Below are 144,179 nucleotides of genomic sequence, written 5' to 3' on the forward strand. Positions count from 1 at the left end.
ACAGTTACCATTAATCAAGTCTTAGACTTCATTTTATATTATATTAGTAACAATTGAAGATTAAATAGGTAAAAATTATCCTTGTTATACATAATTCTACTCTAGCTAAAAATTCATGACTGAACCAAACTTCCTTCCCATATCCCTAGATACATACTCAACATTACATACAATATTTGTAAATTAATAAGTATGTACATTGCAATACAATATAAATTGGAGTCAAGGTTAATGAGGAAAGATGGACGAGTACCTATTGATATAATTTATTATTTGAAAATATCCGTCCAAGTTTTTAACATTATAAGAAAATCAAACACATACTTTTATATTTTGTGAACAGCAGAATGGATATTTGACTTTAACATTTTTATTTCAATCATAAATTCTTAAAATTCCTAAATTTTTTAGTTTTAATTGAGAGTATATTATGTAGGAGATAATTAAAAGTTGGATTTTGTAACTACATAACCAATTCATGTGAATAATATTATAACTAAAGATACCTTTATAAAAAAAAATGACACAATTTTAAATGTATTGTTACAGAATAACATTTTTTTAAATGTTTAAATTTGCAATTCTAACCGAAAAGTTTTATTTGAAACCACAATAATGTCTTCCTCTCTTATTAGATTAAATATGAAACAAAAAAGAAAGAGGACTTTTGTGCCGATTGACTAAAGTTTAATGTATTATATGTGAGACAATTTCATTTAACAGGATTTAACTTATCTCTCATCTTCAGAAATAAAAATCGTATAAAGTATTGAGTCTTAAATTTCGTGTTCTAGTCGCGAGTCTTTCATAGCAAGATAATTTTTAGTCATTAGTTTATAAAGTATGGACACAGTTGCAAGTAAAGTAGCAAGCCCTGAGTCTAAGTCCCCACTTCTCCCCGTTAGAAAGAATCGTTTATTGTATAATATTACTCTATCCCTTGTTCATTCATCAACATCAGAGAATCAAAGTGAAGTTACATACTTCAATAATGTCCCTTCTAACAGAACAACATTTTTTTTTAAATGAGAGGCAAATGTTTTTGAACAAAAAAACTTGCTTAAAGTAAGTGACTTTCCCCTTTCACTATCTCCAGTTTCGATATAGAAAGAGACACAGTACCGAGTGGTCCATTAAAATCTGAACGCTATGATTTTCAAACTTCAAAAAGATATACATAATTTATTAATTGACACTATAATTTCAACAAAATGAATACAATAAATAAATATGTGGCTGACCTCTTTTAATTATTAATGTAGACGCCCTTTACGGGAATTATGGCTTCCAGGGGGCAGTGGAAGTCCTAGAAAATTATAAAAAATTGGAGGAGAGAAAGAATAAGGCTCGTAACGTTTCATTGCATCAACTATAATCAGCTGTGACAAGGGAAGAATGTGAAAAGGATATAATAATGGACATTTCCTAGAATGACTCGGATGTTGACCCCAAATTCTATTCAGAGTCCAAAAAGGACTTGCAATTTTAACTCTGCAGCAGATCTTCAGGGTGACACTCCTTTTATGAGCACACACGAATGTTCAATCAAAAAATAGTTTAATATATTCAGGAAAGGATGTTCACTACTCAGAAATTAAGTAATAATGACAACTACTAAGGAAAAGAAAATTCATCGTTCAGACGACCAGCTCCAAAAAATATGGGCCAGCTAAAAAATACACCGGATTTTACTCATTAGACTGAACCTAGAAGGAGACATGAGAAGAGTAGACCCATTAGTAATTTTGAAAGAAACTCTATAGCGATTCTAACTCAAAGTGACTTAGGTATAGATTCGCAACATCCTCACTTTTTACCAATGAATTGAGAGTGAATGCGGAAGATTAATAGTGATCATTCTGTAAAAAGGAGACGGAGACATAATCTCAACCTTTTCCTTTTCCCAAATGGTTTTACCCATGTTGAGAGTGGTGGAGGACATAGTTTGGCGCCATTAAGGAGTGAGACTAACCCAACTGGATTGGCTTGTTGTCACGTCTCCTTCATATTAGGAGTGTCTCCAAAAAAATGAATTGTTTCTCAGGTCCAGGAAAAACTTAACTGTTGTGTCTTGACGAGGGTGAGGAGACATAATTATTTATAAAGAGGAGAGATCCAGCACGACCGAGAGAAGTGAGGAGAAGGAAAGACGTGGAGGAATAATACAAAGGTTTGTCTATAGCAACATCTATATTATTAGTTAGACAAAAACCTACTCTGATACATACATATAATACAGGACTATTTATACTTAAAACGAGGTAAAAGACTGTACTTACATATATATATATATACAAGAAAATAAGAGAAGAGAATAAGGGGGAAGGAAACACGAGTACATTACATTAACGGGGCGAAGCATACGAATGGAATTATTTCGGTCGGAATCTGAAGCTGTGTGTCCATCTTAATTAATATCATGGACTCCTTCTGTTGTTTCTTGACGAGGTTGAAAGACACAAACTATTCAATACCGGGAATCCAGGACGACCGAGAGAAACAAGAAGAATACGTGGAGGAATGAGACTAAGAGGAGTTATATATATACTAGTATATTATGGACATCATTGTTACTCGACACTACTCTGATAAATACACGAGAGTTACAGCTATTTATACTATTAAGATAGAAGCTAAAACAGTACTTTACATATATACACATATTAAATAATAAATAAAATAGAAGGAGGGGAAGATGGAAGGGAAGAAGAACCTTTGTAGAGTCTCAATACACTACAACTTCTGAGGTGGAGGTGCATCACTAGCCACATAATGGTTTTTTTTAATCACACTGTTGACAAATAGCGTCCCCACAATATAATAATACTTTCTGTAATATGTAATGTTCATCATTATTAAAAGCATGAAATACATTTACTTTTTTATATATAAGAATAATAATTACAATCCCTCCACCTTCATAAATAATTGAATTAGTAAGTGTATAGATTTCAATGGATCACCCGGTATGACGTACGGTTAAACTCATAGAGTGTATATACCAAGATATTTCTTACCATGGAATTCTATACAGCATTATATAAAAATATTTGTTCTCATTAATTGAATGTATGTTATAAGTAAAAGTGCTTATGTAGCTTTGGAGGATGATAAGACCCTAAGCCCTTCATTAAGTTTAGTTTGGACAGCTTATTTCACATATGATATTTTTTTGTAGTTATTTTAAACGAATTTTTTTGTATAATGTATGTACATTAAGGATAACATTGTAAAATATATGTAGATATCCGTTATTGAAAATATTGGATAGATGAATTATGTGGGTGTCTGTTCCTAGAATTATCTGATACTTTTTAATAAGTACTTCCTACTTTTTGCATCAGGGAGGAATAAATATTTCAAAAAAGCATAACGCGGATTAAAAATATATATTATTATTTATTAATTTAGGTAAAATACTAAATAACAGATCTAGGCACTTCTGTATCAAAAGCGTATCTCCGTATCGATACGGAACAAAAATATGATACGGATACGGAACCATCTGGGAAAGAAAAAAAATAGTACGGATACAATGTACAGACTAAAGGGAAATTAAATCTACAAACTGTACCTCTTGATATATTTACTCCCTCGAAACCTCCAATAATGAAAAGTAGTGATGGGTTACAAATTTGTAGAGCTTCAGTATATTTTATTTTTTAAAACGAGTCGAGTAGCTCCACAAACCAAGTTGACCCACGACACATCACTGATAAAAAGGAAGGTGAACCGCGATATGAAGCCACAATCTAAAAATAGTATTTATAGTGTCAAAAATAAAATCCATCCCCTACAATCAGCTGTGAAAAGGGAAGTAGGGGAAAGGAAAAATAAAAATAATATTTTGAAGAATTACTCTGATATCGATCCCCAATTCCACTCGGAGTCCAACAAGGACTTAGAATTAATTATAACTCTGCATCAAGGTTACTCTCCATCTTTTATTAGCATGCACGAATGTTATTTTAGGTTTTGAGTATAATTGAATGTATTAGGAAAGGAAGTTCCCTATAAAAAAAAAAAACAAAAAAAACGCACATGCAAAAAAATACTCACTAATTATACATTTACAAAGTCTCCAAATGCGCCTTTATCTCTCTCTTGGTATGTTTTTGCTTCACATATAATATGTTGTATTACTCTGTCTCTGTAGGTCACAGCCAAAAACTTCTCTAGGCGCAAACATCCCAAGGCAAATACCCCTACAAAGGCGAGATCCCTTGAAGATGAAGTAGAATAGAGGATCAGAAGTTGTGTGGATTGGATATCCTCCAAATAGTAAAAATATGAATTTCATTGAAGGGAAAGGGTGGGGTGATCCATAAATCCGAATCCTTCATGGTTAAGATCCATCCAAATTATTAATCACTATTGCCAATTGAACAATATTACCATATATTTTTCAATTGAAAAATCATATGAAATCTGCTCAGCAACAGTATGATTGATGGTGACGGTGGCAAGAACAGTGACATAGTTGACTTAAGGTAAATTTTGATCAGCTTTATCTTTGAAAAGTTCCATACTGGCTTAGAAACAGTGAATATACTTTGTTATTTGCGCAATTTTGTTTTATTGTAGGTTCTTAAATTAATTAAGATAAAGTTTTCCGATTTCATTCCTTTTCAATGCAAAAAGGAAAAAAATAATAATTGATAGTAGTGATGTGTTGGTCCTTCCCCAGGACTGCAGTCTAGTTTAGTCTCACTTGTCGGTCCTGCAAGAAGGTAAAATCAATCCCTCGTGACGTCACTGAGGGCGGTTCCCAATGTTACTTGAAAAAGGTTAGGCAACCAGAAAATAGCACGACAAGCACAGCAGATTTATTAAATAAATCTCTCTCTCTCTTTTTATTTTTGGTGACGTCATTGGGATGAGTCTTTGTTATTAATACTAAATAAATTTAAAAAGTAAAAATTCTGCGATATTTTACTAAATATAATGCCAAATGTAAATTTATAAATTTTATAAAATTGTTAAGACATAGTTATGTAATAAATAATATGTAATAATATTTTTGATTTTTCATATATTTAATTTTATGAGGCAAATAAAACTAAATGAGTCTTTGCAGTGGCTATTTGTAAAAAACCCAAGAGGCGTTTCATACCCCCCAACCATTTCCAAAAGACCTTGCAAGAAGGAAGGCTTGGATTTTGGCATGTCGAAGAAAAAACGAATTCAATAGTGATGAAGCCAGAATTGGTGCTCATCATTTTTATCCTTAGTGTTTGATAATTTATTAAATTTAAAAACTTACTCTTGGTAAGTCTCAGATATTTAGTAAAATATCGCTTAAGAAATATTGAGTAGTTCAACTTTTATGATAATGATACCATTTATTTAAATTTTTACTTTTTAAATTTATGTAGTATCAATAACCAAAACTCGTCTCAATGACGTCACCCGACATAGAAAGAGAGAGATTTATTTCGTAAATCTACTGTGCTTGCCCAGCCATTTTCTTGTTGCCTACGAATGTTATTAGAACATGAGTAGGCAACAAGAAAAGTGTTTCCTTTCTTCTAGTCATTCCGTTTGATAATAGAATAACAATTATATAACTTAGTAACAGTATAATATGTTCGTTTATATTGTTTTATAATGAAAATAGGAACATTTTTTGCAAAATATGTGCAATTATCTTAATACATATATGCATATACATAAAGACCGACCGTTAAAGCCCAGTCCCAAAGACTGGACTGGTCCGAACAAATAAGCACGGACACAACACTAGTTCGATGTGTCACTTTGTCCTATTTGAAAATGGCGTTGACTTGACGTGTAAATCAGCAATCAAAAACCAGAGGAAGTTAATGCAAACAAATGCTTTTTTTGTGGGAACTAATTCTGCCTTGAACAGTTTGCCACATTGCTTATATAAGGAAGTGTTCCTGGCTATTGTCTTCCAAGAATGCACTACAAAAAAATTATATTATATTTTTAATAAAATATAATTTGAATGGTAGTGACGAAGGAAATATAATTGGAAATATATATAATTGATTACAATCCGATGGAACAGAAATGTAATTTTAAGCGAAATACATGGTGGAAAATCTATTGATGACCTTTTTTACCCTTTTACTAAGATCTCTATAACTCTCTTCAAAATAAATATAGAAACTTGAAATTTGGTTTGATTAATCTTTTATTATTGTGCATTAAAAAAATGAACGGATAAAATCACCCCCCACCTGCAATGACCTCATATAAGCGGGGCTGCACGCAGGAGCAGGCCTTGATGATGTTCTTCCTGGAGATGTGGCTGAATACCTCCATGATAGAGGTGATGAGGGAGGGCTTGGTGCTGTGAGCGTGACGATTGGTATGGCTTTCAGCCACGCCTCACACATAAAAGTCCAAGGGATTGAGGTCGGGGCTACTAGGGCGTCAGATCTCCTTCTCCCAGAAGGAAGGGATGTTCTGCCTTCTCCCAATGTTCATCATAAATCCGCATGAAGTTATTCACAGTGTCGTAGGACAAGTTGTTGAACTGGGCAATGTCCTTTCCGGTCCTTTGTTCGCAAAATCCATACGCCATGGCTCCACGAATTGCCTCCTGCAGATTCCTTTTCATAGTTGAACATTTTGTTTGTTTTGATTATACAGCTTCTGGTAGCCGACTATCAGCTGATTAACATAGTTAGCCAGTCTGGCCTTATTCAGTGATAGATATTACACTTTTAAAAAGGGCATCAATAGCGTTTCCGTCCTGTATATACTCGTATGTAGGAACATAGATTATATCTAAATCTCGACAAGAGCCCGACGCACATAGATGAAGTTTATTTGCATGCAAGTCGGCTGATGATGTACCCAGTAAAATTGAATATCTTCAATTTCGTGATAATATAGTTAGAATTTCATATATGAATCTCCAATATAAGATAATTATTCGTAACATAAATCATTACAAATGGGGGTTTATCTAAACGTTCTAGACGTCGTTACCTTTATTGTATCGCATAAGCTTTTATTCAAAAAGAAACGGGGGTGAAATGTCAGAAATTAACGAATCGTTAGCCAAATGAGAATATTATTATGTTGTTGTAAATCTTTTAAGTACTCTCAGACCATCAGTGTCATATTATTTCTCCGCAACTTTTAAAATGAATTGAATATATTATATATGATACTGAAATATAATATTCATTAGTAATATTTTATTAAACGTTTAGCTTTATATTTTTGTTCTATATGAAAGCCAAATTTCTTCATAGAAATAATAAATTTGCCAATATGGATATATATATATTAGACTGTACCGTAATGCCAAAAGTTTGGAATTTAGTGTAACTAGATACTAAGCATTTTATTCCTCTAAATAAAAAAATAATCATTAAATGTCTAAAAAAACGTACTTTGTGACACATTTTGATTTAAAAACCTGTAAAATGTGGGAAAAAATGTAATTTTGATTTGGTTTCTTTAAAATTATCGATCTGAATCCAGTTACCAGATTTTTATCATATTAAGTATTAGAGATGAAACATATATTTTGCAACAATATTTAGAGAACTTTTCTCTAACTTGACTAATAGAATGAGTATTTTAATTCCAAACATACTGATATTAATAAATATTATCTCTTGTACCGCGTTTTACGCGCAGGTATTTGGATGTTTCTGATCATTTTTACTACTCAAATCTGATTTTTCGATACCAAGTATCTAATACATTATTATCACATATACTTTTGTTGTTGATTTATACCAAATAAGGCATCCTATTTTACCAATTTATAATTTTAAACTACGAAAACTGTCTATTAAACTTTTACAAATACAACTTTTTATTTATTATTTCTTCATTTCTAGGGTTGATTTTTTTTCCAGCATAATTTTTTTTATGTATTCTTAAAGTTTGATATTTTTCTTTTGATATGAATATTTATTTCATCTTTTTTTTCTTTTCGATATCCTTTCAAAAGGAAACTATAAGGAATAATCGCTTCAACTTTTTTTTTGTTAAGAGGGAAAATCAAACGCAGTTTTAATTTTGCTCTGATACAGCGGTGCTGTCTCTTTTGTCTATAAACTTAAGCTGAAGTGTTGGCTACTTTTTTTGAAGAACGGTCACAACTTTGTGTGTGACATGGTATTTTGAGAAGTCGAAGCAGTGAAGAGGCAAAACTAATCCGTTGACTTTGAAGATTGTCTATGTTATAAAAGGCTCAGTGGGATTGTTTCAATCCTGGATATTAATAATTGAATTAGCATCCTTATGGAGATTAGGTGAACAGTATGGCCGTTCACTGAACCCTCCCAAATTACTTCCATCTCATATTTCACATATTTTTGATATCCCTAATGGTCTATCTTCTTGCTTAGAGCTTGATACTAACGATAGTAGAACATGCTCTGAGTGCAAGTAAAAGAGAAACATTTGGTCCATAGACTTGTTCGAATAGTGTCTGAACTTCATACCCATGAATTACCGCTATGTCACATAATAATTGAGCTTAACAAACCCCGCACTTTCACAGCATCTACGGAAACGTCATATTGGATAAACTCCAGAATGCCCTCCTTATTCCAGCCCTCAAGAATATTCTGGTGCTGTTGCACCTTCATTTGAAACCTGTTCAACATTGCTATAGACAAAATATTCTAAAGGATTCAATTTCGGTGAGTTAGGAGGCCAAGAACTCGACGTGACCTACCTCACATTCTTAGAATTAAAAGACCAGGGTGGTCTTTAACTAGTGTGGCAGGATGCTACCAGATCCAAGATCAATCTTACATAATGTTGCAGATTCAGGGAAAACTTTGGTGGCAAAACACACCTTGGGGTAGACCTTCAGGACCTGTTTGAAGATAAAGGGTGGCATAACGTATCCCTCGCTGCAAATAACATGCTCTGACTACTTGGCCTTCATGATCCTTGGGCCGTTATAAGACATTTTTGCCAAACATCTATTATTCCTCGAGTTATTCTTCTAGGTTTGACAGAAATTCCAATGGTTCAAGGGTTTTATTACTGAATAAAAAATCTCTTGAATAAGTGTATTTCAAGATGATTATTGCTTATATAAAAATAGAAAATATAAATTACTATTAAATCATTAATTAATTAAATATATCATACTTACAATTTACATAAGTGCAGTAAACATATAACTAATAATTAAACAAATCCACATTAATATGAACATAATAATTAATATCCTACAATCAGGGATGACTCCCCTCTTTTCTCTTTTTCTTTTGCATTCTTCTTCTTCTCTTCGCATCAGCTGACGAATAGGGATACCTCAAAATAAGAGTAACATATTTCTTCAATTACCAATATTAAAAACCTGAAGGATAACAACAATAGTATTAAGAGAAAGCCTGGAAGACAAACAGGCAAAAAAAGTCAAAAAAATTTGTGAATACAACATTGTAAATTTATGACCCTGGTCAATGTGGCCTCATTCCTCGCAAAAGGGTAACCCTTGTGACTATGTAATCTAGGGTATAGTAGAAAGGAAGGCATGTACCACCTTACATGTGAATGTGGATGCCCTGAAAGCTACCTTGCATAAAGAATTGCCTGACATATCAGAAGAATATGTGAAGAAGAACTGCAAGGCCTTGAGGCCTAGTATGGAGACCCTGCTACAGTCCAATGCGTGGCAATTTTGATGTTTCGTTATATATAGAAAAAAGAATAAAGTCCCATTGTTTGTTTACTTATACTTTTATAAAGTCTCATTTTTTACAACTTTTACATTTTGAAATTTTGATGAAGTTGAGCTTGGGAAAGTCTGTTCACGATTCTCAAGGATAGAAGCTCCATTTTTTTATTGGGCAAATGTCCTAGATCCATGTTAAAAAAAAACTCCATTCAGTTCAGCTTGTTCAAAAATGCTACTTTGTCAAGTCAAGGGATAACAAGTATGAATAAATTAAAGTGTAAGAATTTTTTTAAATATAAAGTCGCATGTACATATATATAGAGTGTTAAGATCGAATCGGCACATTTTTCAAAAATATTTAAATTGTCGGAGGAGCCACATGCTTTGGACGGATTTACTTGAAAATTGGCTTAAATTGTACATATGCATGTGGAGATGGGCTCATTTGATGTATTCGCCTCCAGCATCAATCACGCTCTGGAGCCAAGCCCAGAATGAGGAGTAGGCGTTGACAAGGTAGTTCCTTAGTATGTTGGTCATTGTCTCCTTGATGGAGACAAGCAGACTTGAAGGCATGAAATGTTTTATTTGTTTTATATTCCGCGTAGCCTCAGACAGACTCCAGACTACTCAGGCCATAGTTCCTTCCCAATAAAGTAATTGCAGTTTTCAATGAGTGCGGACCTGTTTTAGATATGAAAAGGTGCTAAGTCTTGTTTTCAGACCTCCAGCATCATTTTAGACCTCTTGATTTGAAATCCTCATGTTGATGCAATGCCGTTCCTCCTCTATCAATTCAATCTTCTTTATATCTTGAGCAGCTGTCGCATGATACCCCAAACATTACTAAAGTTTGTTGATATAACAAAGTTTTCGCCGGCAGAAAAAAGAGACAACGTCAGACAGCTGCATGATAACAAAGTCGCCGGGGTACGCAAGCACCAATTTGATCCAAAAATCCTGTACAGATATTATATTCGTATATGTACAATCTGAATTTGAAACTTCAGCAAGGTATAATTTATTAGCGAACAATAGATTTTCAACGAAATTTATAGTATAAACAGATGTGTATCTGAGCTCTCTTAATCATTAATGTAGCTGCCCTTGGCAGTGATAATGGATTAAAGGCGGCGGGGGAAGGCCTGACAGAGGCTACGAATGTAGTCATCTGTCTTGGCGTCCTAGTGCTGATAGACAGTGGTTCTTAGGACATCGATGCTTGGATGACGGACACTAAAGGCGTTCCCCTTTATATTCACCCAGAAGGTTTAGTCGTGGGGCTAGGGGTCATTGTTGTAGGGGGCCTAAAGTGTCAAAAAGAGTTAATAAGAACTCAAAAGACTCATTTAATAAAGTCTTGCAAAGGAGGAGATGAGTTTCTTCAATTGCTGGCATCAAAAGTGATATTTTCAGCCAAACAAGCTTCATAAGGCTCTTTCTGTTGACTTTTTTAATATATCTCTAGACACCCTGCTGTGAAACCCAAAGATATCTTGCATGGGTCCTCATGGACTTGAGGGGATTGGCTTAGGGTGTTTTCTCTAACTCCTCCGGGTCCAGTTTGGCATTTTTTAAATAGCCCTTATTCCTCTCTTCTCTCCAACGTTTAGGACTTACGGACGGATTAGACGGTGGTCAATTGGAGACACCAAATTGCTTGGAGTGCGCGAATACTAATTTGTTGATCATGTTCAAGTGTTATTTTCTGGATTTGTACGTAAGCTAGAAAGTTTACGTTTGTTTGTTTTTTGTAACTCATAAAAATATGATTTAATGTATCGGTATATGAATTAATTTTTTTAATTATTAATATAGTAAGTGTTCTGATTTCAATGGACCACCAGGTATGTAAATATTGACAATAAATGTTTTTTTATGTATACACTAATGTAATATTATAAAAAAAAAAAAAAAACAGGTTCCACATACTCGTATATACACAATTATTTATTTATTGGAAAAATTGCTTTGTTTTTTTTTCCTTTAATTAGAAAGAACAATGCTCACATCATAAAAAGTATCAACGTATGAGTTTTAAGATTTATTCTTCATAGTGCCTATTTCCTAGGGATGGTAAGGTAAAGTATCGAATTAGTTTGGTGTACAAAAAGTACTGAGACCTGCCTCTAAGCAGTAATTAAAATACTCATAAATTGATCAGGATTTTATTTTATAATATTTTTTTCTATGAGGTCTTCAGGTCATTAATATTCGGATAGTTGACTTTGCAGGCCTTTTTCCCAATTTGTTATAAAATGGAGTAATCCAGGGGATTCAGATCTGGACTCTGAGGGGGCCAAAGTTTCTTGGACCAGAAATTCATGTTGCTACCCATCCACTCTTGTACAATATTAGCAGTACGGACTGTAGCCCCGTCCTGCTGAAATACGTACATGGCCTTGTTGGAGTTCTTCATAGCCTTGGTGATTTATGGGACTACATTTTCCTTCAACACCATCAAGTTGTCTGCCGTGGGTAACTAGTATCCAACAGGAAAACAAATACAAGAAATCTTTTCTTCAGTTGATGCCACAACCCCCAACATCATCACAGAGGCTGGATGTTTTGTCTTAATGACTGTCCTGATGCTGTTGTTACCCTTGCCAAAGCATACCATCCGAATATTTTGCTTGTTGTAGACGGGATCATCGGTAAAGGTCATTTCATCAAAGAAAAAAATCAGCCGGCTGCTGTTGTGCTTCAGAGCATTCAAAAGTTGTTGACATTGCTGAAGACAGAGTTCTTTTTGACGTTCGGACAGGAGTGGCCTCTCAAATCTGTCTAAGTGACCTTCATGGATCCTTTCGGATGACCTTGCCCACAGTAGACCGATACACTTCTACTTCTTGGTTTACTTTTACATCTTTATCACTAGTTTGACCTTGAATGCATCTATGATATCTTCAGGCTTCATTTTGGTGGGTCTTCCAATCTTGGCTTTGTCCTTAAGGTTGTCCTCATCAGCCAAACGGTTTCTTACTCGATAGACTGTGGCCTTACTGATGTTTAAGGCCTTTATTAAGTCCAAGGTGGTCTTCCTGGAGGGATGGAAATCGCCTATGATGGCTCTTCTTGCCCCCATCGTTACATATACCTTTTTTACTACATATACGATGTACATCAATCAAAGGCTTACAATCTAAGCTATTCAAAAATAATAGGAACTTTCGGATTTAACCAACAACACCTATTCAAAACTGTATTTTTGGAAGGTCTCATTAATTTTTATACATTCGATAGATTGTCTAGATAATTCACAAAAGGAAGAATAGCCATCACCGGAGGCTTATTAATGATTGAATGCCTCTTGCAGAATTTTATCGGGAGTTTTGGTTGAGCAAATGGAGTCCATATTATATAAAAATATGGGAAAATCTGAGAAAGACTTTTTTGAAAAAAAACAAAATGTCTTACGTTTCAAGAAACATCCTAGTAGCTATTGAATCTGTCAGTTCTATTTAAAAAATTTGGAGCTAGTATCGGAGTTGACTTTAATAATGCATTCCATTCGATAAATCATTGTCATATTTTAAAGCTATTAAGAGACTTCTCCCAAAAAGTTTTTTAATCGTATGAGAACACTTTTACATAATGGATCATCATCTACTATATCGTTAAGTTGAGTAGAAAGTGAATCAATTTATCTGAAAAAAAGCTGTACACAAGGCTGGACGACCGCACCTATTTTATTCATTGCATTTATAGAAGATTTAATTATACATATTTTTTTAAAGTACGGCAGGTTTAGCGTTTATTTTAATGACTAGCCGAATTTGATCGATACTTATGCGGATGATGTCACTTTAACAGTAGAAGCTAATTCAGAGTCCCTTGGTCTTAAAAGAATCAATATCTTGCTGGAATTCAGTGAAAAGTATAGAAAAAGATATGGTTTTAGACTCCATTACCTCCATTCTTCCTCTGGGTGTTTGGAAGCTAAGAGAGTACCAAAAAGTAATAAGTTGTCAAGTAAAAAAAAGAGATCTTGGGCATGATTTGGGAGCATCAAGGCGCTCATATTTTGAATTGGCATTCTATCAATTGTGCCATTTACCAAAACTAAGTCTAAGTCGAGAAATATAAATCTTCAGAAAAGAATTGATCTATATAACACCCAAGTAGTTCCTCTATTTATATAGAAAGCCACTTCTTCCCCTCAATTGGCTATGAGGGTTATTAAAGAGGAACAAGAGTGACTCAAAAGCTATTTCGCCAATGCTATTTGACCCCATAAAAAGGCCTAAAAAAGGCCTATTCGAGTCGGAATTGTTCTTCTTGTGAATAACTTTTTATAAAATATAAACTATCCCTATTAAACCTCTAAATGAAAACTTTTTAAAGAGAAATCAAAAATCACCGGGTATTAAAATACCGAAATTTGGTTTATTCATCAATGGGGGACTCCACCTATCTGATATGATTTTCAAAACTGTCTTAAACAAAATTTTAAACGTGTACAATCATTATGAAACAAAAATAAAACTTTTTTGATTTATAAAAACTATTGCCTTCCTGAAAGAGGAAGTTATATTGCCCCACCCTGTATATAGATGAATATATATATATTCACTTAGTAGAGCGAATGTTCATATTTTAAAAATATGCACCAATACATTTTTACTTGACAGTCAATGTCTTTGACAAGATAACAAAGATTTTCACGAATTCTATATTAAAATAAATCTTTTCAAATAATTTCCTATAGATATCTCAGATATTAGCATCAATAAATTACATACAAAAAAGAAATATTGTACAAAAAAAAAAACTGTAAAATGATTTAATTTATTTTCTCATTCATATAGATGTATATTTAAAGATTTACGCAGATAGGATTAGAGATGTGAAAAGTGTCAAAACCTTTGTAAGTATTAATTTTTTTTAAAGTAGTGGGTCTAATAAATAAACCCAAAGAAAGTTTGATTTCATCTAGATGAATAACGAGGGTGTTGCAGTAACGGCCATATATGAAAGGCTAGGAGTCTTATCAACCATTTAGTTATAATTTTGCCGAGAAAATATAAACAAGAAACATAGAAGCGAGGCCAAGAATTTTCTCCAGCAGGAAACGGGCCAGGACTATCATCGACTCCACTGGATCAAGGCCTTCATCGAGCAGTGTGACTTGGAACAGGCCTTGCCCTCCAACTCCACCTATGGTAGAAGTACAAATGGGTTCATGTCGTGGAATCTAAGGGTCTAGGCAGGTTTCGACTTCCAAAAAAGACGTGAAATTGAATTCAATCATGGATAATTTTTGCGCCATTTACTTACGCAGAGTCAAATTGGAACAAATATGGGCACCCCTCCGTGACCTTTTTCATCCACGGAACGACTTAAAATATCACAATAAATGTGTAAGTCATGTAGCTGATCTAGTTAAACGTCATGAAAGCAAAGCTGCTCTGTTCTAAAGCAATACTCAAATTTTTGGGGGGGTTACCATCTTGATTTTCGGTTTATTTTATTATTTTATCCCAAAATTATACCCAATATACATGACTTTTTCTAAGATTCATAGCGTAACTTCGACAGCGATTAACATTTTTTTTTTTTATGTAATTAAGATGAGTTTAGTCATCTTGTTCTATACAACCTTTACTTTGAACTGACAGCCTTTATACATTCATGTATTCCCTTAATTAATATATTTTCCTTATCTATATAAATATGCCTTTAAGAAGTTTTTGAATAAACTTAAAAAGTTAGTTTATAATTGGGCTTCTTAGCAACTTCAAATCCTAACTAGTAGGATGAAAGAATCTTTTTAATCTGTTGACTCATTATTTTAATGAATACTCTTACAAGAGGTTTTTAAATCCCCTAATGGGTTGCAACAAGTGAAAAAGAAAAGTAATTTAATGAAGGTACTTCAATTCGATAGAAGAGTTTTTAGTACATATAAAATTTAAGGAGATATCCTTGAACTAACTGTAGTTACTGGCATTGCTATGAGTTATTAGGTGACGACGAACAGACAACCACATTTTGCGTTAATAATATCGGAGATAACCAGTGATTCATAAAATATGTCCTGTCGATAAATAAGAATAAAATAATGGAACGATGTAGACAGCAAGTTCGGGGAAATTTCTTCTCCTCTACTCAATGTAAATAGGTTCCCGTCCTATCGTTCCTAGAGAACTAAATATATTCATGAGGAATTGCGGCTGGGGGAACGGGAGGGCATGGTGTTCTGAGAAATGCTTGAAAGGAATGTCACAGTCACCAAAGAGCTCTACAAAGCCCAGCTACACAGCGTCAAAGAGGCTATGCAAGTGAACAGACCCAATCGACATATTGCAAAACCCGTCAACACCACACTTGAAGAACTCAAATGGGAGGTTCTTCATCAGCCACCGTATTCTCCAGACCTTACACTCACGGATTACCAGAAATTTCGCTCTCTGTCAAACCATTTGAGAGACGTTACATTCGATAATGAAAAGGACCTTGACCAATGGCTCAACAACTTCTTTGATACCAGAACTGATGATTTTTGGGGGAAGGACATCGAAAAATTGGTAGATAGGGAATGAGGTTGTGAACAACAATAGCAAATACATCATTTATTAATTAATTGTATTAAATATTTGTTCTGAAAATATTTTTTACATATATATAAAAACGCTACAAACTTATTCCCCAACCTAATATATATTGCATATGGACTTCAAAGAAGATTCCCAGCTATAATGGAGTAAATTTAATACTTTAATCTTTCCTTATATTTAATTAGTACAACTCAATTAAAGGAACATTGAAAAAAAAAACAGAAAAATACATATGGTAGTCTGGACAATTTTAAGAATGTTTCAGAGGAGATCAGCTAATCTGTATATTAAGTAGTATTGATCTGCTACTCAATAAGTTTAATGAAGAAAATAAAAACCGCAAATTTACATGGTCACTCTTACAATTTGAATAATGTTTGGGAAGAGAGCAGCTTAGCTGCTAGGATATTTCATTAGATTAGCTTCAAGCAGAAGTGACGAATGAAATCTATCTTATCGTTTTTATAGGGGGGCATACGTAAATCCCATGGTTCTTTTTTCACAATAATTTTTGAATCCTTTTAGTCTAGTCTAGACCGATTTATTAAATTAGTTGTTAATAACGTCATGTTTGTTTCAAAAATTTGAACACACGACAAATAATGTCATATAAAGGTAAAAAGGACAATTTTCAAAGAAAGGTAATGGCTGTGATTTAAATGATTGGAGACCCATTCAAGTCTTGAATAATACTTATAGAATTCCTTCAGGGTTAATTGCCAAACAAATTGAACCAATTCTGTGAAAAGGATCAGCCTCCATTAGACAGATTCCTTAAGGAATAAGAAAATGTCAGATATCTCTCGTAAGATTTAATGTGTAATTGAGCCTATGATTTACAGAAATATATTTAGTGCTATAGTGACGATTGATTTTCGGAAGGGGTTTGGGATTTTCCCATAACTATATTTATAAGTATCTTAAGAAGAAATGGCCTAAGAAAATTTTCAACCCTATTATGGTTCTCCTATCGAATGGGACTTCAAGAACCAAATTGGATGGGTAAGAGAAGAACCCAATTTATCTTAATAGAAGTTATCGTCAAGGATGTCCAGCGTTTTGTTTGTAGCTTTTATTGTAGAATTTTTCCAGACACTGAAGCATAAACTCTTTGGTTTTGGTTTAGATTTTGGAGACTTTAGACATAGACCTAGACATTTATGCAGACAATATCTCTTTGTCAGTAGAAGGAAATTCAGAATCCCAACTGATGAAGTAGATTTGTGTTCTTATCTCTTTCATTTCTACATTTACGATAACATAGAAATTAAAATTGAATGTAAGGAAGACTGTAGTCCTTCCTCTTGGCCAATGGAAATCCCGGGGAAAAAGCTCCAAAATTGATCAAGGGTAAAATGTATTTTCTTGTTATAGAATTTAAGAGAATTGGAGAATCAGATTCGAGTATAAAAACTTTACATGTCTTTATCAAGTTTAGATTACTTCAATGGAGGAAATTATATTTACACGTGTATAGATCTATACAATAACCATTTAATTTCCTCTGTTTTTTATACTCTTCAAATATATAACGTTAATCAAGAGATGTTAGGGCATGTATTACAAAAATATACGTGAAAGTTATGATAGATCTAACCTGCAACCCAGAAAAGGAGTGGCGATCATTGATCTCTAATAGCTTAGTTCAAAACTAAATTATGATAGGAACGGATCTATCGAATCCTACAATACGTGCATGGTCTCCCTCTGAGGAGGGCTTCTCAAATAATAGATGGAGAACATTTCCAAGGTTTGACTCGAGCTACAATAGACATGGTAAGGCAAAATATAAAGAAGAAAAATTTCTTAAGACTGAATGAAAACCCTGCAAAACTGGAAACTGAAGCTATAATTGTAAAAAAATTATAACGATCCATGACAAGAAAAACAATTAAACAACTAGACTAATAGTGGGAAATTTGGATATCTGGTAATTAGATCGGTGAAATACATGGCATTTAAAAATGATATATAAGCCTAGGAGTGATTCAGGATTAACATGTAATAAAATATAGGGATCTACTAGATCTATCATCTTGTTGGGCTGGGTGAGTTTGGACCACATGAAAGCCCATATTTTATTCGGGATTCCCCTACAAAAGAACTCCAGCCCTGAAATCCGTACAGTAAATTATACATTAATAAGTTTTAAAGCACTTGTAGCAAGTCGACTTACTTCTGGCAATGAACTGGGATTTGGGGAAATTAGGAAGGTAGTTATAGTATCTGCAGCAAGATAGACAGCTTTTTCCTTGCAAATTCCTGGGGGAAATTCCTTGGATTAGGACTGAGCCTCAGATTTGGTTCAATATTTTCTTTCTTGGTCGGTTACATATGATCATAAACTAAGACCATAATAGATAGATTCACGAAAGGGAAAGAATTATACGAGAAACGTCTTTTGGGTTTTTTGTTATTATTATTATGAACATGTTTTAAATCTAGTTTTTTAGTTTTGGCTGAGTTACGTATGTTACTTGGCTGTATGTGTACCTTTGATCTTGGAAAGGGATTATAACCATCACTTTTTTTTTTGGCTCTATCGATGCTTACATATTTGTTATGAAAATTGTTTCTCGGTATTTTATGTTTCAAATAAATACAAATGGGTTGGTGGGCTAAAATTCTGGGGAATAAACTAGAATGCTTATTAAGCTTTTTATTTACGTATTCCTAGTTGATTTGTTAAACATAACACATAACGAGGAGGGGGGAGTTTATTGTGTTGCATAAATCATATTTTACAACCAGGATTGGTTCTTGAGTATATGAGTAATGTGGACAACAGTCCAGGGCTACATTTGTAGTATGGCCTCCATGAGCGCCCATCAAAAAAGATAATTTGTTTGTATTTATTCACTCAGTAAAATTTAGAATCACTTCCTTCTAGCCTGAACCGGAGCTGAAGAATTTGTCTGACTTGCCACCAAAGAGCATGTCCTTGCTTGAGATGCTGATATTTGGCAGAGAGAAAAATATATTTCTTAAATTTCTCAATTTGTGGCAGCTCTAGGAATTGGTGTCACTCTTCTAGTCACATTTGCTGAAGGCAAGAGGAGCTTTTCAATATTAAAGCTCATCAAAACATACCTAAACAGTGCTACACGATTTTTACAATGAATTGTTTCTCCCTCTATTTGGATGATTGTTGTTTTGTTTACATATCATACTCGTAAACCACGTGTCATCACCAGTTATGATGTGTTCCCATGATCGTTGGATCGGAATTTGCACGTTCAAGCATCTCCAAAGAGACACGCTCACGGTTCTGTTTTTGAAGAAAATTCAGCTCATTTGGAACAAGCTTCGACACGCCTCAATCCCAAATTTTCATTCAGAATTGTACGATCTGACTCATGAGAGATTTTAAGGGAATGTGATAACTCACTTAAGCTCGTATGACGATTTTTTTGTTCAATAATTTCGTTCATTGTAAAATCCGTGGAGCACTAGTGAGGTAGACTTACTTATCCAGCTGTTGCAAGCAAACTGGTCTATAGATCGCACTCAAACTTGCATCATAATGAAGGACAGTGCTTCCAACCAATAAAAAAATATTTTTAATTTACTTCTGCGCGGGCAATGTAAATTAAAATTTCTTGGTACTTTTTGGCTGTGATATATATTTCTGGCCTAGGCTACACTAAGTGCTGACAGGTGCAATTTGACATTTCCTTTGGTAATTTCGACATTTGTGTTGCATAATTGTACTCAGAATGTTTTGATGTACGACCATCATTTGTGTTGTTTACAGTGACATGAAAAAATGAATTTACCAAAAAAATGGAATTAATTCGTGAACATTTTCTTGCGATCATTTTTCACAACTTTCCACTTGGATTATCACATCAGGAGTGCATTGATGAACTTAAATCTTTGTACGGCGATGAAACACCATCCTAGCACTCTCAAAAACTGGTTTTATGAATTCAATCGTGGCTGACGCTCGCTCAAAGACGAATTCTGTGAAGGTCGTTCAAAAATAGTTGTTGTACCAGAGAACATTGATGCTGTACGTAGAGTGAAAATGTAAGATCGTCAAGTGATATACCGTGAGATGGAAGCATCCTTGGGCATTTCTTCCACAAGCATACATTCGATATTGCATGTACACCAGTCCTTAAAAAAGGTTTGTTCTCTTTCGATCCCGCACAATTTGACAATCGCTCAAAAGAAGGTTCGAATCGATTGGTGCAAAGAAATGTTGAAAAAATACGCTCACGGTGCTTCAAAAGACGTTGATAAGATCGTCGCAGGTGACAAATCATGGATCTATGCGTATGAACCCGAAACAAAACAACAATCAACCGTCTGTGTCTTCGAAGACGAGCCCAATCCAACGAAAGTTGTGCGTGGAAGAAGTACTTCGAAGCAAATGGTCACCTGTTTCTTCGGCAAAACTGGTCATGCGGCTACTGTTCCACTTAAGCATCGTAGGACGGTCAATTTTGAGTGGTACATCACAATTTGTTTGCCTGAAGTCTTTGGAGAAATTTGAAAAACGAACAAGAGTAGGCAAATCATTATTCCCCTCGACAATGCGAACTCACACATCGGGTCAAACCAGCGCCTTTTGGACCGACCAAAACGTCGAATTGATGGGTCATCCGTCGTACAGCTATGACTTGCAACGCAATTACTTCTTTTTATTCCCCCACGTCAAGAAAAAAATGAGTGGTCAACGATTTTTGTCGCCAGAAGATGATGTTGTAGCGTTTAAAACCCATATTTTGGAGGTGTCTCAATCGGAGGAGAAAAAGAGCTTCGACAATTAGTTTGAGCACATGCAAAAGTTTATAAATCATGCTGGAGAATACTTTGAAAAACAATAAAACCAATTTTTGAGTTAAATATTAGCATTTTCAATATTAGGCCAGAAATATAAATAGCAGACTCCGTATACATAAAGTATTCGGGTTTCAAAGACAATTCCTAGGTCAAATGGAGTAAATGATATATTATAATTTTTACGTATACTGAATAATTTCAAATCAATCTGACAAATTAAATAAACATTTAAAAAAAACACATAAGATCGGACCGGGGAAAAGTTCGGTCTTGGACCGAGTCTCAGCACTAATACATTGTATGCCTTTACAATTTAAAGAGAGTTGTTATCATACAAATAAAGAAACGAAATAAAAAAATGGATTTGGAATTATTTATGCGCATTTAAGGCACAAAAACGATTTAACATTTCTTTGATACTTTTCTATTATTCATGAAAAAACTAGATACAACACGATAAATAAATATTATAACTTTTCTTTTTGCAAAAATACAAATTCCTTTGCAAAGTATATATAATACTATTTTGCAAACAGAAATAATTCAAATGTAAATTCGGATAAGATTATTTTTTCCTAAAAAAGAAAAATGTTTTATTCCATAAACAGTTTTGCATTGGAGTGACATTAATATTAATTATCCGAATAAGATCAACCCTTAATGTTACTTTTCAATAGATTAGGGCAGTGGTTCCCCCCAAAAAAATTGAGTTCGACCCTTAAAATATGTGGCTAGACAATGTGTGTCCCTAAACCTTGATATGAATATAAACTTTGGAGTATCTTCTAAAAAAATTCTAACTCCAGAAGAAACTTTTTAAAAAATGTACATTCATCATTATTTGAGTTTTGATGATAAAATTTAAATTGTATTCTTCCTTGTTTTAAATCATGTCGCAACACCTTCATTGTTTCCTGTGACCCCCACATTGGGAACCACTATATAAGGGTGTTTCTAAACACACAAGAGTGAAGTTATTTGATCCACATTCATTATTCTGTTCCATTGACCAAGAAAACATGTCCGAACAAAGTTTAACCTGAATGGAACAAAAATTGAGATCTTCATAAATGTTAGTCTTCATTTTTCGAGTGGATTTTACCTCAATTTCCCGCCATATACTTGGTTGTGTAGGAAAACGTGGACTGTTAATAAATATGTTAATTTTCTCATTAACATAGAAAGGTTAATGTAATTGTTTTTTGACATTCGGGGTTAACCATCCTTTGTGCGTAAATAAACTATAAAATCATTTCGTCATCTTGTCATCATGAGTGATAAAAAAAGCAGCGTATCTCAAATCACATAGATGCTGAAGTTGAGGTGGCGAGTATTATAGACATTATGAAGTGTTTCAGGAGCCTGGTTTTTAAGGTGGTCAAGATAAATAATGATGGAGAAACTCTCTCCAGGAAAGCAGAATTTGGAGGGCACAATTTAAAGAGAGATCCAGAGCTCCTGTCCAGCTGGGAGAAGAAGATCAAGCGCCAAATGGATGAATCACCTCGCCAACAACTTCTCCATGGCTCCATACTATCAGGATGGCCGTAAAGGGCGACTTGGGATTGTCTTCATATAGGAAGACCACGTGCTATCATCTGACTGGGGTAATGAAGGCGCGAGGCTCGTAGGTAAAGAGGCAAAGAGATGTGACCACCTTCCTCAACAATTTTTGTTAATTATAATTTTTTTTTTTTTTTGTTACTTTTTCTCAAAAATAATAATATAATGTTTTTACTAATGGAATAACACATTATATCTTGTTAAAATAATGTTGTTAAGGGTATTTTGTTAATTATATTTCCATAAATGTTGCCCGACCCCATTGTGGCTAGTGCTCCATCTAGTTGTACGTTATTCTAAAGGGAACCACACGGGATTTTAAGGGCTTCCCGCTGGATGCAACCAAACATAACATCCTCACTGAAGGAGGGTGTTTGGTGGTGGAGACATATCTGTGCTCCTCTGCTATATTCCAAAATGTCACTAATCGATCATTCTGCCTGTAAAAGACAGTGTCAACAGTAAAGGAACTTTCATCAGAAAATATAAAAATGAATCCATTGGTCTGCTTGAAGTGGCTCAGGACTTTTTGCACGCTCCACACAGACTTTTCTCTTCTGTTCTGTAAACAGAAGAAGTTAAATATCCCTCAAAGATTTACCTCCTGCTTTTTTTTACAGCTTTGGACACCGCTGATTAGGACTTGTTCATCTTTACTGACCATGTCAGTTATTGAACAGTTCGGTTTTTTCTTGATGGCCGACTTCAGGTGGTTGACGGACACGACGTATTTCTTGCCTACTCCTGGAGAGTGTTTGAGGTCCTCTCCGACCTTTAACTGCATTGATACATTGTAAATCATCTTCCCCTAGGCCTCAGTCTGCTTCCAGATGGCCTTCTGGTAAAATCCCGGACCGATGAGCACTGCCATCTCAATCCTCTTCTCGTACAGTGTACTCTTGGTAACGACTAGAACAATGTTTTTCTTACCAATCAACATCTAATTATATGTATTAATCGGAAATTGTAAAAAAAAAATTTCATCATGAGATTCTTATGAAAAGAGATTAAGGTCATAAATTGTAAAGTTTCCTTACAGTGTTAGGTGTTCTAATTTTAAACTACAATGTTTTTAGTCTCACATTTCTTTCTAACATTTGATATAGTCTTAAATCTATGGTGCATAAGTATCATGGACAATATGAATAATAAATGTCTCTAAACACTTGCACGATCCAGAATACCTTCCTGAGAGGTCCAGATTATTTTTTCATAACTTAACAAAATTGTTTATATCCAGCAGGAAGATGTTTCTGCCATCAGCTTGATAATCAATCTATTTTCATCCAGCAGAACATATTATTATATCATATTTGAATAACGAGAAACTCCCCTTTATATTGTTCGTTAATCCAAGGATTTACAAACAAAAATATTAAAAAATGATACAAAATGTTGCATAGGTATATTATTAACTATTTTAAGATATTTAATCAAAACTTTGAGTATGTATAAAAAAAAAGGATCTGAAGAAAGGATTACTCAATTCGAAATGCATTTTCGTTACAATTTTCTAATACCTACCGAGTGGTCCATTAAAATCTGAACATTTTGAATTTTAAACTTCAACAAGATAAAAAATTTATTAATTAACAATAGAATTTCAACAAAATAAATACTATAAATAGATGTGTGTCTGAGCTCACTGAATCATTAATGTAGCTGCCCTTAGCCCTCTACCATGGCGTCCAGTGCTGTTTTGACTTGACTTTAAGGACTCGGTGTTTGTATGACGGACACTGCAGATCTTCCCTTTTATATGAACCCAAAAATTTAGTTGAAAGGGTTGGCATCAAAGTTGTGGGGGTGGGCAAAAGTGTCCAAAAAGAGTTCATAAAGATAATTTAAAACTCATTCAAAAGAGTTTTGCAACGGAGGAGACTTTGGGGTCAAGTTTGGTCTTTATGGCAGAGTATTTCTTCCTCTCGAATGTTTTGGGCTTGCTGACGATGTAGATGGTGGTTCTGGAGACGCTTAACTGCTTGGAGTGTGCCAATGGAAATTGTTGATAACGTACAAGAGTCATTCTCTCGACTTACCGGGCAGTGCAGAATTATTTACCGATTTTTGTTCAGAACATATCGCGGACAATAATAACATTTCGAATGACTTGAGAAACAATTTATTCATACATTTTTAGAATAATAAAATAGTTTGTGATCAAATTTAATCAATGTAGCCACCATTTGACTCAATGACACTGGTCAGGCGACGTCTGAAGCTACCGCAGACTTGCTGGATGTAATCGGCGTCTATGGAGGCCCAGGCCTTGTTGACAGAAGCCTTTAAGGCATTTATGTTCTTGTCTCGTTTTTTGCAGGCCTTGGTCTCCACGTGCGCCTAGATAGAGAAGTCTAGTGGGTTCAGATCTAGGCTCTGAGGGGGCCAGTAGTCCTTGGGCCAAAATTTCATGTTGTCCTTGAGCCACTCCTGAGCTTTCTTGGAAGCGTGGGCGGGTGCTCCATCTTGTTGAAAACCCAAGGAGAGTTGCCGACTATGGATTTGATCCACGGAAGGACCTTGGCTTCATGGCCTTCCCGTTGGAGGCCACAAGACCCAACATGATCACCGAAGCAGGGTGCTTTGTTGTTGCCACATAGCAGTGCTTATCTTGCACATCTCCAAAGCTCACAACACGGTCATTTTGCCTGTTGAAAACAGGATCGACCGTAAAAGTTTTTTCATCTGAAAAAGCTCTTGATATCATTCAAGATTTTTTTGGCACGCTCAAGTCTGACTTCTCACTGACGTTCAGTTAGCAGAGGGCGTTCAGTACGCCTCAGGGACTTTCCTCCAGCCCTTTTCAATGCCCTTGAAACAGTTGATTTCGACATTCCCATCTTTACTTGCCTTGTTGAGACAGTGGGCTTCCTGCCAGCCCCAGGGGAATGCTTGAGATCACTCCCAGCCTCCAAAGCGCTTGGAAACGTTGTAAATTGTCTTCAACGAGGCCCCAACCTGTTCCTTAATGTTGTTATGAGGCACTCCCGCTCGGAGGAGGGCTGCAATTTCGATCCTTTTTGTTTCCTGATGGGACATGGTCTCACGTGTGGAAGTTGTTACGCTCTCACAGGAAGTACTTTTGTTTATTTTAACAGTAAAAATATGAAACGATCAGATTGGTTGCCACAAAACCTCTTAAAAAGTATATTTACATCATCGGTAAATAATTTTGCATGGCCCGGTATACATGAGCTTAGATGTTTTTTTGTTTTTTAAAACTCATTGTTTATGCTTTAAAACATGGAAATATGAATTAAATTCAATTACATCACAATAATTTATTATTGAATTAGTACGTGTTCAGATTTCAATAGACCCCTAGTATATAAGTTTATACAAGCTTAACTTTTTGTAAGTTTATAATACGATAAATTACTTTGATTTACGTGCTCTGTCAGGAGCGAATGAAACTTGTATGTCAAGTTCCAAATATATCTAAATAACAAATAATGGAGATTCACGTGGAGTAGAAGAAATGGGTTAACTGAAATGAAAATCCCTTTTTGCCATATTACTTAGCTTATTGTGTCTGTCCTTATCAGTCCGGTCCCATCGTACCATACTTTTTGGACCTTAAAGAAGGTAAAAGTGATACCAGGTGATGTGTTTGAGGGTCTCCCCCTTTTTTTAATCATTCTATTTGGTATAAGGGTCATACATTTATGATTTCCAGAAAAAAGTCAAAAGGTGTGATATCACACGATCTTGACGGCCAATTCACCGGGCCAAAACGTGAAATTAATTGCTCACCAAAATGATGTCCCAATAAGTCCATTTTTACGCGCGCTGTGTGGCAAGTGGCACCGTCTTGTTGGAACCAAATATCATGGGGACCATGTGCTTCAATTTGAGGTACTAAAAAGTATTTTACAATGGCGCGATAACGTTCGCCGTTGACGGTAACGTGTTGGCCGGCATCGTTTTTGAAACAGTTTTACGTGGCCTACCAGACGACGGGACATCCCAGCAAGTTGCTGCCCCTTTAAATTTTTCGATTATTCTGCGAATTGTGGATTCTGAAGATCGATTATGTAGACCATAAGTTGGGCGTAATTTGCGAAAAACTTCTTCTGCTAATTTTCATAGTACAATTGAACAATTTGTACACGTCGTTGTGGCGTATATCTTTCCATGAAGAATTGTAAAACAATACTGAGTAAAAATGACGTATGAATTTGACAAGACTCACTTGCGCCTGTCAAAAAATCCCTACTGGAAAAAACTGCTCGTATTGAATCACCCTTTAGTTGAATTTATTTGTGAAAGGATGTTCACTACTCAAGAATTAAATAATAATGACGACTGCTAAGAAAAAGAAAGTTCATTCTTCAGATTATCAATTCAAAAAAAACAAAAAAACGGGCCAGCTCCAGCGGATTTTCATAGCTGCATATAATAATTGAAACCTGTAAGCGAAGGCTCAAGCACACCCGCTACAAATGGGATTAATTAACTGAGAAGTTACAACGATGACATAACAAAAGTTCAAAAGACCATTTGTCCTATTTTAAGGGGAAAATATACTTTAGGTTCAAATAATCAAACATATGCTTATACAAAAAAATCAGGGCATTGAAATTCATCAATCACAGTTTTTATGAAATTATTTGATTTCAATATCAAGTCTATAAGTATACATTTGACTATTTGAATCTAATAAATGGGGTTTGATTTGTTTTTTTCATAAAAATATGACAAATAGTTGACAAATGGCCTTATACTATACAATTGTAGTAATTTCTCAGTTCTTCTACCCCTTTTGTAGTAGGTGCGATTGTACCTTCTCTTACAGGTTTCTATTATTATATGGATGAGGCGTGTACGCCTAAAGCTCAACCATTCCCTGCCTCCTCACGTCATATTAAAAAATTATTACTCTAGCTGTAATTATTATTCTTTTATTTTTGAGGAGAGAATATCTAAGTATTGAGTAACTACGTGTGAGTGTGCTCATGAAAAACGGAGAGTAACATAAAGGATTTCTGGAAGATTTTATGCACAGTCGATAATGTCAGATAAACATATGTATTCATCACAGGTTCAATATATTAACATGTATGAGGAACGATAATTGATAAAATAAACAGGATGACGTATGGGTATCCTTCAAATGCAGCTGCCATTAAAATTATGAATTTGAAGTGGAGTAAAACTTTAAATAAATTTCATTGTCATCTACAACCATTAGAGACAATACTTAGGTAAATACAAAGACCAATGAGAAAATTCGAAGGCCATAATGATAGAAAAAGTGAACTGTTAGGAGCTAAATTAATCTATCATATAAATGACCTACGATATAAAGTGTTAAAGGGAGATCCAAGAGGATTTTTGGGGCTCGTCAAAATAAATAAGCTGCATTTAACTCTGATATAGAGACAATTGTTTGCATATAATCATTTAAATCGCTGGTAAACTTATTGAGAACTCATATTATGATAAATTAAAATTACTTTTTTATAGATATTTAGTTCGTGAAAACCTAAGATTAATTGGTTAATAATTTCTGGACTTCAAATATGCAGAAATTATTAACCAAATACATACATGTCTTTGGATTAATTTGAAAATTATTTACGCGACCATGGATGAAAAAAATTTATACATTTAAAGACAATGAAATAAATTATGTTAACGTCATAAAAATTCTGTCAAATTTGATCAAGTGATTAAAGACTCTTACTCTATCAAAAAGTGATAATAAAAACTAAATGAGAAATATAATTGACTTTTTATGTGATAAAATTATTGAAATGGTTTTTATGAATTATAAAATACATAACAACTTCAAATATGTAAGGTTTAATTGCATAGGAGATAGTATTACAATGTTAAACAGACATTATAAAAAATATTTCAATATGGAAATAAATGACATCATTAAATTTCTACGAAACAAAAATTAAAAAATTAGAATTTTTGTTAAAAATTTCCAATATTAATTTGTGGGGGACAATAGCCCCTCCAGCCCACCCTTTACTGTTCCTGCTCTGTGAACTGAATCTATGACAACTACGAGAAAATTTCTTCGATTTTGACGAAATTAGACTGAATGAATTTTTTTTGTCTGTATATTACGTGGAATTTAAACAAAATATGATATGACAACAATATTAGGTTAGAAGGCGACCCAAAGATCATCTTCTAGACCAAAATAAATGAAACTACTTTAACCTTTTTAGTTAATTCTTAACATATTGCCTTTAATATATAATATAATTTTACATAATTTATAATCAATTTTTGTTTTAGCTCCCACAAATTTGAAATGTCATCTTCTCTCAAAAACTTTTGGGCCCTGAATTAAATTTAATTACTTTTCCGTTTACGCCTCATCTGATCCACTGACATGATTCTAGTTCTTTTCTTAATTGCCACTTCTGTTTTTAATCTTTAAGAAACTATGGCATTTTTGCTTAGGATACACCTTTTGAGTTCTCCATTTGTTTACCCATCTAGTTTATGTATCAAAATGTTCATGTCTTAAAAAGAAGAGGGCAAACAACTTTTTATAGCTATCAACAGATTGACCATCCATATACAATAATAATTGTATATAAACACTCATCAGATATTACTAAAATAAGTATATAGTATTTTTTACCAGGTATCTTATTAATTGGTATAGCTGATTTACACTTATTAAGAATTTCCATGTTTGATGTTGGAAATTGATGTAAACAAGTTCTTATTTTATTATCATTGAGCTTTCTAACAGATGTTTTACCAGTGTGGATACAAGGAACCACACAAGTTGAGAGTATATTTATATGCAAAATAATATTTATTTATGACTAATTGGCAATAAAATAATATAAAATATTTAAGCAGAACAGTAATGGTTATAATAGAGAGGTTGCGTGATTTTGGAAATTAATAGTTTATTCAGATGTTAATAATCCAAAGATATACACATTCAACCGGTGGAAAAAAAATTATTTAGTATATTAAGTTTTTTTTTAATGTAATGCATGTTGTCTCATATCGGGGACTGCGCCAAACGTTTCTATGCGTGTATTATCATTGGACTGTGGCGGTTTACGCGTTAAAATTGCTAGTTGTGCTGTAACACATCTTTGTCCCACAATTTTACTTATTACTAATGTTGCTGTTGTTAATGGTCCGGATTGAAAAATTGTATGTAAGGTTATCCCTGATTCAGGTTCAGCGGTTCTATCGGTCCCAGTCTCGGTTTTTTTTTTCATTTCAACGGTTTCAGTTTCTGTTCAGCTTTATCGGTCTAGGTTTTGGTCTTCGATCTCGGTTCCTTTTTATACAGGCTCAGTTTGGTGTCAGGCCTTTAAAACAAGGGGTGCTGCTATAAAATTCGATCCCACGAAATGTTATTTGATACAAGCTTGTTAGCAGCTACCTTATACGCAGAGTGTGTACTGACCAAAAATTCCATCAGGGGCCTTGAAAGAAAACCAAGCCCTTTTAGTACAATTTTGCCACCCCAACTGCCAAGGTATGAGCAGATATATTGTAGTGATGGGAAAAGACTTTTTGTGGGTCAATCTTGGTCTTTTTTCTTTCAGCTCCGTTTTCAAACGGTCCAATAACGATAAATAATATGCACCTGTAATAAATTGACCCTTTTCCAGATATTCGATTAGGATTATTCCTTGCGAATCCAAAAGACATTCGCCATAATCTTTCCGGCCGATTCTTCGATTCAAACAAATGTCAAACAGAAAGAAATAGACCCATCTGGTTGAAAGTTGGTATGTATTCTTCCAAGAGATGCTACTAACCAAACATAGCCTCGATACACGCCAGTAGTGTCATCTCTTGGACTTTGCATGGACTTGACAAACAACCCTCGTAGTTATATAATTTATTCTGTTATATGCCTAACAGAATGATTAAATAAAGGAAATGACGTTACCTGGAATTTAATTTTACTTTCTGTCAGAACCGACAAGTGGGATTGGACTGAACCAGAGTACTAAATAAGGATCGAAAAAAACACTACCCATCACTACAAAATATATAACATGGATTTTACTCTTTGAGTGATATATTATTGTAATATTTTATCTTTTAAAAACCATTATATGGGGTTTTTAGCTGAAGAAAGGAAAAAAAGATTTCATTACTATTTCTTAATCGAAATAAAAGTTGTTGTAAAAATAGATAGCAAAAAAGACAATTTAATCTCTAAGTACATAAACATATATATAAAACTTTAGGAAAAACTTTTAACAAAAAAAATGTTATTTTTTTAAAATAGTATTCTATTAGAATAATATGTAGTATTAGACTAGGTAGACACTAAAATTATATACACTCATACAATGGTCATTCTTCATGCATTAAGACCGAAAGAAGTGGACTTGCATGATCTTCACGAAGAGGGACCAGAAAAAGAGAGAGGGAATCGAAGGAAGAAATTTCTAACTTGATGATTCATCCCAATAAATGTTCTAATTCGGAATACAAGGATTTGATTGCTTGAAAAAGAATGTCTTCAATAAATAAATGGATAATAAAATTAATCACTTTTTTGTAATTTTTACGTTGTTATTTATAGAAGTCTAAGAAAATACATTAAATAATATGTAATTTATATCATTCTGATTTTCAAATGGATAATAGTAGGTAAAATTGTTTTTAAATAAGCACATTAAGGTATGTGTATAATCTTTCGAAAATATTGGTATCTCTCCCGCAAAAGAAGAGTAGGCATAAGAGAAAATAACATTGATGGATGGGAGTTTACAATTTTAGTACTGCGGTCTTTGCACTTAGATGTTTATCTTTACCTTCATTGTACTGGATAAGTTTGATACTTAGATAATAAATTATTATGGAAATATTTTTCAAGAAGGGTTATATTTTAGTTTAATGTATTTTTTGCCATTAAATGATGTATTTTATCTATACTTTGTGTCCAAAAACTACGCAAAATCCTCAAAAATTGCAAAACTTTTAGGCCGATGAGGTAGGGTATAGGACGTACTTAGAACCCGAAAAATATAATCGAGCTTATCACATCGTAAAGCATGGGGAAATACTTCAAAACATATCAAAATTCAAAAAAGTATAGTTTGGAATAAGTCAAATGGGCCCTTCTGGACTTGAGGGGATTGACTGGGCTGTTTTCTTTCACTCTTCTGGATCCTGTTTGGCCTTTTTTACAGATCCCTTCTTCCTCTCCAACGTTTCGAACTTGCTTACGACGTAGACAGTGTTCCTGGCGATGTGCAACTGCTTGGAGTGCGCGAATGGAAATTCGTCGATCACGTTCAAGTGTCATTTTGTCGACTTCTACGTAAGCTTGAGAGCTCCGATTTATTCTGTTTTGTAACTAATTGCTGGTGCTTAAATATATAGAAATATGAATTAATTTCAATCGGGCAACCTTAATTAATTATTGAATTAGTAAGGGTTCAGATTTCAATGGCCAACCCGTTACACATGAGATTGTTAGTAAAAGACCCCTTCACAAGAAAGCGGAAAGCAAAGGGGTTTGATTAGTCTTTAAATATGAAACATGGGGAAGAAATGAAATTATAAGTAACTGTAAGGATAATCACATAAGTTAAAATGTTAAAAAAATAATAATACTCTTCCGTAATGTTATGATAACTTTATAATATAATCAATAAAGATTATTTTTCATGTTTCCACTCAGAGATTTTCTCACTTATTTTTTTCACATTTCGTGTGGAAATTGTATAAAGGTATATAATATTAGGGTTGGGCTTCTGTTTGTATATCCTAGACCGGTCTGAGACCATTATGATTTTTAGTGGACTGAACTCATTCTCTCCTTGATCTAGATGCTTTGTTGTTTATAATCGTAATTATCTACTAATAAATGAGAAATGATTGACACTAATTTGGCAACTACCAACGGATTTTTAACCTTGCTCTTTCTCTGATAGGAGGTGTGGTTGCAAGATACAATTTATGAACACACATGTTTTATCATTGGCACATTATGAAATGTGATAACATTACTTTCACGATAAAATAAGAAACTACTTCACCCCACAGTAAATATATATTTATTATTTAAGAGTGCTGGGTTTGTTCAGAAAATCTTAAACAAGCCTGAGACTTCCACTGGACCGAACTAAATCTGTGTCAGTCCTTATTTAGAACTTAAAAACTACAGTCCCGTCCAATTCAGTCTCGTTTCGGTCCAATTCAGCCTGCATAACAGTCCTACAACTTTTAAAGTTCGGTTCTAGATGACGTCACTCAAATGTATTTCTTCTTTTGTAATCAGTTCTAGTACTGACAGTCCGAAGAAATGGTGGTGTTAAGGACCAGTCCTGAGACACAAATAGACTGGACCGAATAAATAAAAACTTACACAGCCTTAAGCCGAACTAATTCGGTTATTTAAAGAAGTTTGGTCCGGATGGATCCCAAAGAAAAAATCCGTTTTACAAAAAAAAAACGGTCTTATATAAAATTCGTCCCAAGCCGATTTCATAAATTAATTGTAAATGACGTTAGCTGTTTTTTAAACTTGTGAACATCGACCAACAATAACGTCATATGAAGTTAAATGACTTGGATATATCATATTTATACGACTCAATAATGAGGAGTGGGGAGAAAATCGGACCATAGATTGAGACCAAAAAAGTTGGTCAATGTATAGAGACCGAAAAAATGGGTCGACGATTTGAAAACGATTAAATTTCGGTCTTGGACCGAGTTTTCAAAACTAGTATATATCTATGTATGTAGATGATAACGTAACAACTATATATATAAACTGAATTAATATGAGAGGGGGTTATAGGTTTCCAATACCCTTTTTTGACGAGAGTGTTTGCACACGTCTTTGAACATCAATCCTGAATTATTTAAGAACCAAAAATTGAACAATTGAAGTTGATAAAAATTGATTTTTTATTTCTTCTATGAAGTTAAATTTATTTTCCTTCTTTATTACCCCTTATTAGAGTTTTGAACTTTGATTTGTGACATTCAAATTAGCTTCTCTTCAGAAATGAATAATTAATTGTTTTGATCATGTAATTGGGGCATAAAATAGCTTTGTTTTAAAGTAGTTTTTGTTTTGAATTGGCCACCGAATGAGTGAACAAAAGGTAAAAAGACGTCATGTATTCGATTTGTTTGAGATCATTCTTTGGGCTGTAGGCAGCGTTCAAATTGATGTTTGACTCATCACTAAATAATCCTTATGGTTTACAAATTTGGCGGATTTAAAAAAGATAATAATAAGAAATATGTATATATGTATTACAGTCACTACCCAACCTTGTATACTTTTATAGTTGATTTAAACTTAGAAGGATTTAGACAATTTCCAACTCTCTAGATATAATATTACAAATGGGTAAAGAAAAGCTGTGACTTTCTGGAAAAACTATTCAACAACATCTATATATACTATGCATATCTTATATATAAATATTTGGGCTACATATGTAAGTGGATATAAAGCTTTAATTCTATATATTATGAGAAACATACAGAACTTTTATTCGAGCTCGTTTATTAAATATCATTTTTTTTCAAAGGCCCCTTCTTTAGAATTAATAAATTATGTCCTATATGTACATTAGACTTTTCTAATATTTTTTCCTCTCACAAGCACAACCAAAAAACTGACTAGGAAAGTTACAGGCTTCTCATTTCTTTCTTGGCCTGGTACAAGTTATTTTGATCTATTAGTGGGAATGTATAAAATATGTCCTGCCGGTATGTAAAGAAAAAAAAAGAAATGAGCTTGGTGGAACAATTTAAAGAAAAGTTTGGAACAGAGCAATTAAGGTGTCATATTGTTTAATTCAATTAGTTGCGAGCAGCTATTAGATGAAGGAGATAAACACAAACCTAACTCTGTATCTAGCAATGATACAGGCACGAATTACTCCTATGCGGATCCTCAATTATACTCCGAATTCAACAAGGACTTACACTTATAACTCCTCATCGTTTTTCTACGTAGTACATGAATAAATACATTCGAGGTTACACTTTACAGTTACATATTGGGTTGTAAAAAAGTAATTTCGTATTTACCGTCCCTTTTTTTAAACTAAGTATATCTTGTTCCTTATTGGTCACATAGAATCATACAATATAATGTTGCAAAGATGTGAGTTTATACTAAAAACGCTTTTCAAACTGTATAACGCTTAGCTGGTTCAATCGTGAATTATCGTGCGTCGAGTATGGAGGTATAAAAAGGAATAAATTCGCCTTATTTTTCCTTTTTACTACCTAAAAGGTAAACAGGCATTGAAACCCACAAAGAAAATTCCCAATTTATACCAGACTGAAACTCTTTCGGTTAGTGGCGCATCAGTAGTTCGAGCGATTTTCCCACCCACTCAATTCGGCATACTACCTTGAACAAATCGATAGTTAGAGGCTAGCAATCGAACAGAAGTAGCCAGCAGTGATGAAGATTAGACAATAAGACATCATCAAGACAGCGCTAGGCCGCCCACATCTTTGACGACGTACCAAAAGCTCATGGAGCTCGTATGGGAAGTTTTTGTGCATCCACCCTACAGTCCGGGCCTGGCATCAAGTGACAACCACATGTTTTATAATTTATAAACAACAAGCTTGGGAGTACAAATTTGACTTCAATAATGGTTTTGTATAAGTATTTCATCACTATGGAACCGATACTCACGATGTTTTGGAAGATTGAAAATTTCATCCCAGGTATCACGTAAGAAATGCTTCGTTCTCCATCTTGATTTCGTTCCCTGTTCCTTAATGTATATGTTCAGAGGAGCAATACCCCAAACTGCCTCCATTCCTGCGGTTGGTGTCGACCGAAACGTATGAGTCCTTCCCAAGAGTGATTTCCTTTGAATGGTGCTTCATATTTTCCTTGAATTTTTCTTTGTAGTGATTGGATGTCCCCTTACTAGACACCCATAGGAGATGATTGGTCTGAGCATAGCTTCATACAACCAGAGAACCATGTCAGAGGTCCCCATTTTTGTCCTATGATTGCATTGGCCATATTCCATATCCGAGAACACTTGAAGGCTTTCTTTTCTTTCTTTTTTTTCAAATTCTCTGTCCAGGTGAGTCCTTATCAAAAGTCACACCTAGTTTCATCATATGTATGGCATATTCTATCACTTTGCCATCCATCTGTAATTTTGGAAATTATTTTGATTTAGTTTATAAGCTTTCGAAAAGACAATAGCGCTTGATTTTGATGGATTAAAGGTAAGTCCTTTTTCTTTTCTCCGTTCAAGAACAGTATTGATTGCCCTTTGCATTGTATTGACAAGGGTGTGCGGATTTTTTTCACTTATTATAAGGAGGATGTCGTCTAAACGTTTAAAAATTTATAAGTATAATAATTAAAAATAGCTCGTGTATATTTTTTAAAGTTTTCTTCTTTGAGTCAGAACACAATCTCTAATGGTCTTGAACTACTTGTAGAAGAAATTGTAGCTGTGGTTACTCATTCGTTAATGACAAACTTACTCAACCATAAAAAATGCAAGTGATACAAGTTTGTCCAACATGCACCATAAATGTCTGGAAAGTTTGCATGATGTTGATTTGGAAATTTGACTATTAATTACCCTTAGTGAAAGAAAGTGATATGCCACATTCACTGCAATGCACGGATATCATCAAATAGCATCCCTGCATCTTTGTTCGTTCTCCTTCCAATTCAAGGAGTAATAAACTCCATTCCGTCTATCTTGTTGAATAAAAACATGATAATTTGGACATATTTGGTTTTGTGGCAGTACAACACGAAATTTTACAAAGAACTTCAGCTTCATTTGCAGCAAAATCTATCAGTTTTATCTGATTGCCATGAATTTTACGATGAAGAAGCTAAGAATTCAGTAGAGCAGTATCAGATCAGATACATCTAATGCTTACAACTTCAAAATGTTTATATGTCAACCAATGAGGGTGTCCCTCAAATTTACACCTCCCATATGCATTTTTTTTAGCGCAACACTATATTCTATATTTTATGTCCATTTTCTTCTTTTTCGACAAATTTATCCTCATCTCATATCAAGAGCATGGATATTCATCTAAAAAATCAAGTTAATGATGAATACATCAAGTCAGACTTTAACTCTGATCTCACAAAGATGCTTATTGCATGTAATATAACCTTATCCATTGCTAATCATCTACGTTCAAAAAATTTATGGAGAAATATACAGGTAAACCTATCCCTTCCCGAGGAACCATCATTAAATTAATGGAGGATGTTGGTAATGATGTCATTTATAGAAATACATATAAAAATATTTTGAGTCCTCCACACCAAATGACGATCAAGTTATCAGTAAAAAGTATAAAATATTTACTAATTTCGAAATGGAACTCTGAATTTTGTACTATCTCACAGTAAGTATTCAATTTTTTTTTAAATCTAACCATAAAATATGATTCTATTTTAGCGAGAATTATGATACACAGCTCATTAAATGGCAAAAACAACTGCTTAAATGGTCACAACAACGGGGGGGGGGTAGTAGCTTTGGATGGTTCGCAACTAATTTGTCTGAGACTAGTTTCTTCACTTAAAGACTTGGGTATGATAATTAGGTTTTCCAATATTACATAGTCAATAAATATTACTTTTTTATCATTTAAGGCTTAGCTATGGTTGATAAGCTCCAAGAATTGGTGTTCAGAAAACTCATAAAAGGCAAAAACAACTGTTTAAATGCTCACAACAACGGGGGTAGTTACATTAGGTGTAGCATTATAATTAGCAATTGTGTATATCCTTCATGATAATGGTATGTTATTACATAAGCATAAATAACGAGGAAAAAATCTTTTTTGATGCTCTTAATAAGGAGTAATATCGCCGGACATTACTACGTAATTAGCTTTTACTCTAAATTTTCAAGATGGATTTATTTCTAACATTTTTTTATTAGTATATTTACTGTCTAATTTTATGATTTTGACATTTACTTTATTATTAATTATTAGTTAGATCTCATCTGTAGAGATATATCTATCCTATGCACAATTGGATATAGCAACTTCCACATGAAGAAGAGGGGTGATTATCTTTTTGATTAAACTCCACGTCTCGCTTGTGTTTTGCAACCTAAAGTTATGACATATTTAACTGGATTCCGATGTCAGAACAAGAAAATATTATTTGGATCAATCTATTATTTCAATATTCTGTAGATATAATTTATTGTTATTAATGATATGACTTCAATTGTTTAATTTTGTATATTTAACATAAATGTATGATGGTATATTTTTTATTATGTAGATTATATTTAATTAAAGCCTTCTTTTTTAAACTTGGAACTTCCAATATATTTCGAAATACTCTACTTTTCGTTTCATTAGCTATTATTCTGAGAATAAGGTTCATAATGAATTACAATTTCATGGAGTGTGACGTTTTCAAATCTACTGTCACGGGAAAAAAAGGTCTAAGTCAATTATACGTAGTATATCTTCATTAAACATTTTGCTAATAAATACTTTCGTTATACCCTCAAAAATCATAATAAGGCAGGCAGCTGATAATCACATCAGTATTTTAAACAATGATACCATACGTCTTTTCCCCTCCCTTCTCCTTGCACGCGTTTTTCTCTACAATATTATCAACTTTAGTTATGAGCCAAGATCTTTCAGTAGAAAAGGTGGTTGGATGTGGTGAGACAAATAATTATAGTGTATAAAAAAGTAAAAGTTGCTATGATTAGTTAGTATATAATTTCTATGATTAATGAAATTAAACATTGACAAAGGAATTGACATTAATATTAATTATAGAAATAATATAAATTTTAATACAATAACTAATCATAACTTCACTTTTAATTAAATATTACTAAGCAATATTTTAATACAGTATCGAATAAAATACTATACAGATTTTAAAAATACTTTAATTTATTTTAGAAATGGTAAAGAAATAATATGACAGTGATAGTCTGCGAGTATATAAGATACAAATAGTGGTTGGTACGACTGATTATTTGGCTGACTACCAGATGATTTTGGGCCTTTTTCTGTTGTTTTTTAAAGAAAGGTTACATGATACAAAAAAAAATAACGATTAATATGTGTTAAACCTGGGATATAACATTTATTATATCCCAGGTTAAACAGTTTTGAGTATAGGGGGTGGCATCTACCGACGTAAATGTCATAGTAGAGATTGAAATCTAGTAGAGTAGTTGATTCTCCTAGTAAAAATCGTGATTGTAATCTGTCCTAGGAGAGATTACAATCTCTTTCTACTAGGAAAATCAATAATTCTACTAGTAGAGATTACAATCCTGTTCTCTCCTAGGACAAATTACAATTTTACTGAGGGAGATAGTAGCATTGAATATTTGAAAAGGTTGTGGGTTTTCTGAAAATATGACGCCAAGGTATATCCTCTATGCTGTATCCGTTCATTTGATCAATATTTATTTCAGCGAGGGGCATCTTAGCAACATTCATTTGAGCAAGTATTCATATGGGTAAGCTTTATTTCAGGATAGCTCCAATAAGTTCTAATACTATCTCGAGGAGCACAAGCTCCAATCATGCAATTGTGGTGAAAATCATCACTTTTGAAGGTGAACTCGACTTGGTAAATTCATATGAACTTTGAACAATTATTATAAAGCTTTAATATTTGTCGTAGTTGTAATTTTCTATCAACATCACGCGGTATTTTAAGCAACTCTTCCATTTTGGGATTATATTTCAAATCCTAGAAAATTAATTTTGAGCAAAATATTATTGATTGACTTATTGTATGCAACATAAAATCAAAGTAAATTTATATTAAAGAGTTTTCTAACGTTACTGTTCAAAATATTATCAAACTAATTGTTTAAACTGATGAATTCGTTCTTCAAAAATAAATTAACAACTTCAGTGGGAGTTTGTACAAGATCTTTATGTACTAAGTTTCATTCCAATAATTAATTAATATGAAATATTATTCTTCGATTGATCACTGGATAATAATGTGATTAATTCATAAAGTCGATATTCGAGTTTATTTGCACAATGAGTGAAATTGATTTGAAGTCACTTAATTCAAATGGTTGGATTTAGAGCCAAAATCACAAAATATTATTCCAATCTATAAATTAGGAATAATTGATTCTTAGATGTGTGCAGTTTTGATGAAATTGTTTATATTTATTCATTACTGTAGGGACTGAGAATTTGATTTTTATTACAAGAGTCTGATTTGAGTAGTTTCTTGATGTTGGATCAATAATATTTAGAAAAACTGGCTCTGAATCTGCAGCTATTTTAATATTTGTAACTCCAAATCATTGATTAATATACATATTCTCTGTGTTCCAAACCGACTCAAAGAGAAAATAAATGTGATTCTTCTGAATCCCGACTCAATCAATGGCAATATAGAAAATCGATACAGTCTGACGGATGTTTCCAATTGGTTCTATTTATGCACCAAAAATAAGAATTTTGTTCATCCCTATGAATTAATTACATTATGAAGGCAACATTAATGGGGAAATCAAAAGAACTGATTCAACAAAAGAGCTGAATTCCTTACAGATTATTCGTATTTAGTACATTCAGGTAGCAGTTCACTTGAGGCTACTCAAAGTATTGAATAAAAATATTATTCTACACACTTCATAAATCCCATATAATATCCAAAAATATATCCCGACCGACGGGTTGTGAAGGTTTTATTAACTAAAAATCATTTATTTCTAAAATGAACGCTGATATTAATATTAGTTTAACTAGAGGACAAGTTAAAGATGGTATATCATTATTCATGCGATATATAGATTTTAGGATATAAAGAATGTTGAACTAAGCCCAATTAAGGTCGATCAGTTTGTATTCCTTAATAATAATTTGGATTAAATGCAGTTTGATCGAAATGAATACCGTCATGTAGTAATCAATGACACACTATATTTTTTAAATGTATATTTTTTATATATTAAATAAATTTATATCTAATAGTTTGCAATTTTTTCGTTACTATTTAATCTTTAAATCTTTTAAAATCAATACAGGGTTTTTAAATATCCGTTTGAATCATTCCGAAAAAGTTATTCAGTTAACTACAAGGAATCACATCTCCCTACACTATAATGTACAAACAGACAGTATAACTGTCACGAAAAAAAGAAAAGAAATCGGCAATGAAAGAATCATTTTTGTACAATATTGCAATATATATAATACCATAGAGAATATGACTTGGCGTCATATTTTCAAAAACACGCAACCTTTTCCAATATTCAATGCTTCTATCTCCCTCAGTAAAATTGTAATTTGTCCTAGGAGAGAATATGATTGTAATTCCTACTAGTAGACTTATTGATTCTCCTTGTAGAGATTATGATTGTAATCTGTCCTAGGACAATCACGATCTCTACTAGGAGAATCAAAGATTTTACTGAATTTCAATCTCTACTTAGACATAAACTAAGGACTACTAGAAGAAAAGGACTAGAGACAGAAAAAATCAGCAGACAGCTGCAGCCCCATTTTCAAGTTTAATTCTGGGAAGTTACATTTTACTGATGGAATTGTGTATGTTTTTTGTACCTTGGAAACTCGTATATTGTTGTTCTTAGCCTAAAATGCTAGAGAAGATTACACGTACGAAGACCGGAAAGCTTAGTCGATTCCTCTATCTTAATTTCACCTTGAAAAGAGGATGGGATTTTTCTTCAGAGTCCTCATAAAAAGGAGGGATTCAATAGGTCAAATTTAACTTCCAGCTCCCAGGCATGAAACACAATTCCTTTCATGGGTAGAGGATCCCATTCAAGAGGAAGAGCACTCTTATCTTCATACGGTGGGATTATAAGCAAGACTCCCCATTGTATCAAATGTATCCCTCATTTAGTCATTTATTTTGTATACATCGACAGGATTCGGGATCCCCATCTAAGTTTTCATACGATTTGATTAACAACCAAAGTGGATTCACAAAACAAGTATCGAGTTATTTTTGAGCAATATCTACACTGATACCGTTGGAATTATACCGTTGAAGAGGAGTAGTTCTCAGCCTTTAATCACACCATTAAAAAATATCACGTTTAGAAGTACTTGACTCCATCAACAATAGAGGTCTCACTCTATCATAGAATTGAAAGGTGGAACGAAGATTCTACCGCTTCTTTATAGAAGAAACATCCATGTTCCGTTTTATTTGACTTGCTGATGTATATCGAGGATCTCGCCAGCCTGTACCAAAACCACTTCTTCTACCATGTTGTAAAGGGTTTGAGTGTATTATTCTTCGATTGATTGTTTCTTCTTCAATATTAAGTTTCTTCTATCTTTTTGCCACCAACAAGCTTGGTTGTGATTTTATTTTTATTTTAGTCATGATTTTTTTTTTTTTTCCTTTCCAATGAACCAATTCCTATAAAGAAGGGGATAGGCGGGCCTTGTTGTTGAAAATTAGCAGGACGAATCATGGAAGTGACCCCTACACGAAGAATCCAGTTTGCAAACTTTCCTGAAAATTGTTTCAGCTCGTCCGTTGAAGTTAGGGCATGTTCTTTATAGTATTGATCGACAGTTTTAAGGCGTGGGTTAAAGTTGAGTGGACATTAGGACCTGAGGCAATGACTATTTGAAATCGTAGAAAATTAATTTTGAGCGAAAAATGATTGATTGACTTATTGGATACAACCTAAAATCAAAGTAGATTTAGGTTAAAGAGTTTTCCATCGTAAATGGTCAAAATATTATCAAACTAATTATTTAAACTGATGAATTTGTCCTTCAGAAATAAAGTATCAACTTAAGTTCGTTTTTATACAAGATCACTATGTAGTAAATTTCATTCAAAGGGATTTGTTGTTGCATAATTCAAATATTTGCATTAAGAGCTAAGATCACAAAATATTATCCCAAACTATAAGTTAAGAATAATTTATTATTAGATTTATGTAGTTTTAATGAAATTGTTTATTTTTATTTATTATTTTAAGAACTGAGAATTTAAATTTAATTTCTAAAGTATGATTCGAATAATCTCTTGAGGTTGTATCTATAATATTTAGAAATCCTGGCTCCGAATCTGCTGCTATTTTAAAATTTGTGACTCCAAATCATTCATCAATATACATATTCTCTGTGTTCCAAACTAATCTGTGAGTAAATACATGCAACTCAGCTGACTCCCGGCTGGCTCATCAGCTATAATTATAGTTGATAATATTGTAGAGAAAAACGCGTGCAAGGAGAAGGGGAAAAAAGACATATGGTATCATTGTTTAAAATACTGATGTGATTATCATCTGCCTGCTTTATTATGATTTTTGAGGGTATAACGAATGTATTTATTAGCAAAATGTTTAATGAAGATATACTACGTATAATTGACTTCGACGTTTTTATCCATTACAGTAGATTTGAAAACGTCACACTCCATAAAATTGTAATTCATTATGAACCTTATTCTCAGAATAATAGCTAATGAAACGACAAAGTAGAGTATTTGAAATATATTTGAAGCTCAAAGTTTAAAAAAGAAGGTTTTAATTAAATATAATCTGCATACTAAAAAGTATACCATCATACATTTATGTTAAATATACAAAATTAAACAATTGGAATCATATAACTAATAACAATAAATTATATATACAGAATATTGAAATAATAGATTTCCAAATAATATTTTCTTGTTCTGACATCGGAATCCAGTTAAATATGATCATAACTTTAGGTTGCAAAACACAAGCGAGACGTGGAGTTTAATCAAAAAAATAATCACCCTCTTCTTCATGTGGAAGTTGCTATATACAATTGTGCACAGGATAGATATATCTCTAACGATGAAATCTAACTAATTATTAATAATAAAGCAAATGTCAAAATCATAAAATTAGACAATAAATATACCAATAAAAAAATGTTACAAATAAATCCATCTTTAAGATTTAGAAAAGCTAACTATGTAGTTATGTCCAGCGATATTACTCCTTATTAAGAGCATCAAAAAAAATATTTTTCCCCGTTATTTATGCTTACATTGATGTAACTACACCCGTTTGACCATTTACAATTGCTATCTATTCTTTATCTAAAATAGAATCATATTTTATGGTTAGGATACTTACTGTGAGATAGTACAAAATTGTTCCATTTCGAATATAACTGCTATCGTCATTTGGTGTGGATGACTCAAAACATTTTATATGTATTTCTATATATGAATCTTTTGTTTACCATTCAAGGAAATAAGTTTTTTGAACGTAGATGATTAGTTGTTATTTTGCCATTGAATGGTTAAAGTCTGTTGTGTATCATAATTCTTGTTATAATTTTGGCTAAAATAAAGACTTATTTAATCATCCACAAACCATTTTATGGTTAGGATTTTTAAAAAAAATTAAATCTAATATTATTATATTAATATTTAATAAAGGCAGAAATGAGATAGTAAAAGATCAATTATTTTTTTAAACTGTCATAAGTTGATAAAATTATATTTAACATTTTAAAAGATAATTTAATGCCCGGTCAACATGAAATAGGTAGTTAGCTAAGAAAAATAATTCCAAAGTATTTTTGATATAATGCAATAATTAATAGACATTTATTGGTGTAGTGTCTACGCACTCAGTCCGCTTGACCCTTTAATATAAATCTACTCTTTTATTTACTTGATTATGTGTACCTAATCTTACTTTTATCCTATTTTACATATGCACTTTCAGTGTGTGAATCTCGACGTGGATTTTGTCAGTCCTCGTGTCTATTCTATCCTTATCTAGAATATACTACCCCTTTTGGTAAATCTCAATCCAGCCTCATTCTTATCTTCCCGACGTTCTAATCTTCCTGGTGACGAGTTTAGTGAAGAACACCACACTTTGGTGACGAGGATGGGATAGTTACTCTCGCGTCTAACATTTGGTGAATTAAGAACGGAATACACTCGTATACTCGGAGCTTGTAGAATCCGAAGAAGAAAAGAGTAGATTTATATTAAGGGGTTGAGTGCGTAGACACTACAATTGGTTTATATAATTACCGATAGGTTTAACATAACTCTAAAGGCGTCAGATTGGCTCATTGCTCTTAAATTGAGAAGAGATAATGATTTTAAAATCGAAGCAATAGTTGCAAAGACACACACGATTATTTACGCTTGTAGAACAAAAAGGACTCCTCTTCCTGCTGATTGAAACAGAATAATCGCAAGATATATTGAAACAGTGGACTTGTAAACCAGACAATTTTTATATTTTAGTTTATATGAGGGGATTGTTACCCCATCCTTTCTTTCAATAACTTTTGAATCTTTGATGCTTTTTTAAATAACTTGAGAAAAAAAGTTATTTAATTATAATTCCACATGTTTTAATTAATCAAGTTTGACGTAAAAAAAATCAAAGTATTTTATTATATGATTAGAATCTTAATGTATTTTAATAACAATAGCATGATAGAAAATATTCTTATGGTAAAAATTTAATAAATAAACAGCTGAACGATAAAAAAATAAATAATCATAAAGAATTTCAATAAAACTACACAGATTTAAGAATTAATTATTCTTAATTTATAGCTTAGAATAACATTTTGTGATCTTGACTCTGAATCCAAACATTTATATAATGCGACTCCAAATACAATTAACTGTAAATATACACTGGATTCTACCGACTTTATGAATTAATCACATTAGTATCCAAAGATCAAACAATTTTTGCACATTCTTTTTTAAATTTCAAATACTATCCCATAATGGATGAGTTGCTTAAAGTACCACGTGTTGTGTGTCATTTATCTTAAATATAAAAAAGATAAAGCTCAATGTAATTATTTGCCAACATGATATAACATGTTACCTCTTTTGCTTAGAAGAGGATTCCTGTCTCAACTAGTTTTGCAACGACATTCAAATATTACAATAAAATCTACAGAAGTTAAGAAGTCACTAATATTTTTTAACTTTGGACAAACCAGACCATCATTGAAGCGAAAAAAGGAAATAAATAAATGTACATTAGAAAAAAATGAAAAAATGTTATTTTAATATTTTTCTAAAAAAATAATATTTCTATAAATATATTTTAACATCTTAGAAAAGTTGTACGTGTGTGTGTCTTAGTATGATGAGTCGTATAATGCATCTTCAAGTCTCTCATTCGTGTAAAAGTACTAAAGCAGGAACCACAATGGAATTTTTGAATTATCTCATGAATACCTTCAATATGACTCTTCAAGTGTGCTTTTTGTGAAAAAGATTTAGAGCAGTGACTACATTTGAATTTTGTTATCTTCCCATGAACACCTTCAATATGCCTCTTCAACCCTTGAGAGGCTGTAAAAGTACTAGAGCAGTGGCTACATTTGAATTTTTTTATCTTCTCATGAACACCTTCGATATGAATCTTCAAGCTTCCAGGCTGTGTAAAAGAACTAGAACAGGATTCACATTTGAATTTTTTAATCTTCTCATGAACACCTTCAATATGCCTCTTCAAGTCTCCAGAACGTGCAAAAGAACTAGAGCAGAAATTACATGTGAATTTTTTAATCTTCTCATGAACCCCTTCAATATGAGCCTTCAAGTTTCCAGAGTTTGTAAAAGAACTTGAGCAGGAATCACATTTGAATTTTTTAATCTTCTCATGAACACCTTCAATATGCCTCTTCAAATTTCCAGTTTGTGTAAAAGATCTAGAGCAGTAGCAACATTGAAATTTTTGGTTCTTTTCATGGACACCATCAATATGCCTCTTCAAGTTTCCAGAGTTTGTAAAAGAACTAGAGCAGGAATCACAATTGAATTTTTTAATCTTCTCATGAACACCTTCAATATGCCTCTTCAAGCTTCCAAATTGTGTAAAAGAAACACCATCAATATCCATCTTCAAGTCTTCCAAGCGAATAGAATAACTGGATAATATTTGAATTTTTGTAATAACACTGTTCTAATAAGTAATAACTGGAGACGTTGAACGAGGAACACGAAACGAGACTATTTTGCGTTTGGGGCATGTTAAAACATGAGAACAAAAATCCAACTGATTAAGTTACAAAAAAAATACCTGAATCAATCACTTCAAATAAATTCCTGCGATGTATATTGAGTGTAGAATTTTGTTGACGCCCAAATGACTTTTATTTGTTGGATAACTGATAAGCAGTGCACTTTTCTAAGTAGAAAACGGAATATTGAATTTTCCTCTCATATCTACTCAAAAATGACGTCACTTGTTATTTTTAATTTTATGTTTACATTGATAGATGCCCCCTCCTATACTCAGCCCCGCCATTGATACTTGAAGAAATTACTAAGAGTCCCTTACAACCCCCCCTCCCCCCAATCGTACCCCGAATGTTGGGGCTGTTTTTAGGTACTGCCGCATCTCAAAACGGGATGCAACCCACCGCAGATACTTGAAGAAACTACTGATTGCTCTTCATTGTTTTGTGTTTTTTTTTTTTCAAGTATGGGCGATAAGTTGCATCCAGTTTTGGGACCCAGTGGTATCCGAAAATACCCCCAACATTCGCAGTACAACTGGGGGGTTGTAAGGGACTCTTAGTAGCTTCTTCAAGTATCAGTGGTGGGTTGTATCCCGTTTTGGGATCCAGCGGTACCCGACAACACCCCCAACGTTCGGGATATAAAATGACAATTCATAAAGTAGATGCCCCGTTTCCTCATAAGTTTAGACGAAATTGTTTGTATACAAAATGTACTAATACGAAAATGTTTTATATGAAGTTACCATACACCGTTTAAAACATTGTTGACTTTGCGTATCGTGCAACCTTTTCTACAAAAAGAAACAAAAAAAAAAAAAAAAAGCCCGAAATCATCTGGTAAATAGTCAAATCATACCAACCGCTATTTTTATTATATATACTCGCAGACTATCAACGTTATATTATTTCTTCACCATTTTTAAAATAAATTAAATATTATTAAAATCTACATAGTATTTTATTCTATACTGTATTATAATATTGCTTAGCAATATTTGATTAAAAAAGTTGTTATATTATTTCTATGATTCATATTAATTTCCAAAATTTCGTCTTCCCCCATCTTTTGAAAATAAAAAAATTACTTCTACAGCAAAATTCGACGGCATTAAACGTATCTTTGAAAAGTAAATAAGCATGTGTATCAAACACGCCCATAAATTAACTAATCAAGTAATTATCATAAATCATTATGGTAAACATAACGGAGAATTGCAAAGTTACATCGAAACATTTTCATATAAAATTAAGGGATGGCAGTAGAAAACCTATTTCGAACTATCAAAGAATACAAATATAGTATCTAATTTCATTCGGAGAATAGTTATTAAAATGGAAAACAATATCTGGTAAGCGAAACAGTTTATCCAATAAAACATTTCAAACTACAATTCACACAGTTAAAGGATCGGCCGAAGACTTATCTCCTACATTTAAAACAAGTTAAGTTTATATTACTCATAAAAATAAATTATGACCCCTGAAAGGAGATTCGGATGGTATCGTCAACTTGGTGGTGGTAATTACTTTTTCAATTGCAATCATTTTTTAGAGAGTGAAAAAAAAAGGAATTAGATCCTTATTGAAAATTAACATTAGGTCCTTACGTTAATTATAATGAATTTTTCCATTCAACTCTTCTTTTCAAAACGTTGAAGATGATTCATAAACATTTTTGTGAATGATTTCTCATATAGATTACATAAACTTGGATGAGATTACCAGAATATAGAATGTAATTTATTACATCAGTGGATTTATAGCCTTTAGCATAATGAAATGTTTACAGCAAAAATTTTACGCTGAATTGGTCTGTTCATCTTATTTATGTCGGTGAAACTAGGACAAATTATATTTTAAATTCATTTTTGAATGCCATGGATAGAGGTGGACTCAAAAGACCAACAGATGTCATGAACTTGACTACAATTTATTCATTCTGTTAGAAAAAAGAAAGAATCTATGAGTCTAAGTCTGCTAAATTAACTAATAAGATTCGATCATTAAATTCATAAATTTCGATTGAGTTCCTATTTATAAATAAAAAAATATACCAAGTAAAGTTGTTAAAAATCTACTTTTTTCCTTTAATTTTGTCCACAAGTTTCATATAAATCATACAATTTCATTAATCATGTAACTGTTATAAATATTCACATATCATAATATAATACCGATTAATAGATATGTTTTTCGATTGATTTTAAGAAATGGTGAGCTGATTTGTTGATTATAGAAATATTCAGAAGTTGATGATTGAATCACATCCATATTTAATTAATCTATTGGGTTTTAAAATTGAAACAGATTTTATAAGATTAATTTACTGTAATACTAAAAGTTAAACAATACCACATTCCTTGAGATTGTCATGGATAGATAATCATAATCTGGACGCAGCTCAAACATGATCCAATGCCCATTGAAAGTTAAACTTTATGGCGTTGATGTTAATCCGTTTCTGTTAATTATTATATTTAATAAGCAATTATAAATTATGACAATGATTGAAAAACGACCTACGGAGGAGAATTGATGACTTGCCGATTTTGTATTTTTACCCACTGTCAAAGAAAAGAACGCTTTATAATTTTAATGATAAGTTTATTTTAACTGTGTAGTATAGTCATATAAGTAATAAAAAATGGTCAACCCGGAAAGAATTCGTAACTTAACAAATTTGGTACCAAAAGAAGCGCAATTCTACGTAAATCAACATATCCAAAATCCGCTTTGATCGGTTTTGGGCAAAAAAAATTATTGCAGTTAAAGTAAAGGTGGGTATTTCTGTCAAATTTTATCAAAACTCACTTTTTCCATTGTCCTCCACCCTCCAATATCCCGGTTAAAATCTGAACCAGAATGATCATGAAATTTTGCACACAAGGAGATGTTGTCACTATCAAGGTTTATCCTGTAATTAGGTATCAGCGAGACCTCTAGATCTGGTTAAACCTTCTTGGCCTCCGCAGTCACATTGGCAACGAAGTCAGATGTAAGGGCCAGGGTTGACGAAAGAACTAGGGTACTAACTAGGGGATGCCCTGGTGAACATTTGTGGGTGTGCATTTTACAGCTTGACTGTTCATGTACTCAGAATCAACACCTCTACATGCTAAATCCACATACTTAACAAATTGAACACTTTTATTGTGTTTCACTCCTCCATTTACATTTAAGATTTACAGCAGCACTATCTGATTTAGGGCGCAGGACTCACATTTTTATTAGATTTAGAGTTTCTAGGTACTATCATAGTTAGTTCTATTTGACTTAATTGTCCCATGATTACTGCGACTATCTTTAACTCTTTTATCACCAATAACCTCCGAAAGAGGTTCAGATTTCAAATACCACTCATAAAGTAGCTCAGGTCGCCAATCCATATAGTCATTAGACTGTACCTCATAGAGTAGCTCTAGCTCAAGGTCCGAGTATTGGGAGGAGACTCAGAGTCGACTACGGGCTGCAAATGACAAACATCAATATGAACAACATCACCACGCGTATTTAGTGAGTTGTGAACAAATGTATTATTATCTTGGGGTTCATTATCAATAAGGAAGGCTATCTCATCGTCAGCACCATCCACAATAAGATCGTCGCCACAAATATTAGGGTTCCCATAATAACTAATAACCGTTTGTGATGACAAACTATAAGTGAACTCTTAACTTCTGTAGACTTGCAATATTTGCAAAAATGAATCAATTATCGAGTGTTCTTTTTTCGACAACATTATTCTTCATAACTTTTTCGTTTTTAGCAAGTAAGAAAAAAGATTGGTAGGTTTTTGTTTCTTTTACAATTACAATAAATGCTATTAACTATTTTTTTGCAAAATTAGTGCAAAAAAGTTTTTGTGATTTTCTTAACGAATATCGATATGGGAATTTTTTGAAGTAAATAAAAAATGGACTACCCATCTGGACAATTTTTTAGATGCATATATGTTGGTATGTTATTTGAGGTTTAAAACAAATTATTTATATATATATATATTGATAATAATTCTACTAAGGTTACAAGAGGCAATAATAATAGACAGAAACGGTTTTAAAAATGTATTCTACACTCATGCAACTATCTAATTTGGTTAATTTAGGTACGTTTGGTTGGGGCCAATCCCATGGGAAGGTTTCAGGCCCTCAAAGATTTCAGGTGTCTTATATTTCTCTTAACTGTATTATATTTTATAATTTTGGCATTTGTGTTACTATTTTGTCTATTTAACTTACCTTTCAATTACAGAAAAATACAATCTTTTTTATTTCTTTTGATCATGGTGGGTATTAATCCATATTTAGTGAGCTTAAATACACTAATCATATTTTAAAGGCCATTAAAATGTTCGTTTTATGAATAAAAGAGATGTAATCAAAATAATGTTTTCTATCATTATTTTCAGCTTATGGATGTTTAGAAAATGCTTAATTTTCAACTAATTTAGATCAAATATATATCCATTGGAAAAATCTTGAAAATCGCTAAAGAGGATTTAAATAATTATAAAAGTTACATCTATCAATTTGTTACAAAAATGAATATGATACATTAGTTATAACTTTAATGTTGAAGTTTATCAAACATAATACATACAAACAATTGGATAAATGGAGTGACACATTTTTAATTTAGATTGTTTTTCAAATGTTTAGATCGATCTTCCTTCAAGACAGAAATACTTCCATTTTCTTTAATAATTAGAATAAAAGAAGTGATTCGAGATACTTTATCCTCAACAAGAGATGTTCGAATTCTAATATCTATCAGAATGATGGCAGATTGTAACTTTATCCGAAGAAGAAAACCAAAACCAATCGAAGCCTCAAAAGAGTAGATTCGACTCCTTCCTTGAGTGTGAAATCTTAGACCCTGCTGGAACTTAGGCCACAACGCACTCTGCGTATAAACGACAATCCGGGGACTATATAAAGGGGGACTTACATCTTATTTTCATACTATACCTTAGTAGTTATAGAAGAAAAAGAAGAAGACGAATCAAATATTAATAGTGTTATGTAGTTATATCGTAGCATTGAAGGGATATATTCAGTCATTTATGAACATTTTTCAATACATAAATTTTAAATAAGAGAAAATGTATCATTATGATAATATTACTTGTATATTCTTAATAAATTAAGGAATGCATTTGTACTAGAAACTTAAGAATATTAAATGAAAATCAAATATTAAGCATAAACGTGAATTCCCTAAATTTTTTCATAGAAATAAATAATAATTAATCATAACTACTCTTTTAATCAAATAATACTAAGTAATATTATAACAGTATCAAATAAAATACTATGTAGATTTGAATAATATGTAATTTATTTAAAAAATGCTGAAGAAATAATATGACAGTGATTGTCTGGGGGTATATTAGAGATAAATAGCGGTTGGTATGACTGACTTATTTGGCTAACTACCAAATGATTTCGGGCATTTTTTCTGTTTCTTTTTGTAGGAAAGGTTGTGTGATACAATAAAGATAACGACGTGATATAGCTCTCCCTATATAGTCCCAGCACAATCACATATAATAACATTATTATATAATACCGCCTTTCATACAAATTCAAATTAAGTAATTAAAAATTATATTTGAAAAAGTTAAATACCCTACTTATTTTGAATTGATCCATTAAGTGTTCCAATTCTGGAATCTTCTTCCTAAGGCATGAGTAGACTCGACTCTCTGTTGAAGAATTTTTGTAAAGATAAATTTAGTCCTAATTCAGTCTTACATATTAACCCATTGATACCAATAATTGTTGTGCCGACTATTTTTAAATATAATGATTCAAATAGGATATTTGGGGTTGATAAAACAAAAAAAAACACCTAGAAATTGAAAATTTCTCCGAAAGAAAAAAAAATATAGCCTGGGTGCTATAGTTATAAATCGGCAATAGTGTAAATAAATATCTTCATAGTCCACTGAGTTACTGACTACTACAGTTTACAACCAAATTATGTACTAAACATGCATATAATGTATCTAATTTTTGTATGGTATGGCCCCTTCCATGCCTCAATTGTATAAATCTCTGATTCGCCTTCCGACTCTTCTCCAAAAATGTCTAGAATTTTGTCTACTGTCAACCTGTATGAATTAAAATAATACACAAATAATAGTCCAACCCCTTCCCTACGTAAAATACTTTAATAGTGGAAAAAATTCGAAATAAATATAAAATATAATATACTTACCTACGTACATACACTCCATACCCAAATGGTAACCATAGTTATTTTGTCTTTCGAATCACTAAATTGTACAAATATTTTTTATAATAATATCACCAATAGTTTTTCCTCCATAGGATAAAAATATCGAAATCAGAAATTGTTACAAAATAGAAGATGAAACTTACGATTTTCTGAGCGACGGTCGTGACATGATGCAACAGGTCCATTCTTGATGGTGTTTAAAATGAAATGGTGCCACATGTACCCAACAAAAACATATAATACTCCTTCTGAACATGTACATAACCTGTATAAAACTACTCAACAGGTTAAAACATACGAAATTAATGCATGATATCGTTTTTATAGAACTTAATATCATGTGACAACTATTGTTACCAATCGGTAGAAATGAGTTAATATTTAAATATTTTGATATATATTTATTTCTTTAAATTATATTTTAAGTTAATTAGAAATTGTCAAAGCAATGGGAACATACACTTTGAACTTTGGAAATACCAGACCATCATTGAAACGAAAAATGAAGGATAAATAAATATAAATTTGAAAAAATATTTTCTTACAACAATCGTATGTATCAATCTATTATGCCATCTTAGAAAATTTGCACGTGTGATTGTCTAAGTATGATGAGTCTTATAATGCATCTTCAAGTTTTCCATTCGTGTAAAAGTATTAAAGCAGGAAACACATTGGAATTTTTGAATTTTATCATGAACACTTTCAATATGACTCTTCAAGTGTGTTTTTTGTGTAAAAGATCTAGAGCATGTATCACATTTGAATTTTTTAATCTTCTCATGAACACAATCAATATGAATTTTCAAGTTTGCAGAGGTTGTAAAAGTACTAGAGCAGCAATGACATTTGTATTTTTTAATTTTCTCATGGACACCTTCAATATGAATCTTCAAGGATTGAGAGGTTGTAAAAGTACCAGAGCATGTATCACATTTGAATTTTTTAATCTTCTCATGAACACATTCCATATGAATTTTCAAGTTTGCAGAGGTTGTAAAAGTACTAGAACAGGATTCACATTTGAATTTTTTAATATTCTCATGAACACCTTCAATATGAGTCTTCAAGTTCCCAGCCTGTGTAAAAGAACTAGAGCAGAAACAACATCCAAAATTTTTAATCTTCTTATGAACACCTTCAATATGAGTCTTCAAGTTTCCAGAGCTTGTAAAAGAACTAGCGCAGAAATCACATTTAAATTTTTTAATCTTCTCGTGAACACTTTCAATATGAATCTTCAAGCTTCGAGAGGTTATAAAAGTACTAGTGCAGTAACTACATTTGAAGTTTTTTATCTTCTTATGAACACCTTCAATATGACCCTTCAAGCTTCCAGATTGTGTAAAAGAACTAGAGCAGTAACTACATTTGAATTTTTTAATCTTCTCATGAACACCTTCAATATGAATCTTCAAGCTTCCAGCCTGTGTAAAAGAACTAGAGCAGAAACAACATTCAAATTTTTTAATCTTTTCATGAACACATTCGATATGAATCTTCAAGCCTTGAGAGGTTGTAAAAGAACTAGAGCAGGAATCACATTTGAATTTTTTTATCTTCTCATGAACACCTTCAATATGAATCTTCAAGGCTTGAGAGCTTCTAAAAGAACTAGAGCAGTAGCTACATTTGAATTTTTTTATCTTCTCATGGACACCTTCAATATGAGTCTTCAAGTTTCCAGATTGTGTAAAAGAACGAGAGCAGAAATTACATGTGAATTTTTTTATCTTCTCATGAACACCTTCAATATGAATCTTCAAAGCTTGAGAGCCTGTAAAAGAACTAGAGCAGAAACAACATTCAAATTTTTTTATCTTCTCATGAACATTTTCAATATGAGCCTTCAAGTTTCCAGATTGGGTAAAAGAACTAGAGCAAGAATCACATTTGAAGTTTTTAATCTTCTCATGAACACCTTCAATATGAATCTTCAAGCCTTGAGAGCTTCGAAAATAACTTGAGCAGGAATCACATTTAAATTTTTTTATCTTCTCATGAACACCTTCAGTATGCCTTCTTAAGTCTACAAAGCGTGTAAAAGAACTAGAGCAGTAACTACACTCAAATTTTTTTATTTTCTCATGAACCCCTTCAATATGAGCCTTCAAGTTTCCCAAAGTTGTAAAAGAACTTGAGCAGGAATCACACTTGAATGTTTTAATCTTTTCATTAACACCTTCAATATCCATCTTCATGTCTTTGAAGCTAGTAGAAGGACTAGATCACATTTGATTGTTTGTAATAACACTGTTCTAATAAGTAATAACTAGGGACGTCGATTGAAGAACACAAAAGGAAACTTCAAAAAGATTAAGGTATGCTCATTGACTGGGAGTTGTGATGAAAATCGTTAGCATTTGGGCATGTTCTAACATGACAACAAAAATTCATATAGTATATATATATATATATTCAGTCATGCAAGCTCATTTCAAGTCCATAACTCTAATATAAGGTCCATAGTGTTAAAGCTTTTCTTGAGTGCACAATTTACTAGCTTTGGAGTGTAAGTGAAGTCGCAAGACTTAGTAGCCACGTACCCCAAGTCAAGTCTCGAGTATTTGATTGTTAGATATTGAGAAATTAACTCTATATGTTTTTAAAAAATCAAAAAAAACTTAATCAAGGACTTTAAATAGGTTTCTGCGATGTAAATTGAGTGTAGAATTTTGTTGACACCAAAATGACTTTTATTTGTTGCATAAACACTGAATTATTACACTTTTTCTATGTCAAAAACGGAATATTGAATTTTTTTATCAAATCTCCTGAAAAAATGACGTCACTTGTTCTTTTTAATTTCATGTTTACATTGATATATGCCACCTCCTATCTCTTTTTATTTTTATTTTACATGAGTGCAAAGAAGAAACAAATAATACATTTTTTATATATTGATTCCAAATGATTGTTCTACTTTTTTGTGTACTTAGAGACTTCGTGCTTAAAGTAATTAAAGTATTTTTGTTTTCAAAAATTGTTAATTGATGTATTGATACTTTTATTTAGGAATTATAAATCTTTACAATAATATACATACATTATATCATTTTAGGGACTCAATTATATATCAAATATATGATTTATCTATCATATATTTGAAATATGTATTACATTTTCACAGGAATTATTCAATGAATTTATTAACAATTTCTATTAATAAACTGATATTTTGCATTATTTATTATAGACAGAATGATTGGCTTTTTTCCATGTTTTAGGACTGGTTATCCTAAGAAAAAAAACTCGGGTACTCATACTATTGAGAATTGAGTCAAGGACATGATGCGTAAGCTATGTGTATTCAAAGAGATATCTTTCTCCCAGAGTATATGCTACGAAAGAAATACTCAAAGGATAAAGCTTTTGATCATATTTTGGATCATATCATTGAGCTTTATTCACTAGAAGTGGCTGTACGAGTAAAGTGATTGGAGAGAAAACACAGATTAGTAACTATTCCTTCTCTGAACCTCTGATAATCCGACAAAAAAAAAAGGAGTTGAATACTGGATAATTAAAAGGTAAGAATAAATCATATTATTGCTTGACAAAGATGATATATTTTTTTATCTAAATAGGTGAAGTATATTGGATGTTATTCGGAAGTGGACTTAAGGATATTATAGAAAAAATATGCTTGTTATTATGGATATACCTATATTTAAACGTTTATCTTACTTTACTTATTTAATTTAAATATATTGATATGAATAAAACTATATCACGATATCCTATATCTATACTTTTCTATGTTACAGCATATTTAATTTCTTGTTTAGTCTAGGGAAAAAATGTTCTTGGTATAGAAAGAGAGAGAAAAAAAAAAAAAGAAGAATAATTAGACAAAGAAAGTGGTCATGGTAAATTTTAGTAGACGTTCCCAAAAACTCATCAAAATCATAGTGAGGAAAAAATTGTTGAAGAAAAACATTCTCTATGTAAGTTTTCGAAAGATCCTGAACTTATTAAAATATCAGTCAATTCCATCAGAAGAAAAAACTAGATGCTAAATCAATATTAAAGGATATGTAGCAAGAATTATCCTATATCAGCTTTTACTCATGAAAGAAAGGATACAAATTCAACTCGGCAAAAAATATATAGTCCACTTAAACGATATAAATCAAAATCTGATGTTGTTCCAACAGTATTTCTGGATATTGCAAAAACATGATAAAACAAACTTTTCCTGAAAGGACAAAAACTTTATCTAATTCTACTAAAGGGTTATACTTTAGAAAATACATATTGTGATAACATTCATATTCAGTTTATTACTGATATATCCCGAATTATAATAGTCGTAATGTTTTTGAATTGTTTTGTATTCTAATCTAAGAGAAGAAACGTGTTACATATAGAAATTAGACTGTGTTATAATAAGTTTAATAAAGCCTATCTTGAGGTTCAATTTAAGACTATTTATTTTTACAATAATTTATTAAACATATTTATTATTTTCAAAAAATGATAAAGTTCTCCAACCCAAAAGCTTAGATGCTGATCCCAGCAAAAAGAACTCTCCCAATCTTTGTTTGCACTGGTTCAGGACTTTTGAAAATTTTCTTAATTATCTTTCAATTGATGAATCGAATGAAAGTTCTGGAAAACTCAATGTTCTGATAAATTACATCCGTCCTACTCTTTGCGCTTATATTTGGGAAGTTGACGAATATAAGGCAGCTGTCTAAATTCTTAAAAACCTCTTTATTAAGAAGAAGAATGAAAATGGTCGCTCGACATCTTTTAGCTACGAGACCTCAAGGAGTGGGCAAGACCCTTGATACTTATTTTCAAACTCTACAGCTTTTAAGTAGAGATTACAGTTTTTCTAGAGTGAATGCTGAGAAGAATCGATGTGATGCGTCACATGAAATACGACGTCGGTTACTAGAAAATTTTGCTTTTCAGATGATGGAAGTGTTTGATCAAGCGAAATCGTTGGAATCGGTTCAGAAACAAGCGGATTTTTGTAGGAACAGCAGAATGACCCCCTTAAATACAACTACTGTCTCTGTGGCTGAAGATCAAAATGAAGTTTTAGCAGATTCATCTTCAAATAGCAAATGTTATTTTTTTGGTTTTGGGTACCACACTAGACAAAATTGCCCTGCCAGAAATGGGGAGTGCAGAAAATGTAATAAGAAGGGGTATATCATAAAAGTTTGTCATTTTAGTAGTTCTAATAATACTGTTTCTACTTCTGTATTATGTTCTATTAACGCTAGTACTCTAAGAAAAATAAACTAAACTACAATAAAGGTGGACATTGAAGGAATAATGCTCAATGCCCTCATAGATACTGGGAGTTTGGAGAACTTTATAAATCAGGAGATAGTAAAGCGTTATAAATGGCCTAGCCAAAGGTGAGAAGGAGATGTGATGATGGCAAACACTTCCCATATTTCAAAGGTTAAAGGAAAGTGGGTGGTTTCTTTTTCTCTAAATGGGGTTCAATACAAAAAAACCCTGTCTATTTATACTTCCTAATTTGTTCTACGATTGCATTCTTGGTCACAATTTCATTGGTAAACATACTAGTTAACAAATTCCTTTCGGAGGATCGAAACCACCATTACAAATATGTGCATTGGCCACTATGGAGAATATTCTTTTTCCAAAACTTTTCTAGAACCTCCTACCTAGTTGTTCACCTGTCTCAATTAAATCTAGAAACTACTCGTCCGCTGTTCAAACATTTATCAAAAATGAAATTGAAAGACTTTTATCAGAAGGAGTAATCGAACCCAGTCAATCTCCCTGGAGAGCACAAGTACTTGTCGCTGTTAATGAAAGACAAAATAAAAGATTACTCATTGATTATTCGTTAACCATCAACAAGTTTACATTGCTGTATGAATATCTTTTGCCAAAAATTGAGAATCTACTGAATGATGTAGCTCAAAAGCAATACTTCAGTATGGTTGATCTTAAGAATGCATACCATTAAGTTCCTATACTAGCGAAAGAACGAATTTATACTGGATTTGAAGCCTCTGGGAAACTTTTCAATTAAAACAAATACCTTTTGGTGCAACAAATGGTGTTGCCTCATTCCAGAGAGTAATTGACTTCATTATATCGCAAGAAAAGTTACAAAAGACTTATGCATACATCGACGATGTTACTATATGTGGCGTTGATAAAGAAAATCATGAAGGTAATATTGAACCTTTCGTAAGATCTGTTGATAAATATTCTCTGACTATCAATAAAGAAAAAAGCAAGTTTTGTCAGATCAAAATTGCATTACTGGGTTGTATTATTAAGAATGATCAACTCAAACCTGATCCAACTCGTATTTCCCCTCTACTAGATATGCCAAAACTTGAAGATAAACGTTCACTCAAAAGAGTATTAAGTTTTTTTCCCATTACTCTAAATGGGTGTCTCTCTTTTCAGAGAAAGTGAGACCTGTTATACTTGTAGATTCATTTCCATTGAACTCTGAAACCGTAGACGCCTTTGATTTTATCAAGCAAAAAATTGCAAACTCTAACATCATAGCTATAAATCATTCCAAACCTTTCCCTGACGAAACAGATGCATCAAATCATGCCATAGGGCCTACTTTTAGTCAAGACAGTCGACCGATAGCTTTTTTCTCGCGTACTTTATCCGTGAGTGAGCAGAGACACTCCTCTGCTGGAAAATAAGCCCATTCAATAGTGGAAGCTTTAAGAAAATGGTGCCATCTCTTATTGGGATATAAATTCGAATTAATCACCCATCCAAAGTCTATGAATTTCATGTTTGATCAATAACACTCGAGTAAAATAAAGAATGAAAAAGTGATGAGGTGGAGGCTGGAATTGTCTTTTTTTAGTTATAACATCACTCATCGTCCGGGAAAAGAAAATGTTGTAGCAGACAATCTTCCTCGAATCTGTGGAACGATTTAGTTAAAGCTATCATTAGAAGAAATACATAATGACTTATGTCATCCTGGAATCACTCGATTGGCTGATTTGGTTAGAGTTAAAAATTTACCATTCACAATGGAAGAAGGAAGAAAAGTCAGTTTGAACTGTCGAACTTGGTGTGAAATAAAGCTTCATTTTTAAAGGGAATGGAAGGAGTACTAATTAGAGCATAGAGCAACACAACCTTTTGAACGTCTTAGTTTAGACTTAAATATCTCCTTACCACTATTAATGAGTTTTCCCGATTCCCTTTTGCTTTCCCATGTTCTGATCTTTCATCTCAGTCAGTAATTATTAATTTAATTCAACTGTTTTCTGTTTTTAGAATGCCGTCATCTATACATGCAGATAGAGGAACTGCTATTATGTCTAAAGAGCTTTTAAAAATTTACTTTTGAAGGGGATTACTATCAATCATTCTTCGTCGTATAATCCTGAAGGGAATAGACAAATCGAAAGATTCAATGGCAATATCTAGAGGACGGTACCCGATTTAAAAAAAAAAGACCTTAGAGTGTCGGATTGGGAAATAATTTTGCCTGTTGTTCTTTACTGTATTAGGTCACTCTTTTGTACTACGACTAACTGTACTCCTCATTTCACAGAGCCCCAGTTTACTGGCGAAGGATTTAAACTAGAACTAGTCATAATGCAAATAGTTAAAACAGATACTGAAGTTCCTGTATCTATAAGAATATCATAACGGATTGGGGATTCACTGATTTCCGCAACCACTTTCAGAAGCGGCAGGTGTTCGGTCGCCGTATCAATCGGCCCTTTTTTTTTTTTTTTTTTTTTTTTGAGTAGAGCGAATAGGTGAAGTGGATCTCGAAGAAGGTTCCAACGGGATATTGTCTTTTTTAGGGAAATAACAACAATGTATGGGCACGGCAAACGTTAGGTCTTTGATCTTGGTGAAAATGAACTAGAGTCATAGAACGAAGACGTTGTGGAGTCTCGCGGCGATGGAATTGGAAAAGTGAGATTTGCAAAGCAAAGATTGAATTTTTGGGACATGTCATCAGCGAAAACGGTATTCATCCGATCCAAGAAAAACTTGATCAGATGAGAATGTTTGATCGACCCAGAAAAGGTAAACACTTCTATAAGTTAATTGGGATGGTTAATTATTATATAAGATTTGTTTCCAACCTGGGGGCACTGTTGCCCCTATTGTATAAACTGTTACCCAAGTTCAAAGGTTCCTCTGTAAAGTGGACAGAAGAAGACAACTCATCGTTCTTCAAATTACGGGATATTCTTTCCAGTGTTGCTACCCTTGGGCATTATTCCCCCAAAAGGAACCTTTTTCTGACTGTCGACACCTCAGATAAAGCTATTGGCTGAGTGCTGGAACATCCAGCTAAATTGCATCACATAAGTGTTAAAGATAATGTTCCAGCAGATTTCCTTTCCAGACTAAACAACATTTTAGTCGACGTGTTAGATTGAGAGGAATGCTTGACGATTCAAGAGCAGGAAGGTGTACCGTTGGATGAAAATCGCAAGAATTAAGATGTAAATAGATTAAAATAATATGTGACATGCGCAATCCAGACCCCCGACCAGTTGTCCCATCATCATTTGTCCTGAAAATCATTAAGAAAGCTCATAATGAGAGCCATAGAGGCATCCAAGCCATAAGAAGAAAAGTCGGCTCTTGTTATTTTTGGGGAAGCCTCAAGGATGACGTGAGGACTTTCGTTGGTAGTTGCAATACATGTCCCAAGTCAAAAATCACGAATCATCTTAACAAGAAGTCTGTGACTGTGGATGTGCCTGATAAAAAGTTTCATAACAATAAACGTGGCTTTAGGTGGTCCTTTCCTGCTAGTTAATGAAATTTACGTACCATGATCGATAGAAGAACGCGATGGTTGGAAGCAGTACCTCTGAAAAATATAACAGATCCTATCGTAGCTGAGACATTTCAGGTGGAATGGATATCGAGATTTGGAGTACCTTCTATCGTACCTTCGGATATTGGTAGACAGTTAACCTCCAACGTATATAAACGTATGTGCTAAAAAAAATTTACTACAAATACACCACCCCCAATCGCCCACAGGCCAATGGATTCGTCGAAGGGCACATAGGACGCTAAAAGAGGCAATAAGATCTCGGCTTTCCGAAAATGACGAAAATTGGATCACGGCTCTACAAGGGGTATTCTGGGACTTGAGAATAACTCCTTCATGTGACTCTGGAGTTACTCCTCCGCAGGAGGTGTACGGTGAAGATATTCGCTCTACTTCTCTCCCCGATGTATTTGGAAGGGAGAAGTTAGTTAATCATAATATAAAAGGTAATCATCACTCGGCCGTTGGGCGAGGAGTCTCATCAGAGGAGAGGAAGTTACGCATTGCAGAAAAGGCCCTTATCATGAACGTTTCTATTAGGGCCCCCTAGATACTCCATATGAGGGACCCATCAGAATTCTGTAAAAACATGAACACTGCTTGGATAGACAAGTGAAACCTACAAAGCACTCAATTAATCGACTAAAAGTTGGGTACGTAGCTCTTTAATTATTATTTTTTTAAATTTATTTTGTACATGTTTTAAGTGTGATTATTTAGTGCAAAAATTATTTTTATATATTTATTTTTAGAAAAGATTTATAGTTTGCAGTTTTGAACAGGGAGAGGAGTAGAGTAGTGTTCAGCTACACGAGTTGATCTCCTTTGAGACATTGTACCTCTCAGTTTATTTGTGCTAGCCTTCAATTACTACGTTTAATTCTGGAAAAACAAAATATCTATACGGCATGCAAATTGTAGGTCATTTCAGACTATTATGGGAAATCTCCTAACTATAAAACTTTTTTCCAGGATCTTCAACAACAATAAGGAATATTATTTTATATTGGTGGACATATATCACAATCATTGTTATGATTTCCGTAGAATTTTCCGTTGGAGTATTAATAATGAAATCATACAACCGTTTTAGAAGTCATAATTCACTTATAGTTTTTTTTTTTTTTTTGCAATAGTTATCTGCAAAACAAAAAAAAACTATAAGTGAATTTTGCTTCGTCTTATCAATCTGTGATACCCATATCGACAACAAGAATTTAGTAATTATAATTTGTTATACTTTAGTGAAAAGCTTTTTATTTAACAAATATCCAAATTCGACTAGAATCCCAACTTAGGGGGAACCCCCCTAGAGATAAGAAAGCTAATAGCCTACCCCCCCCCCTCACTTAAAGACACTTACTGGATATATCCCACCCCCAAATTGTTTAGTAAGCCCCAGCAAGGTAATAATAATAGCCTGTAACAGTAAAAAGTATTATTATTAATGAACAAGAATTAGCTAGTAAAATCAGTAAGCTTATATTAAATAAAGAGGAAACAAATATTAATTCTTTTAATATACTTTTATGCAACCTCCTTAAATATCTAACAGCAAAATTTGCTAAAACATAACTTCTTAATATCACACACTCTTCACTTAAATTTAAACCTAAGTATAAAGGTAAAACCTATTGCAGAGTTATCTGAATACAAGCTCAAATCTAGAGATTATACCCTCAAAAATCATAATAAAGCAGGCAGCTGATAATCACATCAGTATTTTAAACAAGGATACCATATGTCTTTCCCCCCCCCCGCTTCTCCTGGCACGCGTGTTCCTCTACAATATTATCAACTTTACTAATAATGTTTAAGTTATGAAAATTAATTTTTCTTGTGTGTGCATATATCTTAGAAATAATTAATATAAATTATATTGCTAATATATTGCACATTATTTAGTGTTGAATTCTTATTAATTGTCTTATTATGTATAAATATTTATAGTTTTTAACTCATACAATATGTATTGAAAAAACCGTATTAACATATTTTTATTAAAAAAATAACATATTCGTGAACTTTTTCTGAGCCAACCCTTGGAGCGTGCGTTTTCTATTCTGTTGTCTAGGAACTCGAGACGTACATGTTTAAACATTTCAATGTAACAATAATGACGTCATAGCCCGTAATAAATAATAATAATTAATATGACACTCACTATCACTCATGTCAATAACAATATCATACCCCCCTTTCGCACAAATTCATAAAAAGTAATTGCAAATTATAATTGAAATATTGAAATTTCCTAACCATTGTTAATGGATCTCTTCATTGTTTCAATTCTGGAATCTTCTTTCCAAAGAAGATACGTCGAACAAGGAATACCAAACCAGACTTCAAAAAGAGTAAGGTGTACTCAAAGACTGACAGTAGTTATGAAAATTGTTAGCATTTGAATTGGAGCATGTTAAAACATGAGATAAAAATAAACATGCTGAAGGTAGGTTACAAAAAATCAAAAAAAAACTTAATCCAGGACTTCAAATAGGTTTATACGACGTATATATATTGAGTGGAGAATTTCATTGGCACCCAAATGGCTTCTATTTGTTGGATAAGCAATAGTTCTTCCTAAAATCACGTCACTTGCTGTTTTTTTTAAATTTTATGTTTATATAGGTAAATACCAGCTCCTATACTCAGCCCAATCTGTTTACGTTAAATTTAAAACGGCGTTAATTCGCTATCATAAAAATACTCTCGGTATTTTGTTGTCAACTGCCGATTCCATCTGCGTCATGGCCACTTCATAATATATTCTTTTTCATACATACACAAAGTAATAAGTTATATGCTCCGTTTCCAAAGAAACAGGAATACAATTTCTTGCTGATCCCTCGTCGTTTATAATATATATATATTTATTAATATTGACCATTTTATTATTTCTATGAAGAAATTTTGGCTATTTCTTCAAAGAAATAAGATAATAACTAATCATAACAACTTTTTAATAAAATGTTACTAAGCAATATTATATTACAGTATCGAAATAAAGGCTATGTAGATTTTAATAATATGTGATACAATTAAAAAATGGTAAAGAGAAAATATGACAGTGATAGTTTGCGATTATATAAGATATAAATAGCAGTTGGTATGATTAACTTATTCGGTTAACTACAATATGGTTTTGGCCTTTTTTCTGTTTCTTTTTGTAAGAAAAGGTTGCGTGATACCATAAAGATAAAGCCAATGGGACTGTATATATTTGAAGTTTTACTTTTCAAAATATTCCAAAAAATGGGGCAAATGATAGACAAAACTAATTACGAGGCTGGAACTGTAAATAGTTAAATAGCATGTCACGCTGAAGATTATCAAGAAATTACCAATTTTGCCAGCAATAATCTACAATAGAGTCTTACAAGAGATGATTATAAAGAATTTTTGGAACTCGCAAAAATATTTCTTGGAAGTACTCCAAAACAAGGAATAAAATTTATGTCTCCCAGTCCAACACATCACGCTCGTTGGTTGTTTAAAGTATTGTATAGTTTGAAAATTTGGTTATTTAAGCCACAATTTAAATTGACATCTAAAGGGGAACAAGAATTGTGGGATATTTGTACTTCTATTGTACGAATATATTTGAAAGTATGGATCTCTGCTCCTACAGCCTTAGATCCTCGATTTAAAGATTTGAATTTGATGAAATCACTATATAATTATTCCGGAATATATATTCTATTTTCAAAAAATTTCAAACCATTTACGGTATTTAAATGAAGAGCTTGTTGGTTTGCCTATATTTGATTGTCGATTGAGTTAGCAAAAAAAAAGTAAATATTTTTTGAAATGAAAAATAAGGAAAAACGAGACCAAATTCAACGAAAAAAATTATGAATAAAGGTTTAGTAGATTTTGTAACATAAAAAAATCCATGAGATGCTGAAACTCCCAGATGCCAAATTGTCGCCAAGTAATGATGATTATAAGAAATCCCTTGAAACAATTAATGCTCTTTAAGTTGTCAATGACCAAGCAAAACGAGGAGTGGCACTAATTAAAGAATACAGTGTCTCGTTAACAACTTACGAATCGCAGCTTCAATTCTTCTTATTGTTAGTTGTTGAAGAGCATCAAAAGATGTCTCCAGACTCATAAAGAAAAATGTATCTAGGATACCTTAGTATTTAAGACCTAATACCCAGAAAAAAATAATAATCATTTATTAATATGCATATTGTATAATAATACTTGATAGAGTAGAAACTATTATTTTATGATATAAATTATCCTATGTTCATAAAGCCATAAAATATATATCATAAAAAGCAAAACAAATAATTTTTAAGGATAATTGGGTATCATTTTTTTTTAATTATTCATAAAAAAATCTTTATAAACATATACTTTACCAATGATATTCTTTTTAATAAATAAAAAACTAATTGTCAATCTGAGACTCCAACAATTCAACCAAATAAAAATATGTCATAAAATTAGGATATTTAGAAAAAAAAAAAATTAAAAACATTGCACGTAATACATTCAGTATGTATTATTTTTCCCAACTATTTTTCATTATAATTCAAATTAAAAGAATTTTTCACAATATAAAACATAAATATGTATTAAAGTAAATTAAGTAATCTTTAAAAAAATTATAAATATTTTTAAATTTTCTCATGGACACTTTCAAAATGAATCTTCAAGCTTCCAGCCTGTGCAAAAGAACTAGAACAGAAACAACATCCAAATTTTTTAATCTTCTTATGAACACCTTCAATATGAGTCTTCAAGTTTCCAGAGCTTGTAAAAGAACTAGCGCAGAAATTACATTTGAATTTTTTAATCTTCTCATGAACACTTTCAATATGAATCTTCAAGTTTCGAGAGGTTGTAAAACTACTAGGACAGGAACTACATTTGTATTTTTTTATCTTCTTATGAACACCTTCAATATGACCCTTCAAGCTTCCAGCCTGTGTAAAAGAACGAGAGCAGTAACCACATTCGAATTTTTTAATCCTTTCATGAACACCTTCAATGTGAATCTTCAAGCTTCCAGCCTGAGTAAAAGAACTAGAGCAGTAACTACATTTGAATTTTTTAATCTTCTCATGAATACATTCGATATGAATCTTTAAGCCTTGAGAGGTTGTAAAAGAACTAGAGCAGGAATCACATTTGAATTTTTTAATCTTCTCATGAACACCTTCAATATGAATCTTCAAGGATTGAGAACTTCTAAAAGAATTAGAGCAGTGGCTACATTTGAATTTTTTTATCTTCTCATGAACACCTTCGATATGAATCTTCAAGCTTCCAGCCTGTGTAAAAGAACGAGAGCAGAAATTACATGTGAATTTTTTAATCTTCTCATGAACACCTTCAATATGAGTCTTCAAAGCTTGAGAGACTGTAAAAGAACTTGAGCAGAAACAACATTCAAATTTTTTTAACTTCTCATGAACATTTTCAATATGAGCCTTCAAGCTTCCAGATTGTGTAAAAGAACTAGAGCAGGAATCACATTTGAAGTTTTTAATCTTCTCATGAACACCTTGAATATGAATCTTCAAGCCTTGAGAGCTTCGAAAATAACTAGAGCAGGAATCACATTTGAATTTTTTTATCTTCTCATGAACTCCTTCAGTATGCCTTTTCAAGTCTGCAGAGCGTGTAAAAGAACTAGAGCAGTAATTACATTCAAATTTTTTTATCTTCACATGAACCCCTTCAATATGAGCCTTCAAGTTTCCCGGGGTTGTAAAAGAATTTGAGCAGGTATCACACTTGAATTTTTTAATCTTTTCATTAACACCTTCAATATCCATCTTCATGTCTTTGAAGCTAGTAGAAGGACTAGATCACATTTGATTGTTTGTAATAACACTGTTCTAATAAGTAATAACTAGGGACGTCGATTGAAGAACACAAAAGGAAACTTCAAAAAGATTAAGGTGCACTCATTGACTGGGAGTTGTGATGAAAATCGTTAGCATTTGGGGATGTTCTAACATGACAACAAAAATTCACATGGTATATATTCAACGTCATTCAAGCTCATTTCAAGTCAAGTAGTATTAAGGCTTTTCTAGAGTGCACAATTTACGAGCTTTCGAGTCAAGTCGAGTCACAAGAGCCCAAGTCAAGTCTCGAATATTTGATTGTGAGATATTAACTAAATACGTTACAAAAAATCAAAAATAACTTAATCAAGGACTTTAAATAGGTTTCTGCGATGTATATTAAGTGTAGAATTTTGTTGACACCAAAATGATTTTTATTTCTTGGATAAGCACTGAGTTATTGCACTTTTTCTATGTCGAAAACGGAATATTGAATTTTCTTCTTATATCTCCTCAAAAAATGACGTCACTTGTTCTTTTAAATTTCATGTTTACATTGATAATGCCACCTGCTTACTCCGCCAAGGAGTACGTTATTTTATATTTATAAAGAGGGAGAGAAAAGGAGATTTTTTTCTTTTCACTTGCATGTTCGCGCCAAAAAAATAGTTACAAAAGAAGAAATCTACTATAAATTTAGGTAACAGCAGGAAATTGCAAAGTGCTGTCATCTTTTGAGTTTTAAAGAATGGTGGAGCTACCGAAAATGCGAGAAAAGGAGAATCCAAAATCCTGGATGAAACGGAGGACAAAATAATGTTCCATCAATATCCGAAAGATATTGATAGACTCCAAGTGTGGAAAAGGGTCATTTAATGAGATTAGACAAATTTCTCCCAGTTATTTAATACAATTAAAATTTGCTCCTAACATTTTTGAGATCAAGATTTCTGGACAGAATCGATAGATTATGATAGTGTCCGAATGAAGAAGCGAAAAGGTTCAAAATTGACAAATAGAAGATTAAAATATGACGCCATTCCTTGTTGGTTTCAAAACTGTCCTTTTTATTTATTAAGACAACAACCAGATCGAAGAAGTGGTAGAACAACTACTCATGCGTGTTTCCAAGAAGAGTATTGGTAATATTTTAAATGTTTGTGTTTTACAAAATTCATATTCCCAATTGAGGTTGATAATTTTTAGATATATATTACTTATTAATGTATATAAATTAATAGTTATGCACTTTATCTTCTAGTCGAACGGGAAATATGGGCCAACAGGTTGTTGAAGCGGATAACGTTACTTCCATCGAAGAAATTAAGGCTCAAAATTTCTCTTTAGATAATGGTCCTGCTAATATATCAATTGTAGATATTGAATATGGACTGTTATTTGCCAGATTTCATTTTGATTATGTTCATGGAAGAACAGTTATAAATCATCAATTATCAATATTTCACAACATGATATTCATCATGGCCCATGGAAATTTTCGATTACCTCTCTGTAAAGTTGATCATAAAATGAACAAGAAATGGATCTTACCTTTTTTGAACAGCTAGATAGTTGAGGAGGAAAAGAATATGGACAAGTTTGCTCATTTCAAATTCAGATTAGATGCACTCAAAAGTGAGGCAGAATTTATTCACACGGGAGAAATTTTCGATACGAGATTCCATTTTTTGTTTGGAACAATTAAGCCTTGCCATGAAAGAGGGACAAGGCCTTTAGATATTCGGTGGAAATATTAGCCAACTCCTTAATGTGGCAACAAACCAGCTCTACTCTTTACAAGCAACTTCAAATGCAAGGAATTCTTACAATGGCACATGTGTCCCATGTGATGAGAGTTTCTTGAGCACTGGCATTAATGATGCCACCATTAAATACCTGAAAATTTGAGTCCAATACAGAGAAATGTATATTTATTCATTGACGAAATTCACCAACAGCAAAGCAAGTGGACTATAGTAACGGTAAATTATATGGATTGAATGACGATTTTGTGCCCTCAAAAACTATCTTAACATTTATGATTAAAAGTTCGTGTGGGAAGTATGAGGACGTTATGAGCATAAATCCTGTTACCAAATATTAAAACGATATTATGATCTTACTCTGCAAGCTGTAAATAAACCTAACTTCCGAGTAATTGGTACACTTGTCGATAACTACAGTGTAAACCGCAAATTTGTATTCGAAGAATTACTTTCCGGTGCGCCATTGAGCTATTACATTTACACTCTTCAGCTGAAGAATTTTGGAATGTCCTAAATTCCGTAGAATTGAAATTGGATCTCCAAAGTTTGAACGTCTTGAGTCTATACTACATCGAAGTCGGAAAGTAAATTAAATACCCTCATAAATTGACTGATAAAGTGCTCCAGTGCTAATTAAAGTAAAAACTACTGTCATGTTAGCTGATTCTCTGTTTTATAGCAGCACTATTGATACCCTGGAGACGTATTCTTAAATCCATCCCCATTTTCTTCCAACAATCCCTTTTGTAAAGCTGATTCGTAATTATTGGAACTTATTGAATGTGAGATCACCCGTCACTGCTGTAGGAAAAGTGATAATCTTCAAAATCCCATACAATGTATGGACAATGAACAAATCAAATTTTTGAAAGGTTTTGAAGATTGGATTAAGGTGGGAGTTGAGTGAAAAACCAGGACTATTTTGGTTTATTTTTATGAGTAAATAGTAGATTCAGTTTTAATTTAATCCAAAAAAATAAATTGAATTTCCCAAGAAATAATAGATTATTTTATGATTGTTCATCTAATATTTTTTTTTATAAAAGAAAAATAAATGTTTTAGAAGCTTTTCAATATATATTCATCCTCTGTAATTTTCTACAAATATATATTGGATTGCAAAGGGAAATCAACGACGGTGTGTTTAATGCTCTAAGACTAGTAAATATTTTTGTGAAAAGTGCAATGTATGTCTTCATCCTGATTGTTATAAGGATTTTCATACACATCGTCGTTGATTTCCCTTTGCAATCCAATGGTCTCTTCAATCGTAAAGAATATTTATTACTACTCTTTGTATGCTTCGTGATGTTGGAAGTATAGGAGGTATAGTTTTTTCTGATTAAAATCTTGTATAATAAACTTCGACAATTTCTCTTCTAACCCCTAAAAGATCAAGCCGTTTTTGTCCTTGATTATGAGGTTGTAATCAATAAAGTTGATATGCATTGTTGATCGATATTTCGACACAAAAGTGGCCACCACCATTTCTTGTTTCGAAGATTTATCATGTAATTGCTTATGTTTTGATCCAACCTGCTAACGCCACCCATGTGCCTGTTATTTACTAAAATGACATTTGGTTGATCAATGTAAACTCTTCCACCCTTGTCTTTGATGTAACGAGAGTCTCTTTTCATGGGTTCTTTTCAATACAGTATTGATGCAACTGTCACCTCTTTATTATCTTTCCAACGAACAAGAGTAGCATTATATTGATTGTCATTGACAACATCAGAGATTCCTCTCGAGCCTTTTTTCATTTCATCAATAGCTATCAATGGTGCGTTTTCAGTTCTATTAGCTCGAAATGTACCTGTAGCAGCAATTCCATTTTCTTTGAATAATCTCAATAGCCTTTGACTAGTAAAAAAGTTATCCATAGCTATATAATAATTTGAATCAGTGACTTTTGGTCATATAGATGCAAGATTCATAATAACTGATCCACCAAGGCCAATGTCCTTATTATAGCTACTATCCTTCCCAGCATAAGGATAAAATTGTTCAACATAACCAAGCGTTGTAGCTGCTGCCCATATTTTGTAACCAAATTTGACAGGCCAAATTTAGATATTTCATTATATCTAGAAATATATTTCTGGTGAATAGTCACATGGTTTTCTTTAGCTATTTTTATTTGTGGGATTGTTTCGATTTTCCAAATTTTTTATAGCTCTTCGCTTCTTTGAAAATGAGCTGGAAAAATTGTACTTAGTGATATTTTTTTGATGATCTTGCTCAGCATCAATGTCGCCTTTTCTTACTCCTTTCACTACTAAGGATGCAGAGGCTAGGAGCTGATTTCCACTTAGGCTAACAATACTTGGATCTTCTTCATCGCCAGAATCAACGTCACTGTTACATTCATTAACATTTATTGGAGGTTCAATATAAACTTTGGTTATGTTCTGATTTTTTACATCCAAATCTTCATCATCTGATAACTCATCCAAATATTGAAGAACCTCATCCAAATTCAATTTTTTTCTATTAACACTCATTTTACTTTTTTCTATACTGAAAACAGTAGTCTTTATTTCAAGCTAAATCTAAACTTAATACACGTTACCATACTTATTATTGATAAAGTACTCTTTCATTTATGTTTCTTAGATCAAGGATGAACAAGAAAAGTCGAGAGTTAATCATTTGTCATTTCAATTACACAAACACCTACCCTCCTATTCCCGGAGTCAGTTAAAACTGACGTTCAAAAATTTGGATTATTATACAAATAAAATATGAATTTTTCCGTTTAATGCTGATGGAATATAGTGCATTAAATTAATTTTTAGCACTATTTATAAAATATATCAACTTACAAGAGATCTGTGGCTGTTGAAACATAGACTAAGGAACAATTCAATAAAGGATTATATAATTAGTAATTTTGAGTTTTTTTTTACTAAAGACATACATTCATATATGTTAATAGACTACATCTATCAACTAAATCAATTTTTTTACAAGAAAGTTGAACATACCACTCATAAAAAGGGCTGTCAGTTTAAACTGACGTCGGGAAGATATGGGTTAAGGAAGTGTTGGTTAAAGAAGATCCAACCCATAATAAGAAAAATTAGTTATATTTATGTACTGTTATATTTCCAAAAAAATTCTGCCACTATGTTTAATATTTTTATGAAAAACTTTAAAAGTGAATATAATAGTGTAGTCCATAAAACTGAAAAAATAAAACCATATACCTTAAACAGAAATATTTCAACACAAAAAATAACAATATTCAATTAAAATAATAATTATTATTTAAATGATTTTGAGAAAATTATTCAATGAAGTATAATATGACCTACTACTATTTTTTTGAGTTATTTTATGTAAATAATACAACTTGACTGCATATGATTTTGTCCCAAACATGCAAGAGGGGAAAAAATTAAATAAATAACGTACTCCTTGACTTATTCTAAGGACTTAATGATATCTAAACTATATTATTTATCTATCACACATGATATGCTTATATTTTCACAGGAATTATTTAATGAATTTATTAAAAATTTCATCTAATAAATTGATATTTTGCATTTATTATTTTCGACAGTATGGCTTGCTTTTGTCCAGGTTTTAGGAATGGTTATTCTAATAAAAACTCCTCAAAATCATAGTGAGGAAGAAATTGCTTAAGAAAAACATTCTCTTCATAAGTTTCGAAAAGATCCTGAACTTATTAAAGTATGAGTCAATTCCATAAAAATTATTTGAAAGAATTAACTCATAACTTGGTTTGAGACTCATAGAAGGTATACATTCACAGTCCTAGATATATAACTCCGATGATTCGAGTACCTTGAGGGACTACGAAATGAAGCTTGTTTCGTATTCTTTGTGTAAGAAAGAAGGTTCACGAAGAGACAGAGACCGTCGTTCTAATCTTTTTATTCAGATTGTTCCAACTGTACTGAGCTTTACAGTTTTCCTCGCTTACGTCTCTCATTTCCTAGTGCCGACCCCACCTGAACTTTGAGTCCCTCCCGAAATTTTCTCAGTGTGGTAGCTTCACTACAGCCAACCTCCTCTTCTTTCGAAATATCTTCGATCATAACAAAGTAAAAATCTGAAATCACTATTCCTCTCTTATATGATATTATGCTTGTTCGTCCAACCATGAGTGATTTCAAATATAAATAATCCATCATGTCGGAAGATAATTGATAACGGATATATTAAGGATATTACTTATTAGCACTTCGTCCATTCGGTTGAATCACTGTCGTATTTGTTTATTATTTATTTTATTAAAAGTACTAGAACGGTAAAAGATTCGAACTACATGCTACTGCGTTGTGTTAAAATAATGAATATACCTAATTAATAAAAAAATATTTTCTGGGAAAGAACACTAAATAATTTACTTATATGACATATATAGTATATGAACAATAACCCTCGGGCAATTTATCATACAATCTTTTTTAATGGAATTAAAATATGGAATCCCATATATCAATATAGTATTTATTAAATATTATGTTTCGGCCAAATAATCCTTCGGCGAAATTCCCATTTGGCAAAATCTACATTCGGCAAATTGTCTTTCAGGAAAATGTTTTCGTCTAATTGTCCGCTCACACCTCTGAAGGTATATCCAAAGATTTTAATAAGGGTACTATGGACATTTTTGCGACCCACAAGGTGTTTCCAACACTAAATATGAGCATTATATTTAATAAATTCACATTGTCGGGAAGTTTATTTCCAAGTTCTTTAATAAGCTTCATCAAAAATTGAGAAAATCGATCCCCAAGGTATTTATCTTGATCCTACGATAAGTGATGGGCCATTTTAGAAAGCAAATTTTCAGCTTCATATCCTAAGTACAATTTACAAAATAGGTATTCTTCCAGATTAAAGGTGTAAAGATTAACCCGATACCGATTGGTAGGATGTATAACTCTACTTACCAAATTTTCAACCAAAAGAGTCAAGTCTTCAAACAATTTGGTAGGATAACTATCACTGGGTTCAAAAATGCTATTGACTATATAGATATCATTCAGCAAAGATTTCAAAAATAACAAATAACCATCATTATATTCATCGCTGTGGGGAAAGTGGAGTATTTCCGATGTATAACACATTTCGGATGATTTTGTATATGAGTTTTTAGCTACATCCATTGGCCGCAAACTCTTTGTACAGCAGAAGCAATAAAAAATATCTTGTCTGGCAAGCTTGCACAATTTTCAGAGGTTCATGTCCATCCTTTATTAGTTTAAATAAATGAACATAAGTCTGCTGTCTTGAGGAAGATCTAGCAAACCAGTTAAAGATTTCACTAACCAGAAATTCAAGATTTCTGGGTATTGTATCAGAACGTACGTGTGAAACAGCCAACTGTGCTGAATGACATACACAGCGAAGATTAACCAATGCAGGAACGTTTTCTTTAAGTTTTCTCTAGGCCTAAAATTGGACAAAATCGGATAAACTATAACAAAAATCAGCCATCAGCTAGATGATATTTTTTCCACCTAGACAACTCAAAATTCAGCTAGTCTGGCAACACTGCTCAGGAAGAAGTCTCCAAAATAAAATTCCCCTCTCCTTGCGCTTTGCTTGATAAAATGGGTCTGCCTACAGCTCGCAGAGTTCAAGCTGTAGCTCCGTTGATTGTGTGATGACCACAGAAGAGCACAACCAACAGAGCACAATTCGTAGTTCCATCTCGTGGAAATCTTGGAAACGATCGTCGAATTGTTCATGGAATTATTCAAGGTCCGCTATGTATTTCTGGATTGGTTTTTCGCACTCAAGGCTATCTTTTCCAATCTTAGCACATGCAGGGAAATGTGCCAAATTAGCACGAGGGGAAGAAAAGCCTCCTATGAACAGCCCGAGTTTGCACTGAAAGGCAGTAAAGTTAGAATAGAGATCACAGACCCTTTGATATCTCCCCTTCACTTTTTTTTGGTCACCAAGTCCATAGTATGGTCAAAGTTCATGGCTTTTGTACAGAAAAATTAGAAATAAAGAGTTTTGCTAAAAAAATATAATTTTTGTATATAACCTCGGCAGACCAGACAGTACATCTCACAATTAATATGACGTTACTCACCTCATGGATGATGCAGTGCAGTTTAGGACAGTTTACTTTGTTCTGTTTGAGTAACCCCATGAACCCCCTCTGTCTTCCCTGCATCGCCCGTAACAACAGTCGACAGGTTTTCAAAGCCACCATATTCACTCACAGCACTTATAAAGACGTTGAATATATCGCTGCCTTTAGTGGTGTTGTGGAAAGTTGCCAATTTCAATAAGTCATCATGCATATCAAATGCATTGTCAATCGTTTTTGCAAAAACCAGCAGTAGGCTAACATATGTCACATCTGTACTCTCATTCAAAGCTTATGAGAAGTACTTGCAGTTCTGCATGACTTGTTTCCGTTTTACCTCGACATGATCTTCGATGTAAAAAATCCTCCGTGTTACTGTGCGTCTGGACAAAGAAATGACCTCAAAGATTTTAACCATGTTGTTGTCGTCAAATGCTTTGGCTATTTTCACTGCGCACGTCTTGACCACTTCTTCATCAGACTGTGGTTCTTTGTCTTAGTAAGTTCGAGTGCCACATCATAAGACGCTGTGATAGCTGGCTCTTGACAAGTCTTGGCTTTTGTGAAAAAGTCCTGCTGTTAACATACTTTAGATTTGAGGTCTGCTACTACAGCATATCTGGCAGCTCCAGTGTGCTTCTCATATTTAACCTTATGCAATTTGTTGTGATGGCGACTTAAGTTGTAATCTTTCAGGACTGATTATGTCTCCAAGTAAACTAGACACATTGATTTCCCTATGAAATTTGTGAATGGATACTTCTTCTTCCCATTTTGGCTGAAAAATGCAATTTTTCTCTTTTTGTCACTCCTAGTGGCTATGGCTCTTGACTTTTGCTGGGAGAAAACTAATTACTGATAAAAAAAGATACTCTTCTACATTTAAAATAGCATTAGTACCTGGAAAATATTATATATACAAATTAATTAATCTATATTGATTTTATTACGCATTTTTAAATCAATTTTCTAACAAGATAGGCAGTCGCGGGTTAACACACCTGCGACTGATCAAATAATGATCTAAAGAGAAGAAAGAGGAAACACATCAAAGTGTGCTCTTTCTTATACGCTATTCTCAGTTTTTTATTTACAAGAATCCCTTCTTTAAACATTACATAACAACATGGTTCTTAGCTTGAAACGAAAATTGATGAAATTGGTTTTCGTTTTTATATAATACGCTTGAAACCGATCTAACCTTTAACATTTCGTATAGTTGATCAGCCAATTTACCAAGATCTTCTAAAGAGTCTTGACTATGAGATGCTAGCACGGGTGCGTTGTCAGAAGGACATGCCCCCATGAACAAATGACAAATGATGTCTTCAAAAACGTATGATCAGAAGTTATATGCAATTGAACAATCTTACGCTCCCAGATCGATACCCAATGCCTCATATTCACGACTTCATTCGAAATATTGGAGATTGAAAATACTTCACCATTGGACCTCAAGTGCACCTACTATTAGGTTCCTATGTCGAGCAAAGACGCCAAGAAAACGACTATTACTAAATTGTACGAGTTTAAGAGGGTGCCCTTTGGAGTCTGTAATGCCTCTAATACATTCCAACGATTAATTGACGGAAGGAGATTGTATTTACTTACATCGACGATACAATGGTAGTTTCACTGTCAGAAAGAGAGTATCACAATCTCATCAAGCAGGCTCTTCAAGTTATGAAGGATAATTCTCTGGCAAGGATTTTATTTTTTTGGGACATTTCACCAGCGAAAACTGTATTCGTCCCATCCAAGAAAAACTTGATCAGATGAGAGTGCTTGGTAAACTCAGAAAAGGTAAAGACTTGTATAAGTTAATTGGGAAAGTTAATTATTATAAAAGATTTGTTCCCAATCTGGGGGCACTGTTGCCCCTATTGTATAAATTGTTACCCAAGTTCAAAGGTTCTTCCGTAGAGTAGACGGAAGAAGGAAACTTATCGTTCCTCAAAATACGGGATATTAATTCCAGTGTTGCTACTCTTGGGCATTATTCCCCAAAGAGGAACCTTTTTCTGACTGTCGAAGCGTCAGATAAAGCTATTGGCGGAGTGCTGGAACAGCAAGCTAAATTGCAGCACATAAATGGTAAAGATAATGTTCCAGCAGATTTCCTTTCCAGACTAAACAACATTTTAGTCGACGTGGTGGATTGACACGAATGCTTGACGATTCAAAAACAGGAAGGTGTACCGCTGGATGAGAATTGAAAGCATTAAGATGTGAATACATTAAAAATAATATGTGACATGCGCAATCCAGTCCCCCGACCAGTTTCCCATCATTATTTGTCCTGAAAATCATTAGGAAAGTGTACAGTAAAAAATATTATTATTAATGAACAAGAATTAGCTAGTAAAATCAGTAAGCTTATATTAAATAAAGAGGAAAAAAATATTAATTCTTTTAATATAGTTTTATGCAACCTCCCTACCTAAAAAAATACTCGAGGCTATATATCTAACAGCAAAATTTTCTAAAACCAAACCTCTTAATATCACACACTCTTCACTTAAATTTATAACTAAGTATAAAGGTAAGACCTTTTGCAGAGTTATTAAATACAGTCAGCAATTTCACCGCCTATTCATCACTAAATCCAGACTTCATAAATGAAAAGGGAATAACTCTAACTCTCATAGACTCCCACTAATATGAAAAAACCTAAATAACAAAAGATTCCCCAGACTAGCAACAAGGATCTAAACCCCTGAATTAAGAAATACTTTATTGACCTAAACTCAGACCCTTTTCTACCCTCAAGTCACAATATAACAATAAGTGAGATAGTATTTAATTCTACTATTCCCCAAAAGATTAAAACCTGCTTCTTTTTAACCCAAATAACACACATAACTGGAACATACAACTTTGGACAAACCAAACCATCATTGAAGCGAAAAAGGAAAGATTTAAAAAATAGATATAAATTAGAAAAAAATATCAAGAGCATGGATATTCATCTAAAAAATCAAGTTAATGATGAATACATCAAATCAAACTTTAACTCTGATCTCACAAAGATGCTTATTGCATGTAATATAACCTTATCCATTGCTAATCATCTACGTTAAAAAAATTTATGGATAGATACACGGGTAAACCTATGCCTTCCCGAGGAACCATGATTAAACTAATGGAGGATGTTGGTACTGATGTCATTTATAGAACTACATATAAAAATGTTTTGAGTAATCCACACCAAATGACGATCAAGTTATCAGTAAAAAGTATTTACTAATTTCGAAATGGAACTCTGAATTTTGTACTATCTTACAGTAAGTATTCAATTTTTTTAAATCTAACCATAAAATATGATTCTATTTTAGCTAAACATATCAAGAATTATGATACACAACTCATTAAATGGCAAAAACAACTGCTTAAATGGTCACAACAACGGGGGGTAGTAGCTTTGGATGGTTCGCAACTAATTTGTCTGAGACTATTTTCTTCACTTAAAGACTTGGGTATGATAATTAGGTTTTCCAATATTATATAGTCAATAAATATTACTTTTTTTATCAATTAAGGCTTAGCTATGGTTGATAGGCTCCAAGAAATGGTGTTCAGAAAACTCATAAAAGGCAAAAACAACTACTTAAATGGTCACAACAACGGGGGTAGTTACATTGGGTGTATCATTATAATTAGCAATTGTGTATATCCTTCATGATAATAGTATGTTGTTATATAAGCATAAATAACGGGGAAAATATATTTTTTGATGCTCTTAATAAGGAGTATTATCGCCAGACATTACTACATAATTAGCTTTTGCCCTAAATCTTTAAGATGGATTTATTTCTAACATTTTTTTTATTAGTATATTTATTGTCTAATTTGATGATTTTGACATTTACTTTATTATTAACAATTAGTTAGATCTCATCGGTAGAGATATATCTATCCTGTGCACAATTGGATATAGAAACTTCCACATGAAGAAGAGGGGTGAATATCTTTTTGATTAAACTCCACGTCTCGCTTGTGTCTTGCAACCTAAAGTTATGAAATATCTAACTGGATTCCGGTGTCAGAACAAGAAAATATTATTCGGAGCAATCTATTATTTCAATATTTTGTTATATAATTTATTGTTATTAGTTATATGATTCCAATTGTTTAATTTTGTATATTTAACATAAATGTATGATGGTATGTTTTTTATTATGTAGATTATATTTAATTAAAGCCTTCCTTTTTTAAACTTGGAACTTCCAATATATTTCGAAATACTCTACTTTGTCGTTTCATTAGCTATTATTCTGAGAATAAGGTTCATAATGAATTACAATTTCATGGAGTGTGACGTTTTCAAATCTACTGTAACGGATAAAAAACGTCTATGTCAATTATAAGTAGTATAGCTTCATTAAACATTTTGCTAATAAATACTTTCGTTATACCGTCAAAAATCATGATTAAGCAGGCAGCTGATAATCACATCAGTATTTTAAACAATGATACCATATACCCCTTCTCCTTGCACGGGCGTTTCTCTACAATATTATCAACTTTACTAATAATGTTTAAGTTATGAAAATTAATTTTTCTTGCGTTTTTCTCTACAATATATCAACTTTACTCATAAATCATAATGCATCTTCAAGCTTCCCATTTGTGTAATAGTACTAAAGCAGGAACCACAATTAAATTTTTGAATTATCTCATGAACACATTTAATATGCCTCTTCAAGTCTCCCGAGCGTGTATAAGAACTAGAGAAGTAACTACATTGGAATATTGTTATCTTTGCATGAACACCTTTAATATGAGCCTTCAAGTTTCCAGTGATTGTAAAAGAACTAGAGAAGTAATTACATATGTATGCTTTTGATCTTCTCATGAACCCCTTCAATATGAACCTTCAAGTGTCCAGAGATGGTAAAAGAACGAGAGCAGTAGCTACATTTGTTTTTTTGATCTTCTCATGAACACCTTCAAAATGAACCTTCAAGCTTCCAGAGTGTGTAAAATAACTATAATGAAGAAATTTAGGCTATTTCTTCAAAGAAATAATATAATAACTAATCATAACAACGTTCTTAATAAAATATTACTAAGCAATATTGTACAGTATCGAATAAAATAACTACCAGATGGTTTTGGCCTTTTTGGTTTCTTTTAGTATGAAAGGTTGCGTGATACAATAAACATAGCTGCGTTTAAAGCCAAGGTGACTATATATATTTGAGGTTCTACTTTTCAAAATATTTAAGAAAATGTGGCAAATGATAGACAAAACTAATACCGAGGCTGGAACTGTAAATAGTTAAATAGCATATCACACTGAAGATTATCAAGGAAATTATCAATTTTGCCATCAATAATCTTCAACAGAGTCTTACAAGAGATGATTATAAAGAATTTTTGGAACTCGCAAAAATATTTCTTTGAAGTACTCCAGAACGTGTAATAAAATTTATGTCTCCCGGTCTAACACATCACGCTCGTTGGTTGTCTAAAGTATTTTATAGTCTGAAAATTTGGTTATTTAAGCCAAAATTTAAATTGACTTCTAAAGGGGGACAAGGATTGTGGGATATTTGTACCTTTATTGTACGAATATATTTGAAAGTATGATCTCTGCTCCTATAGCCTTAGATCTTCGATTTAAAGATTTGAATTTGATGAAATCACTATATAATTATTCCGGAATATATATTTAATTTCAAACCATTTACGGTATTTAAACGAAGAGCTTGTTGGTTTGCCTATATTTGATTGTCGATTGAGTTATGCAACAAAAAAGTAAATATTTTTTGAATTGAAAAATAAGGAAAAACGAGACCAAATTCAACGAAAAAAATTATGAATAAAAATTTAGTAGATTTTGTTACAAAAAAAAATCAATGAGATGTTGAAACTCCCAGAAGAGTTTTTAAAAGTTGATACCAAATTGACGCCAAGTAATGATGATTATAAGAAATCCCTTGAAACAATTGATGCTCTTCAAGTTGTCAATGACCAAGCAAAACGAGGAGTGGCACTAATGAAAGAATACAGTGTGTCTCGTTAACAACTTACGAATCGCAGCTTCAATTCTTCTTATTGTAAGTTGTTGAAGAGTATCAAAAGATGTATCCAGACTCATAAAGAAAAACTGTATCTAGGATACTAGGATAATTATAATAATTTATTTACATACATATTGTATAATAATGGTTTATAATAGAAACTATTATTTTATGATGTAAATTATCTTATGTTTATAAAGTCATAAAATATATATCACACAAAGCCAAATAAATAATTGTTAAGGATAATTGGGTATCATTTTTTTTTAAATTATCAAAAAAAAAAAATATCGCTCTAAACATATATGGTATTCTTTTTAATAAATAAAAATACTAATTGTTCAATCTAAAGACTAACAATTCAACCGTTGAAAATCTGTCATGAAATTTGGATATTTTGTAGAAAAAAAACAAAAACATAGCGCGCAATACGTTCAGTATGTATTATTTTTCTCTCAAACTGTTTTTCATTATAATTCAAATTAAAAATATTTTTCACTATAAAGAACATACATAAATCTTAAGACTAAATTTAGTAATCTTCTTAGTGTGTATGTCTAAGTATGAGGAGTCTTAAAATGTATCTTCAATTTTTACATTCGTGTAAAAGTACTATTGGAGGAATGTTATATATTGATGTAGTTCATACTTGTAGATAGTGTATTTTAATATATGTACCTATGTAATATATATATATATATGTAATTCAAGATGATCGTGTAAAGGAATAATAAAGTGTACAGTTTTAATATAGAACACGACTGAGCAAGTCTTAATCTTAAAGATTATAATAAGGAACCACATTGCAATTTTTGAATTCTATCATGAAAACTTTCAATATGACTCTTCAACTGTGCTTTTTGTGTAAAAGATCTAAGCAGTAAGTACATTTGAATTTTTCTATATCCGGAATAAAACCTCCAATATGAATCTTCAAGCCTTGAGAGGTTGTAAAGGTACATGTGCAGTAACAACATTTGTCTTTTTAAATTTTCTCATGGACACCTTCAATATGAATCTTTAAGCTTCCAGCCTGTGTAAAAGAACTAGAACAGAAACAACATCTAAACTTTTTAATCTTCTTATGAACACCTTCAATATGAGTCTTCAAGTTTCCAGAGCTTGTAAAAGAACTAGCGCAGAAATTACATTTGAATTTTTTAATCTTCTCATGAACACTTTCAATATGAATCTTCAAGTTTCGAGAGGTTGTAAAACTACTAGGACAGGAACTACATTTGTATTTTTTTATTTTCTTATGAACACCTTCAATATGACCCTTCAAGCTTCCAGATTGTGTAAAAGAACTAGAGCAGTAACTACATTCGAACTTTTTAATCCTTTCATGAACACCTTCAATATGAATCTTCAAGCTTCCAGCCTGTGTAAAAGAACTAGAACAGAAACAACATTCAAATTTTTTAATCTTCTCATGAACACATTCGATATGAATCTTCAAGCCTTGAGAGGTTGTAAAAGAACTAGAGCAGGAATCACATTTGAATTTTTTAATCTTCTCATGAACACCTTCAATATGAATCTTCAAGGTTTGAGAGCTTCTAAAAGAATTAGAGCAGTGGCTACATTTGAATTTTTTTATCTTCTCATGAACACCTTCGATATGAATCTTCAAGCTTCCAGCCTGTGTAAAAGAACGAGAGCAGAAATTACATGTGAATTTTTTAATCTTCTCATGAACACCTTCAATATGTATCTTCAAAGCTTGAGAGCCTGTAAAAGAACTAGAGCAGAAACAACATTCAAATTTTTTTATCTTCTCATGAACATTTTCAATATGAGCCTTCAAGCTTCCAGATTGTGTAAAAGAACTAGAACAGGAATCACATTTGAAGTTTTTAATCTTCTCATGAACACCTTCAATATGAATCTTCAAGCCTTGAGAACTTCGAAAATAACTAGAGCAGGAATCACATTTGAATTTTTTTATCTTCTCATGAACACCTTCAGTATGCCTTTTCAAGTCTACAGAGCGTGTAAAAGAACTAGAGCAGTAACTACACTCAAATTTTTTTATTTTCTCATGTACCCCTTCAATATGAGCCTTCAAGTTTCCCAAGGTTGTAAAAGAACTTGAGCAAGAATCACACTTGAATTTTTTAATCTTTTCATTAACACCTTCAATATCCATCTTCATGTCTTTGAAGCTAGTAGAAGAACTAGATCACATTTGATTGTTTGTAATAACACTCTTTTAATAAGTAATAACTAGGGACATCGATCGAAGAACACAAAAGGAGACTTCAAAAAAGATTAAGGTACACTCATTGACTGGGAGTTGTGATGAAAATCGTTAGCATTTGGGTATGTTCAAACATGACAACAAAAATTCACATGGTATATATTCAACGTCATTCAAGCTCATTTCAAGTCAAGTAGTGATAAGGCTTTTCTAGAGTGCACAATTTACCAGTTTTCGAGTGAAGTCGAGTCGCAAGACTTAGCTATGGAGCCCATGTCAAGTTTCGAATTTTTTGATTGTGAAATATTTACTATATTCGTTACAAAAATTCAAAAATAACTGAATCAGGTACTTTAAATAGGTTTCTGCGATGTATATTAAGTGTAGAATTTTGTTGACACCAAAATGATTTTTATTTCTTGGATAAGCACTGAGTTATTGCATTTTTTCTATGTCGAAAACGGAATATTGAATATTCTTCTCAAATCTCCTCAAAAAATGACGTCACATGTTCTCTTTAATTTCATGTTTACATTGATAGATGCCACTTGCTTCACTCAGAACAAGGAGTTCTTACATTATCTGGAGGAGCACAAGCTCTAATCACGCAACCTGCTGTAGTGATACCGATCAATTTTTATGTCAAATTCCTGTTGGTAAACTCAAATGATCTTGGCCAATTATAAAATAGTAATAGTTTGTCGTTGTTTTAGTTTTTTAACAACATCATGTAGTGTTTTATTTTATTTTGGGTTGGCATTTTAAATCCTCAAAAATTGTTTTTGAGGCGAAAATGATAGACTCACTTCACGTTCACAGCTCAAAATCAAAGTAAATCTTTTTAAAAGGTTTTCTAAAGTAAATCGTCAAAAAATTCAGCACTTTCTATCAAAATCCTCTGTCATCATCTTCGTCGTGGAAATGGCCTGGAAATATCATCAAATTTGTTCCTTCGAGGTCCGTGTGATATCGTCGTTTTTTATTAACCTTAGCTGATGTTTATAATTTTTTTTTGAATATTATATCAGGTTATTCTACTTCAGGACATTAAATATGAACTATAATGTTCATTTATGTTATCTTTTGTTTTTTTAAACGTAATTGTCCTGTAGCTTTTTATTTATATGATCTACTTTTATCTTTATGTATATTCATTATTTACACAGTTTGTATTGTAGAATAGAAATAAATTATTTTAACAAAAAAAAAAAAATAATAATAATTGAACTAATTATTTACACGGATAAATCTGCCCTTCAGTTATAAAGTATCATTTCAGTTCGTGTTTTTACAAGATTATGCTGTATCCGTTTCATTCAAATGATATTATATATATTTAATAGATATTAATCTTGTAATAATAAAATAATTCATTTAAAATGGTAAACAAGTGTGTATGTTGGTTGTCGAACTGGAGCGGATAGGAAACTTCCATCAGGTGTCGGACTAAATCGATCTCCCAAATCCTTAATTCGTATGCACGGATCAACATAAACCTTCACAAATCCTACGTCTAATTCTATAGTTTGCTCATTATATTTTAACGAAAGTACACTTAAAAAAGAATAAAAGAATTATCCAGCTTCAAACGATATGTTAATTTGGGGATAGATGAAGGTAAATAATTTTGTAAATTTATGAAGATAAGTATTTTTTTGTATTATAGTTTATAATAGCAAAGATTCGAGTTTGCAAGGCAAAAATGCTATGGAAAAGTTGGTGGAAATGTATGTAAAACAGTTTTAACATTGATGATTTCTTCGTTAACATCTTAATACAAGGATGTTGTTGCCCTCATCGAAATTGATAAGTTATCAGCAAAAAACAAATGTTTCGAAATCCATTATAACTTTTATTTGATCCATTACACCTTATCTTGAAAACTATTTTGAGATGACTTATTTTCTAGCGAATGTTAGGATGTTCATGGAAAATACGTCTAAACCATAAGGAAAAACGCTTATATCAATTAGATTTTATTGTGATATCAGTTTTGTAAAATATTTTCTAATCTTAAACGATAATAAATAAATTGAATTATTATCTATTATTCAGACGAATGTATGTATAAATCAGAAAGGAGTATTCGTGCTTCATTAAATCCTGCCAAATTTTCAAATTACTACTAAAGACAATTATTAAATTGATAGAATTAACATTACCACAAGCAAGGCAGATAATATTAAGTGCTAATGGGCAGTGGTTCTCAAACGGTGTATCTTGGAGCAAGTTCAAATGTTTCGTTCGATTTATGATAATCATACATTATTTGCAATAACTTATAATAATCAATGATTGGTTTAATCAAAATAGGTGTGCCAAAAAATGTTTATTTGTCTCTTGGTGGGCAGTGGGCACAAAAAGTTTGAGAACCACTGTCTTAGGGGCCATGTAATTACGAGGTATCCGCAATGTCCTCCAATTAAGCCTGATAATTAGTTTGAGATTAAACATAGGGTTTTCAAGTTTTTTAACTTAGGCTTGTGTGAAATTTTGATATCTAAAGTCATTTTACAACATAAAAATATTAGAAAATCGTATTTTATTTTGGAAAATTCGTTTACAAAAAATAAAGATTCATCTTCCAATGTAATTTCCACACGCGAAGGAGGTGGCCGTGTCTCTGAGGGAACTGATGTGTGAGTTTTCATAGAGTGATCAGCTACATGAGATGCAAACTCGTCAACCGAAGACAGCAGAAAGCCACAGATCCGGTATAGAACAAAATATTCTTGGTTATATTGGGACATAACTTATTATTAATCTTTAACTCTCAAATTTTTCGATGTTATCTCATAAGATGTAGATTACTGAAAAAGTAATACAAATTTAATTGAATGAACGAAAATTCGGGCAATTTTTTGCTCTTCTTAAAGGGCGAGCGCGCTCCCGCCCTCTCCCAAGAATTCTGAGTGGTGCTCAAAGGAGCGCCTCTCATTAATGCTTTGCCTAGATCCAATTGACTATTAAGATTAGTCAATAATTATGAGCTACCGATAAGGACTCAACTAAGAAACTGAAACTCACGCTCTCTTCTTTTCTAAAACACCAGCTGTAGGTAGGGTTGTGGGAATCGTTGAAAAAGAACGAATTTGATTGGTTGAAAGAGATTATATAAAAAAAAGGAATGAAACACGTTGGTACCCTTGCATCTTCTAAACAACTTTTCCTCAGTAATGTACTAAGCATCATCAAAGCAATTTACCCTTATTGCTCTCTCACGCGCATCATCAGTATACTGAAGAAAACGTGCCTTTTTTCATGGGTTTCTAACAACGGAGATACTGATGTGTGGAATTATGATTTGGAAAATAAAAGTATATCTTAGCGTTTTTGCCAGTTTCTCGTGCCCATCTCGTTCTTTATGGCAAATAATCTGCCACTCCAAAACCTCCCATTACATCAACAACTTAAAAATCTTCAAAAAAACACAAGATTCAAGGAGACGAAGGATAATTAAACACTTCCTCATTCTATTTGGACGTAGCAAAGTTATTTGTGTCTTACAACATCACTTTAGATGTTCTGGATCATCCCAATTTCTCCAAGTTTATTAAAAAATATACTGGAAAAACTTCTCCAGGTCGATGGGTCGTTAACAACTTGGTTGTGGAAGTATGTCATGGAGTATTGAATAGAATAAAAGAAGATGTGGAAGAAAAGGAGATTTTCGTTGCACTAGATGAGACAAGAGATCATCAAGGGAGGTCAATGACGGCAATTTTGATCGGCCCTTTGGACGGACATTTCTGTGGGAGACCTTACCTTATTGACTTGATTGATATTCAGATTGCAAACGCAAAGAATGTAAAGAACATCGTCATAAGCTCAATTTATAAGTTATTGTTGATCACAAAATGGAATGAATATTTTGTTAGCATTTAATTGTTAACTCGTAAATAGTAACAATATTTTTTTAAATAATTTGTTACTTTATTGCCTCATTTCTATTCTTTAGATTTCGTGCAAAAGTTATTTTTTCTTCCTTTATGGTCAGTGGTCACTAATAAGTTATGAGTACACTTCCTGTAATGATTGCTTTGATTTTCTCTAACTAACAATATATATGTTGTCTTGCATAAATTTACAGAATATAATATACATTTATAAAGTTATTTATAGGGAAGTTATATATCAAAAATATATAACAATCCCTCTTCCTTCATGTGTAAATAAATAAATAATTTAAATTAAAGATATATTCTAAACGATACTCTTTTAAATATGTTGGAATCAATATTTACTTTGAACTCTTGATCCAGCGACAGATTCAATTGCATCACTGTCATATGTAGCTAATATATTTTGAAGTAATTTCCATGGACATTCAATGCATCGATGGATAATTTATTCAGTTCAAATTTTTGAATAGAGTTGATGATCAAAATAGAGTTTTCTTTTAGACATAGTGGCCTCTCTTACCACATCTTGTGCATTTGAAGCTTTTTGCATGCAAACTTTCCCATTCTTATGAGGAAATTAGAAACCACACTGTCAACACAATCTTTCTTGGCTCTTGTTCCACGATCTCCTACAGCTTTGACTTCTTCGATATATATTGAATCCACATAACTGTATTTGCGTTAACGCCCTTTGATACTAAATCATTTAGAATATTTTGATTATTATTTGCTGTTTCTACTATTTTCCAATAATATATACTTCACATATTAGTTGTGCTTCTCTATACAAACTTATGTCACATAACATATGTTCAAAAGGTTATTTGTTTACCATTTATTAAATTTAAATTTTCCAATTTTTACTTATATAAAAAGAGGTCTGTGATAGTGACAATATTTTGATTTATGAGTTTCATATGTCTGATTTTTTTTTTTTTTACATAAGATTTCCTTGATCCAAGTTTCTTTTAAATAGCAAAAATCTCTGAATACACAAAATACTTCTAACGTTATGCTTCTTAAAAACAAATTAAACATAGGATTGCGCTGAAACAGTATATGTTCGTTGCAAGTGTACTAATATAAAAAAATCGAGCAATACCAAATGTACCTTACCGGCAAAATTTGAACAGTACCCTTATTTTTTGAACACACCTCGTATATAAGTAAAAATTAATAAGTATTTTCTCATTATGTTCAAGATTGTTTTTATGTGGACGCGCACTAAATGGTCTTATTTGATGAAAAATGTACATAAATGCTATGATGGTAATTTTCCATTAAAATAATACACTAAAAAATTGGTTTGTGATACTTAATTATTATTATTACCAGAGGTCAATTCAACTAAATATCACAATCAAAGACTCAAAATTAATTTTTATTATTTTCGTGAACACCTTCAATATAAATCTTCAAGCTTTTAGACTTCTGTTCAAGAACTAGAACAGTAACTACATTTTTTTTTAAATCTTTTTACGAACACCTTAAATATGCCTCTTCAAGTCTCGAGATTGAGTAAAAGAAATAGAAGAGAAACAACATTCAAAGTTTTTAATCTTCTCATGAACGCCTTCAATATGAATCTTCAAGCTTCCAGCCTGCGTAAAAGAACTAGAGCAGAAACAACATTCAAATTTTTAATCTTCTCATGAACACCTTCAACATGAATCTTAAAGTGGGCTTTTTGCGTAAAAGAACATTCGAATTTTTTAATCTTCTCATGAACACATTCAATATGAGTCTTCAAGTTTCCAGAGCTTGTAAAAGAACTAGCGCAGAAATCACATTTGAATTTTTTAATCTTCTCATGTACACCTTCAATATGCCTATTCAAGTCTCCAGAGCGTGTAAAATAACTAGAGCAGTAACTACATTGGAATTTTTTTATCTTCTCATGAACACCTTCAATATGAATCTTCAAGTTTCCAATCTGTGTAAAAGAACTAGAACAGAAACAACATTCAAATTTTTTAATCTTCTCATGAACACCTTCAACATGAATCTTTAAGTGGGCTTTTTGTGTAAAAGAACTAGAGCAGGAATCACATTTGAATTTTTTAATCTTCTCATGAACACCTTTAATATGCCTCTTCAAGTCTAGAGAGTTTGTAAAAGAAGTAGAGCAGGAATCACATTTAAATTTTTGAATTTTCTTATGAAACCCTTCAATATCCATCTTCAAGTCTTCAAAGCGAGTAGAAGAACTGGATTATAATTGATTTTTTTAATAACACTGTTCTAATAAGTAATTGCTAGAGACGTCGAATGAGGAGCACTAAACGGGACTTAAAAAAGAGTAATGTGTATTCAAAGACAGAGAGTAGTGATGAAAATTGTTAGCATTTGGGGTATGTTAAAACATGAGACCAAAAATCCACATGCCATAGGTAGCTTACAAAAAATCAAAAATAACTGAATTACGGACTTTTTATAGGTTCCTGCGATGTATAGTGAGTGTAGAATTTTGATGACATTAAAATGACTTCTATTTACTGGATAAGCATTGAATTATTACTTATTACACTTTTTCTATACCGCAATTTGAATTTTTTCTGATACCTTCTCATTATATGACGTCACTTATTACTTTTAATTTTATGTTTATATAGATGGATACCACTTCCTACACTCAGACCCTTTTTATTTCAACGAAACCTTTCCTTAAAGTAAAAGTTCGTAGTTATTGTTGGATCAGTCCCTTTATGGCGAGTTACAAAATCTATGCAGATTTTGTAAATATACGTGTATAAGTTTTTATAGATCAATAGACAAAGTATTTTTAAGAACTTTCCATATTTTAGTCTAGACCCCCAATAAAGACTACATTTCAAAAGCAAGACATTCTATTATTTAAAATGTATCTTGTTTGGAGGAGAGAAAATTGTCACACAAAATAAATTTTGGAAGCACTTTAGTCACGCATATGCTTCCGAAATTCATTTTTTTTAAAGGTCAGGCTTAAAGGTTTTACGAAAAAATTATACAATATTAATTTCAATTTTGATTAATATTATTTTTTTGTGATTAGTTGTAAATAAATAATGTAAATGTAGGAAACGGAGCTCCTACCCGCGGATAAACTACCCCCTATCCTTTAACCCCCGACCAACTACCCCCTTTACCCTTTATCCTCCCCCATTATTATTATTGAGAATCACAGTTAGTAAATGATAGAAGGCCAAAGTAATAAATGGTTATGTTTATTTGCACTGGTTGTTTAGCAATAAAACTTTCAAGAAAAGTAATAATGAGTTCAATTATCATCAAAATTTTAATACTAAAATACAAACAGTTTTCAATTAAAATAGATACTTAGCCTGATTGTTTCGCCATATGCATGACATATAAGATACAATAAATATTTCGAATAATTCCTAATCTAATTGCCTTAATCTTATAACAAAAATTGGCATAAAATTGAGTTTAGTAGGTTATTTAATCGATGAATTTAGGGATCGATTATATTAAACGAGTGTGTTCATGATGTTTTAATAAATGACTGAGAAGGGATATTCGGTTAACAACTTAAATATGGTGAAATAGAGTAATGAATATCCAAAATAAATAGATTAATTATACCTAATTTTTAATATATGCATTTTAACATGGAATCATCTCAAATCTTCTAAGTAGTATCCACGGCATATTTGTAATGGAAAGTTTCAAAATACTGACTTACATGCATATCATAAATTATACTTGGTAAACTCATATGAATTTTGTACAATTATCAGGATTATATTCTTTGGCGTAGTTGTAATTTTTTCTCAACTTCACATGGTATTTTAAGCACTATTCAATTTTTTTTACATCTAATTCCCATGCAGTAATAATTAGGGCTGATGAGTTATTTACTCAAGGAGTCGGTTTTGAACACAGAAAATATGCATATTTATCTATGATACTGAGTCGCGAAATTTAAAAAGACCTGTAGATTTAGAGCCGGGATCTCTAAATATTATAAATCCGACCTCAAGAAACTATTTGAATAATACCCTAGAAATTAAATTTAAATTTTCAGTCCCTAAAATAATAAATCAACTTAAACAATTTTATTAAAAATACACACGTTTAATAATCAATTATTCTTAATTTAGAGTTTGTAATAATATTTTGTGATATGGGCTTTGAATCCCTAGATTTGAATTATGCGATTTCAAATTCATTTGACTAATTATGCAAATATATTTACTTTATAAATTAATCACATTAGTATTGATAGATCAATCGAAGAATAATATTTCATATTAATTAGTTATTTGAATGAAACTTACTACATAATGGTCTTGTACAAAAACAAACTGAAGTTGATTCTTTATTTTCGAAGGATAAATTCATCAGTTTAAATAATTAATTCAATAATTTAGTTCAGTAAAAATAATATTTCACTCTGAATACAGAAATGAAATGCCCATTTCCTGCTACAATACTATATATACAATTAATTCAAGATGCATCTGACAGTTTATTCACTCTTCAATTTGCTTTCTATTTTCTTGCACATTAACAGTGACTTTTTAACTATGAAATTATACGTTTTCTAAGCTATTAGATCCACTCCATTTAAAAATCATCGTATAATTTTACTATGCACATAGAACTTAAAAACAAGGTCCATTGTATATATTAGTCGTCATCCACTAATATATATTGATGGTGAAGAGCCAAATTTGCAAATTTTAACTTATTGGTATAAGAGGCATTAGCAGAAATCAATTCTTAAAATTTCGTAATCATCTTTTTGGTTCCACATAATAGTCTTTTTACCTTTCAAATAAGCTATGACGTTATGAATTCCATCAAGAATCTTAACTTTATTTTAACTCACAATATATACAAACCTTGAAACTGGAACCTTCTTATGATTTAAATAATGGTAAAAAGTCAGCTCTTGCTCTAAAAATAATTTTAAAGATTTGCGAATGTCGTTTCCACTTCTGCAGCTTATGACACAGCATTAATCAGAGTTGGGACAAATTCCTTATACTGCAAGTCAACGTAAAATATCAAATTATTTACAAGTCTTTCATCGGATCCTCAGATTTCATTCAATATCAAGAGAAGTCCGAAACATCACTAATACTTACGTCATTAAGTTAAATTAATAATTACGTTTTGTATGCATGTTAAAAGATGTTTGGTCGTATGGATGCTATTTATTGTATAGGTGTAAAATACTGGGGGAGGGGTAGATGGCCCGGGGGGAATTGCTAGGGAGTAATTGGTGTGGGGGGGGTAAGAGCTCATTGTTCGTAAAAATGGAGCAATCCAAAAGGGACAGAATTTTCAAACTTTGCCGCGCCCTACACTATTACCTCACCATTTTAGAGCTCTTGTGATACAGTTGGAAGACAGAATTGAGAATAATGATAGTAATACAACGTTTTTAAGGCCTAAAGTGTTTTATCGAAAGCACAGTAACAAAGAAAAATCTATATTAGAACCCTGGGATTACTTTTTGACCTGAAACCTTCAATTAATATCAATAATGGATGATTAATCAACACCTCGCCAATGGCTATTAAATAAATGTTTCGACCTCATTGATTCACAAGACATTTTTTATTCATCTAAAAATCCACCTTCGCCTTAACTACTATAAGTACAATTTAAAAGTAGAAAATCAGGATGCAGGTAAATAAAATATAGTCTTCATTTTGTCCCCGGGAGGTGTTAGCAATTTGGAGTGATGGTATGCAACTATTATTTATCAAATTAAAAAAATATTGAATACTGATATGTATTCAAAGATTATCAAAGACATGGATGAAGGTAAATATTTTTCATTTTTGGTAGCCTGAAACCTGGTCCTCTAACTCACCCGCCATTAACCCTTTGGATCTCTGTGTCAAGGTAAAATTAGAAATTTCAATTTGTGAATATTCTAGCAACTCCATTGCAACATTAAAGTCCGACATTAACAAGTTTAGTGCCATGATAACCACTCAGGAACTTGTTGCTGCCTGCAAGTCCTTCCAACATCGCCTGGAGCTTGTAATTAAGGTCAAAGTTTATCATATTGAATAAGTATTAAATGTAATATGCATATTTTAAATTTAATCAAAAGTGATCCTGGATAAGGGTGTGAGGCACCCGCGCAAACTTGCTTATTATTTACGTAGATCTGAACTGTGAGGAGAGAAATAGGGATGATGAAATTGATGAGAGGGAGGAGTGGTATTGATAGACGATCACAGGGAAGAGTAATGCCGTCATTTACATCTACTTATCTACGTATGAACAATATCCACGGATCGGGATTCCATTCCTACCCACTATTAAAAACTTATGATGACATCATTCATAATCTAAAAATCCTTCATATCCGTGTCACATCCATCACAAATCATCTGTCATCTCCAGTCCGGAAAGCCCAGGCCTCCCTACATACATAAAAACTACTTACTGGTTTTGATCGTATGTCGTCATTAAATATTTAAGTGGAAATGAAATGTCCGGGGAGGAATTTTACAGGGAATGAAATTACCAGTCACGAAATAAAATATATAATTTAATTTAAATAAAATATATAATTTAATTTAATTACTAAATAGATATAATACATTTTAAATAATGAATTATAATACATTTTAAATAATGAATTATAATACATTTTAAATAATGAATTATAATACATTTTAAATAATATATATTAAGTTTATTCTTTATTAATATGCTATAGTTAGCATCAAAAATCCCCAACAACATAATGGAATAAAACCCCTTATAATTAAAAAATTATGATACAGAATTAATTGGGGCTTGTATCTGTATATGCTTTATATATATTGCACATTTAATATTAAATAAAATAATCATAAATTAATATTTATAAATGAAATATATAATACAATCGGGAAAATTTCACTGCTCTTCATATTATTTACTAATTCATAGCCAATTTTGTAGAAGAAGCTTTCACATACTCATCCTTACAAAAAAATTAATTTGGTTACAATAATTTATAATTCATTTTACCACAAGAGCTTCCCAGATAGCGTTGGATGTATTATGTACAATTTCATTAACAGGTTTTTTATTAATTCGGAAGCTATATGACATTGACGTCTTAAAAAATAAATTCAAATAATCAAAACATTATAAATAATTAATAAATATAAAACCATCATACTTGAAAATCCCCAGATACGAGGTATCTAAGAGTAAGAGCCAACCTCTCACCGACAGTAATTGGCTCATAATTATGCAGAGAACGTTTGGGAACAACCTATCAGTTAATTATAAATTTAAAGTTATTCTTATAAGGTATATATTAGATAGTAATACATCAAACAATTCATTCGTAGAAATTCAAATAAGATAAAGTAGAAATATTGAAATTTTCTACTCATCGTGAATGGATCTCTTTATTGTTGCAGTGCTAGAATCTTATTCCCAAGGAAGGAGTCGACTCTACTCTCATGTGAAGAATTTTTGTAACAATAAAATTAGTCCTAATTCAGTCTTGAATATTAATATATATATATATATAAATTTATTTCTTTTAATTATATTTTTAGTTAATTAGGAATTGTCAAAACAATGGGAGCAAACACTTTGAACTTTGGACAAACAAAAACATAATTGAAGCAAAAAGATAAATGCTTTTAAAAAATAAATATATATTAATTAGAAAATAATATTATTTTAGTATTTTCCTACAACAATCATAGGTATAAATATACTTTAACATCTTAGATAAGTTGGACGTGTGTATCTCTAATTATGATGAGTCTTATAATGCATCTTCAACCCTCTTATTTGAGTAAAAGTACTAAAGCAGGAACCACATTGGAATTTTTTTATTCTCTCGTGAATACCTTCAATATGACTCTTCAATTGTACTTTTTGTGAAAAAGACTTGGAGCAGTGACTGCATTTGAATTTTTTTATCTTCTCATGAACACCTTCAATATGAATCTTCAAGCCTTGAGAGCGTGTAAAAGAACTAGAGCAGTAACTACATTGGAATTTTTTTATCTTCTCATGAACACCTTCAATATGAATCTTCAAGCTTCCAGCCTGTGTAAAAGAACTAAAACAGAAACAACACTCAAATTTTTTAATCTTCTCATGAATACCTTCAATATGAATCTTCAATCCATAAGATGTTGTAAAATTTCTAGAGCAGTAATTACATTTGAATTTTTTTATCTTCTCATGAACACAATCAATATGTCTCTTCAAGTCATGAGAGGTTCCAAAATAACTAGAGCATGAATCACATTTGAATTTTTTAATCTTCTCATGAACGCCTTTAATATGCTTGTTCAAGTTTCCAGAGGTCGTAAACGAACTAGAACAGGAATCACATTTGAAGTTTTTAATCTTCTCATGAACACCTTGAATATGAATCTTCAAGCCTTGAGAGAGTGTAAAAGAACTAGAGCAGTAACTACATTGGAATTTTTTAATCTTCTCATGAACACCTTCAATATGAATCTTCAATCCATAAGATGTTGTAAAATTTCTAGAGCAGAACCAACATTCAAATTTTTTTATCTTCTCATGAACATTTTCAATATGAGGCTTCAAGCTTCCAGATTGTGTAAAAGAACAAGAACAGGAATCACATTTGAAGTTTTTAATCTTCTCATGAACACCTTGAATATGAATCTTCAAGCCTTGAGAGCTTCGAAAATAACTTGAGCAGGAATCACATTTAAATTTCTTTATCTTCTCATGAACACCTTCAGTATGCCTTTTCAAGTCTCTCGATTGTGCAAAAGAACTAGAGCAGTGACTACATTTGAATTTTTTTATCTTCTCATGAACACCTTCAATATCCATCTTCAAGTCTTCAAAGCGAGTAGAGGAACTGGATTATATTTGATTTTTCTAATATCACTGTTCTAATAAGTAATTGCTAAAGACGTCGAACGAGGAACACTAAGCGGGGCTTTAAAAAGAGTAAAGTGTATTCAAAGACAGGGAGTAGTGATGAAAATTGTTAATATTTGGGGTATATCAAAACATGGGACCAAAAATCCACATGTCATAGGTAGGTTCCAAAAATAACTTCATTAAGAACTTGAAATTAATTCCTGCGATGTATATTGACTTATTGAGTATAGAATTTTAATGAAACGAAAATGACTTCTATTTGTTGGATAAGTCTAAGCCGTACTTTTTCTATGCTGAAAATTGAATTTTCTTCTCATACCGCCTCAAAAAATGACGTCACTTTTTTTTTTTTTTATGTTACATTGATATATGTAGCTACTAAAGTGTTAAAGTACTTTAACGCTTTAGTGGCTCCCCCCTCCTCTACTCAACTCTAAAGGACTCAAGGAAAAGAGTGAATACACAAAAAATCTATAACAACCAAAATATTATGGGAAAAAATAAGGTCAAATAATCTAGAGCTATCGTCCCGACTGATACATAGTTGTTATTCATAAGTCATAATTCATGATGTTTCTTTTTAAAAAAATAGTTGTTAATACTTTGTTTTATTATATTTATTAAATAATTTAATTTTTTTAAATAAATATAAAGTATACATATAATTAAAATCAAGACATGTGTTGCACAGTTTCCTGCATACTTGCACTTTTGCTAGCCCGAACATTTTTCCTCATTCATCCTTTAACTCTTCATCTCTATGGAGAAAGTTTTGCGTACATCTTAAGACAAACATTGGCAATATTTTCGAATAATTTTTGTCTTAATATTATGACAATCGGGTAGGGATATATTTGATGTTCCTTTTTTCAATTAGATTTTGCAGGATTTTGGTTAGATTTTTTAAATCATTAATTTTAATAAAGTTCCAAAATCGCTTCTCGGCTCTAATGAATATATTTTCGAAGACTTCCTGGATACAGCGGTATAAAAATTGAAGGGTATACTCTTTTAGATCAAGGAGTTTTGAAAATGGACCAATATCATGAGTGTCGAAAGTAAAAAAACTAAGACAATCCGAGTAAACAGACTGATATGTCTTAATTTGCTTTAAAATATAGCCAGCAATATAATATAAAACATCAGTTTGTTGCTCAGACAACACAATATCTTTTTCTAGCTGAGGAGTTCTTGGAGAAAAGATGCATTATCTACTTTGTCTGATGTATTTCTTCCTTCTTTTAAATCATCTGAGAAATCGAAAAGATATTCGCCATCATCATATTGATAATTAGAAGATCAATTTTTCTTTATGAACTGACTTAGAGCAATTATTCTTATATTATTTTGAGCCTCTAATGATGTTGGAGTTGGGCTCTAGTACCTAATAAGGCTGAATAAGTTTTCCACGGCATCTTGAGTAAATCTTCCAGTTAAAGTGAATGAAAATCCTTCAAGGAGTTCATTGTACAATTGAAGGATGGAAGTTGTCGACAAAATGATACAAGTTTGCCATGGTTTCTAATAACATTTTTTCCCCTGCATGGCAATGACGAATGACTTTGATCACCTTTTTAAAAGTCCGAATAGCTTCATTATATTTTTCAAGATTTTAATGACTTAAAACCATCATCGGTGATCGAGAGGTCATGAGCTCAAACCAGGAACGAATCGGATCAATAGATTATGTCATTAATAAGATTGAACTATCAGACTCCTGGATTGTCCAATATCTTAGGACCGTACTTGTTGCATCGAAAAAAAAAGGCCATTGTATCATTATTTTTGAACAGTGGCTGGGGTTAATGATACTTTCAGAAAGCTTGGGAACAATTTCCAATTCTTGAACTTTTCCAACTCTACCAGTTTTGAAGATGTTTTACAGAAACAATATGGTTTCTGAAATGTATTTCTTCACCAAAATATCGACTCTTAAGGCGAGCTCCCTTGAACAAGTGCTTCACTCGGTGGATCTCGTCTCCTTTAATGGAAGGATCGTTGATTGTGCAAGTGCCTCTTCATATCAACGTCTGTGATAGTGGCTTGTGATCTCCTTAATCATTGTTCCTATACATAAATTCCTCCAGATCTTCTACGAAATCATCGTATACTTCTACATATAACAACTAAGGAGTTCCATAATACGACAGCAAGATCCAGTGAGGAACAGCTCATTCTTTGAAATTCTTGAAAGTCAACTCTGCTTCGTCTCCTACTCTAAGAAAACTATTTCATTCATAAGAGTCATTCGGTGCCCTTGATGTATTGTATATAATGCAGAAATCCCTCATCTCAATCACATTTATATCAATTCCATTTATTTGTTGGACTTTGGGATATACAGTCTATACGAATAATTATATAACCTGGACACTTCAATCTCATGCCTGATTTCTTTATTACTACTGAGCCTCTTTTGTTATTGGAAAACAAGTGCAATATTATTCAAGACTAAGACTACATATTCGAAATTGTGCCGTGAATTATCGGCTATCATTGATTCTCACTAGAGAATGCGCAATCACCTTACCCACAGATGTAGGAAGGCATAACATTTTTATAAATGCTCCAGTGATTATTTTAACCTCGGGGTATTCCTTATTCCTTTATTGCAGTTTCATATAACATGGAGTGAGAGGCACGTGTTTTAGAGCTAATCGCTTTAGAGGGAAAATAAATCTTGCAGTATTAAGATTAGAATTTCTATGAGTGTCATGAATAGTTATAATATCATTTTCCATGGCAGTCTTTTCCAACATTTTTGACGATAAAAGATTTTTAAAGAAGGGTCTCTTTTTTGAGTTTTTATGCACTATATAGACGATATTATTCGAATCATAAATTATTTGCAAATTTTTGTAGATATCAGTAGCCGTTCATTGGCCGTGATACGCAGATGAACAGACATATAGGCAAAAAGGCTACATTTCATTTAAAAATTTTTATCGTTCATTTAGTCAAGTAAAAAAGGAGAATTATCATAAACATTTATTAAAAACTTTTTATAGAAGTTTAACTTAACTAAATTTGTTACTTTTACTAAGAAAGCTAATGTGTAGTACACGGTTGATATTATTACAAACTCACGGGTTTTTTTCTTCAGAAATATGTATAATTTCAAAAAATTTGGGACCTTCAAATTGTTCAAACTTTATTAATTGTATTCTTTTATCTAAAGGAACGCATTTGAGCTCTCAATTGTTTACTTTTTCACATATACCGCCCGTCAACTCAAAAGCAAACTAGAATGATTTTTCTCCAAATTGAGTGTGGATTACATTTGTACTATTTGACGAATTATCGTCAGTCTCTACGAACAAATATTCATAATAACCCTTGGGAAGCCCCTCAAAGTAGGCAAAATTGCTCTTCGCATTGAAAGAATAAGAAGTTTATTTGAAATGTGTTAAAGTAGCGTTTTTAAGATTCACTTTGAAATGAGTTTTCTACAGATTTGATATATCATGCAAAAAAAGTGTTATCATCAATCATCATACATGTAAATCTGGTGTGCTATTTAGCTGGCCTGTTAATTTGTAACTGCTAGTATAAAGAAGGAATTCTCTTTTCCTCCGCAGTTGTCATTATTATTTAATTCCTGAGTAGTGAACATCCTTTCCTAAATAGATTCAAGTATATTCAAAACCTGTTTGAACGTTCCTGTGTGCTCATGAAAGACGGAGCGTAACCCTTAGGACTTTTTGCGGAGTTATAATTGTAAGTCCTTGTTGGACTCAGAGTAGAATTGAGGATCGACATCGGAGTAATTTTAGCAAATGAACTTATTTATATCGTGTGTTACTTCCTTTCTTATCACAGCTCATTAATGAAACGTAATAAACATTATTCTTTCTCTCCTCCAAAGCATTCTTCAAATTGTTCAAAACCCGAAAATGATTTTTGGGTTTTTTTAACATGCCCATTCCACACTGGATTTTCACCTTTGGATATCATCATGAATATATATATACTCAAATTTAAGGAAATGATTTTTCTCTTACTCTTACTAAGACTTTCCCGTATTATATATTATGTTTCGGAATAATTTTATTAATACTTTAAATAACTCCAGAATTTAGTAAAACTTTTCGATATACAATATTTGAAGTTCTTCCATCCCTTTGGCCATTATAATTATAAATATGTTCCTCCTTCAACAATAATGAAGATATATACTTAGACTAACTCGCTAGTCCTCTTCCTAATTACCTTTTTTAATTCGTATTCAATTTACTTTCTCAATTTTTCCTTTAGTACAATAATTCGGGGAATCGTTCTCGCTTTAAAAAAAAAATCAACGTATTAGCAAAAAACAAACTTCCCCTCAAGTTGCCCGGGACTCTGGTCAAATCAGAATGAAACAAATCCTTAGGTACAAAAGATAGAATTTTGAACAGCTTATTTTATGTCTATTGTGTGTATCTGTCTCCCTTTTTGAAATAAATACCCTATGCGTTTTTATCAATGGACATACAGTTATAATATTATATTATAATTTATAGTAGAAAGATATTCAGAGCAAAATTAAATTTCAATAAATATTCCTTGATTTTCAGGACTTTTTCTTGTTTAACAGTTTTTAATTTCGACTTAATCTCACAATCAAAGACTTGAAACTTGAATTGCACTCCATAGCTTACGACTTGTCTTGTCTTTTATCATACGAACATTTTTGAGGATTTTTTCAAATTTATAGGAGAGAAATTAACGCTACGCCTGTATCGACTAATTTTGTTATCAACTACTGATCCATAGTTTATATCATTATACTATCAAATATCATCAAATAGTAAGAACACGATCCCATTGGACACAAAATTGAATTGTTTATCATAAATAAATCTAACATTAACAACTGAAAAGTTATATGCACGTAATCCGTTTGTATTGATAAAAAATGAAACACTCTTGGAGTGTTTTCACAGATGGATCGAAGATTGTGGACAAAGTTGGTTATGGATGGTGCATTTCTATTGGAGACAAATGTGTCTTGGACGGATACGGAAATCTGAGCTTGACTAATACAGTTTTTCAGGCTGAATTCGAAGGTATTTATCAAGCAATACATGTTTTAATAAAATGATATGAATGAATTCCTCAAGTCCCCTGTCATTTTTCACGTTGTCAGTATGGCAGCTATTGAATGCTTGGAAAGGAAAATGAGATACTTCACAGAATAAAAACGATGTAATTAAATAAAATTAAAAAAAAAAATAGTAACTGCCAATTGGGAATAGGAATGGTAGATTGATCCAAGTTGCAGTCAAACGAAACAATTCTTTACAAGTCCTAATTAAAGATGGAAATTACACTCACATACCAGAACACCTCTTACTATTTTGTGAGCTTTGCTTCTGGCCACATTCTAATGAAAATACATCTAAAAAAATGAGATTAGTCAATGAGGGCACATGCAGACCAAGGTTAATAGAATACAAGGTTAGACCATCATGTAATCGGGCTTGCTAGATTTTTCAATTTAATGTATCGTACCGACTGCTGGGCAAGAGAGGGAGATTTTGACGTCATAGAGAATAGAAAGGGTACCAAATACAAATTCACAAAAGGCCAAAATTAAGAACTGGGACTTTTTTTTTCAAGGAGGAAAAAATGGGAAAGTGCTTGTCATCGAAAGGACCCCTTAGGAAAATACCCTAGAATTTGTGAGAATCATTTTGAGGAAAATGCTAATAAAAGGGATTTAAAAGGTGAATTGCTGGGACTACTTTAAAAAAATTGAAAGAAGATGTTATCCCTTCCAGAGGTCTCATACCGGGAGAAGGATTTAAGCAAGCTCCAAGGAAAAAGAAATAAATTAAGATAGTGTACCATTTAAAAAAAGATTCTAATGAAAAATATTGGGAGACTATAGATAAATCACCCCTAACCAACGTTAAATCAACTCAAACACTTGTATTAGAAATGATTAGAGCATCTAATCGAGCATATATATCCCGGATTATACAAATTAGTAGGGCTTCTGATACCAGAAAAGATCCACTCATTCTAGAACTCGAGTCACTAAGGAAACAAAATGCAGATTTACACGAAAAAGTGAAAATCCTTCAATCGGAAAATAGATTATTAAAATCTATCTAATTTTAAGGAAGCGATGAAAGGAGAACTGGATAAGATATTTACTAAATCTCAATGTAAACTCATTATCAGTGGGAAGATGTTTGGGAAATGGAATGAGGCAGATTTTGTTAAAGGACTGATACTGAAGCTCTTTCCTCAAAAGCCTACCTTTACATTCAATCCAGTGGTCTACTTCCGGTTCCTAGTGTAACAACCCTCAAACGATTAAGATTAGGCAAATTAAGAGAAATAAAAATGGTGAAGTGGTGTTGCCTGAGTCATCTGCTTTGAAGCCCTACCAAAAGGGCATAAGTATTTCTTCAAAATCTTTGATATCATTGTATCAATACATAAATAATGAAATTGGCCTTCCATATATATTGGCATCTCGTTTAAATCAAGATTGTCTTGACAGCTTTTTTTTTTTTCAAGAATAAGATATATTGGACGAACTCACTCTCATTCTAATGCGGTAGAGGCCATGGATCGATTCTGGATACTCGTAATAAGTAGCTCCGGAAAAATGGTTGTTGAGAATACTCCCGTCAGATCTGAACTAGACCAATGTTTTGATTCTATGTTTCAACAAATTACAGGATGTAGTATCACCAATGCACTAATGTATATATACTAATCCTGCATCTCCTTTTAGGTACTATTTTGAGCAAAGCAGATTCAGAAGACAACATTGAATTTTATCAAGACTTTGATGATATAATTTATCCTCAAATCATTTAAGGTGAGATTGAGGAAGATATGAATAATGATGAAAATACAATAGAACATCCGTCTAATGATTTACATCTTCCTAAAATCTGTGAAAATGAAGGATTTATTTATGTTGATGGATATGTACCCAAATCGTTACATCAAAAATTTCCCACTCTGGGGTTTAATACCTCCAGCATCCAAGTTCCTCCAAGTCCATTGCTTGAAACATTGTCAAGGGGGGGACTCCTTCAACGATCGGAATCTTTTTTGGAATTTTGAAAAAAAAAAATAGAGAAGCATTTCATTAAGTTTCAAGGGAATTTTTTGGATATCGAACCATATGTGATGGATCGACTCATCAGCATAATTGTGGAATAGTATCTTAATGAAGAATATGAAGTTATAAAAAAATTTATTTGCACTCGTACATTCATTAGACAAAAGTATGTTAATATTGTAAGCAAAAGTAAGAAAAATAGCAAGTAACGTGTAAAAAAACTGCTAATTTTATTACTTAAAAAATAGAGACATAAATTTAATTTATATTTTTTGAGGCTCATTAATTAATTTTAAATAATAAAATTTCGCAATGTGAGTGCCTGTGTTCTAGCTAAGTCGAAAAACCTTGTCAAGCAATTCCTCGGAAATTGGATGGGCAACATTTTTTTCGAAGTAAAAGAGTTATTTTTTAACACAACTGTAATGCTATTGAGAGCGAGTTTTCTTCTTGGGAACTGTTGATTAATCAGTTCTATTTCAATCAAGTATTCGTTTTAAGATACTTAAGTTTAATTAAATCATTACATAACAATGCATATACTGATTTTTTTTTAAATTCATGATCCTTAGTATTTTTAATTGCACTTTATCACAATGACCTATTCTTTAATGCCGGGAGAGACGAAGTAACACGATCTTTTGCTAGATTGAACTCCACAAATTATCCAAGGAGTTTTCATCTAGTATCTTCTATTTGATGAAGAATGCTTATGATAATTTATAGGCATCCTAACAAATGGCAGTCAATACAAATAACTTATGAGTAATTACAATATATATGGATTGAATATATTGTTCTTGGATTGAATGATAGAATTGATAATGACAAGGCTGAAGAGTTAACACAGAATAACTAATAAGTAATGACTGATAAGCCTTCAATTTAATTTTCCTAATGGATTTAAGTGAAATCCGACAATCTTCTTCGTTCCTTGCTGTAGTCCACTATGGGAAAGTGATCCTCTATAGAAACTGAGACTTAGCTTCATATACTTCACTACGACGTATAAGATCCTCAATGGCTTTGAATGTCTTTTAATAATATGAAGACCTTGTCAAATTCTAGAATCAAGAATGTAGATTGTTTCTTTTTTTATACGATGGAAAATGTAAACAAAACACGCAACTACTTATACACTATGATGTCACTATTAAAAGCGTGGTGGAAGTCAAACATCAGTCGTAAACACGTTATAGTTATAGTTGATAATATTGTAGAGAAAAACGCGTGCAAGGAGGAGGGGGAAAAAAAGACATATGGTATCATTGTTTAAAATACTGATGTGATTATCATCTGCCTCCTTTATTATGATTTTTGAGGGTATAACGAATGTATTTATTAGCAAAATGTTTAATGAAGATATACTACGTATAATTGATTTCGACGTTTTTTATCCGTTACAGTAGATTTGAAAACGTCACACTCCATGAAATTGTAATTCATTATGAACCTTATTCTCAGAATAATAGCTAATGAAACGACAAAGTAGAGTATTTGAAATATATTTGAAGCTCAAAGTTTAAAAAAGAAGGCTTTAATTAAATATAATCTACAAAATTAAACAATTAAAATCATATAACTATTAATAATAATAAATTATAAATACAGAATATTGAAATAATAGATTGATCCAGATAATTTTTCTTGTTTTAACATCGGAATTCAGTTAAATATGTCATAACTTTAGGTTGCAATACACAAGCGAGACGTGGAGTTTAATCAAAAGATAATCACCCCTCTTCTTCATGTGGAAGTTGCTATATACAATTGTGCACAGGATAGATATATCTCTACCGATGAGATCTAACTAATTATTAATAATAAAGTAAATGTCAAAATCATAAAATTAGACAATAAATATACTAATAAAAAAATTCATCGTAAAGATTTAGAGCAAAAGCTAATTATGTAGTAATGTCCGGCGATATTACTCCCTATTAAGAGCATCAAAAAAGATTTTTCCCCGTTATTTAGGTATGCTTATATAACAACATACTATTATCATGATGGATATACACAATTGTTAATTATAATGCAACACCCAATGTAACTACCCTCGTTGTTGTGACCATTTAAACAGTTGTTTTTGCCTTTTATGAGTTTTCTGAACACCATTTCTTGGAGCCCATCAACCATAGCTAAGCCTTTAGTGATAAAAAAGTAATATTTATTGACTATGTAATATTGGAAAACCTAATTATCATACCCAAGTCTTAAAGCGAAGTAAGTAGTCTCAGACAAACTAGTTGCAAACCATCCAAAGCTACTACCCCCGTTGTTGTGACCATTTAAGCAGTTGTTTTTGCCCTTTACTGAGTTGTGTATCATAATTCTTGATATGTTTAGCTAAAATAGAATCATATTTTATGGTTAGATTTAAAAAAAAATTGAATACTTACTGTGAGATAGCACAAAATTCAGCGTTCCATTTCGATATTAGTATATACTTTTTACTGATAACTTGATCATCATTTGGTGTGGATGACTCAAAACATTTTTATATGTATTTCTATATATGACATCAGTACCAACATCCTCCATTAATTTAATGATGGTTCCTCGGGAAGGGATATGTTTACCCTTGTATTTCTCCATAAATTTTTTGAACGTAGATGATTAGCAATGGATAAGGTTATATTACATGCAATAAGCATCGTTGTGAGATCAAAGTTAAAGTCTGACTTGATGTATTCATCGTCAAATTGATTTTATAGATGAATATCCATACTCTTGTTATGAGATGAGGATAATGAGTGGCGTGTAATTCTAGACAGGGGACTAAAGGCACATTTATATCGACAAACCATCTGTTTCTCATCCGGTAAGTATTTTCCAAATTCCTGGGCCTCCATTTTCAGAAATCCAGACAGAAGGCGACGTCATTTTGGGGATTTTATTCAGTTCTCTATCGCCTATCACCATCTCATATTATATTAATATTGAATAATAAAGGCGGGAATGATAACGTTCATGATTGATAGAAGAAGATGTATAATATTTAATCAATGATGCCATAAGTAATTCTTCTTTTCTCCTCGCACGCTTTTCTATTCTTACCAAAATTATCACCCTTAGTTATAGTATAACCTTATATTTCAATTAACCTGGATGCAAACTATGTAAAGAAGGATCCTATCCATTACCTGACAGAATGCGACGCTATTGTCTGGGCAAAAAGAAGTCAATGGGAAAATTGTGAGGATGTTTGTTAGAGTAAAATCTTTTCTGAATGTTTCTTCATCCATTTTCGTTTAAACAAATAAATGTTTTTTTAAGATTACTGATTTAATCAATACAATCCTACACCTACTTCGATCAATATTAATTCACCAATCATCGTAAATTATGATGCAAATCCGGTGTGTTTTTTAGCTGGCCTGTTAATTTGTAGTTGGTAGTATAAAGAAGAAAGGTTAATAGAAATATTAATATGTATTTCTATTTCAGGCCTTATATTGATTTTCGTTTATTTTTTTTAACATGCCCATTCCACACTGGATTTTCACCTTTGATTATAAAATAACTTGCCCGAAATAAATTCGGCTGACTATACTATGTTTTATTAAGCTAGGGAGCGCTTTTATTTATCGCCTTGACGTCATATCTGCCTGGCGAGATCAAAAAAAATGATGACTGACCTACCTGGTCTCTATGTATTTTGATCTGCTCTAAACCAAGTCGCGGATATAGGCTACTGAAATCTACGAAAAAATAAGCATTTAAAATTTTTCTCAACCACTCAGTTTCATCAAATGACCTTTTTTATAAAAAAAATAATCACTTTTTCGGATAAAGTGATAATTTTATTTAATTCAATAAAAAAATTCCTTGATATATTTTTCTTACAAAAAATTACGGATCACATTTTGACAAAATTTAGGATTTGGTTAACCCGTATTCGTGAGATGTTAACAGTTCAAGAAAACCCTTTTCAACAGGAAAAATGATATGTAAAGAAAATATATAAACAAATTTATTATAACATAAAGTGATATTTGAGAATACTTATTTTAGAGAAATAATTCTAAAATTGGATATATATTTTGCCAGTATTAAAATTTCATTACATACTTAAAGCTCACACATAACGTCAAATTATAACTAGAGATTTGCAATTGACATTCCCTAGTTATTAGCAATAATAACAAAGGGGAGTGCAAATTAAAAAAAATACAGTCTAACTAATTATTATTGTAAATGACATGGAGAAATTTTTCAAATAAATTCAAATCTAATAGGATTACATAGGAGTCGTCTTCGAAAGAACATCCTAGCAATATTTGATAATGGTACTAACGTGCAACACTCCAAAAATAATCTATTTTCCATGTCTTGTATATATATTCTCAGAATAATACAATTATGACTTAATGAGGAACAACGGTTTCATCTTAAAATGTGAGTGCTTCAGAAACACACATATAATATCTAAATCCCTTTCCAGTAAACGGATTTCAGCCGTTGATGCCATTCTGGACCTGTACACATTGGATTCTTATTTGGACGGAGCGTACCTTGTGATATAACAAGGTCATTTTTTTTAATCTGTGACACTTGATTAATCCATTTGGAGGATGTATCCTTTATGAGACCAAGGTTTTTTAATTCTTTGAGTCCTTTATCAATATCTTCGCCATGAATTCGGAGTACAGCTTTTACACTCCTGTCATTGACCTTACTCTTCTACATATTAAAAAAAAAAATAGTTAAAAAACAGCTTTGGATTTTGGATTTTTTTTTTCGAAAAAGTTTAATTTTTTGTCTAATAGCTGTAGATTTTAGAATTTTTTTCTACAAAATTTAATATTTTAACAATTAATTTTAGAATTTTTTTTCCAAAAAATTTAATTCGTCAAATTTTTTTCCAAAAAAATTAATATTTGAAATTTAACTTTTTCTTTTTTTTTTGAAAAATAAATTATTTTTTGAAATATTTTGTGAATAGTCATAAACTTTTGAAATTTTTTTCTAAAAAAGTGTAATTTTTGGATTTGTTTTCAAAAAAATTCCAAAAATCAAGCCCCTTTCAAAATATAATTCTGCAGACGCCTCTGAATTAAGAATGTCAAAATTGTGGTAAACCTCGAATGCGTAAATTAAAGCACATGTTGGTAACTTTGAAAATTACTATATAAAATATTTGTTCACAAATAAGCTTGAATTTTTAAAATAGGAAGGAATTAACCGTTAACCGACATAAACTTATTTTTAAAATGTATTCTCAAGAGAATTTCGACAATTTCACATCTCTAAATAATATTATGTCTTTACCTTCAGAGTGGGGTTATACTGAATTGTGAGATCATTGAGTATAATCTTTTTAACAGGACTTTGAGTATCAATGTCTACATTTGTATCGATATTTTCTAATTGAGCAATTTTATAATTTCTCTTCTCGCTATTTTTATCTTTCTCAATTATATAAAGGCTATAGAGATCCTTCGACCTGAGTTCCGTATCAATAACCTGTGTACATTGAAATCCACCCAGAATTCCCTAAAGTATGATATAAATATTTATTTTATGCCTTTGATTGAGGATCATAAAAAAAAAAGATTACCTCTTGAATTATATTTTTTATGGTTTTGGAAGGTGAGTACACGTAGGGACTTCCGTTAAAGTAAACTAGATACAAGGGTTTTGCTTTAACCTTTTGTTTTTGAATTTTGATGGGGTCCTTTAGCATGGCTTTGCTAACATTTAAGCTGATAATACGAAACGTAGCATATGAAATGACCTTTTTTTCGTCTTTAACATTGCTAACAAGTTGTTGAACGGAATTGGCGTTGTTTTGAGGTAAATGAGCCTTGATATTACTTCGAATCTTAATAAAATCCTCCATATTCATATTTCCAATTCTGAAATATAGAGATATATAAGGAAACTGCCGTATTATTTTAGTGAACCGCCTTACTTAGAGTCAGTAAGCTCAAAAGTATTCCAAGTGCAATTGGATTTAAAGCAATGGAATGCAATTAAATCAATAAATGAACAATAGTGTAGCCATTTATCACTTGTTTTCTCCGTCATCAAGAGTATTTTATCCTCCAAATGTTGAAGAAAATCCTTAATTCCTCGCCTCCCGACCCTCTCATTCAATGACATCTTCATCCGCTTTAAGACCTTTAAATCATTCTGAAAGAGTTCTTTCACAAGAAAAGACACATCATTTAGAGATTTAAACTGAGATAGTGCCTTCCGAATATACATTCGACGCTCATAAGGGTCCATGGTTCACAAATACAGATATTAAATGTATAAATATTGAGCTTATAAGCCGAAGTAATTGAAACAAACTTGAATCAAACTACTAGCTAGTCAACAGTTCGAAATTAGGAGCCAAAAAGATTGACGTCACAAAAATTTGTTATGATGCATATTAATAAGTAAAATGGAACTATGACGTCAGCTATTGAAACAACTAATAAGTTATAATACTATCTGGAGAAGCACAAGCTCCAATCACGCAACCTTTTGTCGTGAAAAATACCATTTTTGATAAAAAATTCATCTTGGTGGACTCGTAAATTATGAACTTTTTAAGGCGTATAAAGCTTTTTAATGTATATTGGTCGTAGTTGTAATTCCATCTCAACATCACGTGGTATTTTAGGGAACTCTTCCATTTTGGGGATAATATATGACGTTAAAAAATAATGTTTTTGAGCAAAAACTGATAGATTAACTGAATTTATACAATTTAAAATCATAGTATATTGATGTTTAAGGGGTCCTTAAAGCAAACTTTAAAAAACTACTAAAATAATCATTTAAACTGATTAATTTGCTTTCCAACAATAAAATCGTGTTTGTACAAGGTTATATAGTAAGTTTCATTCAAATAATATGAAATGATATGGTGAATCTGGGATTTAATAAATAAGGAAGGATTGACTTAATGTATACATGCTGAAAGGTTTTTTAAAGTAAAATTTAAAAAGATTATTAAATTAATCTTTTAAAACTATGAAGCCTTTCAAAATAAAGTGTCAACTTCAGATCGGAATTGTAAAATATTTAGTAGTAAGTTTCATTCAAATAATAATAATTCTTGACTTTTATATATGTGAAATAATATATCCTCCATTGATATTTAAATAATAATGTAATCATTCATAACTATGATTATGTCTTTATTTATAAGTTGTAAAACAGAAAGGGATAGAAAACTACATACAGACTGTATCGATTACTCATATCCCCAATTCAAGAGTTTATAAGGATCAAAATAATCTACCTTGAAGTATTTTTAATTAATTGAGCTGGGATTAAGTAAAGTTGAATGTATTTACAAACGGAGTTGAAGGGATTTGGAATTAGAATCAGTGTTATTCCAATAATATTAAATATTCCCACATTAATGTTGCATTAATAATAATTTTTATTGATTGTTACTAACAAAATTCTTATATTTGGTACCAAAATATAGAACCAATTGGAAACATTAGTCATACTGTATCAATTTTCTATATCCTCATTTATGACCTTAAAAGGATCAAAATAATGGTATTTTTATTAACTAGGTAAATCTTAATTCCCATGAAGTAATAATTATGGCTGATGAGTGAGCCCGGAGTTACTAGAATTCAAGTGTGGGCGCATTACATTTTTGAATAAGGACTTTGAAGAAGAACCTATCGGATAACAAATCCTATCGTTTTACATGTCATGGAATAATATGAAGAAGCAAACTAAAAAAAATTATATGTAGTTCAATCAGTATTTGTATCTGAAACACACACCTTAATCTTGCTAAAAGTGAAATACGAATTGGGTATCTTCAGAAGCAACACATAGGAAATCATTGGAATGATTAAATGAACAAATAGACGCGTTTCACTCCTTCGATCAACTCAATAATTTGTCAGAAAAACAATTCAAATTGTTTTTTGATCAAGAGCTGACTTTTTAACCTTATCTACATCTTAAGAAGCATCCAGTTTCAAAGCTTGTGTATATTGTGAGGTCAAATAAAGTTAAAATTGTTGATGCAATTCATAACGTCATAGCTTATTTGAAAGGTAAAAAGACTATTATTTGGAACCAAAAAAGATGATTAAGAAAATTGAGGAATTGATTTCTTCTAATGTCTCATATACCAAGATAACTTGTATTTCTAGTTACCTTGTCGTATACCAATAAGTTAAAATTTGCAAATTTTGCTCTTTACCATCAATAAGGCTGGAGGAAGATTAATATATACAATGGACATTGTTTTTATGTGGGTAGTAAAATTATACGAGGATTTTTAAATGGATTGAATTAATAGCTTAGAAAACGTATAATTTCATAGTTAAAAAGTCATCTGTTAATGTGCAAGAAAATAGACAATGCAAGAGACATAGTGATCCTGGAGCAAATAGAAGAGTGAATAAACTGTCAAATGTATCTTGAGTTCATTGTATTTAATGAATAATTGTATCTACCTATAGTATTGTCAGAAGTAAATGTGCATTTCATTTCTATATTCAGAGTGAAATATTATTTTTACTGAAATAAATTATTGAATTAATTATCTAAACTGATGAATTTGTCCTTCAAAAATAAAGAATCAACTTCAGTTTGTGTTTGTACAAGACCATTATGTAGTAAGTTTCATTCAAATAACTAATTAATATGAAATATTATTCTTCGATTGATCTATCAATACTAATACGATTAATTTATAAAGTCAGTATATTTGCACAATTAGGCAATAGGATTTGGAGTCACATAATTCAAATGTAGGGATTAAAAGCCCAGATCATAAAATATTATTACAAACTCTAAATTAAGAATAATTGATTATTAGATATGTGTGTATTTAATAAAATTGTTTAAGTTGATTTATTATTTTAGGGACTGAAAATTTAAATTTAATTTCTAAAGTATAATTCAAATAGTTTCTCGAGGTTGGATTTATAATAACCCATAGCCCTAATTATTACTGCATGTGAATTAAATGTAAAAAAATGGAATAGTTGATAAAATACCATGTCCAGAGGGTAGTTGGTCGGGGGTAAAAGGATGAGGATAGTTGGTCTGCAGTTAAAGGACAGAGGGTAGTTTTTCCGGTGGTAGGAGCCCTGTTCCCAATATTATAAATATAATATTTCTTAAGCCAGGGGTTCTCAAACTTTACTACACCAAGGCCCCTTACACTAATACATTTTTAGCTGAGGCCCCTTTATACGAAACATTTGTAACATGTATGTTTAGACTGAAAGCAATCCTCAATTCTCCATCTTCTCAAGGTTAGACCATCGTGTAATCGGGCTTGCTAGAATTTTCGATCTGATATACTGTACCGACTACTGGACAAGAGAAACAGATTTTGACAAAACACTACTATTACGTCATTATTAAAAGCGTGGTGGAAGTCAAACATCAGTCGTACACACATTCTTGTATAACCTTGTATTTCTATTAACCTTGCATTTTCTGACGTCCCACCCTAGCCTCCCCTTACAGCCCCTTCTGGAAAACTATTGTTTTAAGCAGCCTTAATTTCCGGCCCCTTTGAAACTTTGGGCTCTACGCGCTCTGCGTATAAGGCAGCCGCGACTCTGTTTGTATCTATGATCATTTCCTAGGTCAGGGATACCGGGAAGATTATAACGTACTATAAGCGTATTTCCTGTAATAGTTGTTGATTCGAATGATTAATTTGATAACTTGTGGAGAACTTCAGCAATTGAGAAAACTTGCAAGAAAATTAATTAAAATGTACGAAGTATCGATCTACTGATGTTGTTGTTTTCAAAATTTAGAAAGATAATGAAATAATTTAATTAGTTTGTAAACTACTTCAGAAAGTTTCTTATATTCAATTTCTTTAATCACGATATCGAAATTTTTATTTAGGTACTTCAGCCTTTCAACAAGTTTTCATTAAATAAAGTTGTAATAGTTGTATAGTTCAAATGATACTCAAGCTATCTTTAAATTGATATACAATCTATTTTCTAAATATAAATCTTTTCCTGTGCTCAATCTTCAATTGCCATTAATTAGTTGTTAGAGTAACCACTTATGTTCAATCAAAATATAGTGTTGGTTGATCAGGCCTAAAGCCAGCTTTTTATTTCCCCTGAAAAGTTATTCTTGTTGTTATGGATTGCCAATGCCCTGGTACTTGAGAATGGGAGATATGGATGAGGTGAAGAAATTATGCCACAGGTTTTTAGATGCCCCCTTGTGCTTTCGGAGTCTTGGCGAAGTCGAATTTTAAAATATCTTACTATTATAGCAGATGGTAAGAAGTTCACGGTGACAACTTCAAATATCTTCGGGATGTATTTATTTCAATTCTCCCTGTGAAGATTGTGGTTCATGTTTTTAGTAATTGTCAAGCTCTGTGGATATTGAGAGAGTTTGTTTTACTCCATTTGAAGGGAGTTACAGAAAGAGTGGATTCTCCAAGTCTGCTATTTGGATTATCGAGTAGTTAATGCTCCAGAAAAGAACAAAGCAATAGAGTATGCCATTTTAAATTCCAAAGCTCTTGAAACCGATAAACTTAGGGGAATTAAGAGGGATTATCATTGCTCCAGCTGCTCGCTATACTGCTTATACGATTAAAATTCCAGATTATAACATCTCAACTTGGAAGTTTGCTGGAGATCTAATTAAATTTCATCCTTTATTCTCAGCAGGATACTTGATGGTTTTATGTAAGATTATTTGCAATTCTAAAAAGTTCGAATCTATTAGTTCGAAATAGTCGTTTGCTTGTTTTTTTTCTCTCGTTATTCTAGTCATTTTTCGTTAATTTTATAGTTGCTTTTTACACTTTCAGAAACTTGTTCTTGGCTTATTGGTTAGTCATCGTTTTAAATACGTGTATCGGAGTGCATTGTAGTATTTTGTGTTTCTTTTTTTCCAGGAAAGTAATTTTTAACTAAAAATATCTGTATGATGCAACTTTTGTAGATGAATAAAGAAAAAAGCCAACTTATATAATTCGACAATGCCAAGGCTACTATTTTTTTATTACCAGTGTAAAAAAGTGTAGTTATGTTGCACTTATTGAAATTCTAGTTTATCCCTGATATTCTCAGTAGAAACTTTGTCGAAAACCTTATTGTCGAAAGCCAATTTACTAAAATAATTATAAATATATTTAATGAGTATGCTATAATATGTAAATATGATTTGTTAAACAAATTTTAAAATATAAATTGTTTAATCATTTATCTCATTTAACAATGATTAAGTGTCGACTAATTAATAAAGGTTTCATTTCGTTATAAGAATGCTTCAAATCATGACATCATCCAATGGATAATTAAATAAATAAATTTGAAAGAGAAAACATGTGTAAGGAAGCGAAGGAATTAATCATTAATATAATTAATGATTGAGATTCAATGGAGAATGCGAATGAATCAACAGAATGTGTTGTAGCTCCTTTGTACATGATAAAGTCCTAATCGACACTCATGTATCCCGAGGTTGTCTCTCACTATACCTTATTATCAATAAATATATTTATAATTTTGTCCGGCAAAGTGACCTGGAGCCATCTTGAATGGTTACCTAGATATACTTTTTAAAATTTGATCTTGGGGCCAATTGTGTACAATAATAAACGCTCTAAAAAATTGTTTTTTGATATCCATAGAAAGAGGAGATGCTAAGTAATTGTAGATTAAATTATTTTGCTTATGAATAATTTATTAGAATTATAAGAAATGTAATCAATATGTAACACTAGATATTAGATGTCTACCATTATTCGAAGAAAAAAACTATTTGCAAATCTTAAACAACTATGGTTATTACCCAACAGTGCTGTTAAGGTGATAAAGAGTGCAGTTTATGGAATATAATTAACGATCTGAACATACTAATAAACAGTGGCGTCATTAGTCCCTAATTTTTTAATTATCTATTTATTATACATGTTGCAACTTGTATAAACAAGTTGTACAAGTTGAAAACCAAAAATGAGATGATTAATTTTAAATGAGGGATTTACAATACTTTGGATAAGGATAATGTAAATACTGAATATTCCATAGATGATGTAATTTTTAACTATCTAATCAAAATTACTAAAATATAAGCATTCTAGGGCAGATTATAAAGTTCAATTGCACAAAGTTATGTTACTTATAACACCATTATTACCATATAATTTTAATAGACCTAAATGAAAATAAATATATGGTTATTAGACCGACTAATATTCTAATTAAAAATTGAACTTTTATTACGAAGAAATTACAACTTGTATAATCAAATTGTACAAGGAGAAACTTATACAGATATCGTCACTCACACAACAAATATTTATTATATATAAAGTAATCATATTTATATAAACAATCATATAACGGTGATAATATATTTTGAGTCTAAGCCCCACAAATGATGAAAGCTAGCAACGCCCCTGCTAATTAGTACATTAGTACTGGTAAACCTTCAAATTATAGCAATTTTGTGTCTTAAAATATAGAGTTTTTATACCCACAAATATTATATTTAAGGAAATTTAAGGATTGACGGCATCTATAAATAAGCAACGTATGTAATTTTTTTTGTATAAAAAACTCTTCATTTAATAGGGATAGTTGTTTAACTAGAGTTTGAAAGTTTAATTTGGTGGATAATTAATGAGTTTAAATACTATTTGGAGAAGCACAAGCTCCAATCACGCAACCTGTTTCCCAAATTCCTGTTGATAAACTCATAAGACATATTATCTTTGGCCAAATATGCAACAGTAATAGTTTGTCGTTGTTGTAGTTTTTTAAAAACATCACGTGGGTGTTTTATTTAACTCTTCCATTTTGGGGTAGCATTTTCATCCTCAAAAATTGTTTTTGTGACAAAAATGATAAACTGTCTTCACGTTCACAGCTCAAAATCAAAGTAAATATTTGTTAAAAGGTTTTCTCAAGTAAATCCTCAAAAAATAATTGAACTAATTATTTAAACTGATGAATTCGCCCTTCAAAAATAATGTGTCAACTTCAGATCGGATTTGTACAAGATTATATTGTATGTTTCATTCAAATAATATTAAATATTATATCCTCCTTTGAACTTTGAATAATAATCTAATTAATTCATAACGATGATAATTTATTTATATATTAGTTGCCAAACAGAAAGGGATAGAAAACTTCATACAGGTTGTATTGATGATTCATATCCCTATTACATGAGTTTAGAAGGATCAAAATAAACAAATTTCAAGTAATTATATTTAATTGAGCTGGTAGTTAGTAAAGTTGCATATAATTATTCACGATGTTGAATGGATCTGGAATTACAATAATTTTTATTCATATAATATGAAATATTCCCCGATTAATGTTATATAAATCATTTAATTAATTCATTAAGATGAACAAGATTGTCATAATTGGTGGCGAAATAAATAATGTAATTAGGTAGGTACATTTAATTCCCATGAAGTAATAATTATGACTGAGGAGTCAGACGGGAGTCAGCACAGTCACATGTATTTACACATAGAGTCAGTTTATAGCACAGAAAATATATGCATTTATTTATAATTTAGAGTCGCAAATTTTAAAATAGCTGCAAATTTGAAGCCGGGATCTCTAAATATTATAAGTCCAACCTCAAGAATCAATTCGTATCGTATTCTAGAAATTAAATTAAAATGATCAGTCCCTAGAATAAATTAAAACTACATACATCTAAGAATCAATTATTCTTAATTTATAGTTTGGAATAATATTTTGTGATCTTGGTTCTGAATACAAACATTTGAATTATGCAACTCCAAATCCATTTGACTAATTGTATAATTACACTCGACTATATCAATCTTATTAATTAATCATTTTAGTATTGAAAGATCAATCGAAGAATACTATTTCAAATAAAAAAAAAAAATTTGAATGAAACCTACTACATAATTATCTTGTAAAAACACGATAATTAGTTGATACTTTATTTTTAAAGTACAAATTCATCCGTTTAAATAATAAATTCAATAATTTTTTGGAAATTTACGTTAAAAATCCTTTATCATAAATCTACTTTGATTTTGAGATGTATACCTTAAGTCAATCCATCATTTTTTGCTCAAAAACAATTTTTTAGGATTTCAAATATTAGCCCAAACTGGAAGAGTTTCTTAATATACCATGTGATATTAATATAAAATTATAACTATAACAAATCTTATAGTATTATAATAGTACAAAGCTCATATGAGCTTACCAAGTCGAATTTTCCAAAAGAAGGGGATGTTTTTCACCACAACAGATTGCGTGATTGGAGCTTGCGCTCCTCCAGATAGTATTAAAACTCATCGGTAGAATGTTTCTGCAATATGTAAAAATCAGACTTTCCATAAATTCTATAAAGTAAGATAAAAATCATAGTCGTAACAATTTTTCCTTGTAAATCGCGCAACCTCTTTCATTTAATAAATGTACCGCGATAACATAAAAAAAGGCTGGGATTTTTTGATGAAACAGAGAAAACCGCATTAAAAGTTTTCTACTTCAATGAAAAACCGAAGAAGATTTTTTAATGAGTCAAATACAATATTAAACCACTGAAAAACTGTTTAACAAGATATTAATATGATTGATATTTGTTTAAATTTTTACATGAACATAGTATTATATACAAGTTCAGTCAGTTTGATCGTGCGGTATTTGAACTTTAAATCGAAGTTTGATATCATCAATATAATCAATTTCAGTTGTTGAGGCATGCTCTTACCAAGCTAATCCCTTTCTTATTTTCGTTATTCTCGCAACGTAAATACTTATACAATCTTTTCTTTAATAATAATTTTCACGTCATGACATCTCAGTATCTTTTATGATCAGTGTTACCAATTAATATCCGATTTTTATCAAGTTCATTTAACCTTAAAAACCACAGCTCCTAAGAACCTTATCACTTTTTCGTAATTATTTATAAATAAAGTATAGTAACTCATATCAACGGATACGTTTATCATACTATCGCAATATTGAGAAAAAGTATACCAGATTACTTTTATGTTATCGCCACACATATTATACCATGGATTTCCGAAATTCATGATCATTGATGTAAATCCGGTGTGCTTTTTAGTTGACCCGTTAATTTGTAATTGGTAATATAAAGAAGAAATTTTCTTTTCCTTAGCAGTTGTCATTATTATGTAATTCCTGAGTAGTGAGCATCCTTTCCTAAATCCATTTAATTATATTCAAACCCTGAATGGACATTCGTGAGTACTTATAAAAGATGAAGAGTAACCTTGAGAATGTGTTACGGGGCTATAATTGTAAGTCCTTGTTGAGTCAGAGTAGAATTGGAGATCGAACTTGGATTAATTCTAGCAAATGTTCTTTTTTAAATCCTTTTCACCGTCTTCCTATTGCCACAGCTGATAATAGCTGATCTAAATAAACGTCATGAGTTCTTTCTCTCATCCAAAACATTCTTCTAATTGCCAGGGTTACCATATTGATTTTCGTTTTTTTTTTTTTAAACATGCCCATTCCATACTGGATTTTCACCATTGATCATGATGATACACATTTTATTAGTGTGGAATCGGTCTAAAAAGACTTCAGTCCTCATAAAATTTGTCAGTGCTAAGACCAATTTTTTTCGGTTTTCATGCTAACAATAACAGCTGAAATGACGTAGTTATTAGCTGTATCATTTCAGTACGGGAAGTTTCATCAAAACCTCTTTCAAAGACATAATTGACACGTCTTTACCTTAATTGTATCACACAACCTTTCATCCAAAAATAATCAGGAAAAGGCACAAAATCATCTCGTAGTTACATATACAAGTCAATCCCACCAACGGATATCTACATCTTAAGACCTTTTAAACTATCATTGTTATTATTTATCAACAATTTTTAAAATGAGTTACATATAGGTTTATATATTTCATAATATTAAAATCCTACTTAGTAATTTGATTCAGTACTGTATATTAACATTACTTAGTAAGAAAAGTGTATCTATCAGGGACGTCCAAATGATTATGTATAAAAAAAAAATTTAGGGGGGCTTGGTTTTCAATTTTTTTGTTGAAAAAATATCAAAATGCAATTTAAAATAAAATAAATATCAAAAATTCATAGCTATACTCAAAAAATTAAATTTTTTGAAAAAATATTCAAAAATTCGCAACTGTTCACAAAAAACTAATTTTGTTTTAGAAAAAAAATTCGAAAATTCAGAAAATTAAATTTTCAATTAAAATTAAATTTTTTTGAAAAATTACATTAAATTTCAAATAAAAAAAAGTCAAAACTTAAATTTTCTAGTAAAAAGGAAAAATTCCTCAATTTGGGAGGAGGAGGGTTACAGCTCCTCCAGGCCACACGTTCCGGACTCCATTATCTATATATTTATATTTTTATATGATAGCCAAAAATTCTTCATATAAATAATAATATAACCAAAATATGAATACGACGCGTGATCAACAAGAAAGTTTATTCCTGTCCTTTTGGAAATGGAGCATAAGTCTAAACCAAATTTCTTTACATATATATATATATTTATTTTTGGCCCCAACCCCTGTAGATATTTCTGTTAGGTAACGCTGTGAGGAGTCAAGAAAATAAGAAGATAGCTAGAATTATAGGTCTGAAAGACAGACTAATCACTCCTAAACAGCCATGGAATGGTAAAAAATTTTGAACCAATAAAAAAATATGACTTAAAGGCGGGGGGGGGGAGACTGATTAATAAATCCCCCATAGGACCTATGAATACTCCATTTTATACATTAAAACTCCGGCACTCGCCTGCAGTGTCCGTCATCTAAACAACGATGACTTCCAGGCCACTGTCAGCCAGCACTCGGACACCATCACAGAGGACTACATCCGCAGCGGGTGACAAGGCTTCCACCTCCACCTTTGATTTTAGAGGAAGGTCATGTGTCCCTGCTCCTCACTAAATCAGAGGCCAAGGCTTGGGCATTTAAAAAAAATATACGGCGAATAAATTACTAAAAAGGTCATTTAAAAAAAAAAAAAAGTAAATAAAAGCCATTCAATGAAATTGGCAGACAATTTATTTGATTTATAGCCATTAAATGTAAAACCTTTTCTAAAAAAGTCATTCAAAAAAATATAATAAAATATTCTTTGCTAAAAAACCTCACTTCGATCAAATATGGATACGAAAAGGTTTTTTAAGTGTTACACTTTTTTTGGCATTCGGTTCAATTAATTATTTTAGTATTCTTTTCAGCGTTTAATTCATCAAGTAGAAAAAATAAAAAATAGCCATTGTTTGGAAAGAATTTGCAACTATGCAAACAAATCCTATTTCCTAGAATTTCATTAATCAAAGCTAATAGATTAGCTTTGATTAATTTGGTTCAATTAGTGTCTCATGCTTTAATTTGTTAAGTTGATTTATGATAAAGATTTTAAGATAAATTAATTTCATTTGTTAAGATTTATACACATTTAAACCTAGCCACACTCCAGCAAATAAATTTTTTAACAACACTTCAAAGCATTCGTTCAAGTTTAGCGTTTAATTACTTTACTGAAATGACAATATAAACAGACCAGATATAGTCTTGTTTTCAAGGATGTGAAGTTAGAGAATATTTTAATGATTCAAAATCTAATTTTTAAAATTTTAACAACCATATTCAAATCAATTAAAATTATTTATATACTACTCAAAATTACAAATTATTATATGTTTACTTATAGCTGTTAAACTAATTAAAATAAGATAATTAGGTATCTGTGGAGTACTTTGTTGAGACATATATTACCGGTACGTGACCGGTAATTTCATTACTGTAAATTCATTCACTTTAAAATTCATCCCCAGACATTTCATTCCCTCCATAAAGAGGGGGGGAAGAGGACGGCCGAAGCAGTCGGTTCTGGAGATTAGTGATGAATCGTTTGCAAACATAATGGCTTAGCTTTTTCAAATGTTTTGATACAAAAAAATCCGAAAATTAAAATTTTTTATAAAAATAAAATAAAATATTAAATTTTTGGAATTTTTTAAAAGATCCACACAAACAAAAAATAGAATATTTAATTAACAATAAAAAAAATTTGAAAAAAATTTAAAAAATTATATTTTTCGGAAAAAATATTCAAAAATCCGTAGCTGTACATAAAAATTAAATTAAAAAAAAAAAAATTAGCAAACCACAAATGATCATAAAAATATTAAATATTTAAAAACAATCAAATCAAAATGTTTTTGGAAAAAATAATTCAAAAATCGATAGCTATTTACAGAAAATTTAATTTTTTCGAAAAAATTTCAAAAATTAAATGTTTTAAATGTTATTTTTGGAGAATACCTTTTTGGGAAATTTGGATTTTTTTTGGGGGAGGGGATGGGCTAAAGTCCCTTCAGCCCCACCCCCTGCAGACGCACCTATGTGGACGCATGTGTAATTGTAATGTATCTAGTAAAGTAACAAAATAAATGTGAAGGTCCGTTTGGATGGCAAAAGAGCCGGTTCTCTAAAAAGAGCTGGAATTTACATCACTATTTGTGCCGTGGCTAACTGTACAAAATCCATCAAATGACCACTATTTTTATATATTTATGTTTTGACCATTTTTTCATTAAAAACAATTTTTAATTATTTTTTAAATTTTTTTTTTGTACAGTAATCGTAAAAATTTACACTAATGGTCTGATGAGAAAAGAAAGTACCATATTATGTATTAATACAATTTGTTGTATCAAATTTCCTCGTAAATGGCTTCTTTTTTTGAGAATAATTTCAAAAATCTATTGTTGTATACAAAAAATGTCAAAAATCCAAGTTATTCACAGAAAATTAAATTCTTAGGTTTTTTTTTTTGAAATGGAGAGAATACAGCCGGGTAACAGGGTTACAACGTTCATTTTATTTTATTTAACATAGCGGTAGGTCATATTTTTTACTACTACACAATGTTTTTAAAGTTAATAAATTTTGGAAAAATTTCCTCCGCACTCAAAATAGCAATAAGTTTGACCTTTTTAAGTTTATTGTTAATACTTTATGGTGTCCAGTTTATACCTTATGATGCCCCATTCTGAAATTCTGATAATTATGGCTTAATACGCCATTTACGTATAATTGAATATATAGGGGAGAGTTTCCACAGGCCCGTTCACAGTGCTCATAATTTTTGGTCTTAAATATATTTTTTTTAATTCATTAAAAAATTTAATTGACAAATGTTAAAATCAATTAGTCATAAGACAATTCATTGGAATCGGAGAATCGGCCATTTTTTCTGGAATTGGGATCAACATAGTGAAAATAATCTTTGCAATTCCGATTCTTACTTATTACTGATATTAAACTATTTAATACCTAAGGTATGGAAAAAATAAAAATAGTTCCATTCTAAATTAATTTTTTTTTGGTTTTAACAAGAAAATTTAATATTTAAAATTGAAATTGATTTTTTTAATTTTTTTTTTCCAAAAAATTAAATTTTTTGTGAATAATTATAGATTTTCGATATTTTGTCCAAATAATTTAATATTTGAATTTTTTTTCAAAAAACTTTATATTACCAATTCAATTTCTCAAAAAGTATTCAATTTTTTTAAATTTTTTGTGAACAGCTATTGGTTTTCGGAATTTTATTAGAATAACTATTGGTTTTTGGAATTTTGATCTAAAAAAGTTAATTTTTGTGAATAGTTGTGAATTTTTGAAAAAATATACAATATCAAATTTTATATTGAATTTTTTTTTTCATAAATTAAAAATTTGAAATTTTTGTAATTTTTTTTCCAAAAAAATTCCGAATTCTCCATAAATATAGCCCTGTGAATGTGGTATTTGTGAACTATTAAAACTATTAGAGAATCGGAATTAATTTTTGGGAATTATTACTAGAATTGCATGGGAATTGGCATCGGAATTATATTTGGAATCGTTCCATCACTAAAATCAATATCAGTAATATAAACGTTTTCACACTATGTAATATCTTCGTACTGATATAAAAATGTTTAACTTGCAACTATCCTAGGGTAAGTTGATTGTTCTTAAAAAAATACAATTAACAGTAACATAGTAATAAATAAATCATTTATAAATTGTGAAGGCTGTTTGTGTAAAAATATGTTATAAAGTTGATGTATTGAAAAGTTAAAAAGATGTAATTAGCGTTTAAAAGAATTGAAAATAAATATGTGATTTAACTTAAAGTAGGATATTATGGAGTTTTTAAAAGGGAAAGTTGTAAATACAATCATATACTAATACATCCAGTAATTTCCCTCTAATTAGATTTATAATGACTGGATCATTAACATAACATGTGTTTATCTCTATAACCGTATTTAAGGATACACTTTTACAGAAACATTAAAATTTACTTAGAAATAATGTTATTGATCCATAGAAAGATATGTTAATTGATTACATCTACCCGATTCCAATTAAAGATGGGACAATTAATCGGAATCGGGTATTTTTTCTGGAATCGAATCAAATTAATTAATTTTTCCAATTTAATTTTTTTTTTCAAAAATTTAATATTTTAAATTAAATTAAATTTTTTATTTATTCTTCAAAAAATTTAATTATTTGTAAACAGCTGTGGATTATGGAAATGTTTCACCAAAAAATTTAATTTATTGTCCATAACTATAAATTTTGGAATTTTTTTATAAATTTCATTTTTTTGTGAGCAGCTGTGGATTTTTTAATTTTTTTTCCGAAAAAGTTATTTTTTTGAGAAAAATCAAAAGTTTTTTAAATTTTTTTTCCAAAAAAGTAATTTTTTTGTATTTAGTTGTAGATTTTTTAAAATGTAGTATTCAAAAATTTTAGTAAAAAAAAATTTATTGTTTAATTTTTTTTACATTCAAAATTTTATTTCTAAATATTCAAAATTATTCGAAATCGGGTATTTTTTTCTGAAATCGAATCAAATTAATTAGTTTTTCCAATTTTTTTTTTTCCAAAAAATTTAATATTTTAAATTAAATTTTTCAATTTTTTTTGAACAACTGTGGATGTTGGAAATTTTTCGCGTGTAACTGTAGATTTTGGATTTGTTTTTAAATTTCATTTTTTTGTGAGCAGCTGTGGTTTTTTGATTTTTTTTTTGAAAAAATTCAATTTTTTGAGAAAAAACACAAGTTTTTTAAATTTTTTTGTGTTTAGTTGTAGATTTTTTTAAATGTAATATCCCAAAATTATACAAAAAAAATTTATTTTTTAAATTTTTTTCCATTCAAAATGTTATTCGAAAAACCAAGCAGGTACAAAATGACCGTAGACGGAGGATTGAATTCTAATTACTTCCAGCAACAAAGTTGAAGAAATGCTATAATTTTGCCCCTGTTTGTTTATTTGTTAGCCATCAGGATAACGGCAAATATTCGAGATAGATTTTGATCAAACTTGGTAGTAAGCTTATGCCAGGCGTAGCAGATAAGTTAGGAAGATCTTTAATGTCTTATAACGAAGGAACTTAATGGGGTAGCTTCATAACTTTTTATTATGATTTGAATGCTACATTTAATGACATTCAATTGTTTATAATGAAATCCGTCTCATACGGGACTGGAACCTTTGGCAGCTCCAAAAGACGAAGCCAGCTTTACCATTGTACGGGTAATAAACTTCTTCACAGATGAAAGATACTTGGCACAGGCCTAATACTTGACCCTAAAATTGTTTGGGTTTAGGTCCTTGCTGTTTGCAGGGAGAAAAATTGTGTTATAAAAGTAAGGACATTTTGTGGCCAAGACATCCTGCACTTGTTTGGCCTTTTGGGCCGGTGCACTGTCTTGTTGGAAGGTATAATTTCTTACTTGGGATACTCCATCTATACAAAGAATGTAAATTAAAAGCTGGGTCTGCACGAGGTCGTACAGAACTGCCTAATCTTCCGGCGCCAAGTGGGCGAGGTTATCAAGAAAGGCGAATCTGATTATAAATAGTTGAATATAATTAAATTTAGCTTTCAAATAATAAGAATAAAAAGGTTCTATCCCATCTAGTTTGTTCGTTATATGCCTTTAAAGATATTCCAAATTTATCTGGACCACCCTGTGTATATCCAAAATAATCGGTCATTACATTTTAAGAAGTCAATGTCACACAATACGTACAAAATAAATTTGATTTTAGGCGGAGTTTTTGCACTCAATTGAGTGCCTATTCTACTTACAAACACATTTTGGCCTTTTTTCTGTATCTTTTCGTATGAAAGGTTGTGTGATACGATAAAAGTAGCGATGTGTTATGTAGTCATTTACTTTGTTGTAAAAACAGAGATGATTATTTTAACTGCTATTTATTTAGTTAAATTAAGGATTGTCTCGGTCCTTAATATGGGACTTTGAATCAGTCCTGTCCTTCCCACTCCCTCTTAAAAGTACTGGAAAAACGGCCCAAATTTTCGATAGCCTTCTAAAAGATATCATTTTCATGAAAATATTATGGAAAAATGTATCAGTTTACCAATTGAGTTACTTTAATAAAACAGTAATGTTTTCATGTGAAATAATAATTTGGCAATATTCTTAATTTAGTTCTAATTTAAGTAGGATTTGTTAATTATTTTTTTATGAAATGGTCAAGGACTGATTTTGATTCGGGGTAGTCTTAAGACGAAACGTTAAAATTTTAGGACCAACTAGCTAAGTATATAGTTTATTTAATATCGTCAAATTTTATTTAAACAACGACTTTAAAGATATATCTAGATATTTAAATATATTATGTACGGATAAAGTCAAAAGGTCAAAAAAATCATGAGTATTGATTAAAAAAGTTTTTGGCTTTCCCATGATGTTATTGCCTTTTATATTTAAAATGCCGATTGGATGATTAATCGGAATTGGAGAATCGATTGTTTTTTTTTTAATCAGAATCAGCATCGGGAAATTAATGTTGAATTTGCGATTCCGATGTTTATTTATTAGTAGTATTTAACTATTTATTAGTTTTCTAAGTTATGAAAAAAAATTGCACCAACACCCCCCTCCCAAAAAAAAACAACAACTAAATAAATAAAAGAATTTTTGCTTTTTAGTAGTAAATTTAATATATGAATTTTGTTTGCGAAAACCAGTAGATTTGGAAATGTTTTGTAAATTTTTCGGGAACATCCGTGGATTATTGATTTTTTTGAGAATAGTTGTAGAATTTTTAAATTTTATTAAGAAAAAATTAAAATAAAATAAAATTTTTCAAATAAATTCCAAAAAACATAGCCCCCAAAAAAAAAAGAGAAAAAAATATATATATAATCCTGTGTAGCAAAATAGTCTTTTTTACCTATTATTTAAAATATTAAAAAATCGGTATGAGGAAATTTTTCTAGAAACGCATCCGAATCTCCATTGGGATTGTTTTGGAATCGTCCCATCACTAATTTAAAATTAAATCTAACAAAAAAATACAATTAATAAAAAATAGTAACCACTAAAAAACCGAGTAAAATGAAGGACCTTACTTAGGAGCGAATATATATATTTTTTTTTCTTCAGGTGATTTATATCAAAGCTGAAGTTTTAGAATAGATCTTAGATTTTAATTTAAAATAAAAATGTATTTAAAAAAGGTCAATTTTTATTGATTTTTGGTTTATTTTGTTTTAATATTTATTAAAGAATTTTTATAATATAAGTTGGTTAGGTTGCGTTGAATATTGATAACGATAATGATCCGTGATTTTTTTTTTTTTTTCAACAACAATATATTTTAATTTGATTAAAAATTTAATTGTAAGGGGATTAAAACAAGTTTATTGATACTTCATATTCAAAATCATTGAATAACTGATAGACCGATTCAATTTTCCACCCTGGAAAAATATTGTAATATATTCTCACGCAACCTAGATAGCTTATTTCATAAAAATTTCTTAATAAATATTAAAACAAAACAGCCAAAATACGGCACTGAATCGTAGCTATACCCTAAAAATTTGATTAAAGAAAAATAATTTTAAAGGCCAAATTTGTAGAGGTTGAAAGTTTTAATTGTCATTTTCGTGTTCTAGGTGTTTAATAACAATAATAAATGTGGGGTTCAGCCTGGGTGGAGAAATGTTGTTGCATGGTGTTGTATATCAGTGACATAGCAATCCAGATTGCATCTCCCTACTTTTTCCACCGAAAATAATAAGAAAATGATAAAATGTATTTTTTTTCATTTTTTTGAGGGTCATGGAAGATTGATACCGAGGGTGAAATTGGGAAACACCAATAACCACTTCTAGATGTTTATCGATGTCAAACTTTGTAAATAAGATTTAGTAGCGTTTTTGGCTTTTATTTACATTTTTTTGCATATTCGAACATGAATTTGCATTCATATGAAGAAAATGTGTATTAGTGCAATCGTTTCATAATCCCTGATTACAATCTCTCTAAGTTCCCCCTTAAAAACAAGAGAGGTATGTCTCATAGGTTTTCAACCCCCGTGTATTCTATCCATCAAGCCGCCAAAAGCTATTGAGACCCTTACGATACATTTTTCCTCTCTAAATATTAAGTATCAATATTATTTTTCTTTTCATTACCGATACTTAACTCTATTGGAAAACACTTTGCTTTTATTTTTTATTCAATATTTTATGCATTATTTGTACATCACATAATATTGGGGGCTTGAGATATCTTTTTTTACATAACACAATTATTGACTTGAAGACACCATAGGCTGATCCACAGGATCCTAAAAATGTGGCTTTTAGACAATATGTAACTGTACTTTAGGTCAAAAAACATACGTAAACATGAAATTTGAAGATCGTACTTTTTACATCGTAATTACTACCTAAACATATGTTTTTATTTAACAAAGCCGTAACCATTGCTCTATTATTCTTGAAGAGAGAACAATACGTATAAAAGAATCACAGGTGCTTGAAAGACAAAGAGGAACTCTGAGGATTTGTTGTGGAGTCATAAGAGTCATGACAGCTGCTAAGCTCTACACTACATCCAAACATTTATTCAAATTGACAGAAATGACCATGATAATTTTCGGTTTCTGTTTTTTGAAAGATATAAACATTTAATGTTGTTTAAATATCTGATTATGAATGTATTTTACTTATTTGCAAGAGTTATAATTAGGATTGACATATCTGTAATGTAAATAATTACTTTTCAAAATTAGAAAAGGAAAAACGTTTAACTTCTTGTGCGCGTTCTTTTTTTTTCTTTGTTATTAAATAGGTCGTCATGCTGTTAACTTGATTATATCACTATTCCTAATTTAAATATTTATCATTCTTATAGAATTAAAGTCAATTATAATAATATTTTCTTTTGTTTTTAAATGCTTCACAATATTTGAGTCATTTGCTAAAAGAGTCGTACACATTTTGGAGAATCCATGTCAATTACAAACATTTTCACAGTATGTTAAAACACTTGGAGGTCATCCTCCTTTTATAAGAGTGCTTTAGTATTGAGTTCATTAAGAACGATGAAGATTGTATCAAATTGCTATCTAAACAAAAATTAAACAAAGTCTATTATGACTTTATTTTCGATCAATTATTTACATTGAGGGACTAAAAATTAAAAGATCGCAAAGTACAATTAAATAATCATTAGGGATGTATCAATCCCAAAATTTTGAATTCGAATCGGACTTACAATTAGTCCAATAACAGAGTGGTTCCAAAGTGGGGGTAGCGACTTCCTGTAGGGATCGCAGGACACACCAGAGGGGTGCAAGAGGTTTGACAAAAAGTAAGAATATAATTGAAAATAACTTTACTTTAAGTGGCATCAAAACTTAATAAAGATGAATGGACCTATTTTGATAAATCTCTTCCGGATCATTTAAAAAAGTATTTCCTGTAGATACGCCCCTTTTAACACGACAGCTAATCATCTGTCGTCTGACAAGGGAAAATATGCTCTGGTCGAACTTTCAAATGACCAAACACTAAAAATAGATTTTGATTCCTACAGTTTGACCAATTTTAGATTTCTGTGAAGTATGAGTACCCACTGCTGGCTACAGCAGCTTTAGATTTACTTACTTCATTTGGCTCAATTTATTTATGTGAGAAGACCTTTTTTGATTTAACATATATCAAAAATAAATACAGATCTTGGCTTAACGTGGAGGATGATCTTCAAGTTGTTGTGTCCAAAACTATACTAAGAATCGACCTGCTTTGCACAATGCACAGTGTACATCTGTCACATTAAGACATTGATTCGTTTATAAACCTATTTTTACATCCACAGTGTGTAATACTATTTATTTGTGAGTCTACATTTTGACTTTATTTAACACAAAAAGAGAGTAATTGATAGTATAGAAATGATTCCAATTAGTACATAACATGTATCGCTGATTTAATATTTACAATATATTCGAGTATTTCTTATATTTTTCAATAAACGTAGTATTAAAATCTTTATTTTTGATCAATATTGTCTATTCTTCGCACCTAAGTTGAACTTTATGGGGTTAATATAGCATTTAAGTCATTTATTTGCATGAAATGACTCTAAAGTTTATAGTCATCTCTCAATGAGAGATGTGGGGTCGTACATTGTCTAGCCACATATTTTACGGGTCGATGTGGGGCCGTACATTGTCTAGCAACATATTTTACGGGTCGAACTAACAAAAGTTTGGGAACTACTGCTACAATAACACACTCTTTGCTAAATTGCCTTTTTCATAGATTACAATCAGTGACATCGTCAATTATCAACATTTATCAGCATAAGTATGACCGATAAATACTTTGGATAGACCTACGCTAATAGTAATGGCAAGCTTTTTTTTTACCTTAAAGGTCAGATGTGTGTCGACAGATTCGATATAAGTAAGGATGTTTATTTTGTAAAGTGCGACAAGATAGCAGGAACGATACTTTATGATATTACTTAATTAAGACCTTTTTTAACATCACAATAAAATCTGTAATATTATAGATGATAACTCCCACTCAAATCATCGGTGTTGCTCTCCGTGTTTCATGATCACCTCCCACCTAGTTACTCAATAGATAGAGGATATCTGTTAAAGAATAAAGTATAATAATAACAGCTTGATAAAAGGTCATTGCTAAACCTCAACTAAAGTCATATTCATTTTTTTTAAATTTTATATAGAGTACTTCCCATTTTTTTCTTTTTTAATAAGAGTTAAACTAAACGCATGCAAGATTTTATTCATCTTTACATACCAGCGTTTCCATATTTGATAGAACTCTTACCATATACTTTAAATGTAAGTGAATGATGATATACATCAGAGAGCAAAACACTACAGTGTTTCCTATTTTGTTCTTACTTTATAAATATAGAATATACATCAGATTGGACTATCTACACTCTCGATGCCACATGCAAAACGCCTATGAGGCTTCAATAATATTACTACATTGTTATTTCTCAGATCGAATATATTATACATCAGGAAGCACTGCACATAATGCACCCTGTATACACGCTCGATGCTACATACAAAACGCCTGTTATATTTAATTAATATGACCACGAGGTTATTTCTTAGATCAAAAATGTCTTCTTTTCAAACATACATACAGATAAACTTGGCTTTATGAATATAGATGATTATATTTTGGTGCATTTAAAAAAATTACGCTTATGAATATATGTCTTTTATTTTCCAAAGCTGCGTCATTATTCTTGATAAAGCAAAGTTTGTTTTTCTGTTTGGCCAAATCTTTGAATATACCTTTGAAAACGAGTCACCAATTGCACTGTATATATTGTGTCATGATGGAAATCCTATAAATATTTTTGATATAAGAAGGGAAAATATAATGATATTAGTGTGATATTGCAAGCGTGTACACGGTACATGTATAACAGGAGCAATTTTTCTGTATATTTTCGCAATTGGTCTCTAATGTATATCATAATTCATGTACCTATATGTTAAAAGTTGAAAAAATAGAAACGCTACTATCATAAAAGAAATTTTGGTTGTTTTATTAGTGAGCGCTATTCTAGACTAGGGATTCTTAACCCTGTTTTATTGGTGTAAAAGGAAATCCAAAAATCAAATTTTTGAAAAATATTTCAAAATATTAAATTTCAACAAAAAAGAAATTCTAAATCCATAGATTTTCTAAAAAAAATTCAAAAATCCTGAGCTATATGCAACAAATTAAAATTTTTTCTTCAAAAATTCATATTTATTCTCAAAAATTAAGTTTTTTTCAAAAAAAAACTCAAAATCAGCTGAAATAATTTGGGAAAAAATTTCAATCATAAAATTTGGAAAAAAATTTCAATTATAAAATTTTGAAAAAAAATTTCAAATATTAAATTTTTTAGAGAAAAACATTCAACCATTAAATTTTCTAGTTTTTACAATTTCAAAAATCCTGAGCTACTTACAAAAAATTTAATTTTGAATTTTTTAAAAATTTTTATCTGTTCTCAAAAAAATTAAGTTTATTTAGGGATAAAAAATTTCACATATAAAATTTTTTGGATACAAAAAATAAACCATTAAATTTACTAATAAAAAACAAAAATTCCTTACTTGGGGGGTTTCAGGCCCTCCAACCCACTCCTGTGTTATATACCACTTGTAAAATATTCTTTCAAAATCTCAAATACCCCTTGGAGTGCCTCCACTTATCCCAAGGGACACGCGTATCCCCATTTGAGAACCACTGCTTTAGACTAAAAGTACTCATCGGTCATCCATACATGTTAATCCCCCCCCTCAAACTCGTATTATTATCCCTTCATTCTTGAGAGAACACGTCAAATGAATTGACATAAATATTATTGTATCGAGTAGTTAAGTGTGCTTGTGTGCTTATGAAAGACGGAGAGTCACACTTAGAATTTCTGGGGGAGTTATCTTCTATACTATTGAAGAAAGATTTGTTTTCTAAACGGCATCTGATTACTCTGGACAAAGCTAAGTACTACAGGTAATTACTTAAAAGTAAAAAAGGTATGTGCTTAAAGAAAAAAAACTAAAAAAATGGCGATTAGAAAAGGAAAAACTTTTGATACGTGTGCTCCCCCCCCATTATTTTATAAGTCGTGGTATTTAAGCAATAATAATCATCTTCCTTAAAAAGAAGGAAGAATTCTCACCTATCTTTGGTGTAAAATGATTTTAAAATGCCTAATAAAATAATTAAATATTAATTTAAATACAGTCATAATATTTTCCTTGCATTAATCCTATTTTAAATGTACAAGGTTGTCGTCTTTATAACAGCAATTCATTTTCTCCCTCCACAATCATAAAACAGGCAGCTGATATTAGCATTCAGGTGTACCACATGTCTCACTCCTGCTTTCTCCTTCCGCTTTTACAAAAAATACATCTCTACTGGAGAGTATAAAGGATTAACTTGCGCGTAAGTGCCGAAAAGTAATTCAGGATTTGTGGTGGATTTATTTGTGTGGACTTGGAGTAAAATTTGGGATCCACAACAGATAAATTCCTGCGTTTATCATTGCTAGATCCGAAATAGGGGTCATGTTTATTTCGTCCATCTCAAAGCTGCTCACAGCTAATTTAATGAAACGTCTTGACAGCTACATATGTTGGTCTCCTTCCAAACATCCTTTAAATAACCAAAGTGGCCTTGTTAATTTTTGATTACTTTATTTCAACATACCGATGGATAATATGATTTTAATCAATGAATATAATCATTTAATAAACAGTATTTTGTTCCTTAATATGTAAAGAAACGTGAATAAATGGATATGGTCTATGGAGACGTACGCCTAAGCAATACTAAACACTCATATTCCGAACAATGGTTCATATAAATTACATACACACATTTATGACGAGTTGAAAACAATGTACATTGTATATTTTATGTAATAGCTGGAGGAGATTCCTAAAGCCACAAAGTAAATATTAATAATTACTGTAAAATAAGTTTATTTCCATGTTTGTTTTTTTCCTGAAATAATTATGTACTACTTATGGACAGGATAAGGCGGATATATGTAATAAGGAGCATAGCCAATTGATTTTGTACTAAATGTGTAGAATCTTATTACTAGGAATCAATTAGTAATTAATTGATTTTAAATCCTTTTTGTCAAACTGTTATAGTTATTCAAAGAATAAATAATATTTGAAATGATAAAAAGATGTCTTCATATTACTAAACATTATTCAGCTAATATTCAATCAACTATGAATTTTGTAGAAATTTAAAAAGTATATGTTTATACTATATGTATAAGGACTGCGTTTTTTTATGGTGTATAATTTGATTAGTAGGGGTGGATTTTTGGAGTGGGGGTAGAGAAAGTAGAAGCAATACTTATGTTATAAACAGAGTGGACATTTTTGTAAGGAACCAAAGAGCGTGAGGAGAAGGCGTGAGCAAGATATACGGTACTACGGACTTAAAACACTTGTTAATATCAACTGCCTGTTATATATACGACTATTATTGTGTTTTTTGGGGGTGGGGGGAAGGGGAGAAAATGATGTTCATAGTTATATGTTGAGTTGACATATTTGTAATGAATAAACTTCGTTTAAAAGTTTGAAAAGGAAAAATTGTTATTGCGTGTGCTCTTTCTTCTTCATTATTTAATCGGTCGTCGTGGTGTGAGGTTCTTCCACTAAAGTAAGCATTCTTCCCTATCTTTAGAGCAATTAGTTTTAAATATTAAAACAAATTTATCTATAATATTTTCCCTGTACTAGTGATTTTTTAAATGTAGAACGTTCTCCTCATTAAAAGAGTAATTATTTTTCTCCTTCAAAAATTATATAATAAGGAGGTGATATTTACAAGGGTCTTAATTCAGTAACACCCTATTGTCATCCTTAAGTATTATCGAATTAAGACCCTTATTAATATCAAGTGCCTGTTATATGACTTTTTTGGAGGAGGGATATGGATGACTGCTATACAGAACCTATTACTATTTAATTAACATAAGTGTAAGTAAAGTATTATAGTTAAATATGTTTAAATATACAGTCAAACTCTGATATCAGAAATTCGGATATAATTAAAATATGCTTATAGTCAACGATCTCTGAGATGTAACTTTTTTCAAAACATATAATATGAAGCAAAAAATCTGGGAAAATAGCAGTTTCCTCTAACAGGATTTGACTTTATACTAGGTATGCGCCTTTGAAATGAGACTTCCGGCTATTGGTTCCTAGGTGTCGCCAGTTAGACATTATAAACCGGTCCAAATGTTTATTTCAACAATATTTAATTCATTGTTTGTATAGTTTAATTCAACCAAGTACTTATTTGCTCATAAAAATTTCTAATTTTGTGCCTACAAACTACAATGAGCGGACGTCATTGATTTTCTGTTACCAATTGAAGAAAAACGCTTCTCAAGCCCATCAAATCCTTGTAAAAGCTTACAATGGACAGGTTCTAAGCAGAATACAGTGCTTCAGGTGGTTTGAAAAATTCCAAAGTAGTGATTTTGACGTGATAAATTGAGCGCGGCCAGCCACCAAAAATGTTTGAAGACACAAAATTGCAAGCATTGCCCGATAAAGATTATGGCCAAAAGCAAGAACAGCTTGCAGAACAACAATAATTGGCCAATTTGAACCGTTCCATACGCAAAAAACGCCCAAAATATGAAGCCAGGCAACACAAAGTAATTTTCCTTGATGACAATGCACCACAGCATCCTCTATAGCCACCCGCCAGCTGGTTGAATCGTACGGCTGGGAACCTCTTGCTCATGCGGCTTACTCACCAGACCTGGCACCCTCCCATTATTACTTGTTTGCATCGATAGGCTACCCACTCAATGATTTGCACTTCGATTCTCACACTGAAGCCAAAAAATGGATCGATGTCTAGTTTGCAGCCAAAGGTGAACAATTTTTTTAAAAGGCATCCATAAATTTGACTGAAAGATGGGGGAAATATGTGGCTAGCGAAGGCACATACTTTGAAGATTAAATTTGTAACCATTTTTTCACAATAAGCGTACAAAATTTAAAAAAAAGTATAATTTCATAAGCGGCTACCTAGTGTATGTATATGAACTATTATTAAAATAAATTAAAAATAAGATACATCAAGATAAGGGGAAATTCTTTCTTCATAGATAGATACCAAAACGATCTATTAAAAAAAAAAAAAAAAAGAGCAAACGCACCAACTATTTTTCTTTCTCTAATCTATAAACTGTCTTTTATATCTACAAAAATATCATCCCTACTATTAACTCCTACAGAATATCCCCATCTATCACATGTATATAGACTGCCAAGAAAAAGTTAGGAAAAAAATAATTTTTCGTCATTTTCATCAATGTGTATGATTTTATTATTATTTTTTATATTAACCCAATGAAAATTTATGATGAAAATAAATCTATAAAATATTTTTTAATTATTTGTCTTTAAAAATGCAGCTGTTTTGGCCCAGCTTAATATCACAAATAATATTTCTCTCTCGCAAGTATGAAAGATTGGTAGTTAATTCCTTCCAAATGATTATCATTCTATCTTGAAAACGTATGCCATTCTTTCTGGATAGAGATTAATTGGAAGTAAGTTTCTTTTCCAACAAGAAAAACACCCAAAACATACGTCCAAGATTTGTCAAAATTTCTTGGAAAATAATGAATGCTTGGAATGATATCACACCTGTCTATCTTGAAAAACAATCAGCGAGACTGTCAATAGTCTGTAAAGCAGTTATAGTTTCAAAGTGATGATTTTTTGAATTAAATGCTTATATTGAACCTTAATTTTTCTTCATTTTAATTGCCTAATTACTGTGTTACCTTATGATAAAGTCATACGTAGTTAGAAAAAGAAGTGAAATTCCATTATTTTCCAAACTTTTCCATGGCATTCCAACTCTGTATTAATAAAGCAATATATATCAGAATGTGTATATATACTCCGTAGAGCTATTTTTGAGTATATCTTAGGACTGCATAGATACTTCACCTAAGAACTAACAATGTCATCAAGAATAATATTTATCAAGTCAAGCCTTTGCTTCAAAACTATTTTTTTTTCATCAAAAAGCAATGCTTTATTAACACACAAAATCCTTTTTTTTATCCATTTGAGTAAAAATAACCAAAGTTGCTTAACTCACAATTAGGTATTGAGTAATTACGTGTATAGGTAAGTATTCTTTCCTCAAGAATAAATGAATAATCATAAATGCTTGAGAAAATAAAAACATTGTTTAATTTGAAAACAACAATTACAATTGAACTACAGCTGTAGAACAATTGGATCGTGAGATATAGCATTGTGAGTTAAGCAACTTTGGTTAGTTTTACTCAAATGGATAAAAAAAGGATTTTGTGTGTTAATCTTTAAACATTCTTCAAATTGTCAGGATTACAACGTATTTTTTTAACTCTTATGCATCACTGGTTTTCTTCTATATTAATAGGTTTTGTAACAAAATTGTGTACGCTTATCCAACCATATTAAAAAAGAAAGCCCATATATACAAATATTTAGTGTGGTAAATTTTATTAAATTGGAATTTCATTTCTTATTTTTCAACATTCTGTTACTCACCTAGGCCGTTCTAAGACTTCTCAAAGTTGGGTCTAATGCGTTTCACCAGTGATGTTCAGAAGACCATCATTCCTTTCATTTTTCACTTGATTTTAACAAAAATTACATAATCTTATTTTAATTAAAAACAACAGTTTGAGGCTCTGGTACAGCCTTCAAAATGACGCCCCTTCCAAGTATCAAAACTGATTTTTTTTAAATTTTTTGGTAGAACATATCTCAATATATGTTTTCAAACATATCCAAAATTCAGAGTAAGATTTTAATCGGACCACTTCCAATAAGAACATTAACTTGAGTATGTAGAGCCGCTTTAATAGTATATTAGTATTATTATTCTATATTTAAACTCGTATGTAATATACATATTTTCTGTTGATTAATAAAATAAATTAGGATTGTTATTTAGGCAAGTAAAATTATAGAAGGGCCCAGGTGAGTCACAGAACCTTAATATTTAAGACACTCTCTTGTTTCAAATAGAAAAACCAGCTCATCAAAAATCATCAAAATTGGTGATTGTTATGTCATGAGGTGTATACACTTGACGTGGAATGACCCAAATGTGGCTGCTTTTCTACAAGTTAGGCCTTCACCTTGTAAAGAAACAATTCATAGTATGCTCCTGCAATGGTTTGACCTATTTGAAGATAATTGATTAAAATAAATGCAAAACTAACGCAAAGAACAGTCGCCATTGCTATCCCGGTAAGTTCTCCCCATTGCAGACCACAATTTGCACTGATTTTGTGTTGTAAAGGGTATAATGTTGCATTTAAGAATAGTCTATAGTAATTAGTCAGCGCATAAACTGCACAAACAGAGCGTTGGAAATATTATTGCAAACCACTTTTTGGTTTAACGTGGGAAAACGTTGCACCCCAGATAGAGACAGCTTTTTTACTACTAAATGTTGACTTAATATGTGACAAACATGTTCTTTTGACAAGTTCATAATCTTTGCTATCACGTTTACTACAATTTGGTGGGCTTTGGCTATGTTTTCGTGGGTAGTTGTAGTTTTTGGACGTCTCGAACGTTCATCGTCTTTCAAGCACATACAACTAAGTTTAAAATCAGCTGTCTGGAATATTATTTTGGTAAAAAATGGTGCAAAGTACCCATACACAGAATCCAACTCATCTTTCATTTGCGTAGGTGTATTTCCTTTCAAAAACAAATATGCAATATTATTATTATTACAGCTTGATACTCCATTTTGTCTATTTTCAGAAAAACCCTCAAACCAACTCAGTCAAACGACTGTTACATAATAATGGCTGAAAATTTGTTAAGTAGCTGTTAACAGATGATAGATAAATGTAACTAGTTTTTTCACAAGTGCTGTCATCTTCCTTTTGACCTGTAAAACTTTTCATACTGAACTCCTATTAATGTATAAAGCAAAATTGGTTTGTTTGTAGATGCTTTATAACTCGAGACAATACCGAATACTCATTCTAGTAAGCAAATAAGAGAGATATGGAAGCATCAACTCAATTGTTATAATTGGAATTTTGACAGGTGGAACATAAAACTTACGAATCAGTCATGTTTATCAACTAAGGGTTATGGTGTATGTGTTATTGACGAAATTTTAATAACTTTGTTTTCAAAAAAACAACAACTTCGAATTGCGGCTGTGTTAAAAAATAAAACAAACCTTCCTGCTATATCGTTTTATGTATGTATGCGAAAAACATCATACTGGGTGGTCCAATTAAATTCGAACGCTTACTAATTCAATAATTAATCAAGGTTGAGTGATTGAAGTTAATTCATATTTCAATTTATTAAAGCATACACAATTAGTTACAAGACAATCCAAACTTGAGTTTTCTAGCCTACCTACAATTCGATGGAATGACACTTGAACGTGATCAACGAATTTCAATTCGAGCATTCCCAGGAGTTGATCGTCTCCAGGACCGCCGTCTACACTGTCAGCCAGTCCGTCACGTCGGAGAGGAAGACGAGCTCTGTCAAAAAGGTCACATTGGTACGGATGAGTTAGGGAAATCAGCCCAGGGCAATCCCCTCAAGCCTATGAGAGGCCCACGCAAGAGGTATCGGGGGTTATACCAGACTGTCCAGAGAGCTATAAAAAAAGTGGGAAGAAAGAGCTTCGTGAGGCTGGAGAGGCCCTTTTGGACACCAGCAATGAAAGAAACCCATTTCCTCCGTAGCAAGACTCTTTCGAATGAGTCTTTTAAGTTCTTTTGAATTCTTTTTTGACACGTTTATCCCCTTCCCCATGCCGTCCGTCAACCAAGTACCGAGGAACTCAATGCCACTGTCATCCAGCATCCAACATCTACATCGAGTCAGAGAACCAGGCCTTTCACGGCCAATTGGAAGCATTAATAGCCGCTATGGGCTGCTACATTAATGAATTAGAGAGCTCAGACACACTTCTATTTATATTTAGTATTAACTTTGTTTAAATTATATTGTTAGTTAATTCTTATTTAAATTTAAAACTTTGAGTGTTTATTTTTTAATGGACCACTCGGTAGGTTTGATGTCTTTACATTATGTATGTACAAGCATGTATTCCTTCAGGAAATGTTGTCCAGCACCACACCATATGATACATGCTCATTTAGAGCAAATGTATATAATATATATTATAGTAACACACCCTAATATACATAGAAAAAACAAAAAGAATAAAGCATAGTTGTTGAAAAGCACTCGTGTAATAGGGAAACCTACATAATTTGTAGTGTTACGACTCGGTCCGACAACGGTTCGATCATTGGTGATTTTTTAAAGACAGATTTGCGGCCATATTTCGGAAGAGACCATTATCCTAGACTGTAGACTGAAATATAACATTTTTTTAAATGTATATGTCGTTATCTTTATTGCATCACGCAACCTTTCCTACGACTACAGCCCCTCCAGTCGACCTCCTGCGGACGCCCCTATGATTCTTGAGAATTGTTGACAGTTTAACAAAACCTAATTCTAGATCAAGCAACCAACGTTCAGAAAACTGTTTAAAAAAGCTGAAACATCGACAGTTGATTGCAACGTTACTTTTATTCTATTATACAACCTTTTATACGAAAATACATAGAAAGGAATGCCCAACATTAGTTGGTAGTTGGCTAAATCTGATTAAATATGGAATAATTACTTAATCACTTTTAAGAATAGCTCAAAGCTTAACAAGACTTTCCAATTCTAATTCTACTAATTCATTTTCCAAACACTGATATGGAGAAAAGACGCGGAAACATCGACAGCTGAGAACAAATTCCCTGAAAAATGGCTTCATTAAACAAACATTTTAAATACGTACATATTATTTTAAATTTAGGCTAAATATAAGAAAAACCCAATTTGGTGGAGGCTTGGTTTTTGGTTTTTGCTGCGCTGATAATTTGATCGAATGACCTTTTTTTTAGGAAAATTAATCCTGAAAAACTCTGTTCTCTTATTAAATCCATCACTCCAGAGATTTCTTTATATGGGAAATATTTTAATGATATTGTAACAATTTTGGCAAAAAAATACTTCTTGAAGTGAGAATGTGTAATAGGCTGCAATGCAGCGCGTGGGCAACGTGTTGGAAATTCCTGGTCTGGACTGAAATATATATATTTATTTCAAAATGAAAAATGAAGGGAAAGGGGCAAAATCAGTTGTAACTCATTAGTTTCTTTTTAAATACGAAATAATTATCCAATCTTTGTTTTTGAATTGTGTACAGCCCAACAATTCTTAATTCTCCTCAAAAATAATTTTAATAAAGGGGGAGACCCGTTGCTATTCACAAAAAATTAAATTTTTTCCTTGCTGCATAATTTGTCCGAATTCACTTTTTTTTAGAAAATAAATCTTAAAGAAAACAAAAAAAATTATGCCTATTTTTTTTTATCCTCACCAAAAAAAAAATTCTATAGAATTTTTTTTCTTCTTAATTTGGTAGGGTCTAAAGCACAAATAAAAAAAGGCCCTACAGTCATTGACCAAATTCTAGTATTTTCAGACCGAGCCCAAACACTTATACAGACCTACATACTATTAGAACACATGGTACATGGATTCAATGGAGGACTTTGTGTGTGTCTACGTACAATACATATACTACACATGAAACCTGAATATAAGTACTTTATCAATGTGAATTACATAACTCATACACTGTCATTCACATATCCAATAATAAAAACTAAAAAGAAAACAAGTGCAAAAGTGGAGAGAAGGAGTCGTTTCAAAACAACTAGTACAAAATGAAAACCGCGCAACCTTTCATCGTATTTTGTAATTATTTTTTTATATGAATAAATTTTGGCTATTTCTTCATATAAATAATATAAGGACTGCTCATAACTACTCATTTACTAAAATATGACTAAGGAATATTATAGTTCAGTATCAAATAAAATACTATGTAGATCAGGGGTAGGCAACCTTTGAGACATGGAGTACCAACTTACACATTTCTAATCAATGAGTGTGCCACTATGAACAAATAAAAAACACACACAGAAAATACGGTAATATGTTCTAATTTACGCGTGCCAGTGATTGATTTATTTGACTAACTACCAGATGATTTCGGGCCTTTTTTCTATTTCTTTTTTTGGAGGAAAGGTTGTGTGATACAATAAAGATAAGAACGTGATACGTGTTGTGTCTGTCCTTATTTAGGATTGGAGACTGCAGTCCTGTCCAGTTCAGACTCGGCCCGGTCTAGTGCGGTCCTAAAAACTTATCATGTTCCTTCCTAGATGACGTCACTCAACTTTATTTCTTCTTTTTTTAAATTTTTCCTCAGAGTCTGACGGACCGACATTCTTAAAGACCTGTCCTAAAACTGGACTGAAGGAATAAGGACCAATACACCATTTCTGGAGTGTCGGTCCTTATTTAGTTCTGAAGACTACAGCCCCGTCAAGTTCAGTTTAAGACGGGTTCAGTTTATCTTGGCCGGCTGTAGTTCAGTACGAAAACTTATATAGTTTGTTCCTCGATGTCGTAACTCAACTTTATTTCTTCGATTTTTTTAATCAGCTTCCCTAATCCGTATTCTGAACGTTGATTGGTTGAATTATAATGTGCTCTCGTTAGGCTGTGAACCCTTTTTAATAGTCAGTAGATAATATCTTTATAGTTGAGATGAATGGTCTAATTACAAAATGAATTTGGGTTTTTTTTCACTGTTTCTTTTCGTATGAAAGCTTCTATGGGATCATGTAAGTAAAGACGTGAGATTGGACCAAAACAAATAGAAAATAGAAAAATTCGGTCAAGATTGGTCCCAAACATAGGACTTAGTGAAGAAAAAGGGAGAAGAAAGACCCATATTTTTTAGTCAGTTGCAGTAGATAGGCTATTTCATCTTAAATTCTATTGAAGCCAAATAAAACTTATTATGAATTGACTAGCTAAGAGCTGTAATTTGGCTTTATTTTCGTTTAAAAGTTTGCGTTATGCAATAAAGATAAGGACGGGAGATTTACTCCAAAGAAAAATCCGGGCAAGAGATTGTTGCCAAACATAGAAAAAGATAGATTTAGTAAGTGAAGAAAAAGGAATACAAAAACCCCGTATTTTTGAGTCAGCTATCGTAGGTAGGATGTATTGTATTATGTTATATTACAAAAAGTTAAAGTTTTAGAAAAAATTGCCAACTACCAACTGATTTTATGCCTTTTTTCTTTTTATTTTCGTATGAAAGGCACCCTGATACCCACTTGCAAATACATGTCGGTACCTTTGGTGATGTCCAATCAAAAGACTGACTTTGTTCAGCTTTTTGCTTCTCATGCGATTTTTAGACGGGTACAATACATTTTAATTTGAAAAAAAAAAAAAAGTATCTTTGGGTCTGAACTGGCTTTTTATGCCTTTAATACTGCTTTTAAATATATAGGGTTGATCTTGTCTAGTAGTACTCATTTGATTATTTTCAATTTTTCAAGAGTAAAATCTAAAAGAGAGGTTTTGGTAAGACATTTATTTAAACAAATAATTGGAATATAGTGCTCCGCACAACTTTCATTGAATATGTGAGGCCTCAGTTCTAATAATTACCTTAAAACGAAGCCTAAATACATTGCAGGCCTTGACTATGTAGTCACATTCGAGCATAGACCCTCAGTCTTGATAGAAGCCTTTAGAGACTGTGAACTCCTGTTAGGAGTATTACACAACTTCTTCTCCAGATGCACATAGATAGAGTAGTCCAAGGGGTTCTTGTATGGAGAGGAGGGAAGGTACGTGTTGAGGTTCCTAAAGTCCACAAAGTTGTCTCTCAGGAAGACCTGGGTATCAGCGGTACGATGACACGGAGCTCCGTTTTGAGTGAAAATAAAGGTGTAGCCGAACTTTTCTCTCGCCCTAGGTAGTAGCACTTTCTTATATAGAAGCTCGATGTAAGCGTCAACATTGAGCTGCTCCTTCGCCCCTCCATACCCCCAACGTTGGGGGAAGACTTCCCCTCTGCTTTCCACTATGCACAATGATGGCAGTGAATAAGTCCCTGGAACAATAAACAGTGGTGCGGCTGCACCTGTGCTCCTTGGAAATATCCATGAGGGACATCCTGCTTGAGAGAAGCTTCAAAAACTCACTCCTTTATTGCTCTGTTTTACCTAGTTTGTTTTGTTTTTAATTCAGTCGAAACTTTATATAAGGAATCTTGAGTAACAAAATCTATTTTTTTTCCAAGTTGGAAGACAATCGACGAATAAGTTTCCGATGTATTAAAATTTAAATTAAGTGTACCCCTAGATAAGATCAACCCTGTAATGATGCTATGAGTAGAACAATTGTACTTTTGATTTGTATTTTGCAATATTTGATTTATCATATCGATGTTGAAGAAATAAAAACATGCCCCCTCTAGATTTACATATGAATTTAAACGAAAAATATTCAAACCAATTAGATCCCATCAGGGTTTGTTATTATGAAAAGATTTTGTCAAATGGTTACTTCCTTAGTTTTGCATCTAACGGAAATATTATATAAATTCAATTACCCAATAAAGATTCTAGATACTTTGATAACCTGCGTCCTAATCAATGCATAATATATTTTATAGAATCTTCTCATACATTAAGAAATATTCTGCACCTTGTCTTTCATAGTTTTGGCCTCTAAGATGTCCTACTTTGTTGAATCGTACTTTTTCCACAACCAATTATTTTTAGAGACCCTGTTTGTTGCATTACGACAAAGGTTATGGATGGATGTTGATCAAATTTGGTACAAAAATTATATATGGTCACAGTTAGTGGCTATTAAACTTTGAGAGGTAATTGTCAATGGTCAAGGTGGCACAAAAACTTATAAAAAGCATAATCGGCCATACCTTTGAAAAAAATTGAACTACATTACGCAAATTGACTCTGTTGAGGGCCCATTCTAGTTTCCAATGTATTTTGAGCATATATGTATACCAGTTACTTTTCAGGGTAAAGGTTGAGTGGTACAATAAAGGTAGGGACGTGTACAATGCAACTATCTATGTAGATGCATCCCTTAGTACTAGTCAA

At 31.7% G+C, this 144,179-nt stretch overlaps 4 protein-coding genes, 6 long non-coding RNA genes and 1 pseudogene across 14 annotated transcripts in view; 5 read left to right on the forward strand and 6 right to left on the reverse strand.

The window, feature by feature from the left end:
- Positions 1-6,142: 6,142 nt before the first annotated feature.
- Positions 6,143-9,226, reverse strand: LOC139905961 (uncharacterized). Its single transcript, XR_011781132.1, has 2 exons — positions 9,101-9,226; positions 6,143-9,034 (listed from the first exon to the last, which is right to left on the reverse strand). It is a non-coding gene; the product is annotated as an uncharacterized lncRNA (long non-coding RNA).
- Positions 9,227-19,968: 10,742 nt separating this feature from the next.
- On the forward strand, positions 19,969-20,714 carry LOC121121620 (uncharacterized; annotated as a pseudogene).
- A 20,283-nt stretch (positions 20,715-40,997) lies between these two features.
- LOC139906039 (uncharacterized) lies at positions 40,998-42,300 on the forward strand. Its single transcript, XR_011781234.1, has 2 exons — positions 40,998-41,250; positions 41,397-42,300. It is a non-coding gene; the product is annotated as an uncharacterized lncRNA (long non-coding RNA).
- A 2,587-nt stretch (positions 42,301-44,887) lies between these two features.
- On the reverse strand, positions 44,888-52,503 carry LOC121122151 (uncharacterized). Its single transcript, XR_011781033.1, has 2 exons — positions 45,342-52,503; positions 44,888-45,280 (listed from the first exon to the last, which is right to left on the reverse strand). It is a non-coding gene; the product is annotated as an uncharacterized lncRNA (long non-coding RNA).
- A 614-nt stretch (positions 52,504-53,117) lies between these two features.
- Positions 53,118-56,270, reverse strand: LOC121121985 (uncharacterized). The gene has a single exon (XM_040716990.2). It carries the CDS (start codon positions 54,930-54,932, stop codon positions 53,334-53,336), a length of 1,599 nt encoding a protein of 532 aa, XP_040572924.1. The 5' UTR covers positions 54,933-56,270; the 3' UTR covers positions 53,118-53,333.
- Positions 56,271-67,965: 11,695 nt separating this feature from the next.
- On the forward strand, positions 67,966-70,169 carry LOC121121314 (uncharacterized). Its single transcript, XR_011781034.1, has 2 exons — positions 67,966-68,471; positions 68,591-70,169. It is a non-coding gene; the product is annotated as an uncharacterized lncRNA (long non-coding RNA).
- Positions 70,170-78,141: 7,972 nt separating this feature from the next.
- LOC139905957 (uncharacterized) lies at positions 78,142-79,377 on the forward strand. Its single transcript, XR_011781126.1, has 3 exons — positions 78,142-78,461; positions 78,513-78,653; positions 78,717-79,377. It is a non-coding gene; the product is annotated as an uncharacterized lncRNA (long non-coding RNA).
- A 1,925-nt stretch (positions 79,378-81,302) lies between these two features.
- On the reverse strand, positions 81,303-83,941 carry LOC139905910 (uncharacterized). Its single transcript, XM_071889813.1, has one exon. It carries the CDS (start codon positions 83,356-83,358, stop codon positions 82,189-82,191), a length of 1,170 nt encoding a protein of 389 aa, XP_071745914.1. The 5' UTR covers positions 83,359-83,941; the 3' UTR covers positions 81,303-82,188.
- A 10,841-nt stretch (positions 83,942-94,782) lies between these two features.
- On the reverse strand, positions 94,783-96,472 carry LOC121121621 (uncharacterized). The gene has a single exon (XM_040716582.2). The coding sequence runs from the start codon at positions 96,096-96,098 to the stop codon at positions 95,028-95,030; it is 1,071 nt and encodes a 356-aa protein (XP_040572516.2). The 5' UTR covers positions 96,099-96,472; the 3' UTR covers positions 94,783-95,027.
- A 10,700-nt stretch (positions 96,473-107,172) lies between these two features.
- On the reverse strand, positions 107,173-109,605 carry LOC121121839 (uncharacterized). Its single transcript, XM_040716834.2, has 4 exons — positions 109,136-109,605; positions 108,782-109,079; positions 108,493-108,717; positions 107,173-107,904 (listed from the first exon to the last, which is right to left on the reverse strand). The coding sequence occupies exons 1-4, from the start codon at positions 109,450-109,452 to the stop codon at positions 107,650-107,652; spliced, it is 1,095 nt and encodes a 364-aa protein (XP_040572768.1). The 5' UTR covers positions 109,453-109,605; the 3' UTR covers positions 107,173-107,649.
- A 22,344-nt stretch (positions 109,606-131,949) lies between these two features.
- Positions 131,950-144,179, forward strand: part of LOC121122018 (uncharacterized) — a 19,459-nt gene continuing 7,229 nt past the window's right edge. For 3 of the 5 annotated variants that reach the window (XR_005865661.2, XR_005865663.2, XR_005865662.2), the window contains exons 1-2: positions 131,950-132,073; positions 132,849-133,019. This is a non-coding gene — a long non-coding RNA (uncharacterized lncRNA). Of the gene's footprint in view, positions 132,074-132,848; positions 133,265-144,179 lie in introns of those variants that run through there. The other 2 variants (XR_005865660.2, XR_005865659.2) reach the window with 2 other exon arrangements.

Source organism: Lepeophtheirus salmonis, chromosome 7 (genome assembly GCF_016086655.4).
Source record: "Lepeophtheirus salmonis chromosome 7, UVic_Lsal_1.4, whole genome shotgun sequence".
Lineage (NCBI taxonomy): Eukaryota > Metazoa > Arthropoda > Copepoda > Siphonostomatoida > Caligidae > Lepeophtheirus > Lepeophtheirus salmonis.

Coding starts and splice junctions, on each gene's coding strand:
- LOC121121985 (XM_040716990.2), bottom strand. CDS start 54,932: ATGAAGATGGATATTGAAGGTGTTAATGAAAAGATTAAAACATTCAAG.
- LOC139905910 (XM_071889813.1), bottom strand. CDS start 83,358: ATGAAGATGGATATTGAAGGTGTTAATGAAAAGATTAAAAAATTCAAG.
- LOC121121621 (XM_040716582.2), bottom strand. CDS start 96,098: ATGGATATTGAAGGTGTTCATGAGAAGATAAAAAAATTCAAATGTAGT.
- LOC121121839 (XM_040716834.2), bottom strand. CDS start 109,452: ATGGACCCTTATGAGCGTCGAATGTATATTCGGAAGGCACTATCTCAG. Junction 109,080..109,135: donor TTTGAGCTTACTGACTCTAA/GTAAGGCGGTTC, acceptor TCTATATTTCAG/AATTGGAAATATGAATATGG. Junction 107,905..108,492: donor AGTATAACCCCACTCTGAAG/GTAAAGACATAA, acceptor TTTAATATGTAG/AAGAGTAAGGTCAATGACAG.